This window comes from Micromys minutus (assembly GCF_963924665.1).
Source record: "Micromys minutus genome assembly, chromosome: 24".
NCBI classification, from domain to species: Eukaryota; Metazoa; Chordata; class Mammalia; order Rodentia; family Muridae; genus Micromys; species Micromys minutus.
Window position 1 is genome coordinate 46,062,092 of NC_137959.1, and position 142,436 is coordinate 46,204,527.

General features: G+C 50.1%; 1 protein-coding gene across 1 annotated transcript; it reads left to right on the forward strand.

Annotated features, from left to right (window-relative positions):
• Positions 1-13,561: 13,561 nt before the first annotated feature.
• GALNT2 (polypeptide N-acetylgalactosaminyltransferase 2) lies at positions 13,562-118,818 on the forward strand. Its single transcript, XM_080937483.1, has 16 exons — positions 13,562-13,803; positions 69,917-70,004; positions 78,066-78,219; positions 95,993-96,091; positions 96,311-96,378; positions 96,587-96,652; positions 102,518-102,639; positions 104,328-104,415; positions 106,062-106,149; positions 106,540-106,643; positions 108,155-108,281; positions 110,294-110,386; positions 110,574-110,657; positions 111,682-111,808; positions 114,249-114,368; positions 116,457-118,818. Exons 1-16 carry the CDS (start codon positions 13,681-13,683, stop codon positions 116,610-116,612), a joined length of 1,707 nt encoding a protein of 568 aa, XP_080793609.1. The 5' UTR covers positions 13,562-13,680; the 3' UTR covers positions 116,613-118,818.
• Positions 118,819-142,436: the final 23,618 nt, after the last annotated feature.

Consider the following 142,436-nt stretch of genomic DNA (forward strand, 5'->3'; position numbering starts at 1 on the left):
AAGTCCTCGGTGTCTGTCTGTCTGTCTCAGGTGATTCTGCCCAAGGACTGTTGCCCGTTGCGGTGGATTCTGCAGTCTGGACATCCCAATCTCCCAATTCTCCATCTTCGCCCTGGGCAACACAATGGCGAAGCATCTCAGAGATGTGTATCTCTGGTTCCTACAATGTAAATGAATTCGGGGGTTGTCCTTAGTCTTTACTGAAGAATTTGAGCTTCCCAAACCACCAAGCCACCATCCCACCCACCCACTGTCACTAAGAGTGTCAGGTAAACCCGGAGTGGGGCTATTCACACACTGGAAAGATGCTTTGCCTCCTGAACTTTCAGGTAGCCTTCCTGGAGCCTCCCTAGGTTCAGGTCTGTGGGGAGGATGTGACTAGAAGCTGAATGGTTAGCTCCATGGTTCCTTGTAGTTATGAATTACTCTTTTCTCAATGAAGCATCCAGGCCACAGGGTAAGATGGGAACCCATCCACAACAGCCCAGTATTCTTGTGTCAGAGGGTGGGTCAGCAAGAGCGGGGCAGATTTACTTTATCAGAACTTTCTGGGTCCTAGGAGGCTTCAAAATACAGACTTCCAGACTTGATTTGTTTGTTTGGGATGTTCTGTTTTGAGACAGGACCTCAGCTATCACAGGCTGGTCTTAAACCCCCCTGTTTAATAGAGAACAACCCTTGGATCCCTGAACTTCCCAACCCCTTCGCCTGAGCACTAGGGTTACCACCATACCCAGTTTATGTAGCATTGGGATTGCAGCCCAGTGTCCCATGTGTGTTAGCAAATACTCTGTTCATTGAGCTAAGGGTCCAGCCTGAAGATGCCCTATTTATCATAGATTCAACATAGAATATACAGGTCATAGACATGTATCACATGGGAAGGAGACTTGCCCAGTGAGGTCCGAACATTAGGTTTTGTCTTGGCCTCTCTGGGCTGTGTTCCTTCCTCCTGAACATGTGACAGGACCCCTGCTGGAGTAAGGGTCACCTGATCTACAACTAGACAAAGTGGATCCTCCGAGGGCTCAGTAGCTCCTCCTTGGGAAGGTATGGGGGGGCGGGTCACAGGCATTGGGAGAGGGCTTCTAGCCTGGAGAGCTGAAATTCTGTTCATTCTGGCTGCTTGGAAGGACTGAGGGTGGGGGCAGGAGAGAGGCACGGGGAATAAAGACCCAGCCTCAGCCTCCTTCCTTCAGATCAACATGCCATGCTTCTAGGTATCATAGTCTGATCCCCAACCTGGACACTGATGTGACCTACAGCCCACTACATGTCCTCACTAGTCTAGTCACTTTGCTCCCTTGAGGATATGTTTTCTTTGTACTGAGGGGTGGTCTTCCTGTCCACTCCCTTCCAAGCTGTGTTCAGGACTCAGAGCAGTTTTGCCTCCACAGTGCCCCGAGATCTAGGCTGTTCTCAATTGGGAGAGGAATCAGGATGTCAAACGTACAACACTGCACTTGTCTGCATTCAAGGATGCTTTGTCTGTACACTTCCTTTTCCATATTCTAAAGCAGAGTCCTCCTGGCCGGGGGGTGACATCCCTTTATCATCCGGAGACTCTACTCCCCCTTATACAGTAGCACCACCCCTTATAGGATGCCCCGAGTTTATGCAGAAGCCTCCTTCTGGAGACCCAGCCTCCATTTCCCAGTGGATCTAGGCTCTAGATGATTCAGAGAGGCCTATTTGGACCCCCACCCCCCACCCCACGTGCTTTGTGCTTTATGTAGTGATTTTTCAAAGCACAGAGGCTTCTTGGAGGGTAAAGAGATGAAGAGCCATGGAGACTTTGGGTTGCTATTGTGGAAACTACCTATGAGTCTGAGCAAGCCTTCGCCAGCCCAGAATCAGAGAATATGGTCTGTGCAAACAGTGACTCTGAGATATGTCCCAACACACTGATGGGTGTTTAGGAACCAGACCAGAACTCCACATGAGGTTCTCCTTGTCTGACCCAAAAGCAAACTTCTCCAACTGGAGAATGAGTTGGATGCCTGTTGGGTTATGTTTTGAGATGATTATCAATTCCTTGGCTGGGTCAGTGTTACTGTGCTTATGCAGAAAAGTCCTCATTTTCAGGAACTGTGTGTTGGCGTATTTGTGAGTGAGATGTCTTAATGTCTGCATCTTACTTTCAAATGACCCAGCAAAAATGTATTTATATTTATAGAGAGCATTGTGAATACTACACAGAGGCAGAAAAAGAAAGAGAAAATGCACGTGGAAACATTTATTGTTGAGTCAGGCAGAGAGCAGGATGGAGCCATCTCTCTGCTGTTCTCAGAGCCTTTTATCTATGTCATCGGCATTTCCAAGTGAAAAGTTAGAAGAAGAAAGTAAGGGACAAAGGCAGGGAATCTGGTGAATAGTTGCTATGAAAATAATTACAATTTTTACTGAAAACAAAAAAAAAAAAAAAAAAAAAAAAAAAAACCCAGACATTGGGGCTAGACAGAAACATCCGGAGGGCCCAGCTGGCTGTCAATCAATCAATTATTTTAACAGGTGTTTATTAGTGGTCTGTGCTGGGCCTAGAATGTCTGCAAATAACAAAAAGGAAGCAAAGCCACTCACTATGGGCTTCTTGTCTTTGAAATGCTTATGACCAAATTCTGCTCTCCCCTGGTGGGGACGGGGTGGGGTAGGGATAGGAGGGGAATGAGGGGCATACCCACCAACATTGCATTGCACCTCTGTTAGCAAAGGAGACCTCTCCCAGAAACTGCTTAACCAGGAAAGAGGAAGAAGAAGAAGAAGAAGAAGAAGAAGAAGAAGAAGAAGAAGAAGAAGAAGAAGAAGAAGAAGAAGAAACTGATCCAGGTTGTTTCAGGATGCTAGACAAGAGGGCAGCATGAACAGTATTTCCAGAGGTCTGAGAACATGCTTACAGGCAAATGAAGAAAGCATCCAGCTTCCTCAGGCTGGTGATAGTGGAGAGCCCTAGAGAGAGGGGCTGGAGAGGGTCTCCATAAAAATGGGTCGTGCCATAGCTGGTTCCAACCAAGGACCAGGCAATGAGCCCAGAGCCCCTCAGAAGCCTTGGTGAGAGGTTTCATCCAGAGTCATGTTAAAGCAGTTACATGATCAGTTTAATGGGGTCATTACCTAGCACGGTTCTATAAAGTGGTATGGAGGGGACAGCCCCATACCAGGTGCTCAGTCTACTAAGAAGCTCTGACTTCCTACTTGGCACCAGGATGAAGCCTGAAACCTCTGTCTTTCCTGTTTTGGTATCTCCTATACCTTGGGTCACTTGCTGGACTCTGTGTACACATGTTAACCCCTCAGGAATGTCTGTGTAGCCTACCTCACCTCCCTTTAAGGCTCCCAGGAGCCATTGTCCCAAACCCACAGTCACCCATGCTAGGAATAGCAGACTCAAGGACAAATAGCCCTTCTATGAAGGCAATTGTGTCTGAGGGTGAGGCTTCACCAGGAACAGAAGTAATCATTTCTTGAGAACCATTGTCCTTCGAGCACTAAGGATCCCCTTGGTTTGCCTTAGATAGCAAAACTAAGATAAGATGGGTGGCTCATGCCTTGACCAAGACTGGTTAATCACCTGGACCTTGTGCCCTGTTCCCATTCTCTCTCAGTTTGAATCTAAAGCTCATTTTAGTGTCTCCAAAGACAAGCTCGGAGGCCAGCAGACCTTTATCTGTTCCCTCTTCCCCAACACAATGATTCAGTCTCTCGCTCTCTGCCTTCCTTCGGCTGCTCTGCTTGCCCAGTCTCTTCCACTGGTGTAGGGGAAAGGCGGCTGAGTCTGGACTCTTGGTTGGTTACAACGCCACCAGAGCATTTCATTGAATAGCTAAGGGTAAATGATTCAAAGTATCATCTCCACTGAGATGACAAAGATAACTGCAAGAGAGGTTACTAAGTATCAGACAAGTTATAGTCTGTTTTGTTTTGTTTTTAAGTTTTTCTCTTCTCCTCCCTCTTTCCCTCCCTCCATTCATCCCTCTCCCTCCCTCCCTCCCCCTCTCTCTCTCTGAAACCCTGGCAGTCCTGCAAGTAACTTAAATAAACTAGGCTGGGCTCCAATTTTGGGTGAGGCTCCTGCCTGGACTCCCAAGTGCTCAGATTACAGGTGTGGGCTCCTTTGCCAGCCCTAAATTTCACTCTGCACCACAACAATGTATCGGTGGGGAGTGCAGAAGACAGACTGCAGTATTGCTTCCATGCTCCCAGAGGCTTCAGATCCATCTGATGAGAACTGTCCCTCCAGATAGTTCCAGTCACAGGGCTCCAAGAATGTGTGTGTGTATGTGTGTGTGTGTGTGTGTGTGTGTGTGTGTTTGTGTGTGTGTATGTGTGTGCGTGTGTGTATGCATGTGTATGTGTGTGTATGTGTGTGTATGTGTATGTGTGTGTATGCGTGTGTGTGTATGTGTATATGTGTGTGCATGTGTGTGTGTATGTGTGTGTGTGTGTGTGTGTGTGTGTGTGTATGCGTGTGTGTGTATGTGTATATGTGTGTGCATGTGTGTGTGTATGTGTGTGTGTGTGTGTGTGTGTGTGTGTGTGAAGGAGGGGTGGGGGGTCGTGACTATGTAACTGGCCATATGGTTTCAGACTCTAGCACATAGAGTCACTTTTCTCAGTGCTCTTCACAGAGAGTTGGAGTGAAAGAGGCAAGATTTGGCATCCTTTATTTTTGCTGAAAAGCAATTTGTCTGTGAAAAATGCATATATCTTCATTGTACATACAGCCTGTGACCTTTCTGGGAACAGCCATGCACCAGCTCTGGTCAGCATGCGGAGCAGCAGAGATAGTAGTACAGAACGGTCAAGCATGCACTCAAGCCTTTGTCTCTGGCTCTATTACCCTTAGGGCTGATTTCTAGAGGCACCTCAGCTCCACACTGCACTAAGAACAAGCTAGAACAGCGGCCACATTGTCTGGGACTAGTGTCCAGCATACAGTGAGCCTGTCACTCAGGTCCATGCGTTCATGACAGAATTCTATAGCTCAAACCTTAGTGATAAAGCAGTTCTTATGCACAAGTTGGGAAACTTCTGGGCAGGCACAGAGTGTGGTCCCCATCGTGCCTTGTGTCCGTTAGAGCTGCTAACAGCGAGTCACTAAAGCATCCTCCTTATGAACTCCAGCCACAGCAGCTCCTGCGGTGTGGTAGAACTTGGGAAGGACGTTTTAATATCTTGACCAAAGCCTCTGTGCACACATGGTTTAGATTCTGGGGGTAGGGGAGATTCTGATTGTTCAATATCAGTGTTTGATAGTCTTCTGGTCCTAGAGCCTAGAGGCATGGCTCAGGAGGTCTGAAGGCTTGCGCTCTATCCCAGCGCCCAGGGAAAAAGTCAAGTGTGTCTTTGAAATTCCAGCCTGGGGACAGTGAAGGCAAGTGAAACCTTTGTAGTTATTGTCCAGCCAGCCTACCCCACTTGGTGAGTTTCAGGACCCAGGAAGAGACCTTGTTAACCAACGTGAGGTTGACCTTTGGCCTGTGCACGAGAGTGTGCACCCACGCTCCTACCCCCCCAATATGTTTTGTTTCTGTTCACACAATCATAATTTTTTCTACTTTCTCCATGGCAATATTTAGGAAAAAACAACAAGCAGACACCATTATGAAAAGTCTTTGATGCATAGTGCTCTCTTCAAGCTCCCGCTTTGGACTAGGGCCGCTCCAACTCTTTCTCCTTCAGACTGTCTACAAAATAGTATACAGTCCAAACATTTGTTAATTATAAAGCACAAAAATTACTTAAAAATAACCCTCCATCCATCATCTATAATTTTACCATTTATTAAAGACAAAAGTTTCATACGAATGGGATTAATGTGTTAAAGACTAAATGTTGGCAGAGTATTTGATACTTTAGGACTGAGCATCTTCAGAGTTTTTCAGAATTCATCAATATCTTGATTTTATAATCATCCATGCTTCGAACTCTGCTTCACATAAGTACATAGTACAAAAAGGAACAAGGATGTTTAGAGACATTTCAGAAATTGTTGGAAATTCAGTCCTAACTCCAAGCCAAAATTTATTTAACAAATTTTTAAGTGAAACTCAAGTCATCACCTCAAACACCAGTTTTTAAAAATCAACATTCTAATGCAGCTCAGAGATCACACCAATTTGATCTGTGCCGGGAGAGATGGCAGAAAAATATTAAAAGTCTTTGTTCCCTATGATTGAGCCAGCATGTTTCTACTGAGTCAGAAAAGTGGATGTACAGAAAACGTGCTTCAGTTCGTAGCATAAGAGTCTTGAGAGTCTTGAGTCTGAGCCTAGCTGTTCCCGTGTTTGGTTGCTGTTCACTGGTATGACATCATGCACAGTACACATGCATGTGCTTTCTGTGCAGAACTGACACTGCAGTGAAGTCTCATGAAACACCTCAGATTCATTAAACATGCGATTCTGACGTTTTACCCATTGTGTATTTTGAAAACTTATTGTGGCCAAATTTTTGGTCCTCTTCATACACTCATCCCTTGTCATCCACCCTCTCCAGGTTTTTGAAGGTTTCTTGGCTGTCCTGGAACTTGCTCTGTAGATTGGCTAGCCTCAGACTCAGAGATCCTAACGCCTGGCTTCCACATTCTTTTTTTTTTTTTTTAGCCTGGGAGAGTTTTATTTTCTAAGTAAGAGGGGGCCAGCACCATATTGACTCACCTTCCACATTCATTCTTGATCCGCAGTTTTAAGACCCTGAGGCTCAGACACAGTGAGTAATCCATGAGCCGGGAATGATACTGGAACCCTGTTCACGCATTACTAAAAACATAGCGCTGTTTCTACCCAACCACTGTACGGTCAAGGAGCAAAGCTCTACAGACTTCTGGAATAAAAATATTAGATTGTACAGGGCAGCACCAGAGCAGTGCCCTCCCAGGGGAGCAACAACACTCTTTGCTTGACCCCCGCTGCATCTCCCATCTAGAGACTCAACCTTGCATCCCTAACAGGAAGGATAGTCTCTATTTTCTGTCCGTTTGAAATGGAGCTAACTGTCAGAACCCAGCAACCAAACCTACTTTTCAAAGCAAATGCCTTAAAATTACAGGGAAGTTGTAGCAATAGTGTGGAAAGCTCACACATGGTACACAGATCCCCCGAGGCTGGAGTTACGGATGGTTGTGAATCTCAGTGTGGATGCTGGAAATTCATCTGGGTCCCTGCAGCAAGTGAGCTTAACCACTGAGCCAGTTCTCCAGCTCTTTCCACCTTAACGTTTGAGCCAGGGTTTCTCACAGAGCTGTGGTGACTGGTTAGACAGCAAGGCCCTGGGTTTTCCTATTCCTGTTTTCCTGGTGCTGGGATTATAGATGTGTGTTAGCATGCCAGATGTGTGGATGCTGAGGGTCCTAAACGGGGTCTCCATGCAAGTGCAGTCAGCACTTTCTCCGCTGAGTCATTTCCATAGCATCTTCCCTGTGTCGGCTGCAGGGGTGACACCCCACTCTTTCCTACATCATCAAGAGAGGGTTTCCCTCTTCTCCACATATTTATCCTATCACAACCACTATGGACTCAGAGGTTTAGATTTTCTTCAATATTTGTTTTGAAGTGAGCATCTTAGATTTAGTGGGGGTGGTTGTCCTGACATTGCGATTCTAGCTTCTTTCCTTTTTTTTTTTTTTTTTTTTTTTTTTTTTTTCTGCCTTTCTTGACTTTTCTATTACAGTAGGATGTCCCAGACTTATTCGGTACTCTTCCGGTGTCGCACCTACTCATCTCCACAGGAGCAGTGCTTAGAGTGGCATGTGGCGTGTAGCGTGGTATCAGGGGCTGGAGCTCTGGGCACGATTTGGTCTATTTTCCTGTAGTAGTGATGAAACACTCCGACAAAGGCAACTTGAGGGAGGAAGGGCTTCTTTGCCTCATAGTTCAGGCGACAGCCCAACATGGCAGGACAGCCACAGCAACAGGAGCTTGAGGGAGCTGAGCAAGAGAGGCTTGAACGCATGCTGGTACCTCTCAATTTCCCCATGTCATGAGCAGTCCCAGGTCCTCTGCCTAGGGAATGTGAGGCCTACAATTAAGATAGGTCTTAATGCACCAATTACTGTAATCAAGATAACACCTCAGAGGTACAGACAGAGGTATATGATCTATGAGGTGATTCTAGTCTGTCAAGTTGACAACAGCAACCTCTACACAGTGGGAGGTGTGTTCATGTCTGCTGGCTACAACTGGCCAAAGCCCATATATGTATCTGTATCTGTATACATAAATACACACCCATGTTATCTACCTCTGCACCCATATCTGTATCTGTAACACAAACACATACATCTATCAGGGGGTGGATGTGTGGGAAGTGAGTTCACCCTTAGCTTTGAGTTGAGTCCCTAGGAACATTCTTTGCCTTTCTCTATTCTCAACTAATGGAATTCCTGATTCCCCACAGAACAGCTTTACGGTTTGCTGAATGTCACGAGGAATAAAATGGGTTTGTTTTTTACACCCAGTCTGCTAGAGAAAAGGGACAGTGCAAGGAAGGGTCAGCGCTCCTGCATCCTTTTATTCCCCAGGCCGAGGTGTATAAAGTCTAAACACTCTGTTTAAACATTAGAAGAAAGGCTGGGCATGGTGGTGCATACCAACCATCCTAGAATTTAAGAAGCCAGAGGCAGAAAGATCGGGAGTGCCCAGTCATCTTTGGCTACATTGCACAAATAAAATAAGGACAAACATTTATTCTTTGGTTTCTTTATGTTCTTCACTGGAAACAGTTGGGTTCAGATATGTGGTTTGGAATTTTGTTTTTATTTTCCTCTTCTTCAGTGCTTTATTTTTGCCTATGTATAATTCTCTTTTGAGGCAAGATTTCAAGTAGCCGAGGATGACCTCAAACTTGCTATGTAGCAGAGGATGCCCTTGGGATCACAAGCGCGCACCACCAAATCTGGTTTACCTTCTTTCGTATTTAGAACCTGTAGACCATTATCAAACTTAGAAAAAGATTCAGGGAGGTTGCTCCTCCCATCTGGCGTGTCTTTCTCTAGGGGTTCTTGTGGTTCACTAATCTTTTTCTCTCTTTCTTAATGAGACAGAGGCTTCACGCTACAGCCCATGCTGGACTTGAATTTGCTGTGTAGCCAAGGCTGGCCTCAATCCTCCTGCCTTAGCTCTCCAGTGCAGCCATTCACAGGCATGAGGCACCGTACCCAGCTCGTGTGGCTTACAGATCTTACTGTTTTCTGATTTATCATTAGTGTGTGTGTTTTACCCAATCAGGCAGATACATTTATGTTTTCTTATTTTCTTTCATATATACATATACATATATAAACAGCATATGACAATGCTCTCTGACACTTGCTTTTTTTTGTATCATGGCGTGTCCTGGAAATCACTGCATATCTGTTCACAGAAGTCTGCCTTATTCTTTTTTATAGTCTTGCTGACAGTGTTTTGTCAAGCTTTTGAGTTTTTGCCAGTTTGTGGGGGGATAAATAGTATCTCTGTAGTTTTAATTTGAAACAGAGTGAAGCTTAACATCTTTGCACACACTTATGAGCTCTTTATGGAGCATTACTGGGAATTGTTTATAGTTTCGCCCATTTCTTAGAGAACCCCTCTTAGTGTTTTAGGTTTTTTACATACCAGGGCTATCTTTCCCTTACTATGTATATAGACATAATTTCCTTCATTTGCCATTGGTAGACATCTCTAATTTTGTAAGACACACATAGTCAAACCCAACCAGTTTAATAGCTTTCAAAAGTATGGGTGTGTGTGTTTGCACATGCACACGTGCATGTGTGTGGTATATGCACACATGCATATTCATGTGTGTATGTAGAAGCCCGAGGAAGACAGCTGGTGTCCTGCTATGACACTTTCTGCCTTAGTTCCTTGAGACAGGGTCTCTCACTAATCCTGGAGCGGGGCTGGCAGCCAGCCGGCCCCAACCAACATCCTGTCCCCAAAGTACTTTTAGATATGTGTTCCTATGCATGGCTTATCAGTGCTGAGATTGAACTTCATATATGCTAAGTAAGCACATGGAGGACACGTGATGTTTGGGTATAAATAGGACTCAACGGACAGTGACAGGCTTGCTTACAGAACTTGTTGTGCAACACTTGTGGGTCTTCAGTCTTCTCTGATCTTTGCTTCCCTGAGGGAGGCAGAGCCAAGAACTCCTAGTTCTTGGTCCCTCCCTTATGCAGAGCTGAGGCCTGCCTGGCTGTCCCTGATAGGTCGTGCCACCGCTGCTGATTCCTGTTTGCTGTCCCAACTCTACCAAACTGGACCGCTGGCTTATCCGTGAAGTGTTTGTGAGTGGATCGAGCTGCCGTTGCTGACCTGTGAACTGAACGGCTGATTTCCAGATGTCGAAGACGGGAGTTGCTCCAAAGAACCTTTCTAAACAGGTCCACTGCCCCCACTTCCCCTGTATCCTTTCTTTCCCACTACCTGTGGTGGGTGGTGGGCTACAAGGGAGGTTAAAACATTTAAGAACCATCATTAAAAGTAGGATTTGAAAAAAAAATTAAAGTTACAGTGTGGGGCTTCCAAACTCTTACAGTTGGTCCATACCTGTTTATCTGTAGTCCATGAGCCTGGGGGCCAGCTGTGGGGTTCTTGGCTGGCACCCTTGCCTTGAGCACTGTGTAAATGCATTTCCTATTTGTCTTCAGAGGTATGGTCTTGCCTGCATTTTTATGTCTTCCTTACCTTTGAATTATAACCGTGTGTGTGTGTGTGTGTGTGTGTGTGTGTAATGTAACATGTGTTTGTAGACATGAGTGTGGCATGGTATACATATGAAGATCAGAGGACAACCTAATGTTCCTGTGTGGGCCCGCACCATCCACCCTGCTGGAGATTTGGTTTCTTCATTGCTAGCTGGCCCACAACCTTCTGGAAACTCACCTGTCTCCCTGGAGCAGCGGTGAGTCCAGTCATGCACTGCCTGGTCGGACCTCCCGTGGGTCTGGGGATCTGGGCTCAGCTCTTTAAGTTTGGGCAGCAGCATACCTCTGAGGTGCTGAGGCACCTGGACCCTCTACTGGTTTAAGCTGAGAGGTAGCTAATACGAGAGCTAAGGTATGTCTTGCTTATTCCACACCATTGCCCCAAGGTGTGTGGAAGTCGCCTTTGATGGGAACTGTTGACGTTTCCTTTGCTCCTGGAGTATCCTCCAGATGAAAATTGTTGGAAGACATATATTAAACTGGAAAGTACTTTTGGGTAGTAATGATGCTGGGCTTAAATCTAGAGTCTTGTTCATGGTAGGTAAGAAGTTAGCCCGACTTACATCTCAGCAGAGATTAACCTTTGGAGGAGGGGTAGATGAGAGAGTTGTTCTGACACCAGGTTTCTTTGTGTAGCCCTGGCTGTCCTGGAACTCTCTCCACAGACCAGGTTGGCCTTGAATGTAGAGATTGCTGGCCTCTGTTTCCTGCCACCACCCGCTCAGGTATTAACATTTTAATACCAACTTTGTTTTACCTTTGAAGTTTCCTTCTCAGGGATTCTAATTCAACATCTCTTTCCTGAATCTCAACAACTTCCACTGAACCTTTTTACTTATTTTTCTCATCTCCAGTCTCCTCCCTCCCTTGCCTTTCTTTTCTCCTCCCCATTTCACACGTGGATGTATGTATAGTGTGCACATGCATATATACATGTATGATTGTGTATGTGTGCACATATGAATACATTTACACTAAGGCCAGAGCTTACATGTTCTTGTTGGTGGGGACATGTCAGACATGTATACGTGTGTGTGTGTGTGTGTGTGTGTGAGGCCAGAGGTTAGTTACCTGTGCTGTGATTACTGATAGCTCTCCACCTTACATAGTGAAACAAGGTTCTCAGCTTGTTGAACTAACCAGCTTGCCCCAGGACTACCTGCCTCTACCTCCCACCCACTGTGTCCCAGGTAGGCCACCAAGCCTGCACACAGTTTTGGCGTGTTCCTGGAGTTCTAAGTCCTGGTCTTTACTTGCATGGCAAGTACTTTAACTGCTGAGCCGTCTCCAGACTATTATTTCTTCTTCCCCACTTTCTCTGCCTTCTCATTGTCACCATCATCATCATCTTCTTCCTCCTTGTTTGTCTCTGTCTGTCTGTCTGTCTGTCTGTCTGTCTCTCATTTATAGCAATCTTCTGGCTCAGCCCCCTAAGTGCTGAGATTATAGGTGACACAACCACCATCAGTGTGTGTGTGTGTGTGTGTGTTGGGAATCATAATCAGATGAAATGTTAGGATTCCTTTTCCACACTCAGCAATGTGATTAACTTTCTGTTGTGTTGTTTTCTGCAGTAGCAGATTGCTATCCTTCGACTTCTCAGATGGAAGCATTGGGGAGCAGGGCTCCAGGAGGGGACTTTCTCTTCTGATGATGCTGTGCTGGTGAAGGGGCTGCTCTTCTCCTTTATGTTCTTCGGGGTTTGTCCTGCTTCCTCCTCCCTCCCTTCACTGCTAGGCCTGGGGGGGGGGCTACAGTTGCTCCCACTTATCTGACTTTCCTCAAGACTCTGCATTTTCAAGCCTGTCATCTCTTCAGCAGTTTACAAATCTCTTCCCTGGTCAGCACAGCGCTTGAATTCTAGTACTTGGAACAGAACTTCTTCTTATGGCGTGACAAGCCTGTCTTCTGTGAAGGGCACCTGCGGATGGGGTGTCTGGTGGAGTGGGGTGTCTGTTGGAACTAAGTAGCTCTTTCTCCTCACTTCTGAGAAGTCTGAAGTTCAGGTGAGGCTCAAAATCCTAGTAGCCAAAGGCTTGCTTTTCTTTGTTCAGGATTGGGTAGACTACCGCCCAGGGAGTCCCTTCCTCCAGCAGTCTGTGCAGATCTCAGAAATATTTACCGGCTCTCAAGTACTGGAAAGTCTTTTCTAGACACAGGGACTTAGAGAGTCACAAGGGCACGGGCAAGGTTACAGTCACCAGAGCTGCCGTCAGAGAGCTCGCTGCTGCCCGCTCTATTAACTGGGTTACTATGCTCACCTCATTTCTTCAAGAAAGCAACCAATAAAAGAAACCGAAACGATTTAAAATCATAAATTACCATCCTTACCCCCTCTTAGGCATGTTCATTTAAAACCATCACCATTTTGTTCTTAGAGCAGGCAGGGTCATTCTTACAAGCAAGTTCCTTGAAATCTACCTTCCCTGTCTTAGTCTTGCTCAGACCGCAGGGCAGTGCATGCCTATCATCCCAAGACTCAGGAGTCTGATGCAAAAGGTGTGCTGCAAGTTTGAGGCCAGCTTGGGCTGCATGATGAGTTCGAGGCCAGTCTGGGTTATAGAATGAGCCCTTGTATTTAAAAAAAAAAGCAAAAATTAAAAATAAAAAGCCAAGAAACCACTATTGCCCAAATAGTAAATGAAATGGATGGCGGGTCCGGGGTGACCTCTGCAGCCTGGACCATTCCAGGTCTTTGGGGAACCGTGCGCACGTTCCCGCGGCCTCCACCTGCAACTCCCGGGGGCGCGCAGTGGGCGGGGCGCCGCTGCCATGGAGACTCGGCCCCGCCCCCGCTCCCGCCCCTCGGCGTCGATTGGTCGCCCTTTGCTCCCTGACCCCGCCGCCCGGCCGCCGCTTCCTGCCGGGCGCTGAGCGCCGAGCGCCGCCCGCCGAGCGCCGCGTCTTCCCGCGCCGCCGCCCCGAGCTCCGCCCGCCGCGCGCTCCGCCCGCCGCGCCGCCAGGCTGCCCGGCGGCCGCCCAGAGCGAGGATGCGGCGGCGCTCGCGGATGCTGCTATGCTTCGCGCTGCTCTGGGTGCTGGGCATCGCCTACTACATGTACTCGGGGGGCGGCTCCGCGCTGGCCGCGGGCGGGGGCGGCGCCGGCAGGAAGGTGAGTGCCGCGAGGCCTGTGCGCCGACCCGGGCCTGCGGGCTGGGAGTCGCTGTGCACCGAGAGTGCTCCCGGGCTCGGGGCAGCAGCCGCGGGGGACCCTGGCCCGGACGCGCGCCTCAAGTTTTCTCCGGGCCCTCAGGCCAGCGGCGCGAGCCCGGCCCTGCCCCGCTCACCCGGGGCTCTGGGTGCAGCGACTTGCCTCCCGCACGCGGGGCGCGGGCACCCAGAGCCACGTACCGCCCTGCGCCAGGATCTTGGGGGCTGTTATCTCGCTGGCGACGCTGCGCTCCACTCCCTGTGCCGGGATCATAGGGACAGCCCTCCCGCCGGACTCCCTGCCCCCTGCTCCGCACTCCACCCAGCTCGCCCCGGTGCCACACTCACTGCTCCGGGATCCTGGGGATCATTGTCACCCGAAATCCGGTGCTCCCACATTCCTCCCAACTGGAACCCGCGACCCTCTCGTCTTGCGCCCAGATCTTGGGGACCTTTGTCGGGCTGGAACCGTAGTGCTCCAGCGATCAGAGGCATGATTCTGCCCGATGCCCCTCATCCTGCACCTCGGCAGAGGACGGACCGGCGTCCTGCCAGTCTTCCCTTCCTTACTACACTGCCCACTTCAGCCCTTGGTCCCTCACGGCGGCGGGAACTGCCTAGTCTTTTACGCTTGCGTTTTCTTTCCTCAAGTCCCTCCTCGGTTGTGTGTGTCCGATGGGTTCGGTGGTGAGGCCATGGGGACCACGGGTCGCTTAGAACTTACAGGTTCTGATTCGGCAGTCGTCTCGGCTTGGGTACCGAGTGGACGCGAGCACGAGTGCTGTCTGCTCTGGGCTGCTGTATTCTCTCTGGAGGGGTTTGTGATGTTTTACCAACTAACGAGTTTCAAAATATAGTTATCTTTTCCAAAGAGCTGCAGCCCTCCCCTCTTGATTTTGAGTAACACCACAGGAGCAGAAAATAATGGAAGTAAACCATGGCCGAGGGGATAGGTCTTGAATAGAATGGACTGTCTATGAGCCGACTTTACCCTCAGTTAGACACTGAATGTCAAAGGCACATGGCTGACTCCCCTTTTCTCTGGCACCTTTAAGTTATTCCTAGCTGCAGTTAAGGAGGGAGGTAAGGAGGGAGGGAGGTGGAAGTGTCGTTTTTTGGCTCTGGAAGGAGTTCATGCTTCCTTATTTTCAGTAGCGAAAGTGGAAACAGTGTTTTCCTGTGCTTGGCTTGTGTGGGGTTGACACTGCTAACAATGCTTTTTCTCATCCACACAAAGCAAAAGCAAACTGAAGCCCTGGATCGGCACAGGTATGTAGAAAGACACCTGTGGGATCAGCCTCCCAGGGATGTCACCCTGCCTCTGGGGGGGGTGTGTTGGCAAGCAGTTGGCTGGTCTCCCTATTAAGATGCCTAAGAGGTATAAGCTTTAGGTTTGGAGAAAGCCTGAGACCTCTTGTGAATTGATGGAGGAGGATGTGGGATTCTGTTGTCCTGGCTCACAGTGTCATGGTTTAGTGATATGCACAGCAAGGAAGCGGTGTGTAAACCGCAGATTTTGAAATGTCAGTAGTGCTCCATTGATGTGACAAGGTGGCTCCTGAGAGAACCTGAGGATGCCCCCAAACTGGCGTGTCGCCTTGAATCCCTTAGTGGGTCTAAACACTCGAAGGCTCCCCATATTTTGTTCATCCTCTTGCAAAGATACCATGTGTGATTCCTTTAGCGTGTACAGCGTGAGTGTGAGGCTAAGACGAGCAGTGTTACTGAAAGCCTGTAGAGTTTTTAGCAGTGAGTAGACAGCGTTTCTTCCCGTGTTTGGTGCTGATCACAGGGGGCTCTTGTTCCATCTTTAGTTAATTCCTCCTGCTCTGCTGTTTTATTCCCAAGGGGCCCCAAGCTTCTGGATTGTGCTCTGGGGATTGTCTGAGGGCATCCTGTTAGGATTTCTGCTGCTTCAGCAGCCAGACCAGGCTGTGCACTCTGTGCCCTGCCTGCTGAACAACTCCAGAACCCAGGAAGTCAGCTTACCTCAGACTACCGACTGAATGAACTAAGGAGCTGAAAACCGACTGTCAGCATTTGCTGGAGAGCCTGGACTCGATGCTGTGATTCCGCAGGGCTGAGGCCCCACGTTAAAGCAATTTGTGCATAATGTGTAAAATTGCATTCATTTGTATAGGTGTCTCCCCCGTCATATTTACTCTTGCCTCCCTAAACTGATGATTTGCACTTCAAGAATGCCTTTCCTTTGAGCATCTTAAATGCTTTAAAATTTTAATCATGTTAAGTTTCCCTGGGGCCCTGGTATGCTGGCAGTGGATGGAGCTGCCTAGGAGGGGAGGGCTTGCTGTTGAAAGGAAGCTGCCTCTGGCTGGAGTGTAAGGACAGGAAGGGTTCCCAGTCAGAGAGCAGTGAGCTCAGCTGAGAGCCTGTAGGCCCTTCATGGACTGCCTAAGAACCTGAGGTACTGCTCTTCCTGGGAGCTGGCACCTCTGCTGCACCCACTCTGGGCCTCAGGTAAGGTGTTTGGCAGTTAGGCAGGAAGCACTGGGGAGGGACCATTGGGAGAACAGTTCTAAAGGCAGAGAAGGGACTTGGGCCTATGATGTCCTGTAGAGGGGCTTCCCATGGCAAGCTGGTTTGCTCACTCATTCATGGGGCTGATTTGGAGGGAACCACTCCCATCTTGAGTAGGTAGTTAGGTGTACAAGTGGACGGTGCTGGCACGGTGGCCCCAGCGGTGCTGGGGACATCTTGCTTTCTTCCTTTTGCTCAGTGACCCTTTGTCAGTCTCTGCTCATCTTTGCCTTTCTGTTCCCTCATCAGCGTTGGGAGAGGAGCTTCCTTATACCGTGCTTTATTTTGTTATTCATCTTATCCCTTATCTTATTCCTTAGGGTTATATACTATTAGTAAGTGATCAATAACTGATACAGAAAAAAGGGAAGAAAGAAAAAAGAGAGTGAAATCCCCTAGTCCCAGAAAATGGAGTGAACCAGAATCCCACGAGGCCTTTGTTTTGGCAAACTGCGTGCCCCGGTGTCTTCTTTGTGTATGTCCCGAGGGACAGGTCTGCAGGGGTCATTCAGGGTTGGCACTGAACTTGGGTTCTGTTAATGAGGCATTTTGGGGGAAGTCCTAAGGACACCTATCCCAGCTCTGGACCCAGCTGTGCTGTCATATGGAGCTCTCGGTAGCCAGAGTGCTGTGAGGTGTTTGCCTTGGCTTGCGGGTCAAGTCCCTGATGGTGAGAGTGCCCCTGAGTCTTGGCAGCATAGGCTCCAAGCTCCTTACTCTTCCCTGATCCCTGGGCAGGAGGGATAGCTGGGCTTATTGAAGGCTGACAAGAGGCTGCCACAGTGTCCTTCCTGACCTTTGTCCACAGGGTACCAGTGCTAGTGTACAGTTTAAGAAAGGCCATTTACACTAAGTATGACACAGGTCTGTCATCCTGGTACTTAGGGGTGGAAGTAGTCAGGATCAGGAGGTCAAGGTCACGATTTCTTACATATCACCTTCAAGTCTAGTCTAGCCTGGGCTATATGACTTGCTCTAAAACAACAGCGAGGGTGCAGTGGAGGTGGGAAGATTGCCAGGGAAAGCCCAGCATAGCCTCATCTACACCTATACGATAAGCCTCCTTAAGTAAAATAAAGTCCCCTTCTCTAGAATTTTGTTGTGGCTGCCCAGAGGAGTACTGACACATTAGGAACAGATTGTGACCCGTAAGCACTAGAGAGACAGCGAGCTTCGCCCTGGACCCTCCAGCAAAGGTGAAAGTCAACCTGCATACCAGCAGCGAGGGCCATCGGTCTGCTCGGCTTGCTGTGCGAGCTGCCATGGTGTTGGGGTTGGCAGGGCCCTGAGAGCAGGGAGCTTTTTTCTGAGGCTCTTGGTCTGTTGGAAGAAAGGGAATGAAGGGAGTTGGGTGAGGGATGGGGTTGTTTGCTGCCCTTCGTATCTAAGGAGAGGTATATGAGAGGCGCTGGGAAGACGGGGATGCTTGGTGCTTCTCTGCTGCTGCCCCAGCCTCAGGTCTCTAAGGAACATGATGTTGGCCCAAGGCTGCTGTGGTGCTCCTGTCCAAAGTCATATTCAGAGGTGGCACTGTGGGGAGGCTCAGACAGAAGCCTGGAAGGCTGCAGGTGTTTCTGGGGAGTTCTTCGACAGTTTCCTGCAGGCTCAGCACAGGGAGAGACCTGGGCCTTAGCCCTGTCTTGTCCTTGTCTCCCGTGCAGCCTGTTTGAGAGCTCGGCTTGATGGTGACACTGAGATTTGCTGGCTAGGCAGAGGTGAATCATATATATATATATATATATATATATATATATATATATAGAGAGAGAGAGAGAGAGAGAGAGAGAGAGAGCGCCAGCAAATACACACACACACACACACACACACACACACACAGAGCCAGGCCAGGCAGTCTGCGAGCCACTGTCTTAAACACCTAGAGCCCCTAGGCACAAATTGCTTGTCTCTCCCTGCCCACCACCCCTGTATTTTCGAGAAATACAGTCTCCCTCTTGTCCCCCTTTCCACATTGAGCAGCTAAGGGTGAACTCTGTCACCCACTAGGGTTCCTGTGCCCACTTCCCTGTCGTATCAAAACAGGTGTTGTGGATACTGAGCGTTGGAACGCTCACCTCTCATCAGTGACTTGAGGTCTGGCCTTACCTTGTGCTTGTCTACCCACATGGTCTCAGCTCCTTCCTGGTGAGGTCTCTTTTGGTTCAGGAACCCAGTAGTGCTTTCTACTGAGGCTGCCCAAGGAGGTTTGGGAACAGGCTGGACCAGGCAGACAGCTTGCCTAGCTGTACGGTCACTGTTAACTCTGCTGTACCCGAGAAGCTCACCACCGCAGCTTGTCCTTGATCTTTCTGGGTGGGAAGACTTCCTGACCTGTGGCCTGAGATCATATTCAGGACCAACTCCAGCCCCAGAGGTTCCCCTGGGAGTATGTACCTTACTTAGTGTAGAAGGCCTCTCTGTCTTACTTCCCAGAGATCATGGGCCCATTTGGAGTGGAATCAGGGCTAGGGGATCAGGCTTCAACACCAGTCAGCTCACCTGCTGAGACCCTTTGCTTGCTTAGCTTTCCATCCTGGATAGGCCAGCACCCTCCTGACATGGATTAATCCATGAAGCTGGCATGTCCGGTAGCGTTGGCCTAGGAAGTGTGTGTCATGTTGAACAGATCGAGTTGACAGCCATGGTTCATTGGGGCTGGTTATGGAGGAAGGCAGGCCCTCTTACTTGAATGCTCATTTGTGGAGCTGCAGTTTGAGTCTTCCTAGGAGCCATGTGTCACCCCGAGGCTGGCTGTGACAAAAATCAGTGGATGGTGGCTGTTTCGGGCCAAGCTAAACCTGTCCCCCTTGCTGGCTGTCATCCTGGTGAATGGCCCTCTTCCTCCTAGAAGCACCCTGTGAAATAAGCAGTCTCCTCCAGGCTGCCTTGCTGGCCTCCTCTTTCAAGGTGGGCAGCTCCCGTCTCTCCCAAGGACGAGGATGCCCGGAAATGGGTGTATCACGACCATTGCATTGTAGTGTGTGTCTTAGCAGTGGCCAGTGGTTGGAGGCTTCAGCTTCTTGGGGTCCACCCTCTGCACCGTGGGAGCTGTCAGCATTGCCAGCCTCTGCACACCGGGTGCAGCATCTCGTAGCTTACAGCGTATGTAGCATGGTACGGAGCAGAGCTGACTGCATGCTGGGGGCACTAATAACAGTTTTGTTTCTTCTTGCTGCAGCTTTGTGGCTACATCTTCTCAGAAGGAAACAGCCACTCGGTGAGGTCTGTGGTAGGCCCTTAGGGCTACGTATGCGATTACTAAGTTTTAAAAATCTAATAGATACCTGCTCACCGTCCGCTGTATGCCATGTTTGTCTTTAAAGCGTCTGTCACGCTACTGAAGAAAACGAAGGGTGGGGAAGGCAAGAGACTCTCTGAGGGTCACAGGGTTACAGCTTGCAGGTAGACAGTCATTTAGGCTGTGTTGGCATCTCCTTCCTGAGGTCTTCCAGTTGTCAGGATGTGGGTGTGACTCCTCAAGATTCCTAGACCCCTTCCTTGATTGACAGCATCCTTTCCCTTACTGTGGTGGTGACTTTGGAGACGCACCCTGTATCCTATATGCTTAGGATGCTCTAATGGCAGCTGCAGGCTGCTTGTCTTATCTTAGGTTTCTTTCTTCTAGCGTGAGATTTGCCCTCTCACCCTCAGGTTGGCCGGACCAGAGTGATGCCAGGGTCTGTCCCTTTCATTCTCTCCCCAAGTGTCTCTCTGAGACCCCTGTGTGCTGAGCATAGCTGTGTCTGGGGTCTTCCTGGGAGCCCAGCCAACTGCCATATTTACTGCACTGTGTGGTTGGTGGGATGGGGGGTGGGGCAGACAGCAGACAGAACAATGAAGACGGTTCTGGGAAATGGGTACAGGGGCAGAGGTCATACAGGTCATGGATGAGTTCAGCCAAGCTGTGAAGCCCAAGCCTCTGTCTGCCTTTGCTCTTGAGTCTCTCTGCCTCCTCCTCATCTGCTCACCAGATAGTGTGAACCAGTGTATCGGAGTCATTGCCCTAACTTTGCCAGCAGAGTGGGTCTCTTTTTACTTAGTTGTCGAAGGCATCTGGTTAGAATGCCAAGTCACCCGCCACATGCTGGTCTCTTACCCTCCTGTGGTCCCAGAGACACCTGTAGTTCTGTGTGAGGTAGACTTGCTAGGTTGTGTTGTGGGACAGACTCTGGATTTCTGGGCTAGTCTAAGGTAGGGGGTGCTTATTGGTTTGGGTTCTGTGAAAGGACTTTGTGTATTGAGTCTCCCCTGCCTTTCAGAGCTCAGGGACTTACCCTTGGGTCTTGAGCCCCTGCTGCAGTCAAGGGTCTCCATTACTGCTCCATATCTGGGAGCAGACGGAAGGTACAGAGGGGTTGCTCGTCACTCAAAGTTGCAAGAGGGCAGGAGCTAGAATCTGCTGGTGCCCTGCTTTGGAGAGGTGGCACTTGATAGTGAAGGCCATGTAAGGAACCTAGGATCTGAGGTTTGTAAGAGAGCAAGAGGAAGCTGTGACTTCACTGCCCGGAGTTTGAGGGACCCCTGCAGAGTCCCCAGGGAAGAGCTGTCTGTCAGCTGTGTTCTCAGGGCAGGTATCTTTGGGGTGCTTGTGGCTACAAGTGGCTACGAGTCAGCCCAGGACAGGCTCAGAAGTGCTGTAGTGGCTTCTGATATCTTCCTGGAAGGCCAGCCCACATGTGACCTTTGACTCCTTGCTTTGAAAAATCAGAGCGCCTCAGATGAAAGGTCTTTCTCAGCTAAATCACTTGGGATGAAAACCTGAGGAGCCCTGGGCAAATTAAAGACTTGAAGCTGCCTATAAATTAAGCACTCCTTAGTTGTGGGGGTGAGGCTGATGCTCACAGTGGGAATGTTAGCTGTTGTCCTGCAGAGCCACTTGGCCCAGCACGGGATGCCTTGCTGCCTGGCTGTCCTGTTCTGACTGCCTTGGGCTTTCCTGTTGACCCACTTGCTGAACCTTTGCTTCCAGAGGACCACTCCCCTCCATCTCCTCCCACCCTCCCCAGAAGCCTTCCCAGCTGCTTCTGCCTACCACTCCTTTCTCTCTGCCTGTGATTATCAACCTCCAGGCTCCCTTCTCTGTAAAATACTCTGTAGTTTGTGCGCCACAGGGAAAGAAAGGACTGTCCACTGAACTGAGTAACGTGCTTTCCTATCATTGAACGTTTTTATTTTCTGCTCACCGGTACAGCCCTTTCAGACTTAATCAGACATCGATTTTTCTATGTGTCACGCTTTCACATGGACACCAAGGAGATCATAAGTGAATGTTTGGGGTCAGGCATCCCCGAAACTTTTTCTGAGTCCAGCCACTTTCTGTCTGCTTTTCTCAGTTGACCACTGTGTCGCCAGCATTTCCCAGGGGAGGGGAACCATAAAAGTGCTGGCTCATTGGTTCTGGACCCTCAAGGCAGCTTGGCAGTCATATAAGCCACCCCCAAATCTACACGTCTCCCCTAAATCCTGCTGAGTTCTCTATTTCACTGTCTGCTTCCGTCTCATCCTGATGGGATTTCTAGGGATTACTGTTTTTGGATTTTCTTTTAAGCTTTTGACATATGTCCATCGGATTGAGATGCAGAGCCTGTGGTGATGTTTCTGGGTCCTAGCCCGGCTTACAGAGACTTGGGTGCTTTGGAGGAGACTTATTCCAATTTCTCATGATCACCCCTAAGCAAGGATCATCTCAGAATGGACCAGTCAGGACTCTACTTGTCATGTATGAGAGCCCAGTTGCTCTCTGGGCCTCTGTGACAGAGGAGGCTGGTCTACTCCGTTCCCAGAGTCCTGATCGATAGACGGGCACTTCTTATTTCAGAGAGCAGCTGAGAGTGTGCACCCGTTCAGAAAACATGCTGGAGTAGCTGTCATGTAAGCCCTTCCCTTGGGTACAGGTTGAGAGGGGCATTCATGTCTTACGTTGAGATTTTAGTTAAAAGATAGCTACTGTCTTTTGAGGTGCCTCTTTCATGGTTGAGAAACACTTAGTGAGGTTTTACCAGTGTTGCTTTGAAGTCCTGGAAGATCCTGACAGGAAAGCATTCATTTGTGCTGATTTTGACTGCCTTTGATATCCCTCTAGGAGCACTTGGGTACAGGTCACTGTTACCTAAGCTGCCGTCAGCAGCTCACAGCCAACAAGGCCGCGTGGCCATTCAGTGGGGGTTTCTTGATTGCCCTGTATATCTGCGTCAACACCCTGCCTTATTGTGAGCAGGAAGCTGGAGCGGGAGACGATTAATACATATATATTATTCCTTCCTGTTCCTCCAACAGGACATTATTACCTTGTATTTGTGATTGGCAATTTTGGCAAGGGCGTGATACTGCATATTTTCCGTAAGGTGTAATTCCTGGTGACTTCAGTTTATATCAGTCTTGACACTGTAGTTCCTGAAAGACTCTGAGCCCTGCCTTTTGTCCTGCTTCTCTGTAGGCCTGAGCAGGACTGGGCTGGCAAGTTTTCCCTTTGTACACGTTACCAGACTGTCCCCCAGGTCACACAGTGGCCAAGTCAGGCTGTTTTAAGGTCTCAACAGCTGCCTGTGATAAATAAGGCTTCTGGGAAATCCACTGGATGGCCTGTTCCCAATCTGCCCCCAACACAGGGACAGGCACAGGCACAGGCCTAGGCACAGGCCTTCCTTTTGTACTCAGCCACAGTTTCACTCTGGGAGGGTGCTGATTACAGGGCTGTTGTCTGCGTGGCCACCATCATCGAAACTGCTGATGTAGATGAGCAGAAAGCTCAGAGGGGGGTGTCTGGGTTTCTGGGTGGTCTGAGGACCCGGTCCAAGCCTGCCATTGTGAAAGAGCGGTGACTGCGTACCAGTTACCACTGAACTGAGAGGCAGGTGAGAGCTGGGCTGGCTCATTCCTGACAGGGAAACCAAGAACATAGCGGTAGCATCAGGGAATAGTGTGGCCACCGGCTCTCTGCCTAGGATGGTGTGAACGAGTTCCTTCCTTGCTTGGGCTGTCATCATTTCAGGAGCATTTTGTTTTACAGTTTTTCTCCCCAACAGGACATGGGTGGCACATACTGTCATTTGCCTGTTCTGGCCTCCCAAGCTGCCTGGGTCTAGGAGGGGGTTTACAAACAGTAGTTTCTTTGCCGCCTGGCCACCGAGGCATGAAGATCACAATACTAAGGGTTGCACAGAAATTCTGAAGGCCGCCTTGCAGGGGCTGGAGACAACCTATGCACTGGAACTGGCTCTGGGTCCCTCCGTAGGACATATATGATGTGGCAAAGAGGATCTAGCAGAGTGTTGGGCTTGGGCCTAAGCCAGGCTGCCTGTGTATGAATTCTTGCTTCCTGGGTGGCCTCATGACCTCAGGGAAGTCACTTAGCCTTTCTGTGTGGTTTCGTCTTTTGCCTGTCTCAGCAGTTTCCAGTGTGCAGTGTGTTAGTATGTATAAACTGTTTGGATTGGTCCTGCTGTGTGCACAGCAGATGTTCAGTATTGTGACGGCTGCTATTAGTGTTAAGTGTTAAAGGTGGGAGCCAAATAATGATGTACAGTGAAGGGAGCTGTCTTAGGGTTTTACTGCTGTGAACAGACACCATGACCAAAGCAACTCTTAGAAGGACAACATTTAATTGGGGCTGGCTTACAGGTTCAGAGGTTTAGTTATTATCATCAAGGTGGGAACATGGCAGCATCCGGTGCAGGAGGAGCTGAGAGTTCTACATCTTCACCTGAAGGCTGCTAGCAGAATACTGGCTTCCAGGCAGCTAGGATGAGGGTCTTAAAACCCACATCTGCAGTCACACACCTACTCCAACAAGGCCACACCCACTCTAACAAGGCTATACCTTCTAATAGTGCCTCTCCCTAGACCAAGTATATGCAAACCATCACAGGAGCCTCTACACCACAGTGACGTTGTCCCATACAGTAGAGTTGCTTGAAAAGAGCCGAGACAACAGGACCCACCAACCTTGGTCCTTCCTCACCTGAGGATGGCAGGCTAGGCAAGGTCCCCCGGTGGGAGCCTATGCACAGACCTCAGCCTTCCCTCCTCTCTTCCCTCCTCTCGCTGGGTTTCTCAGAAGTTCTTTCCCAATACCACCTTTTCATTCCTTGTAACTTGCTTTTGAAAATTTGTATCAGGATGTGTTTTAACTGTGTAGCTATGTAGTTAATTTTTAAAACTGATTGTTAATTGGTTATTTCAACATCTCCAGTTGTTATTATCTGAAACTTTCCCACAAGGTTCTGATTGGTAAACTTTTTTTCCCCCATCAGCCCAGCGTCTGCGTGCCTTTGACTGACACAGGTGAGACAGATAAGTAACTGTGGCACCTGCTGCAAGTCTGAGGCCTGGTCGTGCTAATTGGCTCACACTTTACACATTTACTCTTAGATTGTAGATTAGCAAACTTAATGATTGAGCAAAGAACAATCTAAAGTTTGGATATTGGGTATGAGGAAGGCCGTCACGCAGCCCTGCGTTACCCTCAAGACTCTGGGTCTCTGTATGGTTCACAGTGAAGAAGGCTGTGGCGGGTCACTGAGAGATGAAGGTGGGACCAAGGGTCCAGTGAGGTTCCTTTACTGCCTCTACCTGTGCATGTGCTCGTCCTCTGAGTCAGCCTGACACACTCACTGGGTCCAGTTTGGTCTGGTTATTTTCATTCTTTTGTTGGTGCCCTGTCCAGGAGTGTACATGTTTCCCTGTCCCCCAGGAAGTTCATACAACACTTGTGTGTCTCTACCCCCAAGAGGCACCTTCTGTCCCCTCTCAGTGTTGAGCTGCAGGAGAGTCTGGCTCAGACTCCTTTCCTGTACTCCATTTTACTCCAGGAAGGGAGCGTGGCAGCTGTCTGTCAAGAGGGAGGCTTTGCACAAGAAAAGCTGACAATCTGGAAAGTTAGCCATCCTGGCTGATAGTCAGAAGGCCATAGGCAGGAAGGCATACTGTAAAAGGCTACTTTGCAGCGGGGACAGTGGAGAAGGGGAGTGGGCAGTTTCCCGTGCTTGTGGTGTGTCAAGACCTCTTGGGATTTAGAACCCAACTCCAAGGTTGGTGTGTCCTTCAGAAAGCTGCCTTATGCTGTGGTCGGAGGAGGTGTGCAGCATCTAGCATTCCCAACATCTTAACTCAGTGCATCTGGACCCATTGGAACCAGCTGTAGTCGTGGCCCAAAGTAGGAGATATCCTGTGGCCTGTTAGCCTTTGTGGGTCGTTGGTAGCCCAGCCCTACTGTCGCCTTCTCCAGCCTGCAGGAAAGAGCACTACCAGCTCCCACATGCTATGCGCATGCTGTTAGGTGGGCTGTGCCTTTCCTAGGCCCTAACTTACGGGTTCTAAGTCCTTTTACCCCTTTGTACTAGAGTCTGCTGTGTGAAGTGGTCCTCAGTGTTGGCCAAGTTAGGGAGTCAGCTTTGTTTCTGAGGTGCACCTGATTTTCTCTCCAAGTGCGGTGGGTACGAGGATTAGGTGAGACGAGAGTTCTTTCGAAGCCCTTCACTGAGGTTGTGCTGACCTGTCTCAGCTGTGTTTGCATTAAGTTAGATACTGGTGCGCCGATCCTGGTGCGTGTGTAGGTGGCGTTGCACCTGCACCTGACGGGGGAGAGGAGGCACCGGCCTGCAGAGCTAGGTCGGGGGTATTGTAAGACACTGGATTAGGATCCGAATTTTGTTCATTACTCTTGGGACAGCCCTTCCCTCTGAACCTCTGAACTCTCAATGTCCTAGCTGATCTTAAGAAACTGTTGCTATAATATTACATTGGTAAAGCTTTCAGAAGGGACAGAGATGGTGTTGGGGACACCATGAGAGGGCACTTCCCATACACAGGCTCACCCCTCAGTCAGAGCCCCTGGGGAACTCTGGACTCTTGCTGCCGAGGGCCAGCACCAGCAGCTAGTTTGAAGTTGAATCTCCTAGATGTACATTCCTTGGTCTCAGCTATTTCCTTGAGGTGTGTGATGTAAATCATGACAACTCATGGCTCAGAGCTGTTGAAGGACTCACCAGTTATCACTTGACAATCACATGTACCAAGGCCAACCCAGTGTTCTGTGACAAAACTTTTCCTGGGGAGCCCACAACAGGCAGAGGTATGGAATCTACAGGTCCACCGTGGTGAACCAGAGTTTTTGGGGTCACTTACGGGAGCAGGATGACTCGAAGACAGTCAAAGTCCAGCCCAGCATGATGACAGCTCCCAAAAGCTCAGAGGCTGCAGGCAGCTCAGACACTTGTTGAAGAGTGTCCTTTCCAGGTGCCTCAGCTGGTCTGAACCTCTTCCAGGCAGCTGGGCTGGTCTCTTTCAGAACTGTCAGGAATGCAGAGCCAGGAGGCTTTTCTGAGGCTTCATTGTGAGGGGTGGCATTTTCCACTCAGGGTCTTGTGCTGTTGCCATGGCGTCTGTTCTCCTGACTCAGTTACAGGCTTCTAGAGTCAGAGTTGCTTCTTCTCACAGGAGTCTTGATGAACTTCCTCCCTTCCCTGGAGAACTGATATCTCTTCCTCAGAGTCATTCTCAGCTCCAACCCATGTGCCCCTGCTGCACCAGGGCTGCACCAAGCTTTGTCCCAGCACACTGCCAGCCTCCACTGGAAGGTGACATTTGAGGAATCAGTGAGAGAGAGGTGACAACTTGGTCCCTCTTTGACTCCTGTTACCCCTGCTGTAGTCTTCGTGACACCACCAGACTTTGGCTCCTCACCTTTGGAGACGCCAGCCCCAGGAAAAGAGCATCTTACCCTGTGTTCTCTGTCCCAAGGACTCCAACCTTGAGTGTCCCAGCCCTGGTGGGTACAGAGGCTCAGTCTGACCTCCCTGGATTTCCTTATACCCAGGTGGAGGCTGCTCCTGCAGTTGAGGCCCCCCCCCCCCACATATGTAAAAGTCACCTGACTGCCAGTGTTCCCCTCTATTGGAGGCATACCTGTAGTCTGGTTAGATTCTGGTTGGTTGTGTGGCCCGTTTTCCAACACTATAGTGGGCGTGGCATTCATTCTACTTACTTAGACCACTCATGGGAGTGGTGCTCAGTCTTCCTGACTGGACAACTGGCGTGTGTCTCAGAGATCTCTCCTCTGACCTTCAGGGATACTGGGCGGGTATCTGAGGGAACCCAGGTTGCTGGTGTGTAAAGGCACTGGCCGCATGTCTTGCTGTGGTGAACCACTGGATGGAGCAGTGTGGCACAGAAAGGGTTTGCTGAGTTTACAGGTCACAGCCTGTCATCAAGGGAAGCTGAGACAGGAACCGAAGTTTAACCACAGAGGAATAATGGGCTTGCTTCTTAGACAACGAAAATGTCCCACTGGCTTGGCCATAGGCAAATCTGGTGGAAGCAGTTCTTCAGTTGAGGGGTCTCTCTTCCTAGATGACTCTAGTTTGTATCAAGTTGACAGAAAGTGACAGCACACACTCAGCCCAGTGCACAGCCAATGTTCGTTCAGGGCCCAAGCTCAGTTCCCAGAAGCCACGGTGAAGGAGAAGACCAGCTCCTGAAAGTTCTCTGATGTCCATGTGGGCACTCACACACACGTGCACAATCCTAATACAATTAAAACTTCATACACGGATTCAAAAACAAAACAGAAGCTGTAGGACCGTGTGAGGGGCAGAGCCGGTGAAGGACCCGGCGCTCCTGCAGCCCCCGGAGTGAGAGCGCAGGACACCATCTTGGCACTGCTTCTCACCTGTGTTTGGTTAAGTGTTCCGCACGCTCCAACATGATGGATGCTGTCCACAGGTCAGTCAGCGATCGGGGGAGTCTAGGACCCACTTGGCTTTGGCATATCAGCCATCTTCAGAGAAGCCCCTTCAGTTAAGAATACCTGTATATGGGTAGCCAAAATGAGAAAGATAATAATTCACACTTTCTCCAAAAAATGAGGTAACTCCATGTGAAAAGTTTGTTTTGTTTTGTTTTCCTCAAGAGAGTTTCTCTGTGCCACTCTGGCTGTCCTGGAGCTCACTCTGTTGTAAACCAGGCTGGTCTTGAACTCACAGAGATTCTCCATCTCCTCTGAATGCTGGGCTCTAAAGGTGTGTGCCGCCCCTGCCTGGCTTGAGGTTTTTGGTAGCCTTTTAACTTGATAACACTTGTGTGGTGCTGAGGTCAAGGTTATGAAACAGTTCTGGTTACTGTTGGTAGAGGGTGATCCTGAGTGAAGGTTCATTTAAAGAAGTGCCTGGATCTGCCCCAGGCCAAGGTGAGGCTTATTGCTGTTGGGCTCTAATAAGGAAGCTTTGGCGAGCAGCACAGATCACCATAAACTAGTCAGAGGCCTGTAAGCCTCATAACTCTAAGCCTTAGGCTCATTATTAACTTGGGGCAGCAGTGTCTTGTTGGTTTGCATGTGACAGCTTTTGGGCTGTCTTTTCACAGGTGGGAAGTAGATTCTGGGTCACGACCCCACCTGTGCTATGTGTGCTCCTAGCTCCTCACAAGGTGGCTAGCGTCAAGTGATACCATGCAGGTAAAGCTGGGCACATTTTAGAGATACCTAGAACTCATGGTAACCTGGCTGCCTCTACCACTGCAGACTGACTTTTCCACCCGAGTGTGCTGTCAACCCCTTGTTCTCAGTGTCTGCTGGGTAGTTGTACAGTGTTGGTAGGCGGTAAGTTACCACTGGAGCTGAGAGCTGCCTCTGAATGTTAAGTGGCCAGCAGGTCCTAGGGGAATGCTCTTGGCAAGAGGGGTCAGATAGAGACCAGCCAAACACTCTTAATGCAAGCATTCAGAAGGCAGATGCAGGTGGATCTCTGAGATTTAGGCCAGCACGACCATCTTAATGCTGTCCCTTGCCAAAAACAAAAACCTCTACAGGAAACTCTGTCACCAGACCAAACCCTGGGTGGCTCTCTTGCTGACCTTGTCTCCTCTGATAGAAAAAGCTGCCAGCAGGGACGAAGGGATCTCTGTGGTGTCACCTAGGTACAGGTGGTATTGATGCGGGCCCTGCCTGCTCTGTTCCTCACAGTGTGAATTCTGAGATGGCTGGGTCTACATCGCAGACAAGTGTGAGCAGTTCTGTCCTCAGAGGGTGGTGACCTTCAGTCCCATGCTGGTGGATGGTCTGCAGCATTGGGGCAAGTACTCTGCCTCCTTGATCCCAGGGCTCCTCCTCACACTTGGGCTCATGGACTTGGACAGCCTGGTGTCTAAATGGATGTGACCTTGGGTCTGGCTGCCCTGTGTCACTAGCTCCCATGCTTAGGCGTTTTGCCCTTGTGATGGGGGAGGGTAGCCCTGTGGAGGGCCAGGTAGGTTGAAGCCTTAGGCAGATGAGAGGCCCTGCACCAGGACCAATAGTCTCCCTGGTAGAAGTCCCCAAGGATCTGAGATGCAAACCTTTGTTCAGTCCCGTCTGTCGGCAGTGTGAGAACAGGAGCTGGAACTCCTGCCCGCTGTGGTGGACTCCAGTGATATGAGGGCCCAGCTGAGTGGGACCTTGTTCGGCTGGACATGGCAGGGGTTCATGGGGGCTTTCTCCAGCCTGGTGCTGCTTAGATGCTTTTGGTTTAAGACAGCATCCCGGCCAGCTGTGTGAGCCTCCCATTCTAGCACCTACCACATTAGCTGAGAGTTTTTCTCTTTTAAGAAGGTCCTAATTACTGAGCTAAAATATTAACACACACTTATTGGTGATTAGGACTAGCGAAGCCTGGCTGTGCAGCTTACTCATCTGCTTAAGTGGCCAGGAGTGTGTAATGCACAGCTTATGAGGGGACCCCAGGGCAGGGTGGCTAGAGAGTGCTGGCAGCTTCCCTCCGCCTCTGCCTCCTGCTCCTCCCCTTTCCTCTTCCGTTTCTTTTCTCCCTTTCTTCTTATCTCTCCCTCTTCCTCCCCTGTCTCTTTCTCTTCTCCACCCCTTCCCTTTCTCCTTCCTCCTGTTCACCCCTACCCCGTTCCCCATGCACCCCACCCATCCCGGTCTTTCTTTCCTCCTACCCCTTTGTTCTATTCTGGGCGTCTCTTCCACTTCCAGTCCACTTTTCCCCTCCTTCTTCCCCTTCTGTCTCTTCACCAGGTCCTCTTTTGCCTTCACTGATGACTGATCTCTGCCCAGAGGCCACTATGTAGTGAGTCACCCTGAGTGATCCTGGTGGCTGAATCTAGAAGCCACATTTCTCTCTGGGTTTGATCCACATGGATTTCCCTTCCCCAGCCTCCTTTGAGAAAGGCTGCCTCAGACAGCCAAGGAGTGTATCCCACAGTGAGTGGTCCCTTCCTGCATCTGGTGGTTGTTAAGACACAAACCAAAGGTTCCTCCCACTGTAACATTTGTTGTGAGGATTTCAAAACCTCACTGAGTGCTCTAGAGTTCATGGAGAAGGCAGAGAGTGGCAGAGAGGGAAAGGGCTCATTGGACATTGCATAATTCTAGCCCAGTGTCATAGATGGCTTCAGTAATAATATACGCCAAATCGTTGTTCTAGTTTGCTATGCAGGAAATGGAACAGCCGTTGTGTGTATGAAGCAAGTGCTATGCCACTGAGCCACACAAAATCAATAACTAAAATAAATACACAAAGTAAATAAACTAATGTGTACCATAAAAAAGAGTCATGTATGAATGGCAGGCCTTTTGTTAGGCTCTGTTTTGCAGAAGGGTAATACAGTATCTTGCATTTGTCTATTCAGCTAACAGAGGACACTAACTAGGGTTGTTTCTTCTTGGCTGTTAGAAGTAACACTGTTTATTATAGTTTTGCATTGAGGTGAAACATTCTGTGTCCTTACTATATTAGGGAACTTTAAAGTATCTTTATTTTAGAGAATTAAGGTAGCATGTACCAATGTACATTGTATTAGTTACACAAGACTGGCTGGTGATGGAGGGCAAAGCATATTGTAAATCTTTAGCTTGCCTTCTACAAACTAGTTAATGTAACTATGTATCTGGATTTTGGGGATTCAGGTGAGTTACTATGTGTGAGTATGCTATATAAAAAGGTGTGTGTACATGTTTATAGGGGACTTAAACATGTCCCTATAAACATGGCTTGGAGACCCCAGGTGATCAATTGACTATAATTATAGATATTAACAGTAGATAATACATTCTGATTTGTGTGTTTTCTGTAAACATCTTCAGTAGAAGTTTTGTCATGATTTAATTCTTCAAGAAACTTGAGGTACTTTTTATTCTGTTTAGCCCAGGCTTAAACTTTCTGGTATCGTGTGTAGATTGAAGCCATTTCTGAAGTCTGTGGCTTCTCTAGGAGTAGTGGTGCCCACCTAGAACTGGTTTTCTTTGTCTCATGTCATTCTCCTTTTATGTAACTCTGTCCTTAACAAGTATGCCATTCATGAGGAGGGACAGCGTTCTTCCTTAGCCCTACACACGGGTCGTATAGCTTGTGGGTTTGCTGTATCCATTCCCAGGATGTGTCTGTTGAACATTTACTCCATGTACATGGCTTACCATGATGTGAGGTGAGCCACTGGGATGTTGACTCCAGGAATAGTCTGAGGTGGGTGAGAGTTTCCAGATGGTGCAGACTGTACACAGTCATCCTGGGCAGCTGGTCTGTCTACTCTAGATTCATGAACTGAGGTTGGAACTCTCCAGCAGGCTCGTTTAGTCATAGGCTTCCAATTTTTGTTGTATTTTATTTTACTTTTACAGCCCTAACCTTTGGCTGCCCCCAGCCTTCTGTGTTGTGACCAGGTATCTTTGGGAATCTGGCCTGTGCAGAGTTGGGTGGACATTTTGCTTCTCTAATCGCAAAAACTGTCAACATATCATGTCCTTCCTCTGGGCCTGTTGTCTGCAGGAAGGACACTGTCCCTCCTGCGGTGCTCTCCGGACATCTGCCTTCAGCACTGCACAGGTGACTGGTTAACTTGTGTGTATTCCCTTCCTCAGAGGCCTAGGCGCTTCTGGGCAAGAGCTCCCACTTCCCTGTGGATGAATTCCCAGATCCTTGCAGTTTGAGTTACAAAACTAGGTTGTTCAGCAAATGATTAAAAAGTGAAGAGTTTGGTCCTGGCAACAGTTTTAATTTGCTATAATTCTAGGCAGCTTGCCCAAACACCGTGTTGTCTAGATTTTAGAGTGTATTTAAGTGTTTCTTGAATGAGTCCAAAGGATGTGGGTGGAACTTACGCAGGTCTGCAGCAACTGTGAGCCTGGTATTATATACTTGCATGATACCTATAAGAAGTGCGGGGGTTTTGTGTGTGTGTGTGTGTGTATACACATGTGTGTATGTAAGTATGTATGTACACATGTATGTGTGTGAGCATTCATGTGTGTATTTCACACTTAAATGTTTGCTATCTTAGGAATGCTCACCGAAATTCTTACCTGCCCTCCACCCATTCCTTCCTTTGGAAGAATTGAGGTCCCTGGCCTGTGTCCACAGAAAACTTTTCTCCTTGCGGATATATGGTGTAGGGCCTGTTGCCTGCCAGTGTCCTGATATGGAAGGCTCCTGATGCTGCGCCTGTCCTGTCAGGCCCTGGCCTGCTGAGCTCTGGATCAGAGGCAATATGGAGAGCATCGTCCTTGGAGCAGGCTTTGCGTATGTGGCAGAGTCGCACGCTGCTTTGGTGCATGTGTCACTCATGGTTTTCCTGAAAATGTTCATTCTTCCTTTGGAGATTTGCTGTAGGCCCATTCTTAAAGTCTGGTGCAGTTAAGCCTGGGAGGGTGGGTTGATGTGTGCTGGGAGTTGTCCTTGGAGAGATTTAAGGGCTGCTTTTCTTATCTTCTTTCCTGTCCCTTTGCCTGAAGAAGTACAGTGCCTTTCAAATTAGCCACCCTGTTTCCCCAGGACTGCACCTGCTGGTGCCTGCAAAGGCTGAAGTCAGGTTGTGTGTCAGAACAGCTCACAAAATTCCAGACTTTATTGTTCTTTTAGAGGACACATCTTTTCCCTCCCGAAAACCAAGCTGGCTTGTCCTTAAAAATCAGACAGAGACAAGACGAAGCTCTGCAGCGGGAGGCCGGACTTGCTTACTGAGGTATCTTCAGTGCCCACTTTACCTTCACTGGCATATTGGCTGCCTGCAGGTCTGGCAGGTCTAATTTCTGGAGTGCCTGCCAGGGGCACACCACAGCTTCAGAGATACGGTGACGAGGGTGTGAAGTTAGGAGTCGGAAGAGGACATTCACCTTCAGTTTTAGGTTCTGGGAACGTTTTCTGGGAGGGTGTGGCAGGTGTGGTGTAAACTCTCTGGGCCTGCCTTCCTAAAAACCTGTGCAACAGCCTGGTCACCTCTACATGGCTGTCTGCTCGGTTTGCGAGGTGTCATTTTCAGGGTTTGCCCATGGTTTCCTGGATGTTGGCTTACAATTTCTTCTCAGGCCGTGTGTCTCTGGATGCCGTGTCACAGGCCGTGTGTCTCTGGATGCTGTGTCACAGGCCGTATGTCTCTGGATGCCGTGAAGCAACCTGTCTCTGTGGGAGGGTTTCCGTGAGAAAAGGGGCTGGATGGAAACGCTTGGCAGGCTGCCTGCCTTAGAGCTGTGTGTCTGTGCACCTGAGGCTCTGGGTCCTGCAGTGTGCTGGAACTGACAGTGGCTTGGCGCGTCGCCTGGAAATCCAGCTGCCCGAGGTGCTGTGTTCAGAACTTTCTGTTTTGTTTAGCTTCGGTCCCCTGTGAGGCAGCAGGTACCATTCATTTCACATGTGCAAGGCACAGAACCAACCACACACCAGCGAGGAATAAAGCTGGGGCATCTGCTGCGTGGCAGACAGGAGCAAGTACCACTCACTACCTCTAGGGGTACTTGTCCCACTGCTTGGGGCCTGAGGCCTAGGGAATCAGAAAGCTGCCCTTACCTGGCTCTGCTGACCCTCAGGAGGCAGCCTGCGGGGCAGTGTGGCAGTGCCCCAGTGAGGAATGAGACTGCCCTGCCCCGCTCCGTACACTGACGTGGGCGTCCTGTCTGGATGGTTCTTTAAGTCCGTCCTGCATCCCCTCTCATTTAATTCTGGTAGCAGCACTAACAAGGCAATGCTGTTAGCCCATAGTTCCCACGGTCAGGTAGCACTGAAGGCTCGCAGCTCTCGAAGCAGGGCAAGGCCTGGGTTCTTCGGACCCCCTCTGCTGGAGGTTGTGCCCCTTCAGAACGATGGTGCTGAGATATAGTCTTAGGTCTACAGGGAGGCGCCTGCTTGGTTGGCAGCCATGGGGGACTCCTAGAGTGTGAACAGACTTGGTGTCTGGAGGGCAAAGGTATGTCATTGATACACATGTACCATTTATTAAAGAACCACAGCGCTGAACTCCCACGCTGCCACGTGGGGAGGAGTCTCCATCCTGCCTGCTGCAAAGTGCTTTTGGAGGTTTTTTGTTTTCTTGTTTTTTTATTAACTAAGCCAACAGTTGTCATAGCCAGCGTCCATTAGACTTGAGGTGGCACGAGGGTGTGAGACAGAAGCAGGATGTGGCAGTCGCTTGGGGTGGTGGGGCGAGGCTATACTTTAGGGGTGGTTATGGCAGGAGCTGCTGGCCCTGAGCTCAGCGTGCATTTCTGAGTTGTCCTGTGGGTCCCCGTATTTGCAGAAGTGCAAAGGTGAACGTTACTGTGTGAGATGTGCTAGGACAACTCGCTGTTCAGACAGACCCCACGGCAGAGCTCCTGCCTTGCCCAAGAACGGGATGCGGCACCGAAATCTATATGGAAGGCTGTACCAGACTCGGCCATAAGACATCAGCTGAACTCTGCCAAGTCAGTTATCCCATGAAGTAGCAGGATGGTCCTGAAGGAGCAGTTCCAGTCAGACACTTGAAAGAACTTGAGAAGATGTGTGTCCTTGTGTTGATTTGTGCATGTGTGTATGTGCACGTGTGGACAACCTCAGACATTGTTCTCTGGTGTTAGTCACTCCCTGCCTGTCTTTTCTGTTTGTTTTGGGGTTGGGGGCACAATCTCTCACTGGCCTGGAACTCACTAAGTAGGCCAGACTGGCTGGCTGGAGGAGGAGATGGCCCGAGGCTAAGCCCTGGGAACCTGCCTAGTACAAGGACTTGTGACTTAAGTGCCCATGAGTTGTGTATGTGCGTGTTTGGGTGCCCAAAGATATCACCAGAGGGCATTGGATCCCCTGGAGTTGAAGTTACAGGTGATTTTGAGCCACACAACATGGGTCTTGGGAACTGAACTCAGTCCTCTGTAAGAGCAGCACATGTCCTCAACCCTTGAGTCAGCCCTGCAGCCCCCAATCTGACTCTTCCACACAGGGATTGAAACCAAGCCCTCCCACTTCTCAAGTCTTTCCTCTCCCTGGTTTTTGAAGGCAACATCTTTATGTGCCTGGCATGTGTGAGTTCTGCAAATGATGATCAAGACCTGTAATGATATGTACGAGGAAGGACGTGCAAAAGGAGAGCATGGGCTGGGAGAGTGTGCAAGCCGAGGCACACTGGAGAACGTGCCGTGGCCTATGGCTCATTTCTGTCAGTTGCCTCTCCGTTGCTGAAGAGCTTTCTCACACACTGTCTCTACCCACTCCCGCCCCCCCCCCCCGCTCCTCCTCCACCTCCCCTCTCTCTCCTCAGTGAGTCTGGATGGGTTTGGGGGTTAGCATCTGGATCAGCAAACCCTCCTGAGTGTGCCACTGTGAAGGAAGCCTGAATGGTGCACAGGGTCCCTTCCCTCTCTGGTTCTCTGTCTGCTCTCTTGCTTTCTCACTGACTGGTAAGAAGTCCCCTTGTGCCCTCCTACAGCGCCTCACAGATTTCTTGCTTCGGATTTCTGTAGCACAGGGTCCCAACTGAATATTGAGACAGATGGTCCTGCCACTAGAGAGACCAGTGTCTAATTGGATGTGGTCACTTACAATCTTGTAGCCAGGGGCCCTCCCTTCTTCACTATGGCAGCCGTGCTGTTCACGGTAGGCTTCACATCCGACCTGCCTGGGCTTCCAGCTCTCGTTCTCTTCTCTAAAGATGCTGGCCGTGTCTCTATGTACCACACCTAGATTCTGATTGTCATCGTGGTCACTGACATTCTTGGATGCTGCTATTCCTGGATCCTGGGGAACAGCAGGAAGCCTCCCATGCACCCCGAGGCCTAGACGGAAGATGCCTTGACCTCAGTATTTGTCCTGCCTACCCCAGCACAGGGTTGCTGGCATCCTGTGGCTCCTGGTGCCGCCCGCCAGCGTTTACCAGCTAGCAGAATGTGCTGGGGAGCTTCAGGGCCCCTAGACAACTCCTCTCACAGGCAAAGGTGAGTCTGCAGACAGCAGCCCTCGTGCTAGGGCTGGAAGGTATGTGAGGCAGGAAGTTGGTTGTAGAGACAGGTTGTAGGATCAGGTTTCTCAGATCTAAACTGCTCAGCAACAGCCACCCTCCTTCCCCACCTCCACCCTCAGTTTGCTGCATTTGCTGGTCCAGGCGTTCTGAGATGCTAATCCTCTGCCTCAGCGCCTCTGCATTGTCCATAGAGAACACTGCATTTGGTTTGTTTCAAGTTTGATGTTGTGTATGTGTGCATGTGTGCACATGTGTATGCTGCATGCAAATGTGTGCATGTGTGCACATGTGTATGCTGCATGCAAATGTGTGTGCATGTGTGCACATGTGTATGCTGCATGCAAATGTGTGTGCATGTTTATGGAGGGATGCAGGCGTGTGTGAGCAGGCAGAGGCCAGGAGAGGATGTTCGGTGTCTTCCCCTATTTCTTTCCACCTTAGCTTTTGAGATAGGGTCTCCCATTGAACCTGAAGCTTGCAGGTTGGGTTAGGCTGTCGAGCAGCGAGCTCTGGGATCCAGGTATCTTCCCTTTCAGGGCACGTGCAGTCTTACGTAGTGTGGGTTCTGGGTATTTACACAGATCCTCTGCTTTGATAACAAGCCATCTCTCCAGATAGATTTTGACATTTTGAGATAGATTTGTAGCCCAGGTTGGCCTTGGCCTTAAGTGGCTGATGCTATACTTGAACCTCCTTCCTCCACCTTCCAAGAGCTGGAGTGATGTGTACACCACAGCTGTCACCCAGCCTGAGGACACTGTTCTAAAGAACTTAGAAAAGGTTGCCTTTACTGTGTCACAGATAGAAATGACTTTTGACACTCGAAGAGGAGCAGGAAGCTTCTCAGACACACTGGGCTGAGTGTTTGCAGACTTGTGGGATGGGAACCGCTTCCCAGACAGGACCGTGATGTTAGGCAGAAGCAGGGGTGTGTCTGAAGAGAGTGTGGAAGAAAGGGGATGTGGACAGTGATGTCTGTGTGTGGAGGACAGAGGCACAGAGGTCACAGAGAGGCCTGAGTCCAGGCTGCTGTTAGGGCTGAGGAGACTGACCCGCAGAGATGGTGCTAAGGGGGCTGGAGTCCACTTTTTAGGAATCAGCTGGGGGCAAATGATAATCCTTCAGGTTTATTGGTGCTCCTTGCTGTGGGTGCAGGGCCCATGGTCCTGTTTCTGTGTGTTCTTCCTGTGTGTTACCAACAGCATCGAGAAGAACAACATACCTGTTATATGTTGCAGGCCTGCTGGGAGTGATAGTCACGTTCCATTGTTTCAGGTCAAGGAAGAGGAGGGTCCCTTCTTCAAGTACACCACCTTCTATCTCAATTTAGCTTACAAATCGCTGAGAAAATATTTTGGTGGTTTTAGTTTTTGTGACTCCTGCCTTCTTTCCTGACTTTTTGCCATGTGTTGGGGTGAAATGCATCCCTGTCTCCATAGTGTACCTCAAAGGTGCGACAGCATTCCAGGCTGCTTTTGTCTAAATCACAATGGTTATCACTAACACCAAGGACTGGGCAGCATAATGTTATCCCAGAGCAGGACACAGTCCTGTCATGTTCATGCCTGACCTCTGCTCTCTGTTCCACATGTGACACTAAGTGGGCTGACTGGCCTTTCATGATGGCCCAGTGTGGGATGAGAACACAGGTGTGGGATGAGAACATAGGTATGGGGTGAGAACACAGGTGTGAGGTGAGAGCACAGGTGTAGGATGAGAACACAGGTGTGGGGTGAGAGCACAGGTGTGAGGTGAGAGCACAGGTGTGGGGTGAGAACACAGGTGTGGAATGAGAACACAGGTGTGGGGTGAGAGCACAGGTGTGAGGTGAGAGCACAGGTGTGGGGTGAGAGCACAGGTGTGGGGTGAGAGCACAGGTGTGGGATGGGAGCACATATGTGAGATGAGAGCACAGTGCTGGCATGTGCTGAGGCTGCATTGTCAGTTCGCTGGTATTCTTATTTTATTTATTGGGTTTTGGGTATTCATGTGTTTGGGCCTGACAGTCCGTTCAGCTATACTTTTTCTGGTATTTTTATCCTCAACATATTTTTCTGGAGACTTCTGTGGCAAGGTAACCCTAGAGATGCAGTTGTATTGACTGTAAATTGAAAGTGATGAGGATGTCGTTACTGACTTTGACAGCTAGGAAGGACTGCAGAATCCCTGCCAGGCCTTTGAGGACTCAGGCTCCTTCCTGTGAGTATAAACAGCACCTACACCAGGAAAAATACAGTGAAGCCCAGGTAGCTATGCTCAGTTTGTGGGATGCATGCAGGTACACATGAATGTACTGTACACATTCACAAATGTGTACACATGAAACATGGATTTGCATTTAGTTCCATGTGGAAATGTAATGTATATGTTTGTGGGTAATCACACATGGCACACATCAGTGCATTTTCATGAACATGTATGAACATGTATGCATACATGTTCATTACTTCCATTTGTGCTCGCACATATATTCATGTATTTCATGTATGTCCACAACATACCACTTACACGTTGTACACATATATGGTGCACATGGCACATACCTATTTGCGTAGGCTCATTTCCGTATGTGCATGTGATGTGTTTGCATGCATGTACTAATGTGCCAGGTGACCTCCCCAGAGGCAGGCTGGCCACAGTGTTTCACCAGGCATCCTTTAGTCTCTGCTCCCCACCTCCACACCATTAAGTCCCAGCTCCTGCACGTGAATGGGAATGTTTGCTGTTATGCTTCTCCGTTTGATTAGCTCGTTGGATTAAATTAATTATCAGCCTGCCTGCAACTCAAGCCTCTTAAAATGAAAACTGTTTCTCTCAGGAAATTTGTGCAAGGTGAAGAATGGGTAGACCTTCCTGTGGAGGAAAGGTTGGGTCACCTGAATCAGGGGCTCTGGACCTGGGGCTGGCTTCAGGATGTGCTGTCTCTGCTCCCCAAAGCCAGGCTGTGCACACCAGCAGGCTCCTTTTGTTCCGTTTTAGATGAGTCCCCCTTTTAGAGCCTCTTGGTTACAAGTAAAAACAATCTAGGACAGGAGTAAGCTGAAGAGGGAGCGCTTGGGGTAGGAGGGCATCTCACTTCACTGCTGGGACCTGGAGTCAGCCTGGGCCACAGTCTGGTGGCCTGGTTCTTTGCCCCAGATCAGTGTTTCTGCTGCTTTTTCTGTGGAGGTGTTTTCTGCTCAGATCTTGTATCTGTCTGTCCCCAGTCCAGCTTCTCTGCCTGGCCTAGCCTCCTTGAGGGAAGCCATGAGCCCAGTGTGATATGGGCTTCTGTTGTGGCGATCTGCAAAGGGATCTGTGCAAAGATCCGTGCCATGCAGGTGTGGATAGCTGATACGGACAGGACTTGAGTCATAAGTGTTGAACATGTAGGTTATATGTTCAGTCTCAGACAGGAAAGCATTGTGTTCTCACCTGTGGTGTCTGTCCTTATCCTGAATCGATAGGCTGTGGGGGAGGGAGAGAAGGAGGTGTGGGCAGCACAGGTGTTAGAGCGCAGGAACTTTCCTACATGAGTTAAACAGACCTTTGAGCTTTGTGGGGTTGAGGGCAGGCAGTTCAGGTAAGGAGGGTGATGGGGTCGTCTGTGCAGAGGCACACTGTACTGTTGAAATTCCATCAAAGCTTGCCTCTTCTGGGGTACTCAGGGCAGGATGCTCGTAGAGCCCAGGATGACCCAGGTCTGCTCTTAGGCTCCGGGCCAGGATGAAAACTCACATTGTGCAAGCATCCAGAAAGCAAGCTGTCCTCATGGACACAGAAAAGTTTTGCCTGCATTCTGGATTCTGGTCTGAATTCTGCTGCCCATTTGCATCCAGGAAGCCAGAGTGACGGCATCAATGTGTGAGCTCCCGTTACTGCTGGTCACGTGTGAGCGTACTTTCTCAGGTGCTTCTGCCTTGAAGAGGTGTCTGCCCCACCTGGTCAGAGAAGCAGAGCCCTAAGCCACAGCACAGACTTGTTGGGACAATTCCTGTGATGCCCAGAGCTGCGCCTTGCTCTGCACAGGCAGCCCAGCTCCCCATGGTTCTTGCACAGCTCCGTAACCTGGTCTGCACTACAGTGCAACACGGTGCCCAGGCTGTATCTGTGACTCCAGGGTACAGCTGCCATGCCTGGGTGTGTGGGGAGAGCCTGTGACTAGCTTTCCTTGGGTCCAGAATGCCAGCACCGTGAAGCTGCAGAGGAACATGGGTGCAGTCTGTTTGAGTTTGGCATGGAGGCCGTGTGATGAGCAAATGATGGGACAGTCTTTACCAAGAGAGCTGGGAGCCAGAAGGTCCCTGATGGTGCCCGTAGGCCTTTCCCATGTTAGATGTTCACAGTTGAGATCTTGTCTTCAGAGGCCCAGGGAGCAGTGCACGGGCACGTTATGCCTGGTAGGATACAAGTCACTGTCTCTGGGTAGGTCCCTTGGGGAGGGTTTAGCACAGAAGGTGCCTAGGTCTCAGCATATGCACAGACATAAATTGTCCTGTGCCTTTCTTGGCAGAGTAACGGCAGCATGTGCCAGGTTCTGACTCACAGAGAGGCAGTGGACAGAGGCCTGGGTCCCCTTGCATGTCTGAGGTGAGGCCATTTACCTTGTATTAACTAAGCCTGGATCTTTGCCTCATTTCGAGACAGGTTTCCTTTGGTACAAAGCTAGCTTCAGCTACAGTCGGAGGTCCTGACCTGATTCACGTAGCCCTGGCCAGGTCCTCAGGCCATGGTGTGTTGTTAGATCCCTGTGAGGATCACATTTATATCAGTTTCCCTGACATGCCTGGCTGGGGCCTGTTAGCTTGCCTTTGTCTTGTCTCCTGTCGCCTTGTGGCCTTTGAACTGCCCCCTATGGAGGATTTAATCCAAATTTTAATGTAAATTTCTCAGTCAGGTTTAGTGCTGCTTTGGGTTTATCCCCAGGTTTTTACCTCCCTGACCTTGCCACACTTGCCTCTGAGTGCACAGGGAACACGGTGCACCACAAAGAACTTGCTAGACTGCCAAGTGTTCTGAAGTGCCGCCTGAATGCCTGGCCCATTGTCCCTTCTACTTCTGTGCACTTGGCCCAGCTAGAGTGTTCTGAGTCCTGCCACCAGACATGGCTGACATCTGCTGCTGCTCTGCCCTTCTCTTTCAGGAGGGTTGGGGAGTGGGAGAGGCATTGTCCAGAGTCAGGACTGGGTAGCTCGTATTGGGCTCCTGGCCTCAGTGGTAGTCCTGAGGAGTAGAAGGCAGTGTCAGCTGCCTACATCTTGCCAACTTGTGTCACATGACTCTGCAGAAGGGGTGTGAACTTGTCCCCCTATCTCCCAGTGGTGCACAGGTGTCTGTAGGAGTGGGTCAGGTTTTGGTACCTGTGGCTTTCACACACATCTTCCTGGAAAGAGCTGGTCTCTGAGCCACTTCGCATTTCATGCGGTGCCTCCACCCATTGGAACTCTGTGGGATCCACGTGTCTCCCTCCCTGTGTCACTGTGTCTCTATGCCAACCGAACACCAAACCCCATGGCTCACAGTCACAAGGCTTGTGTCCGGGTTCTTCCATGTCTTCCATGCTCTCCTAGAGACTTGGAGCCCTGTTCCTCAGGGGATCCTTTCTTTGTCTCCTTCTAGCTCTTTTACTCACACAAGCCCCTTTCCAAACTTCTTTCCAGGGTCAGGGTCCCCTGGTCCTCACCCATACCAGTCCAGCTGACATGGCTTCCACCCTTCGGTTATAGTAAGGTTTCCAGTGCCCTCCTCAGCTCTTTAAAGTTTAATTTCTTTTTTATCTTACTCTGTGTATGGGTATTTTGTCTACATGTCTGTACTCTGTGTTTCTGGTGCCTGTGGTGGTAAGAAGAAAGTGTTGGAGGACCCCTAGAGTTACAGATGGTTGTGAACTATCATGTAACTGCAGGGAATTGAAGCAGGGGCCCCTGGAAGAGCAGCTGGTGCTGTAGCCTAAGAAGCCATTTCCTCAGCCTCTTGTTGTTGTTGTATATGTGAGTATATTATGGTCGGGGGCACTGTGTGTGTGTGTTTTGGGATGAACTCAGGTCATTAGACCTCCACAGCAAGGGCCTTCACTGGCTGAACCATGCCATTTAGGCTAAGAGGCTTACAAATGAGCATTTGTGTATGACAGAACGTTTCCTGGAGAGATACAACACACATGCACTCGCCCCGCATACGGAACATGCAACAGACCAAAGTACACCGATGTCCAGCCTGGTGAGCCAATGTGTTTTACTGGGGCTACTTACAGGAATATGGTTTAGGGGTTACTTACAGAAACGATTCAGATACAGCTGCATCACCAAGGCCCACCCTAGCACGGGTGACAGATGACAAAGCTGGGAACCTAGACTGCACTGCATGACATGCAGGCAGCTCAGCAGGTTAGACAGTGAGCTTTCCAGGGTCCTCAGTTGGGCTTCTCGGCAGCTGGTGTGGTCCAGAGTTGTCTTTGCAGCTCAGCTTTAATGCTTATTCTATCGGGGAGGGACCTAGGATCTGGTCCCTTTCAGGTATTTTCTGAAATTATTTTTAGTTGTTTACTCTTCTGTTTAAAGAGCTTCCCTGTTGGCTAGAATGTTTCCATCTAGGAAGAAGTTGTTACACAGTTTGAGGCTAGTTAAAGACCTCGGCTTCCTTTTGGAAACCTCTGGGAGCATCCCTGAGACTTAAACACCTGGTGTTGTTGCCATGTTGTGTCTCCTGTGATCATTCAGAGCCATGATTAACAGGTGGTAGCCACATGGATTTACCTGTGTCTTCCTGGGCACCAGGCCAGCTGTTGCCTGTGGTTCCTCACATACCTGCTGTGTGCTTCCCAGAGTCCATGAGTGCACACAGGGCTCAGGCAGACCCTCGGATCCCATTCAGAACTATACTGGCAGAGCACCTGTGAGCCAGTGTGGCTTAGAACAGATGCTAACGGAGCCAAATCTGTGTAGGTAGCTCCATGCCATCCCACCTGCCCACTTGTTGTCCCCACTCCCTTCTTCCCTCCCTCCTACCCCACCTCTCATTTGTTGACTTGCTCAGTTCTGGGGCCTGTCAGTTTTCATCTTAGTAAGGAGGTGCTGGCCAGTGCTGGGTACACCGCCAGGCAGCAGCAGCCCTGGCAAAGGATATTATTTTGCTGCTGGATACTAGTGCCCACCCTAGTCCTGACGTGATTTAGAGTTCCTAAAGGTGGGTGGCTGTCCCTTCATGTGTCTGTCCCATTTCCAGAGGAGAGTGACAGGGAGGGATTGAGAGCCATCTTTTGTTCTGGCCATTGTTTATTTCTATCCAAGTTCCTTGTGTGGAATCTTTTCTGGCCTCTTGCTTGAGCCTCATGACAGCTCTAGGAGTTCAGTGTCTTCATGAGCTTTCCTTGACAAGAACTTGCTTACCCTCATTGAATGAAAATGGCTCCCATAGGCTCATAAGGAGCTATTAGGAGATATGGCCTTGTTGGAGGAAGTGTGTCACTGAAGGTAGACTTTGAAGCTTAAGCCAGGCCTATTGATTTTCTCTGTTGCCTGTTGATTCAGATATAATACTTCGAGCTACCTCTGCGGCACCATGTCTGTCTGCACACCACCATGCTTCCTACTATGATGATAATGGACTATAAGCCAGACCCTATTAAACACTGTCTTTTATAAGAGTTGCTGTGGTCATGGTGTCTCTTTTCAGCTGTAGAGACCCTCATTAAGACATCCATGGAGAGGGGAACTAGCAAAGGTAGAAAACTGATGCTGAGTTCAGACCTGGGCCTGTGGCCAAGCGTGCACCAAGTCCCTGAGCAGGGTGGTGGCCTCCTGAGCATTCGTGGAGCAAACTATGGTGGGTGTGGGAACTACAGAGTGCTGTATTCCTCACACACCTAATACAGTGCCTCCAGCCACGGTGCATGTGGCTTCTCTCGGGCATATTCCTTGAATTAGGGAACCTGATCTGCTGCTGTTATTTGGAGAAGCAGGTTACACAGCTTTCCCTCAGAGGTGTTTGCTCTTGGCTGGATTGAAGGTTAAGGGCTAGGTAACGATCCTGAGACCGATGGGTAGTGGCTGCTCTCCATGCCTGTCACCACTTGGCACTCTTTCCTCTCCTAGATGTTTCTAGATGTACTTCTTTAGAATTATTTTCGTTTTGAGATTATAATACAGTTACATTATTTTCCCTTTCATTCCTTCTAAACCTTGTCATCTACCCCCACCTTGTTCTCTTTCAGATTTGTGGTCTCTTTTGTTCATTGCGTATAGTCATAAACACGTATTAAATACAACCTGCTCAGTCTGTATTTTGTTACCTGTGTATGTTTTCAGGGCTGACCATTGGTATTGGATAACCAGTTGGTGTGCTTTCCCTGGGGAAGGCTGTTTCTCCTGCAGTTCTTTGTGCAGGTTGAGGCCCTGGGCCCCACCCCCAACCCCATCCACTTCAGCTTGTCTGTTGTTCTTGTTCAACTCACACACAGGCAGTTCTGTTGGTGAGACTTTATGGGTGTAGCTGCTGAGTTCCTAGGAGACACAGCCTCACAGCAAACTCCCTTGGGGTTCCCCACTCTTACAGTCTTTGTGCCCTCTTTTCTGTAAAGATTCTTAGTCTTAGGCAGAAGCTACATTGTAGATGTCTGTATCCTTTGGGACTGGGCTCCCTCCTCTGCATTTTGATTGGCTGTGGTTTCTTATAATAGTCTCTATCTATTATACAGAGACGTTTCCTTGGTAAAGGACAATGGCTACACTTTGGGTACAAGGAACATTTAGACTGTAGTGAGGGATTATGATGGCTTATACAGTAGAAGGTTCTCCAGTGCCATGACTAGGCATGACCTCTCTTGTTGAGCAGGTCTTAAGTCCATTTAAAGAGCTATTGGTTACCACCAAGGTGACACATGCCACTGCTGTATCCTTAGGGTTGGTTTGCTATGCTAGCTAGTTGTAGCTCCTGCATGTCGTAGCTGGGGAGGATTGTCGGTTGGCTCCTTCCTTTAGAGGCTTTCACGGCACCTTCTGGTACCATGAGAACTAGTTCTCAAGGAGGAGCATTTCAGGTCAGTCCTAGCTCAGGAGTCTCTGGGCCTCTGGGTCCTGTCTGAAGTGCGTGATGTCTTCAGCTGTGGGGACTTACCTTCCACGTCTAGGCTGCTGTAGCAGCAGCCTGTAATGTTTGAGGAGTAAGAGGCCTTCTCAGACTTGCTACTGTTGTTTTTGTTAGGTGATCTTTGGCTCTAGGGGAGTGGGGAGTAGCACTGTCAGCCCAGATAGGACAACTTTATTTAAACTATTTTATATAGAGAGACAAAAATGGGGGAGGGTCATTTTAGGTGTTTTCAACCGCCCTTGCTGTCATTTATGTTCTTCTTCCTCCTTCTGTATTTGTCTCCCTTCTCCCTAAGTAGAGCTGCTTTCTCCCCCCACTATCAGATTGCCTGGGCCCTGCTAGCCCCCTCTCTATTGCTCCCCCTCTGCCTGGCAATGGGTCTCTGCACTTCCTGGTTTCTGCAGCTACTCCAGAATATTTATGTACTCATATCAGAAAATTTGGAGCTAGAAGCTCTGCTGAGAGGAAACATGTAACCTTTGTCTTTATGAGTCTGAGCTACCTCTCTCAATATAGTCATTCCTGGTAACATCCATTTACCTGCAAGGCTGATGATTTCATTTTCCCTCACTCTAGCTGTACATCTTAACACGGTTTTCCTCCTGAGGGTGGGAGGCCTGGAGTCACGGTTGTACAGTCAGCATACAGGCGTCTGTGTGCATGGGCATGTGGATGTGTTTTCCTCCAGAGCATTTTTAAAGGTCTCTGCTATTCTTAACATGAATTTGTTATTCGTATTTAAGATAATGCTGATGAATACGTTATGAATCTGTGGTGTGTGCTTGTGTGTGTGTGTTGTGACTGTTTGTGTCTGCCCCACTCCTGAGCGTTGGCATCTTGTCTCTGTGTGCGCTGTTGTTCATAGTCATCTTGGTTGGCTGAGATGTTCCATGCCTCTCATTAGTAGCAGCTCATCTGGGCTTTCACTGGAGAGGTGTGTCCACGGACGGCTTGTCAGGAGGTGGCTGTAAGTCAGAGGGGACTGGGCAGTGTGTGCCTTTGCAGAAATGAGAATCTCCAAAGACATTGTTGGGAGGATGGCCATGCTTCTTGTCTTGGCTGATGCTGTCCTGTTCAGAGCGGGTTGGAGTTCTGGTTGTTTGGCTTGTTTTCTTTTCTGTGAATTTCTGGTCAAAATGAAGTTACCAAGCTTGGCTAGCCAATGTCCATGGCTCTTAACTATGGGTAAATGCCAGACTTTCCAGAAATGAACATGCCTTTGATTGCAATAGCCACGATTCTAGTTTCAGGGCCATTTTCTCAGGAGCTTCCACCATATGGCTAATGGGACCATAATGGTGCCCTACTTAGAACTCACCACAGTGGGCACAGCTGATGCTTGGGTCTTTGTGGGAGTCCCAGAGTTTGAAGATTAATGACTCATACCATCCTGCCTAAGTGTGTGACTCACCCAGTGAGGTTCAGACTTCTGAGCCTTGTAGACTATGCCTTTCCTCTTGTTCCCAGTGGCATTATGTTGGAGCACATGTGGAGACAAACCTTACTTTGCTCAGTAGACCTTTTTTCCTGGCTTTCTTCTGTTCATGGAAGGAAAACACTGCACTGTTTATAAAGCAGCAGGAGGGCTGTGTCCTTTTCCTCTGTTGCTGGTCGCAGAACCCCCCCCCCCCCCCGCCCCAGTCTGTATCCCAAGTTGGTCTTGAATTTGCTATACAGATGAAGATGACTTTGAACTTCTGATCCTGCTTCCTCCAGCTACCAAGTGCTGGAATGACAAGCTTGTACCGCCGTCCCATTTATACAACGCTGGGACGAAACCCGGGGCTTTGTACATGCTAGCCAAGTGCTCTGTCAACTGTGCTGTATTCTAGCCCCATAGGAGTGTTTTAACTGCTATTTTTGGGTTTGTTCTACTTTAGCCTTGTGGTCACAGTTTTGTTAGACTCTTAGTTCTGAAAATGACCTGTGCACTTGACAGGCATGATATGAAACCAAGTCACAAAGCCACGCCCTTGGGCATTCTGAAAATAACAACACCATGTCATTAAAGTTTCTTTGTTGTCCTGGTTCTCTGGTGAACTCAAGGCCCACAAGTGGCCTTCTCTGCGTGGCCCAGTCTCCAGTGATGACCGAGAAAATCTCTGCTCTCCATCCTCGGGACTCCTCACAAGCTTCTTCAGCTTTAAGCAGCGGAGGTGGGTGGGTGTGGCAGCACACACCCTTCCCATCAGCATTTAATAGGCATGGCGTGGCTGAACTCTGACTTTGAGGCTAACTTGGTCTCATGTTGACCTCAACCTAGTGGGTTCAGACCAGCCAAACTTATATAGTGAGACTTTGTCTAAAACCAACCAACTAACAGAACAAAACCCAAACACAGTGACTGTTACCAGAGCCACATACTTACTGCCAGGTTCTGATTCAGATGGAGTCAGATGACGTCTAAGGCTGGCCAGGTACTTCTTAGAGGTTTTGTCCTCCATTATTTCTGTTTCTAACTTTGTCTCATACAAGGAGACAAGGAAGAGAAAGACACCAGCACCCAAGAGCATGTTTGGGGTTTCAGATAATGTTGCTAAAGGAGCTGTGACCCCAGCTCTGGCCATTCTCGGCTTCTAAGAAGCCAGCATTTCTCCTTGTTGTTAGTGGTAAGCCTCATACTGTGAAGAAGCTGAAGAAAAATGTAAGCAGGACTTCTTCCAAAATCTACCCATGACATGAGTCATGCTCAGAAGCAGCCATGGTGGGACATGACAGGAGCTGTCCCCAGCTGCCAGTGTGTAGCCTTCTTCAGAGATTCGAAGTGAGGTTGTGGCTTCTCAGTGGTTCAGAACACAGCCAGTCTCCTCAGATCCTTGGAGATGGGGTGTGATCAGAGTCCCCTGCTTCCTTTGAACTCTTCAAATGGTGTCAGCAGTCACAGTGGAGCTATAGTTGGGTGGTTTCTAGTCAGGTCTCACTGTTACAGGATCGTCAGTTGGGTCTGAGGATCTGGTTTTATTCTCAAGTACCCAGAGGTTTTTTTGGGGGTGGGTGGGAGGGGACTAGTTAAGGTTTGGTGACAGTTGGCTAGACACAGCCTGCTACCCACACTGTGAGATCCCTTTTCCTCTGTCTGTGTGTTCTCAGCCAGATTCCTAGATGCTGCCCTCCTGGCTAAGGTTATCCACCTGTAACCCGTAATCAGTTATGTCCTGAGCCAGCATTCTCCGTCCTTGGCATCTGACCCAAATGGTCACGTCTGCTGGCAGTGCAGTGGAGGAAAGGACAGAAGCCACTACTGGGTCAGAGGTCAAATGGAGCCTGCAAGCTGCTGGGTATGAGTCTCTGGCCTGTGTGTGACAGAGGAGCAGCTTGAGCACTGCTTGAGTCCACGTCACAGTTTGCAAGTCACCCTCCTCGGGAGTGCCAGCTGGTTTTAAATAGAAGGCAGATGAATAAGGAGAGGCGGGGCTTGCTGGGCTAGGATCAGGAGCCTTTCAGCCAAGGTCCTGTGTTCAATCTGTGTTGTGCAGTGTTTGTTACTCCAGTCAGGAGTGTCAGAAGTGCTGACAGAGCCTAAGCCTAAGTCTGTCCAGGGCTCAGTCTTTGGAGGTTGTGGGTTTTCATGAGGAATGAGAGAGCCTCGTGTTAAAGGGCTCGGTAGCTGCCTCAGCTGGAGAACGATGTTCGGGTGTGAAGAGTAGCCGAACTTTGGGTTGGATGACTCTCAGAGCTTAGAACCAGGTGTCCAGCTTCCGTCTAAACAGATAAACTGCTCTTGGCACTTATATCTGCCCAAGTCTCTGAGGCTTGGGCCTACATGGCTCACCTGGAAGGGTTGGTTTTCATCTCTCTTTCCCATTTGTTTCCCTAACTCCTTGTATCAGGCACCATGCTGATAGGTGCTGGGCAGGATGGTGGCCTCTCTGGTGCTCAACCAGATGGAGTCAGGTGCCTACACACATTATGAAACTGCTGGGTCGGGTGCAGGGTTGGTGTGTGAGGTGTTAAGCAAGAGGAGCAGGGAAACAGCTTGGCGCCTGGAGCCCAGAGCCACCCCAGAGGGTAAAGGGTCACATGGATGGGGCTGTGCTTACCGCTTGGGTGGTTGAAGCCAGCTGAGAGCAGATGTAAATACTGTGTCCTGGAGATGAGTAGGTGTGAGGTATAGTCAGGGGAGGGGAGATGTGTACAATTCCAGGAGGAGGGGCTCAACCTGCCACCCGGCCTCTGAACATGCATAGTTCAGGCTCTCACCTTGTAGATGCACAGGGGCAACTGTTCCCTATAGCACAGGTCAGCTCTCACCCCCTGAGAACTTTGGATGCGGAGAAGGTACTTAGAGCTGACCTCTTTGCCATACACAGCTCAATGGCAGGTTCAGATTCTGGTGGTGGGAGTGCAGACATAGTCTCTCATCTTTAGGGTAAATGCAGCTCCTGTACTGTACAGGAGTCTGGGAAGATTTGGTAAGCAGAGGTCTCCTGTTGGTGGCTGAGGCAGGGGTGCAGGCTCCTCCTATTTGGGAAGAGAGTCTCTGCAGAGGTGAGAGGCTCCCCTCACATCCCGCTGTGAGCTCTGCCCAGTTGAAGCTCTCCACACATGCCAGGCTCTCCTTAGGCTTTGGGGAGTTGTCTTAATAGTTTGGTTTAAAATTCATGATGGAAGGCCCTTTTGTTTTGAAGAATGGCGTGTATTTGAGCACTTTGCAGTGGGCTGTGGTGCCCCTGGTTGATGCGCTCCGTTAGGACAATTTGTCGTCTACTCCGTGTGCTGCTGGGTGTGGGGACCTTTTTGAGGTGTGGATTATCGGGGCTTTAGCGCATTCCTTGTGACTGCAGCATTGCTTACGTGGCATGAAACACAAGTGATGTTGAGTTCAGATGCAGCTCCTTCCTGCAGCGCCCTGTGATGGGTAGGCGCGGTGGAGTGGATGCTTCACACACACGCAGTTCTTGCTTCTCTGCAGCTTCTCATGGCAAATCTGCTGAGTACAGGACCAGCCACTGAGGTCTTTCTAGTGTCTGTGGAGTTAGTCCTCTGCCACAGGTGCTGCTGTTTCCCATGTCCTGCCCCCTTCCCACTCCTGTCTGTGAACGTGGGTGGGTTTGTGGGTATGCACAGAGAAGCAGGAGTATCGTTTTCTCTCAAGGAACTGGACAGTGTCCACTTTGTTTGTTGAGACAGGGTGTCTCATTGAGACCTGGAGCTTGTCACCAGTGGGCAGCAAGCTTCTGGAATCTGCCTGTCCCCACCTCCCCAGCACTAGAGTTGTAAGTGTGTGCCACAAGCCTCACTTTTTTCATGGACGCTGGGGTTCGAACTCTTCCATCTGAGTCATCTTCTCAGCTCATGAGCAGCACCCAGCGACACAGTGGCCTTGTATGGTCACAGCCACCCACCCTGGCATGTGTTTGAGTAAGGAGGAGTCTCCAGCAAGACCCCTTCCTGAAGCCTGTAGCTGGTATGAACTGGTTCTGTTCTGGTCCTGTGCCGCTGCCCAAGTCCTCGGAAGTGGGGCTGTCTGGGGTGCTGTCACAGCTTCAGTGCGTGCTTGCTGTTCGTCTGTAGCCTGCTTTTAAGCTGGCTCATTTGGAATTAGCAACTCGTCTCATGCTCAAAATAGATCATGTTGCCAGGAATCAAAGCCAGAATCTGCGTGTGGGTCTGCTGGGTTGTTGCTGTTTCTTAATGCCCATCTCTCCTGTCCTGTTGCCTGCTTACTACCGAGGACTGAATGCAGACATGGAGCTAGAGAAGGAAGCAGTGAGTCCAGGTATCCTGCAGTGGCCACACTCCCAGCAGCAGCAGGTTCCTGTACTGAGCAGATCACTTGGTGTTATAGCCTTGGGTCTGCAGAGACACACACAATCCCTGGCCCAAGGCTCAGCAGATGGGTGTTTCCACTGAGGCTGCCTGAGGGCAGAGACCAGCTGCTTGCTGGGATTCCACGCAACAGGAGTGGTGAGAGCCTAGTGAGCAGATCTGTGACCTTTGTGTTCCTACTTGTGAGGTGGGAGTTAGGGTAGACGGCCCGTGTATGGCTTCTAGTGGCTTTTGTCCACCACAGTTGTCTTAGTTACTTTTCTGTCCTATGAACAGGAATAGAATCGCAACCAAGTCAGCTTATGAAAGAAAACATCTGATTTGGAGCTCACGGTTCCAGAAGGTAATACTTTTCATGGCCGTAGAGGCAGGAAGCATGGCAGGCAGGCAGGCAGGCAGGCAGGTAGGTACTGGAGCAGTAGCTGAGAACTTAGGAATCGAAACAAACAGGAGGTAAGTGGTGTAGCAGTAAATATTATATCGTAGTGAGCGGTTCCAGTGCACCACGCCATGCTACCCCCAGCTACTCTGCCCCCGGCCGTCCCTCCGCAGCGGTCCCTCCACTGCAGACCCTGCTCACATTCCTAGTAAGCCAGCCAAATCAAGACTCTAGAGGCTTGTAATTCATCAATCAGATTTATATCAGTAAATTCTCACTCCACAAAATGTCCACATAATAGGGGTTGGTGCCCAGGCTAACTGAGAATAACATGAGCTTTTGGAACCTCAAAGTCTACCCCTCGGGACACACCTCCTCTAACAAGGCCACACCTCCTAGCCTTCCCACACCAATGGGGAAGCAAGGATCAAAGATCAGCCTGTGGAGCCAGTCTCATCCAAGCTACCTCAGCAGCCTGGTAGTAAACCTCTTCTTTATACTTAGACACCTCTTGACTGTCTGGAGACACTTGAGTGCCCTCCACCCTCAACCCTATAATAAATCTCGTTGCACCGGTTCACATGCTGGCAAAGGCACCTTAATGCCTCACACATGCTCTTTGTAGGCTGTGCCGTACACATCGTTGTTAAGCTTGTTAATGCAGTTTGATCACAGGGCTGCCCCTGTTTTCCCTGGGATCAGCATCTGAGTTGTTGTGATGCAGTAATTTAAGCTGGAATGCACCGGGCTCACGCTCAGCTGTGTAGGATCTTGAAGCCTGCTATTTAACCCCACTATCAGGTGAGGTGCCTCAGGAGACCGGAGTTGACACAGCCATTTGACTCCTAAGGGAGAGGCAGCCATATGAGTCGTACACCTATCTGAATAGGGAGGTGCTAGTGCGGAGTGGGGCAGGCTGTGGGAGCTTCTGTGCAGCTGTGCCCCAGGGACTTGGAATTCATACTCCGCAGATATGGGTGTGTCAACAGTGGGTCCTGTGTGTTCAGAGTCAAGTCCTGGCCAAGCCACCTCATGAGTTCATGGGACAGAGTAAAGTGTCAGACCAGGTCAGGAGACACAGGGACATAGATAGGAGGAGGATGGGCCCTTGGTTGGGTATTGGGGGCTGAATCTCTGGTCAGGAAGGTGGAGAGAGACAAGGGCTCGATTGATCAGAAGATACTCTGTGGCTAACCCTGTTTCCAAGCAGTGCCCACTGCCCCAGAGGACAGAGGGCCCTGGGAAATCTTGTGGAACTGGGTCTGTGTCCCTCCAGCTGGCCCTGGCATGCTTGTGACTACCCGTGTCTCCACTTAAGGTTTGCCAGGGCTGGGTCTTGTTAATGGTGAGTTCTTGGGCCTAAATAAGGGAGTGGTGTGGTGTCAGCCGCCAGGAAGGGTTGGGGTCCTTTCTTAGGATGGAAATGTTCTTCAAACTGAAGGCAGGCTGCAAGCGAGTCTGATCTTTCTGAGGCGATGTGAATCACGCACCGAGGATTCTTTCTCCAGTGTAGCATCAGGACTGACCTGGGCAGACACTTCCATCTTGTCACAAGCCCCCGGGATGTGACTATATTATAACTCAGCCCACACTGAGAATGAAAGAGGAGGGAAACCCGCATTTGGCTCAGGAACGAGGCAGTGTGTGGTTCAGCTTTTATTGTCTTTCATTAACAAAAGTGAGATGTCTGCTCCCCTGAGTTTCAGAAGGAAGTGGAACTTTCCCCCTGACATTGTTAGTTTTAGAACACAGCCCATTCTGATCCTCACGAATCCTTTTCACCTTTTCCTCCTTGGCTTTTCTTTAGTGATGATGTCACGGGAACATGTACCCACTCATTCCTTGCCTTCCTCCTTCCTGCTTGCAACACCGCTTGTTTGGACGCTGAGTCCAGTGTTTCCTGTGCTGCCGGGGTTACTTCCTGGGAGACCCTGCAGACATTTTCCCAGGCACTATCCTGTCTGCCATCCCTGTTCCCAGCACTGAGATGAGGACACTGGGAGAAAGTACCAGGTTCCATCGCTTTGTCTGCGGTGCGCTGGTGGCTGTGCGAAGCCGGCTGCTTTTTCCTCTCTGCTTCTCTCAGACGGGATACCTACCTGTTGGTCCCCGTCTAGCATCTGTGCCCCACAGATGATGAGGCCAGGACCTGGGCTGGATCAGCCCAGTATGATGCAGGCTTCCAAACCTTCCACTCCACCTTGGCCTGGAGGAGATGCACCCACTCGCCTCCATGACCTGTGGTGTGGAAGCAGGTTAAAAGAGCCTACCTTTCTCGGCATCGCAGCAAAGCAGGGAAAAGGCACAGGTCTCAAGTGGAGCACTGAGACCGATGTTCCTGAGAACTGGGTGTTTTGAGTTATTGTAGAAATGTCTACTCAGCATGAGTTTAAGCTCTGGAGGCCTATAACTGATTCACAGGCTCATCATAGCTTTGTGCAAAGTTGGAAGGCACCAGGAAGACAAATTATACTAGCATCCCTTAGGGGCCACACTACTAATCTGTCCCCAGGAGGCCATTCCTCCAGACCTCCTGCCCTCCAGCATTGGCCTCCTAACAGTGGGCCCGCATGGGGCATTGTGGGCTGTGTGGCAGGCAGGGAACAGGGTGGTCTGGTGGATCCTTTGTCACATTTGTTGGCAGTTCCATGAGCAGTGTATGCAGACAACATTCTGTCAGTAAACAGTGAGTGGCCAGGAGCTTCAGCCAGGAATCCCATGTTTATCTCTATCCTGGCACTGTCTGGTTCTGACATGCTGGGCACAGCGGTCACCTCTGGACTGAGTGCCCAGGTAGCTGTGACTGAGCTCTGCCCTTCCAGACATAATGGGAACATAGTGACTGTGGCTTCCCATTTGAAGGCACCTGTTCTGTAGAAATTTGGAATCAGACCTAGAAGTGGGGGACAGTTTCCCCGGTGTCCTACCGTGGCTTGTGCCCAGGTTAGGGCTTTTCTGCTGATGTGTCACAATCCCCTTCTCCTCTCTGCACTCTGTGGGTTGGGGTCACAGGCCTCTCTTTGTTTTTTGTGTCCTTCTAACCCTGTCCCTTAATAGTTCAACCCAGGCTCACGCGGTGGTGAGTCACTGAGAACAACCACGGTGAGTGTGGAGTGGTGTGAGCCCTCACACCACCTGCTTCAGTGCCTGCCTGTATCTCTGGGATGTGCTTTACCAGAAGATAGTGTTGAAGTGAGAAAAGTAAGATCCACGCAAGGCTCTGTTGTCTCTGATCTGATGTCACCAAACAGTTCTAACTTTCCTTGAAATATGTTATGTGCCTGGGCAGAGCCCTGGCCGGACAGGAATATCGCGGAGTATGGATAAGGAGGCTTCTGATTTTGCTTCCAGATTCTGATTTCTTGAGTGAACAGGAATTAGGTCACCCCAGGAGTCTGAAAAGATCTCCTTTGTCTTAAAGATGTGAGGAAGAGAGACCCTAACATTGTTAGGCACATGGTATGAGCTGTGCTGGTTCTGGTACATCCAGCTCTGGTATGCTTCTCTGTGAGTGTGTGTGCGTGTGTTTTTAAGTTGTGGTAAAGCACACACAGCTGTATCGCCTGTCTTTGAGCATTCAGTTTTCTGGCATTGGTCACACTCACACTGTGACGCTGTCATAGCCTGTGTCAGACGGGCCACCTTTTAGGGATGGATAGCACTCTGCTGTGGAAGCGCACACTCTGCAAATGTTGATGGACACTTGGCTGTCGGTATAATTCCATGGTAACTGTGCCATAGATCCTCGTCCACCATACCGTGCCATCTTTCTGGCTTTTCCTGGAGAAGTCTTGGTGACTGTATAGTATACTTGGTACTCTGTTAGTCAGACAGGAACGTCCCTGGAGGTGAGCTGCACTTCGGGGCAGGCGCTGCTGTGGACAGGGGGTCTGGGGAGAAGGTTCTGCAAACACCAGTCAGACAAGGTGTCTTCTGTCTCCCTGACCAGTTCTCTTTCCTACACTGTGTCCTGCTTCTACGGTGAACCAAGCCATCACAATAAAAGGCGGGTTTACTCATGTGTAGAGATGGTTGGCGCTCCGGTACAGTTGCACCTGCTTGTGTTTGCTGAGGGGAGGTGGTTCAGACGTTGTAACTGGGAAAAGTGAATGCTGGGCAGTAGGTTCCTAAACAGGTGTTTATAGTCTAAATTCTGCACATCCATGGAATATCTAGATAAAGAGGCAAACTGATGCAGTCTGTTTTCTCAAAGGTGCGGTTAGATACGAGGCAACTCCAGCTCCTGACAAGGTAGATGTCTGTGGCAGTATTTTTTGTCTGTGATAACCCAACAGTGGGTACTCCGTCAGTGGGGCTGGGAAGCAAAGGCCTCTCCTCTTGATTGCGTTTATGTAACCATGTGCAGCACAGGTCCTGTGTGGTCCTCATACGTCAGTCTTTAAGATGAGTCAGTGCTTCCTGGGCGCAGACTGGCTCAGTGATTAGGGACTTGAGTTGGCTTTGCCGTTGGCTGCTGAGACAGGTGGGTTAACCTTGAGTGGCCTGCTCGCTCACGGGTGAGGCTGATGTCCAGAGTGAGTGTGGGCGGAGCTGGGTCTGCGGTGTCTGAACCAGCCTGGGTTTCCCTGTGAAGTGTTTCTCACTTCCTTGGGATGCTCGAACCCTCCACTCCTTTGCCAAGTTCGGACTTAAGTGTCTGTTATGTCTGGATTTCAGAGCTTCATAGCCACATCCTTTTGGTGTGGTTGTGATGTGGGGTACACAGGCTGAGGACTGTCACTACAGATAGAGTGGCGGCTGTTTGGCAGGCAGTGACTCCCTGTAGACACGCCCATTCTCTGTGTGGTTTTGTGGTTGTTTGCTTTGACCCAGGGTCTCATGTGTCTCAGGCTGGCCTCATACTATGTAGCCAAGGATGACTTTGAACTTCTGATCCTCAGGCCTCTACCACTGAGAGGCTGGCGTCACAGGTGTGCACCACTGCTCCCAGCCTGTGTTGTGTTGGAGATCGAACCCAGGGCTTCAAGCACCTAGTGTAGCACTCTGCAAACGAATCCTGTCATTCTTCATTTGAAAGAGGCCTCTGCATGAGTTACTCCCAGAGGACGTAGCCCCTCCCACTTGCATCCAGTGCTCTGGAAATCTGTTGCAGAGTACACACCCACTGCTCTTTCTTGCACTGAGGTCAGTGGGGAAGGCCTGAGCACCTGCTGTGATCCAGGAGAGTATGGTGCCCAGTGTCTGTCCCTGCTGCTCTTGGCTCTCTCTCCTGAGGGTTCCTTCTCTGCTCCTGTCGACCCATGGAAGCTCATGTGTCTTGGCTGGGCTAAAAATAAATTTCTTTTCCTTGGCCAGGAATTAGAAAGACAGCATCCCCTCTGCTGTCTGGAGTTGGACACAGACGCTGAGGAGATGACAGGATGCTCCTTTCCCTCGCTGTTCTTGGGGTCGGTGTGAAGCCCCGGGTGCCGCCAGGACGGTGGCTCTTCTCGTTCATGTGTGTTCACTTCCATCTGCTTTCCCAGGCTTGTGATTTCCCCCGAGTGTGAATAGTGCTTTCATCTGTGGGAGCAGTGACTGTAGACTGCCTCTGCTGCTGGCTGGGGTGGAGGGTGAGGCCGGACTCTGCTCTTTCTGACAGGCTGGCTTTGGTGAAGGGTCAGGTTTGGCATGTTAGCTCACATAGGGGTGAAGAGAGGAGCTGCCACCTGGTTTCTGGCCTGTATTGTATATATTCCAGAGGTGGCTCTGGTCTAGCATGCCACTGAACTTCTTGGGTCTAGCCTCAAAGGTGTGGATACTTCTGAGCTAAGTTACTTCCTGTTTCTGCAGTGATTCTGGGTGAGCTCTGAAGAACACATGCTGAGCTCTTTGTGTTTGACACAGTAGTCAGTTACAGACCCTTGACTCGGAGGACTAGAAAGAGTCCCCGATGGCACGTGTGAGTGGTAGTACTCACACGTGTGCCCCCGGCCCCCAGATCTGCCTACCCAGGTGAGTGATAAGTATATGGCGTAACTTCCTGTCCAGGGTGAGGAGCTGGAGCGGCGTGCAAGCATGAATGCTCTGCCCAGCTTTCCTCCACAACAGGGCTAATTGGTAGGTCCTAAGTGTTCCAGCCGGGCATCATTGGGGTGGGGGTGTTCCAGCAGGGTGCCTTTGTGGGTTTGCTACCACCCACTCGACACACATGTTCTTGAGTAGCTTCCTTGTCAATTCAGACCTTGAAAACCTACCCTGAAGCCACATGTGATGGCTTGCTCCTGTAACCCCAGCATTCGGTAGGCTGAGGTGGGAAGAAGGTTAGTCTGGCCCGCAGTGTAGACATCCTGTCTAGGTATCTGCCCTGATTATTCTGTGATGAGCTGTGTACTCTGCCCAAGGGTGGCCACAGGACTCTGCAGCTATTGGGGACCAGATGATGGTTCTGGTCCCCTGTGTGGAGCCTGTACAAGGCCTAGATGACTTGCAGTAGTTCTGTCCCAGAGGTTGTCTGTCTACCTGTGGCCTTTAACCTCTGTTCTCCGTCCCCTGAAACTTGCAGGATCTCTAGGATGTCTTACTGATAACAGACCAATGGGGCCGTGTCCTCACAGAATTTTCTGCTGCCTCATAGGTCCTGACTGTCACCTGTTGAATTCAGCTCTGCGTGTTAGATCTAAGATGGGGTGGTGGTCTGTGCGTCCATCCTGGCGTCCCAGTAGGCTCCAGATGATGCATACTTTAGGAATGTCAGCCAAGTTGCCATGGAGACAGCTTCTGGTACAGTACCCTGGTAAAGCAACATCTCCTTAACAGGCAGGAATACTGTAAAATGTGCTAGAGTTCCCTGGCTTGGCCCTGTGCCCACCACACTGACTATAGGGGTGAAAACAGAGTTCATAGTTGATGGTGAACAGAGGCTGGGAGGGACCAACCCGGGGCCTTTGCTCCCTGATGGCGTGGCCTCCTGACTTTACTCCACTTGATTCAGGCAGGACCACACCTGCCGTCCAGACACCAGGGCAAAGTTTTCTAGTTGTAACCCCAGTAAGTAGCTCCTGAAACTGCTGTGGAAAACATGCAGCAAGTCTAGAGCAGTCTGTGCGTAAAACTGGGCAGTGTGAATCCTTCCTAGTGTCGAGTCTGTGTTACTGTGAGTCTGGTGGGATGTCTGGAAGGTTCAGTGAGATGGATGGTCAGAGCCAGACCATCTGGTTGGTTCTCCTGCCCGTGGGTCTGTGGCTGAGGCTGATCTCTATGTCCCCTGCCTTCCTGGGATACAGGGCACTTTCACCCTTGTGGTCTCCTACTCCATGTACACCCCAGGTAGGCGCTTTGTTCTTCCTGGGCTTTCCTCCCCTGATCAGGCTTAGCGCATCCCTTCTTGCCTAGTGCCTGCTGCCTCCACATGCTCTGGCTTGAGGAAAAGGTACCTTTTCACATCAAGTATCGACTGTCTTTCAAATCTTTAAATGGCCTAAAATTAAATGATGTAATCGGAACATACAGTGCCCTGCTTGGGGCAGACACAGCACGAAGCCCTAGTGCCTTTCCCTCACCACAGGGTATTTCTGCGGCTGTCCTGATATGCCTGTAAAGTCACAGGGGAGCAGTCCAGCTTGAAGCTCATCCTTGGGTCCACCAAGGGCCTTGGCATGGCCTTTTCTTTCTATTTCTGTTGTGTGCACATTTCTACACATCAGAGGGGGCAAAGCAAAGCAAAACAAAAAAGTACACAGCACCTTCCATATAGAAACAGACCTTGCCACAACCTTGCTGATCTGTCCTTTTGAAAAACAACATCCCACTTTGTCTGAGGACTCCTAGACCCACCAGCCGCCAGTGCGGAGTCTCCTTCCAGCCCTCCCCTGCCTGCTCTCCTGATTCTACACAGAGGTCCTGGTCTGAGGTTCCTTTTGTCACACCCATGAGCTCGGCTGTCTGGGCTGTTCCCCACCCCTGGGAGATGGATTACAGCCATTGTTCTTGAGGCCTCCTGGCAGGGCTGATCGCTGGGGCCTGAGTTTGTGAGTTTGGCGGCGGCCCCAGCTTCCCGGAGGCTTTGGTTTGCATTCACTTGGCCTCTACCTTGTGTCTGGAATTGATACGTTAATAAAAGCCCCAGTGCCCAGTCCCTCTTACGCACGTATGCAGATTTATTGTGTGGTCTGTCTGCCTGAGTGTCTAACTTATTAAAGACAACAAAATGGGTTCTTTTTCATCCATTATTTGAAGAGAATAATAAGTCTCTGTCAGATTAGCTTCTTGGGACTCAAAACTGAATAGTGGCTGTCTGTGGAACTCTTGGGCCAAGAACTCACCTCACCCTGAAGCCGAAAAGTGTATTCTGAACATCTTAAATACTTTACTGTTCAGCCCTGGCAGAAATCAAGCGGCTAGAGACCCTCAGTCCCATGGGGCTATGTTCTCTGTGTGGGGCACACTTACAGAGAAGAAGCACGGTCTCTTTAGCTTGCTGGCCTCTGCACCTGCCCTCCCAGGGCTGGTCCACAGCCAGAATCGCCAGGCTTTTTGAGATCAAGCCACTAAGGATGGGAAGAGAGCCAAGGCCAAAGGAGCCCCTGGGACCTCCTTTTTAAATACTCTGTTCCCTCAAGAAAATCTCTGGGGCAGTAAGCATTCTCCCAAATGAAAATGTAGGCCAGAGTCCTAATCCCCATGGCCTCAGGATGGGGCTATATTTGGTGACAGGGTCTTTGCTGGAGAAGTCTAGTTACAATGAGGTCATAAGGTGGTCCTAAGCCAGTGTGACTGGTGTCCTTATAAAAGGGAGACTGTGGGCACTGAGACATATTCACAGAGGAGGCCATGAGAGGATATGGGGAATAGGCCACCTGCAGGCTTAGGGGGAGGAGCCTGGAGCAGACCTCTGGACCACCCAAGGAGACAGCCCTGTGACCCCTAGGCTTTGGATGCCCAGAGGTATGAAAAATAAACTAAGCCTCCCAGATTGGGGTCCTTTCAGGGCATCCCCAGGTTCAAGTGATATCTTTTGGGTTATAAATTAACTTCAAGACATGAACCATGTAGACTACAGCCTCTCAGTGTGAGGACCTGCAATCTTTGGGGTTGGACTATTGTCTGAGGTTTTGTTTCTAGCACAAAGGCCCTCTGGGCAGGCTGGAGTTCTGTTTTACTTTGAGTGCAGGTCCTTGGGAGGGAACATGCTTCTCTCTGTGGTGTACACATCACTGGACTGTTGCTGAGGTTCTGCAGAGAAGTTGGGTTCTGCCTGCCTCTGATGCCATCAGATTTCTTCTCTGAGTCGGGGCCTTGGTTTCTGTTACAACCATAGGAAACAGGCCTCTGAGATCATGGTCTCTCAATCCCAGGAGTCACTGCAGGTGACCTGTCCGAAAACCGAAAATTAGAATATAATCCAACAGGCAGCCCTTTCAGGATGATTAGTTCAGAGGTTAAGATAAATTCTTAATTGTTCCATGTTCTTTAAAAAGATTGGTACTTGGGGGTTAGTGGATAGGTCTCCCTTCCTCAGATTAGGTTCCAAAGAAACAGCACCCAAGGGATGGGTTGCAGGCCATGCAGAAGAACATTCTGCTCTCTCATGAGGCCTAAGGAGATGGCTTGGCAGGTAACCGGAACCTGTGTGAGCGGGCTGGGCCTGCTGGCCAGGCTCCAAGTCACCAAGGGACCCTCTGTTAAAAGAACAAGGTAGGCAGACCATTGAGGTTGGTCTCTGGCTTCCACACACACGTGTGCACACAAACATGCATACATATGTACGCACACTGAGAAAGCTATGTCAGCGTAGACAAAGGTTCATTAGAACAAGGACTCTCTTTGTATGCTACCCCTGTGTTGGATGAGAGGACACCATCTGCTGGTTGTGGAAGAAAGCTAGCTAGCACAGTGCCAGGGCAGCCTGCAGCTGTGTGACAGTGACTGACACTGGAGGTAGCTGGCTGCTGAGTGTGAGTGTGTGTGTGTGTGTGTGTGTGTGTGTGTGTGTGTGTGTGTGTAACTAGCAGTGGCCTGGGGCTAGAATAGTAGAGAGAGGGGCAATGTATGTAAAAACTCCCTTGGGAGTATCTGCTTCCTTGCCCATATTGGGCAGCTCCCTGAGGTTACAGGGTGAGGCCTACCAAGATGTCATACATACCCAAGTCAGGTTATGAACCAGCACCTGCAGCCCCATCTGCAGTTTTCTAAGAAGCCCCTCGTTTGCAGCTGCCTACAGGTAAAAGTGGACTGCCATCGGCCTGTGGGCAAGGTAGATTGTTACACAGGTGTGAACAGAAGGATGAGGAGGAGCAGTCTTGGCTTCAGGCTTAGGAGAGGCCATGTTCTCTCCTGTCTGTATCTGTGAGTCACAGGGCAGGCAGGCCTGTGGGCTGGCCAGGGGCCTGCTGTGTGTGTGTGGGATGGGAGGGGGCTGAGTGGATGAAACGGCATCCTCTGACCTCACCTGACCTGGGCCAGGGCACTAAGGCCCCACACTGTAGCTGTTGTCTTGAGCTGTCACCCGAGATATCTTTACTCAGGACTTGCCCACACTCTGTTACCAGTTCTCTGGTGACCCTGGCTTCCCATCTCTGAGGGCAATGTTCAGTGCTTCCTGGAGCTTACTAGAAGCATCAGGCATAGGCAGGAATCAGGAATTCAGTGAGCCCAGGGCCGATGGGAATTTCCCTGCTTGTTTCATGTCTCTCTTTAGCTCTTGTTCCGCCTTCCTGCAGTCTGAAGAAGCCCTTTGGGATGTAATCTGGTTAGATTGAGATCCACCAGCCTTTCCTAATGGGAGAGAAGGAAGCCACTCTGCTTCTTGATTGGTCCCCGAGGGACGTGTCCAGGATACGGGGTACGGTGATTTTGGGATACCACTGTACCCAGTGTCTTTCTGGTTCCCACTGTGTACACTGTTCTTTAATGTGCACGGAGCATGACCAAATGGATCACTCATTTTGGAAAGAAACAGTGAGGTCACCTTCCTACTTGTAGGCAGGCTGGCTCCCTCTTCTCCTGAACAGCAATGCACTGGATGGGGCACAGCCAGCTTGGCTGGCTCTTGATGGAATCCTAATGATCAGAGCCTGGCTCTGGAAAGGGTACAACCTTTCAAGACATGGGGGAGGCTGAGTGGATGTCTCTGGTCACCAACCAGGTGCCTGGTGTATCCCAGGACCATCCCCACCCAGATGGGTCTCCTTCACCTCACCTCCATGCCACAGGAGGTATTGGGTTTCTACTTGGTATTATTGCCATGTGGTCTATTTTAGACATGGTACCTTGAGGTTATCCAAGTCTTGTGTGATGCCCACTAGCCTTTACCTGCATTTGATGCAGGAGAGCAAGCTCGGGGAAGGTGTCAGGGTGGCCAGGACTACATATCACAGCCTAAAACTCCGGCAGCTCAGAATGTTAGGAATCTCTGGCCTCTTCCTTCTAATGTGGCCACATGAGAGATGGCATCTACACATAAGGACTTTGTCGGCCTCCATGTTTACTTCCTCCCCTGGGTCTCCCATATTAACAGAAGAGTGCAGTACTCAGATGGAGGGCTGCTGGCTCAAGATGAGTGGGTGGAACTGGCCTTCACTCCAGGAAGGTTCAACAGTCTAGGACCTGCCTCTGCTTGAGAAGCAGCTGGGGTTGATGACTTTCTGCACAGCTTCGTGCCACACTCACATCTCAGTTATCTGTGCCATAGCAGATGTGGGGATGCCGAGTCTCCTTTCCTAGCCATGCCACCCTGCTCCTTATCCAGGATGGACACAGCACATCTGAGTATCTTCCACAGTGCCCATGCGGCCACATTCTACTTTTTACCCAAGAAGAAAGGTCAAAAAAGTGGCCATTTCTGACCCACTGCAGCCCACATCTCGAAACCAGTGTTCTTCGTGACCAGTATCAGGATGTAGTACCAGATGTCACATCACGGGTAGGAGACTCCTGACTGCATTTGAGCAATAGAACGTGGGCCTGTGGCTTCGGCTCCTTGGGTTTTGTCAATGTTCCTCTTCTTCCATCATATGTGCCACCTCCTCCCACCCTCTCCCACCCATGTCACCCAAAATGAAAACTTTTGCTCCTGTGGCTCTGGGCCTGGGGTGGGAACTTGAGTTCGATGTAGAGCAGATGCCATTAGGGAATCGCCCTTCGTGCCTCGTGAGGATCAAGGTGTGTGAACACCACTGTGGTGGCCTTTAAGGCAGGTGGGAGTAGGTCCAAGGTTCTGAAAATAACGAGAGAGGATGGCCAGGACCCTGTGCTGTCTGAGCAGCTGTGGACCAGCCTATGACCAACATGTGTATCTTCTCATCCAGTCTGTCCCGGGACTGTCCCTGGGAGGCAGAGAGAGCTGACACCCTGCTCTAGGCAGGCAGTTTCACTGTGATTGCCCTCAGTTCTGTCATCTGGATCTCAGTTTTCTTCTCTTTTGAATGGATGCTGGTACTGCTCCACATGTGGTAAGGGTCACACAGACTACAGGGCACCTGAGAGCTGACAGCTCCAGCACGTGGGATGTCTACAGAAAGCATCAGCTTCAGGAAGGCAGTGTCATCTGTCTCACCAAAACGCCGATCTGGTGGGAGCAGCTGGTTCTCTGCACACATAGCCAGATCCTGTGAAGGTATCACCTTCCCATGTTCTCCTAACAGTCCAGCCATGGCTGTGTGCTCATGGTAATGGCTATATTGGAACAGGGCTACTTTTTTGAAGGAAATAGATCTAGCATGAAAAGTAGTGTCAACCAAAAAGACATAGAGACAGACCCAGCATTGCTCATGTCTAGGCTGCAGGGGTGTGTTTGGGTACTCGCCTGAATTCCTGGGGACTTTTGGATTCTGGGCTACTGGGTGGACTATATCTGAGGAGCTGAGACTGGAACCTGCAGCATTTCTGCAGACATCTCTCTAGCCGGCACTGCTGGCAACCTTAGGCCAGGCCTAGCCAGATCGTCTGCTGCTTCAGTGATGCTGAGCACCATGTAGATTTATAATTCTACCCGTAACATATTTGTGCTGGGCTTAAAAATTATTCATGGGAATAATTTAAGACATGAAAGAGTTGGAGAAGTGGAAACACCACCCAGCATTCTCAGCCAGCATGAGCTTTTCTGCCTCCCCATGTCTCGTTCCAGGCTGGTCCATATGGATGTGTATTTTTAGAGAGTTGTTTTATTGTGTACATAAAATTTAGTCTTCTGCTTAACATAAGCATTTTGCATATCTGATGTGGTCTTTATCATTATAATTTTTAATGAATGCATAATACCCTCTTAAGGGGCTGTAACATAAATTAACTGCTTAGTGGAGAATATTTTAAGTTTCTTCTCTAATTGTATAAGTAATACTGTAGTATTTACGTGTAGAATGTGTTCCTTATTTGGCGGATTAGTTCATTGTGATAACTCTGCAGAAGCCCTTGGGTAGATCTGGGAGGGGGAATGAAGCCCAGTGTCAGGGTCTAGAAAGATCTGTGTCTGTCTTCGGGGTTGGGGTTCACTGATCACTCTCCTTAGGGGACATGGGACCACTGAGCCAGGGTAGCCACAGTAGGAGGGTTTGGCACTCCTGGGAAGCCAGCCTTTGGATCAGGTGTGGTAGATCTGGCCCCTGCTGTTACATTGTAGCAGCCACCTTTTACCTTGTGCTTCCTCATCAGGAAAATGAGGCCAGCAAATCACAGACACATTGTGAATGAAGACTTAAGTTTAGTAAAAGGAAGGCCAGATGGGGTGAGGTAACAGATTTAGCTGTGCTTGTTGAGGCCGGTAAGATGTGATAGCTGGGACCCCGACTGGACGATGATGGTTCTGCTCTGCTTCAGGAGCTGTGTTGGGCTGGCCCCTCTGCTCCCCTGACCCGGATACACCGATGGGGAAAGCCCTGGATGCTTTCTCTGAAGAAGGTGTCTTCTGAAGGGCCACCAGGGTCCATGGTGGCCGTATGGGACCTGATCATCCAAGATACAGTGGATCCGCCTGTGGGTGTTTGAGGCTGACGTGGACAGACAAACTTCTGGTAGTGAGTAGGGCAGGAGGCAGCGTGGTGAGAATTGTGGTTTGTCAGACTGATGCACCAGTCAGGGAGACCTCTGTTGCCCTCTGCTGTGCCCGCACCCTTGGCTGTACACTGTGAAGTGCTGTCTGACTGCCGAACCTTTCCACTACTTTCCTGTCATCCGTTTGGAAATTTTACTTTATTTTAAAATGTGATTGACTGGTATGAGTCACAGGGGAAAGCGTTTGCTAAAAACCCCTTCCTTTTATGTGGAAGGCAGTTTCCAGTCAAGCTTTTGACATGTGTCACTTCAGCTGGAGCCGGAAGCTCAAGACAAGCAGAACCCGGGCCCAGAAAGGGCTGTCCACACGGCTGCACAGGCCAGACCTCCGTTTACAGGCAGGGAATGGGTGTGGGTGCCGCGCCCAGGTCACACCCAGCTCACCCACAGTCTCTGCTGCCTTATCCTGAGGCCCCTGCTTCTGCCTCCAGGAACAGGACCGAAAGCTGGGTCAGTTCCAGTGGTTCCCAGACTCCTCCTGCTTGGAACCAGAGTGAGGTCACAGCATATGAGCTGCTTACCTGTGCTGCCCTCATAGCATGTGTGTGGTGAGCATGTGGGGTATCATGCCAGATTGTGTGTGTGTGTGAGAGAGAGATGGGGGGTGGTTCCATGGTGGAGCACCAGTTACAGTGCTCCAAAGGACTGACTGCTCCTGGTACTCCTCAGCAGCTTTCCCGAGAGCACACATAGTGACATGAACGCACAGATGACGTGCATTGTCGTGGCGTGCCTGTGGCTTACAGTCACCTGAGTGTCTACAGGCTGCTTGGTGCAGTGAGCATATGGGTGGAGCAGCGCTTCAAGGCTGCCTGGGACCTCTCAGACCCCAGCCAGGTCTGCCCTGGAGAGTGTGATCGAATATCAGATCAGTTCTTGGGTCGAGTCCAAGTCTCAGAACTGGGATTTTCATCTCCCTCAACTCCCGATTCTTACACCTTCATGTCTTTGGGCTCTTAGCCGAGCGAAGGTTCTAGTGCTGTCAGCATGGGCCAGGAAGTCTGTTGTGGGCTCTTCCTTTCTTCAGATGTGTCCCAGTGCCATCCCTGTATGGTGGGACCAGAAGACGTGGTGTAAACAGCTTCCAAGAAGATCCGAGGGATCTGTGAAGCACACGTGTGGCGCTGAGCCGCTCCTCAGTGGCCAGTGATGGGGAGGAGGAACGCCCTCATCTTCAACCCAACCCATGCTCCCGACAGGCCTTGAACTCACAAGTAAAGCCCAGTTGCTTCTTCCCAAGGCAGAGGGGTCAGGGTTGCTGAGGTCATGTTGGGAAACCTGTAATGTAGTGTGTAGTGTGATCCACCTGTGGGGCTTAGGGGGTTCTCCCAGACTCTGGGTGCCCTTTCTCAGTGGATTGGAAGCACGTTGTTTGGCTAGGTAGGTGGTTTGGTGCACTACTTTGGGAGGTTGTAAGAATTTTAGGAGATGATGAAGTACATCTCTACAGTGCAGGCCTGGGGGCTATAACCCAGCCTTTCTGTCCTGTGTCTGCTCCCCAGCCCTCTGTTCTTGTCACCCACAGCCACAGGCTGTCCCAACCATGCCTTCCCTGGCATGATGGACTGTGTGCCAGGAGTGAGTCAGTCCTTTAACACTACGTGACTGCTTATTGGGTCACAACAACAAGAAGAGTGGTTAGCAGCGAAAGGGAGGCTCCGACCCAGTGAGCAGCAAGTGCCTTGCCCTGACTGGGGAGCCTTGTCGTCTTGGGAAACCCTATCTGGGGGAATCTGGGTTTTCTTCTGCTCCACCATAGTAGAACCACCTACCCCAAGGTTTTGGAAGTAGCTGGCAGTCCCGGTGTCCCTCTGGGTCCCTTGGTGGACATACTTGGCTTGAGAGGTGAGGTCTGTAGCTGGGAGCTGTCCTGCTATGAGAGCCTGGCTCCTGGCCGAATGCCCTAAGTGGGCTTGAGCATCTGAGTTTTGAGTTGAGCTCCAAGTGTGAGTCAGCCTCTTTCAGAATCTGGCTACCTGGCTTTTTATAAACGCATTGCTGCTGCTCTGCTCAGCCCTGGTGATATTTACTGAACAGTCTCTAAATGACACTGACAGGTGACATTGAGGAACCCGACATTCAGGAATATTTTGGGGACTTGTTCTGTGCCTGGCCATATGGTCTAGTAGCTGAAACGATTTAACATCGAGAAATGTGTTTCAAAGGGGGAGGTTTAAAACAGCCTGCTTGTTTTCTATTTTCTTCAGAGGAATATTTTTATGTCTGTTACAAACATGGCAGAAGCCATGTGGTTACTGCCTCCACCCCACCAGCATGACTCCGTCTTCCTTCCTCATAGCAGGAGAAGCACAGTGCCTGGTTTCCAACCCGGGCACATGGGCTCTGAGCGCAGGGCTTTACCTCAAGGGGCATTAGGACATGTTTATCAGTACTGCTGGTCTAGATGTATTGTTAAGATCTGTAGACGTGGGACCCTCACCGTGATCCCGGGAATGGCGGGACCAGTGAGAGGGTAGAGCACGTGAATAGCTACATTCATCCTAAGCTGTCTACCACACAGCCAAGGCACACAAAGAGTTGTAAGACCGTTCCTGGGACCACAGAAGACCTAGGGGTCTTGAATGGTATGTGCTACTGTGAAAGGCCACCAATGGCAGCAAACCCAGGCCACGGGCTCACGGCAGCTCCCAGTTTTGAAGAAGTGAGTAGTGAGGCTCCATAATTACTGACTGGACCCCGCCTCAGATTTATGCTCAGGCTGTGTGGGCAGGAAGTATGTTTTGAGAAAAATGCTGAGAGTTGACCTGGACACATTGATTTCGTGACTGCCACAGACTAGGACTTGACTGAAGGCACCAGCTCCAGAGACCACATGAGCGTTCGATCTCGTTCAAGGTATATAGCTGATCTGGGAGCCAGAGGATTTGAGAGGTCGGATGCCCTGGCAGGAGGGAAGTATTATTAGTCAGAAAATCTAACAAACCAGTTATGAAATGGAAGTGGGCTCTTAATTAAAAGATAGTGCAGTGCAGCCCCGCCGGGCCAGAGCCGGCTGCTTTAGTCTCTAACACCGTTCCCTTCATTGCAAAGCCACAGTCTGTGTTTCTCGGGTCACTGCACAGTCATCACCAATGGTGGGTTGGAAGTTTATTTATAACGCAATAATCAGAAGAGCTGATTACAAGGATCGTTTTAGAATCTTCTGGCTGTAAGAAAAATTGTAAGTCGGGTCCAGATGCGTGTTCAAACATTTGTCACCACCTCTGCACACTTCCCCCGCCCCCACCCCCACCCCCTCGCACACCCTTCCCAAGATGAGCCAGCTGCCATATCGCTATACTGTGGAAGCCAAGGGAGGAAGGAAAGGCTCCAGAGAGAGGAGGGACTGAGAACAGGATGGCCAACCTCCCTTACACGCAGATCATGGTCAGAGCAAGTGACACTTGGAGGAAATCTTTCTTAGATGCAGCACAGCATGTAGCAAAGCACACGCAGCAGGCTGGGCCAGAGGGTTTGGCTGCATGGAGAGCAGGCTGGGCTGCCTGGGAAGGTTCCCACTGCCAGGATCCTCATCTGCTTAGGAAGCAGCCTTCCACAAGGCTGGGCCCATGGGAGGCCTCCTGTTTGAGTTATGCACAGAAACACTTCATACAGCAATCAGACTGAAGTGCATGGAACATGCATTAGGCTGTGTGGCTGTGGGGCTGTCTAGTGTGATTCAATGTTGATAAATGACAGCCTACTGCTTGCCCAGATGGGTGGGATAAATTCCACCAGAGCTTACATCTTGCTCTGCAGGCTGCCTCTGCGGCAGTCCCCGGTGAGTTCTGGGTGTACCATCCGTAGGATTAATGTGCCCTTCGACCTCTTAGGAGCTTAGAGATGCCCAGACCTTTGAGATTTTCCAGGAGCCTGGTCCCATGACTTAGCCACTATGACAGCGCTGTGCTCAGCACATGGTCGCTATGGTTCTCAGTAGAGTCTTGCAGGGACTGCCCCACGCTTTCTCCCTCAAGCATAGTCTAGACTTCTGGGTGATTATGAGGATTGCCCTACAGTGGGAGCACTCACTGCTGAGATCCCTGCTGTGGGATGGCATCATGAAACCGCTTGGAAGTGGAGAGGCCGAGTGAAGGCGAGCCTACAGCACCAAGTGACTCACTCAGTGTCTTTGTTTCTCCAGGGTGACTGGAATGACATCGACTCCATTAAAAAGAAAGACCTTCACAGCAGAGATGAGAAAGCACAGGGTGTGGAGACCCTCCCTCCAGGTACCGTGTCTGAATTGGGGATGGATGGTCTATAGGAGCGGAGGCTTGGGGCAGACAGTGAATGACTTAAGCTGACGCAGAGTACACTTGGGCTTTTCCTGTCAGGACTTCGGTGTGCTCAGCAGTTTTATTGAAAGAGAACCGGGCTAAAGTATAAACAACAGGATCTGAACTTCCAGTTCATGAAAAAGTTCAAAGTGACTTAATTTTGTTGCTGTAGAGTTTTAGGTTCAGAGCAAAATTGGCAGGAGATCAGAATGTTCACGTGCCATGTTGCAGCTCCCCGCTGTCCATCTATCTCACCAGAGTGGGACGCTGGAAACAGCCTGTGGACTGCATCAAATCAGGGTCACAACCAGAGTCCGCAGTGAGGGCCGATTCTCAGTTTCTGTCCTTGAAGCTGGAGTTGCTGGTGTGCAGTGGTGACTGACTTGTGTTTCACGGGTGCACTGATCTGCTTGAGACATCTCCCTAGCCCCATACCCTGTGAGTTCTGACAAACGTGTGACAGAGACCCATTGAGTGCCAGAGGCGAGTGACCTTCCTGGAGACTCCTGCTCTTGCCTGTTCCCCCTCCGACCCCCCAAGTACCAGATCTTACTGTTATGCGCCACCTTTCTGACTGGCATAAGACCAGATCAGAGTCTACAGTTTGGAGCATTTACTACACACACCTCAAGTCACTTCATGTCTCTATGGCTCATTCCTTTTCTTTAGGTTTATTTTTCCATTTTTATTGTGTGTGTGGAATGGGACATGAGGGCTCATCTCTGGGCCTCTGCAAGAACAGTGTACACGCTTAACCACTGAGCCATCTCTCCAGCTCTTCTGGCCAAGTTCTAGCATTGGGTGATCTGCTGTCTGGCTATACAGCAGGTTACTGTCACATTCACTCGCCGAATGGTGTCTTGGTTGCTTCTAAGTTTTGGCAGTTCTGAATAAAACTACTCCATAAATACTGGTAGTTCAAAACGCAACTTTTCTTCCAAAGGAACCAAGCAGTGCTGATTCTCAGTGAGTGGCCCAGGCCTAGGAACGTGGGTTGGGTGCCCTCAATGACACTGTCCACCATGAAAGGGATTCTGTGAGATTTTATAATTGTAGAAAAGAAAAAGTCATGAAACAAGGTGTCCCCCAGTGCCGCCGGCGAGGACAGCTGGGAGACAGCGGCAACAGAGCAGGGATCTCCTGGGGTTCTAGACGCTGAGTTTCAGATACAGGGACTGGTGAGTGAGCGGCTGTGAAGAGACTAAAGGCAGTGAGCAATGATTTTGGCTACAGACCTGCAACATTCTTGTGTTGCCTCCTAGAATTTTATTTATGTCTAAGACCCCTTTTGAGTTAGTTTTTGTGAAAGATGAGAGATATCTGTTTAGACTCCTAATTGATTTGGTTATGGGTATTGGCTGTTGAACGTTTACCCGTTTAATGTTTTGCTGGGTGGTGGTGGTGCACATCTTTAATCCCAGCACTCAGGAGACAGAGCCAAACTGTTCTCTGAGTTCAAGAGCAGTGTGGTGTACACACACACACACACACACACACACACACACACAGAGAGAGAGAGAGAGAGAGAGAGAGAGAGAGAGAGAGAGAGAGAGAGATCCAGAACATCCAGAATGCAGGAAGGGAAACAGACAGACAGACAGAAAGAGGCATGATGCTGAGACCTGGAGGGAAAAAAGAGGACCTCCAGAGAGAAGTTGCCAAGCTGAGTTACTGTACTTCAAATACCAATGAATAAGGTAAAGAAGGCTGCACTGCCTCCACGGAGCCTTCAACAATTGAACTCCTAGGTTATCTGATAAGTATCTTGCTAGTGTCTCCTTCAGTGCTGAGTCTGATGAGTACAGAGCTTTGTCTGCTTGGATGGAGACTGTAGCCATGAGATCTATTAAACTGGATGTGCAATGAGAACACCTTTCTCTGGGTTCCAGAGAATACCAGAATGTTCATGAGGATGTCTTAGTTCAGTCCCAGTAACCATGAACAAAAATACAGATGCCAGTATGTTCTTAACAACTGGGTGAATTTGAGTCCTAGAACTCTAGAACTCTGCTCGGGCCAGATGCTGTGAATAAACTGTAGCTTATTTATTTAAAGTTCCAGATGAGTTGCTTTGGACCAGTGATTTTCCACCTTCTGAAATACTATGACCCCCCCAACCATAAAATTACTTCATTGTTACTTCATAACTGTAATCTTGGTACTGTTACAAATTATAATGTAAATATCTGCTATTTGACTCAAGGAAAGGGTGGTTTAGTCCCTAAGGGGTCTCCACCCATAGGCTGAGAACCACTGTTCTAAATTCTCAAAGATTAAATTGCTTTTTGGACATTTAGTGTTAGAAAACTTGAGTTACTCTTCCCCCTCCATTTTACTTCCCATTTCTGCAAAACAAGCTGCTTTTTCCCTCTTTCAAGACTTGATTGTTAATTGATACAATGTTTCTTATAGCTGAGATCCAGTGTGGCACTTCAATTTTTCCCTGAAAACTTGTATCATTAGAGATAAGTTTTTTCTAGATATCAGGGATGTGACTTCCACACTTAAGAGTCATGTGGAGGGAGCTGGAGAGACGGCTCAGTGGTTAAGAGCACTGACTGCTCTTCCAGAGGCCTGATTTCAATTCCCAGCAACCACATGGTAGCTCACAACCATCTGTAATGGGATTTGATGTCCTCTTCTGGTGTGTTTGAAGACAGCTACAGTGTACTCATATACATAAAACAAATACTTAAAAAAATACTTTGTTTAGAACAAAGCAAAACATTAGTGTGCAACTCTTTGCCTTAAATGATAAACTGTTTAGATATTTGCACAAAATACAAAAAAAAATGTTTTGGAGGGTTAAAAAATAGCTTGTGTGAATATGTATATAATTGTCTATGTACTCACACACATGCATAAAATGCATACATATATACATGTCTGCACACAAGTGGGCTGTCTGACTCTAGAGTGTTAAATCTGCCCTGCAGGTTAAACCCTGCATTGTGATGGCTACCTTAAGAAGGCTGCTAATTGTCTACAGTGTGTACACAACAGTGTCTACACTGCTTCCCAGCGATAAGAGCCTACCAGCATCAGAACGTGTGTGTTCAGTTTGTATGTCTGCAGAGCTGCTGTGCATGTGAGCTGCATGACGGGTAAGAAGCTGCTGCCCTCAGTTAGCCTGCCAGGACTCAGGCTAAGCAGTCCATGACCGTTAGGGTAGATTGGCAGGTTGGTTGTTTCTGTGTAATTGTTTCTTGTATTATGAAAGACAAAGCATTGTTTTTCACCAGTCTGTGATCTTTATTAATGTTGCCCCCCCCAAAAAAGATGCTATAAAAATGGAGCAGATCTATAATTTGGGGACAAAATGATAAATGATATAGGTAATCTATATACTGCCATAAAGTATTTTCTAAAGAAGGACATTCAGAGAAGCCATTGCCTATATTAGCTGTATATTTAAGGATTTCTTTTTCATCCTAGGCATCAGGACTATATCTACGCATAACATACTGAGATTGATTAAACAACACAAACTTTCATTTCATGGAGTCTCTCTGTTAACGTTGATTTAAACTATCTCTTGTTTTATCATGAGGAAACATAAGTTCTGTGGTCAGAATATAAGGAATTTGAACTAATGTTGATTTAATTTGTGTTGTATCATCTTTTCAAAATTTATTTTTTCTCTGTTATCTTTCCCTTGTCAAAAATCAGCAGACTGTGTGTGTGTGTTTCTGGAGTTTTATTCAGACCAGTTTATGAATTTCTGTGTTTACCAAAACCATAATTATTGCAACTTTATAGAAAGTCTTAAAGTTGGCTGACGTCAGTCCCTGACCTCACTTTCCTTCAGGATGGCAGCGACCCTTCTGGATCTTCTGTTCCACTTGAAATTTCGAGTCTGCGTTTTGATCGCCACAAAATAGCTCACTGACACCTCTCTGTAGGTCTGAGAGCTGACATTGACAAGATGTGTCCCCCTCACAGACATGGCGTGCACGGTCCTTACCCATTTCCTCTGGAGCCCTCCATCAAAGCTCTGTAGTGTTCATAAAGCTCTTATGCATGATCAGGACTTTAAACTCCCCTTGTTCAGTGACACTGTGTTTCTGACTTTTACTGTGTTCGGTGCTGATCTACAGTGACACAACCTCTGTCTGTTAACAAGTCTGGCTGAAATTACTTCTAGATTGTTGTTGTTTCTTTCACACTTTATACACAAATAAGCAAGTCATGAACAAAGATGGTGTTGCTTCTTCCTGGTCATCCATGTAGCTTTTATTCTCTTTTCTTGTCTTGTTACATTCACTAGGGATTTTGTTACAATATGAAAGGGGATGGACCTCTCGCCTTGTTTCTCATCAGTAAGACAGTTGGGTCGTATTTGAGCAGTGGATTTGCCTCAGACATTAGTTTGCTGGGCGTTTCTGTCCTGAAGGAGTGTTGAGTTTTGTCAGGGCCTTCTCTGCATCATTTGATATGGTCGTGTATGTGCTGTGTTGATTTTTGCTTGTCCAGCCAACCTTGCATAACTATTATAAGTCCCACCTGTAGAATGGAATGCTTTTTGTACATTTCCTGGTTTGATTTGCTAATATTTTGTTGAGAATTTTTGTATATGTCTGCACAAAAATGTGGTCTGTAGTTTTGTTTTATTCTGTTGTCTACTGGCTTTGGTGTTAGGCCAGTTCCTTCCAGCTACTTCCCACAAGTGCTGGATGCCCTCACAGAACTGAGGAGCCACTGAGTTCCCAGAACCACTCACTCACACACTGCGCACAACCACACCCCACAGTCCCAACAGAAGTAGGAAGTAAGGGATCCTGACGCTCTACCAGGGGGTTGTCCAGCAAGGTTTCCAGCACTACTGGTTTTTAGCGTTACTTTGGGGATGACTGAAGTAGGTGGAGGCAGTGTTGAGTGAGGGCCCTGCAGTAAACGTGACTGCTTCTGTATAGAGCGTAAGAGGGAAACTGGACTTCAGGCTAGCCTGGACTACATAGAGAGACCCTATCCCCAAAACAAACATGCAAGCAAAAGAACTGTGAACAAGTTAGAGAAGACTCTTTGGAGATTCATTTGTGAAGATTTGGAGCTGGCCAAACCTCATGAATGTGGAGCAGCTGCCTCCTACTCACTGCTGTGAAACTGCTCATTCCATAGCATTGATATTTCCAAACAAATTCTGTGTCTCTCCTGGAACATCTGGCAGTTCCTTAGATCTATTGGTGAGGCACTTTTTACTGCTTTAAATTTCCTGCTTTTTTGTCCCTAATAATGAGTTATCTTAGGATGCTTTATTTCAGAGACACCCAGCAATGGCATGTCTGCTGTGAGAGCAGGCTTGCATGCTGCAGGCTTGGCCTTCCCTTCTGTGCTGGGTGCTCGTTGGAACAGGGACATCATGAGGTTTTTCTTTTAAGCAAAGGAAAATTAGGTTCAGTTGGATATGAGATACGGAGCTTAGGGACTTCATAGCACAAGCCTCTGTGGGCTGTTGCTTGCTTTCCCACGCTGTCCCTGCAGAAGGTGGCTCTGTTCCACACAGTGTGGTTGTCCAGGCAGGTGGCATTTGCTTGACCTGCCTCTGCTGGGAGTCCATATCCGTGCCGAACTCAGAGCCTTAGAACCCCCGACTTGCAGGCTCCTGTCTATTGCAGACATCTGTGGTGACCAAGGGTGCACCCATCCTCAGGAGCATGCATGTGCTGGGTACCCGGCCCTGGCTCCCCAAAGCCTCTAACGCCCATGTGCATGTGTCTCAGTGCCTGGCTTCAAGCATGCACATGGCCATGTTAGCTCTGTGAAACTCATCATTGATCAGTTGTCCTTTCAAGGATGGGGCTTAGTAAAAACAAAACTCTTATAAAGGAGTCTACATTAAGTTAACATGTATCAGTGTGATTCTTGTAAAGGCTGGTATACCTTCATTGAAAGTGCTGTCATCTTTTTAAGTTCACTTACAGATGAATTGTTAGACACTTGACACCATCTTTCCTCTGGCCTGAGGAGTCCTCTGTCCTGGTCACCCAAGCCCAGATCTGGATAGATAGCATCCCAGGGCCTCTGTTCCTGTGTGTAGCAGAACTATGGGTACGGCCACCAGCTTCTCCTAGCCAAGGGCAGGTGATATGGGAAGTTCTTGCACTGAACTGGGGAGTCCAAGGAACACAGCCAGAGGTGTGACTCATGAGCCCCACAGGAGGATCTGGAGTAAAGGATCCTCTGCAGCCCAACCATGTCTAACTAAGACATTTCGTTGCAGTCCAGACCTGCAGTCTGGGTGTCAGAAGGCTTCTCAGGGAGTCATGCATCCTGGGTAGAATGGAGGAAGCTGTGGGTGGCTTGGGGGAGGGTAGACAGTTGCCAGAACAGAATAGTATAAAATGGCCCAGAAGACAAAGGTGGGGGTGTCCTCCTGACAGCACCATGCCTAGTGTCACTTCTTCATGGCCCATAGGAACTCACCCCTTGTCTTCCAGGGACAGTGGTGGTCCAGGCTCACCCTTTCCTAACTCCAAGCTGCTGTTACCATGGCTGCCGTCTGTGGGCTGCAAACAATGGGCAAGGAGCATTTCTGTGTCCTCTTACTGTCAGCCCAGCCCTTCCTCCAGCTTGCCTCCTTTGACCATCAGTCAGCACAGCAGTGAGTGGACAGGAGAGGAAGGTTACCACCAGCCCCCCTCCCCCTGCTTGTCTCATGTACCTGGGGATGACATTAGAGAGAGCTTCAAGCTCCGGGTAGGCAGTTGTTTTCATCCCGAAGAGCCTTGCTTTGGTCATAGGCTTCCTGTTAACTGACTGTCAGTTGGCTTTCCTGGTGTGCAGCAGCGGGAGAGAGAGCGCCAGCATGAAGCTGTGTTCTTCCTAGTCACACTCAGCTCCAGCTGCTTGGTCCAGGGTGAGACCACAGTAGTGACACAGTGGTTGGCAGGGTCTGTGACATGTTTAGTGCTTAGGATGCTGAGAGTAAAAACTAGAAGGTCCTAAGAACTTCTTAGGACTCTTGGCTCTCATGAAGGTGCCAACAGGAAGGAGTTGGGGCAAGACTCACTGCTCACTCTCTGGGGGATGGGCAGGCTGTTCTAGAGCCTTCTCCCCAAGAACAGACCTGCATATGAGGAGTACTGGGTCCTGTCTGCCATGCTGGGGTGTCTTTGACAGCCACACTGTTCATTTCTCCACAGAGCCAGTATCCTAACGGCTACAGAGAGTATGCCCAAGGAGGCCTCACAGGAGGCTGTGCAGATGCCCTTAGGATGTGACATTTCTACATTGTAGGAATGTGTCCCTCTCCAGATGATCTCTGCTGACAGCTAAGGGATTCGGGGAAGAGATGTTTTAGGTGTGTTGCCTGCATGGGCTGTTGCAGGAATAAACAATGAATATGCTTATCCCAGTGGTGTGTAGCAGCTTAGCACCCTCTTCTCAGGGAGGAAAGAGGGGAGAATGTGACAATCCTAGTGAGTTTGAGGATAGCCTGGGCTACATGAAACCAACCAAACAACAGAACAGACAGCACACTGGGTGGTGTGAGTCTGGCACCACCTTTTCTCCTGCCACCCGCCTTAGCCTCGCTCTAGGAGGTCTAGAGTGCCTCACTCCCTGCTGCTGCTGAGCACCCTCAGCATCTCAGGGTGGCTCTGCTGTAGGTGCTGTTTTGGACTCCAGCAGTCCAAACGTTGATCCCGGTGGCGCCTGGTTGCACAGTGGAGCCCTTTATTAATTTATACGTGCATTGTTTCCTTTGCCTGCCTGGGATGCTTTGGGGGCATGACCCAAATCCCATGGAAGGTAGACACAGATATCCCCTTCCCAGAAAGAAAAATAGTGCCAGAGTTGCCGGCTCTGTCTTGGGGGCACTGAGTGAAGCCTGAGCTCTTGTCTTGCGGCGTCTCAGCTTCCATGTGACGATGTTCAGGGCTTGGTTACTCTTGATTACAGTTGCCATCCTGTGAACAAGCCAAGACCATGGTTGCTTGACCTGACCCTGCCAACTCTGGCGACCCTCTGGTCTCTTACCCACCTGTCCCACACCCTCTGCTTTGCTTTTTCCAGGCAAAGTCCGGTGGCCAGACTTTAACCAGGAGGCATATGTTGGTGGTACGATGGTTCGCTCTGGGCAGGACCCCTACGCACGCAACAAGTTCAACCAGGTGGAGAGTGACAGGCTGCGCATGGACAGAGGGGTCCCTGACACCCGGCATGACCAGTAAGTCTCCCTGACACCCAGCATGAGCAGTAAGTCTCTCCAGGCCTGTGGAAAAGAGCTGGAGCCTCTTCCTGGTAGCACCGAATTTGCTCACCCTGGTGGTGGTGGATGCCAAGCAGGAAAGATCCTGAAGGGAGGCTCATGGCTCTTGGCCATCTGCAGAGGGGCAGGCTGTTAGCCAGCAGAGGAGTCAGAGGAGAAAGCTGCATGGGCCTCGCACTTGCTGATCTTTTAGTGTTTTTAAGCTGTACGCATAGAATACTGTTCACAGTCTGGAAGGGAGAAAAACCTAACTTCCTCTTACTGGGCCGCTGTCATTGGGAACATTCTGGAAGCCAGAGAACAGATTAACTAAGGTCTCAGCAGAGCTGGGGAGGGACCAGGAGGCAGAGGGACAGGAGGACAGGAGGTAGTGCAGTACTCCAGACACTGAGGAGGAGGGCGGTCCGCAGGCTCTTCAGGATTTCAGGACCCTGACTCCACCAAGCTCAGCTCAAAGCATTCTCAGACACCGGAGGCTATTCTGCCACTGCCTACAAGGAACGGGGTACCAACAGCCTTGGTCATCTATAGGAAATGCTGACCTAAGGCCAGAAGGGCCAGTGACTGTCAATTTGACAGGACTATATTCACCTTGGAGACAAGGCTCTGGTTGTATCTGTAAGGGAGTTTCTAGATTAGATTAATTGATGTGGGTGTCACCTCATGTGGGCAGCGTCACCGTGTGAGCTGGAGTCCCAGGCTGAATAAAACTGGAAGCTACTGAGCACCTTCCTGGCAGATGGAAGGTGGCCAGCTGCCTCCTGTCTCTGCCACAGACCTGCCCCTCCATGGTAAACGGCGCTTCGCATAGTGAGCCAAAATGCACCCCAATTTCTTCATCCTGTCAGGTGGCTTTTTGTTGTTGTTGTTGTTTTTTAATCACAGAAATGAGAAAAGAAACTAATCCAGGGTTTCAGCCTCGTTATAGAGCTCACAGCCAGGGTAAAATGTCACCTGGCTACTTGAGATAACTGAAGTTTGAGCTCCGTGTGATCGGTGAGCTTTGCCACCAGCTGGTGCTGGCTGGTTTTCCCACTAAGATTTCACCATGGCTTGCTCTCCTTTGAGCAGGAAAAGGCATGATTTGGGGCTTGTGACACAAGGCTGGGTTCCAAGCTGTTACCTCCTTTGTAAGCTTCTAAAATTCCCTCAAACTCTACAGACATATTTTCTTTCAGTATGTTTGCCAAACTAATTTTTGATTCTTCCTCCCTGGATAGTTTGATTTCTGCCTGGTCTGTATTGGCCTCCTTTGTAGTGTTGAAGCCCCGGTGGCACCTTACCCATTGGTTGGATCTGGGTAAAGTAAATCCTGACAGGCATTGACCATTCATGTTGGCCCCGAGAATTCATCTCATGTCGTCAGACTTTCTCTTCCGCTCCCTAAGGTTTCTAGAGCAGGGACACCCCTTCATGTGAGAGTCTGGCTTTAACTCTGAAGACCTCACATAACAGAAATCAGCCTCTCATGGCAGTGGAGCAGGAGGCAGACCAGGGAAAGCAGATTCAGGATGAGATGCCCAGACCTATCCGCCTGGTACTTCCGTCTGTGACTTCTGTCCCCTGAAGAATGACAGGACAAGGATTGTTTTGTGACCTTTTGGCTCACAGGACCCCACCAGAAGTCTTCATTCCCTCTGACCAGCAGCCAGTGGAAGCATGGGTGTTTCAGGATAGATTGGCATGTTGAAGTCCCAAGCTTCAATGTGTCTTTGGAGATAGCTTCTTTATTGGGCATGGTTAAGGTTATTGAGGTTGTGAGAAAGGCCCTCATCTACTGGGATCCCAGAAAAGGATGAAGGGGGGAGTTGGGTAGGGAGACTGAGGGAGAGTGTAAGGACATGGTGGGAAGATGGCCGTCCGTCATTCTAGAAAGAGTCTATACCTAGTGCCGACCCTTGATCATTGGAAGGTCCATGTGAGGTAAACAAACGCAGACAGAGAAGGCCACCTCCATGGGCAGCCATGGGCAGAGGTGGCCCAGCAGGTCCTGAATGACTTAGAGATCATGGTGTCTGTGGGTCCGTGAGCCTTCCTGACTTCTGTCAGCAATGGGATGTGAGCCAGGCTCTTAGCTTGTGAGGCCATTTAGAAGTACTTCTGTGTGGACAGTACACAGCTTCCAAAATAGAACTGGAGGATTGGGATGTCTCCTCTCTGCCAGGAGCTCAAGGTAATTTAAGATTTTTTTTTCTGTTGGGAAACCAGTCCGCATGGAAACACACTGTCGGGTTCCTTCCCACTGGCCAAGCATCACCTTTGTTACACTAAATCCCACTAGACTGAGATGAGTTAGGTGAGGGCACTGACCCCTCAGCCTTCCAGACTGAGTCGGGCTCAGGGTTTCTGTTGCTCTTTATCTTGGATTTCAAATGTTGGGACTTTGAAATGTGCTTGAATCTCAAACTAAAAGATGGTCCTGAGACTATGGTGTCCTGCTGAGTCCCCCAGAGGAACATCCGAGGAGGGTCTACCCTCGCTACAAACCTGTCTGTCCATCAGCCTTCCAGTCTAGAATGCCTCATCTTCTCTGTTTGTTTGCACAGAGTGGTTGCTCAGCCCTGGTGCTCTGAGAGACCTGACATAAGCCCTTTAGAAGATCTGACTCTAAACAGAGCCCACACTAGGGACAGTACACTCCTGAGGGTGTCACTAGCTTCTAGCAACATGTGGTAGGTTGGTTGGGTGTTGTCATACTATGTGTGCTTGCTGTCACTGGGTCATGAGTGCTGGCATGGTCTGAGAGGGCCTGACGGGAATTGGATCTGTGGGCTGGTCATAGCCCAGACTCTACTGTTGTTACTCTGGTGAGTAAACACTGCTAATGCCAAGAGGGGGCTGTCATGGGAGCCTGCCACCTAGGATTCCCCACTGTGAGGCTGAAGACCTGGGCAAGGGCAGTGCAGTCCTAGAGTGGCTGAGGAACTAGAGGACCCTTGGTCTTCAACGTCTTGTAAGTGTAACTGCTGGCCTAACATACTTTAGTTGGAGGGTGCCATCTCTCTGGCGGGGATGTCACATGAAGTCTCTCCGTCATTGGTTTTGCTTCCTGTACACATTCTCGAACCTTCTACGTGACATGTACAAAGGAGCCTCTAGTTCACTTCTGAACCTCCGTCTGTTCTGACAGGCTTTGTGTGTTTGATGTGTGCTGTGGAGAACTGAGTTTAAGGCTCAAGGCGTGCCGAGCCCTGCCTGCTGTACCCGCTTCTCCTGTTCTCCCTCAGGGTGTTTCTCTTCCCGGCTAAATTTTCAGCTATGATAAACTAGCAGAGTTCAAGCTGAGCAAATGCTTGTTACATCTTGAATAGCACAACTCACTGCTCCATTGCTCTTTATATGTACACACGCGCGCGCGTGCGCACACACACACACACACACACACACGGGAGTAATTTCAGCAAATGCCCTTCATATCCAAGCCTTTCTTCCCATCCTCATTCCTTGCACTTCCCCGTCCAGCCTGGGACCCTCTGTGTCCCATAAGCACTCACAGCGGCTCCTCTTGGCACCAGCTCAGGGCAGTAGATCTCATTGGTGTGTTAGGGTTTCTGAGGCATTCCCCCAACCCAGCTGAGAGTGCAGACCTCACAGATGGCTGTTGCTTCTGCATCTTTCTTTGTTCTCAGTCACTGTGTCTCCCACTGTTCCCAGTGAAAATTAACTGTGACTTGTTCTTTATGGGGCAGTTTGTCTTTGCCCACAGTGGCACTTTAAGATATGTCTGTTTGCTTTTTAGTATTTGGTAAGAACATGTGGACATTGCCTTCTGTGACTTGAGCCTGTTTGGGGTTTTAAGGGTCTGAGTGCCTGTAACTCGTGCCACCCTTATGAACCCCTCCTCTCCCCCCAAGGCCCTTGTCGCATTCTTGTTGGGTATTTCCACTGGCCGTCTGCCCTCCGACATTCTTACTTTTTATTCCTCTGTCTCCATGTAGTCTGCTTCCTGCTCCGTGGCTCCTGCATGCATCATGTCTGCCTGAAGCCATCCTGCAGACAGACTTAGAACTGCCTTATTCTGGTAGTGAATAGGTGCAGAGAGATTTGAAGGCTACCCCTGGTGTTTCCAACTCCCAAGGAAGATCCACTTTGCAGAAAGCATAGGCAGATCACTTTTGTGCCGTGCAGAACTGAACCACGGGCTGGGTTTCCCTTGGGTGGGAGCAGTCTGGAAGTTTCCAAGTCTTTCTTCTAGAAAGTAGCTTTTTTTTGCCTCCTTAATCTCTGTCCCATTGTCATCAGCAAGTCCTGACTCAGGTCCTGGCCTCCTGTTCACAAGGCCATTGCTCTGTTGGATATAGTCTGCCCTGGCGGGGGAGGGGAAGGCAGCGGGAGTGGCTGCCTGTGGTCTCTCGAGCACTTTCAAGGCAGTTCGTGCGTCTCATCCCTGCCTCTCTGCTTTCTGTGACCAGTTTTGTCCAGAGCAGAGAACTTTATTTTCTCTAAATGCAGAGGAATACCAGAGTGTTTCATTCAGCATTCTAATTTAGCTTGAAATTTTGGGTCCTGCATTTCACCCTGAGCAGAAGTGTCATGGACATGGGGACAGACAGTATGACTTTGTCACTTGTTACTCTCAGACCATGGTGGAGATGACCTCTGACCTGGGGCTTTTATCTGCAGAGCAGTCGCGGTATAACCGTGGGTGTCTCTCTGCTGTCAGTAAGCTCAGACATCTGTGGACATATGAAAAGGCTTGTAAGCTCCTGGCTTCTGTGCTGGTGTTGGTCGTTGCTGTCCTGTGACCAGCGGCTTGTTTGAATCAGCTTGAGTAGACCAGGCTGTGCTCTGGGGAGCTTTGTTCTTGACTCATGTGGCACGCCAGGCTGCCCTCGAGGACCGACCCTGGGCATGCTGCGGCTTCATTGCTGTGTGGCTTGTTCTGCAGCACATCAGCAGAAACAGTTTAGGAAATACCTTTGAAGCCATGACCTGTCTCCTACTGAGGGGATCAGAGCAGGGAAAACAGACTCGGCAGGTCGGCCGGAGAAGTCAGCTCAATCCAGGCTGTCCTCCGTCAGCTGCCCGCTGAAAACCTTCACTTCACCATCGCCGAGGAGCACATGGGTGTGTATGTGTGTTTGTTTGTTATGCTGACATTGAACCCAGGGGCTCACGTGCTAGGCAGGTGCCTCTCCCTAGGGTACATCTCCAGCCCTCTCTTTACTTTTTATTTTGAGACAGGGCCTCCCCAACTTATCTTTGATTCTTGAATTTACCGTATAGCCAAGGTGAGTCTTAAACTTGGGGTCCTTGTGCCTCTGCCTCCTGAGTATCTGGGCTTTACAGATACACAGAGCCGGGCCCAGCTCAGCTGTCTTTGAAATGAAAAAGCTTTGTGTAGTCTAGGAACGAGGCAGAATGGTGCGAGGGTACTGCCTTTCTGGGTCAGTTGGCCTATGCTCCGTGCCTGGGTCACTCGTTATGGTGTCACTTGCTGGTTCACACTCAAGGACATTGTTAATGAGTGATCCTGTCCTCTGTTACAAACCACGTGCTCTTGAGTTACTGACTGGATCTTGGAGATGAACCCCCATGGTTGCCCAGAACCCCCACTTCAGTCTAAAAAATTAAAAGTTCAGACACCTACAATAGCCATTTACCTCCATGATATCCAACCAATCAACCACAGGAAGCTGTGGCCAGAATGTATGTGCACACACATGTATAGTGTGTGCACGAATGCCTGTGTGCCTTGTATAGGGAAGGGAGTTAGTTCCAGAGGCATGTTGTCAGGATATTGGCTTGCCCTCTCTTTTTAGGCCCATTTGTGCCACAGTCAGAGAATGCCAGTGCTTGCCAGGCGCAGAAATCTGTCTTTCTGTTCCAGAGAATCACAGATCGGGGTTTGTGGGTTGGCTGGAGAGGAGCTGGTTTCTGCTTCCAGGATGGCACCTTGGGTGCCATGGGAAGCAGAAGGTGGAGGGGGTCAAATGACTTCCTGTGGAAGAATGTATGCCAAGAGCTGTGGTGCCTGGGCTTGCCCGTTTGCCTGCTTCTTCCTCCCAGGGCTGCTGTGTCTGTGTCTGGCAGCTGTGGCAGATAGAACATGGTATGTGTCTGATGGTACATTGTAGACACACTGCCTCCCACTGCTGCTGCATGTAGGGTTTCTTCCAGCACTGCAGACCCTTCTGCATTAAGATTGGGTCAAAATTTGCCACCAAACAGGAAAAGAGTTGTCTACCCATGGCATTTTCCCTTATGATGAAGCAGCTGTAGGAGGGAACTGGGTCCTTACTAGGTGCTGAGAAGAGGAGGGAGTGTGAGTCTTTACTGGTCAGTGACAAAGGATCTCCCTGATCTATGCAGAGCAGTCAGCATCATCTCTGAGGGGGCTGCGGCTACAAGGGAAGCTGTGGTTTGGAGGTTACCGTGAGGTCTACCTTCCCAGCTCTCCACTAATGGCTGTTTCTGTGACTGGGGTGCTGGCTCTCTGGCCACTAGCAAAGTGCCTCGGCTACCCAGGACTCCAGTTTTCTCTGTCATAGATAGTCCCTGGAGGCTGGCACACAGTGGTGTCCTCAGACAGAAGCTCTGTGTCCTCACCTAAAGGTTTACTTCCTGCCTCGTGCTTGCCAATCTATGGAAATCAGGGTAAGATGACAGCAAGGACAATATTGGGGACAGGCATGCTGGCAACCTCCACTGCTGTACCATCTCTCAGGCAGATAGGAGCTGGATCTGTCATACCTTGTGTGGAACAGCCTTGCACTGCAAATTCCCTTTGTCCTTTCTTTAAACATTCCTGGTTTCTTAGACTGCCTTTTAAATTATTATTTTTAGAGTGTATTTTTTTAAGTAGGCACATCTGTTGTATTTTTTAAAAGGCAAAAAAGAAAGGACATCCGAAAGCTCAGGAGCACTCACAGTCTCCAAAGGCTGTCGTCCCTCCTGACTTGTCCCCTGTCCTGCTGTTGCTCACAGCCAGGGAAACTCAGCTCCCTTGTGCCTCTGGGCCTCACATGGGAGCAGTGTCTGGTGTCTTTGGGGGCTGTAGCTTCCATTCTGTGTGGTTTGTGCCTCCCAGCTTATGCTCACTCACGCAGCTTCTGACACGTTCCCAACATTGATTCTGCAAAGGCCTACCCTCTGGGCTGATGGAGGCTGCTGCTCAGTTTGGAGTTAGGTTTCTAAGTCAGACGTTGTGGGACCAGAACCCTGGCCTCCTCCTCCTCCAGTTTCATGGCTGCAGTGAATAACTAAATGACCAGAGGGAGAAGGCATGCATCTCTTCTGCACCTACGACTCTGCAGAGGACTTGTGTCTTACACATCATCCGTGAATACCAGCCACACGTGTGGCCACTTTAATCATGCTAATCCTTTAATGACCTCTGAGAGATCGTCCATGATGTTGGTATGTAGCGACCTTTTGCATGACCTGAAGATGTCTGGAGAGTCTGTCTTCCCAGAAGACAGTGCCGTGCATGTCTGCGCTGAGGTCTCCAGCAGCCGTGAAATCTCTGTCTCTCACCGTGTAGAGAAGAGGATCTTCTTTCCTCTCTCCCGCCTCTCATCCTTCTGAACAGAGCTCCTATTGGTCTCAGATTTACCCACCATGGAGGGGGAGCCCTGCTCACCCACTGGGTTCTGTACAGACTGCTTTGTGTGTGTCCCTCTGCAGAGCTGCCCTCGGGTCCTCACACGGCCGCTGTGCTAACCCTCACGAGAGCAGGCTTTAATATTCTCAGGAGAGCTTGCTAAGACACAGGCGGCTGGCAGTTGAAGAGGGTAAAGACCTCATCAGTAGCTTCCGGCCGGCTACCCCCAAACCCGCTGACTCTCCACTGCTCTTCCATCGATGCCACACTTGGTGAATGCATGTTTGTGCACTTCTTTCTGGAAAGTTCCATAACTCCGGTGCACTGAGGTCCGCCAGCCCCCGGGCTCCTCACATACCCACCCCATGAGTACTGAGAGCTTGGGCTGCAGCATGCCTGAGTCTCTTGTGCTCCTGTATCATTGCAGTTATTTTAAGCCTACTTTAAAATAACCAAAATACTGCTATTCCCCACTTGTCTGGACTTCTGCTCCGACTTTCCTTTTTTAACCCAGTTCGTGTTTAGGCAACAGTTTTACAATTGCATGAATTTTTTTTTCCTGTCAGTTTAAACTTAAGTCATTGGTTCCCCCCCCCCCCCCCACCCTATCACTCAGAAGCCAGATGTTACCACGGCATGATGTTATTCTCTTGCCTGGTACCTGTGGCCTTAGCGTCACTGCTCTGTACCTGGGGATTTTGCTGCAGATGTTTCTAAGAACATCACACACATTTCTTCCTACTTGGCTCCCTTAGCAGCCTTAGAAAGTAGTTTCCTCATTGTTCCTGCATTGTATCAGTGAGGGAACTCAGGGTCAGATCTGTTTAAGCTAAGTAAGTAAGGGCAGTGTGGACATGCCTGTCTGCAAGGCCATGTCTTCCTGTCCTCACTTCCTCTGTGTGTGTATGTGTGTGCACATGTATGTGCCTGTGTTCAACGTAGACAAGGCCAGATACAGTGTCTCTTCCTTTATTATTCTCCACTTTGTTTTTGAGATAGGGTCTCTCAGTCCACCTGCAGCCTGCTAGTGAGCTCCATGGACCTGCCTGTCTACCCTCTGTCCTCCAGCGCTGGGCCACCTGCGCTCCGCCTTTTCCATATGTTCTGGGAAGTGAACTCAGGTCCTCATGCTCTTGTGGAAGTGCTTTACTGACAGAACCACACTCCCAGCCCTCGTCTTCTTACACACATGTTCTCTAGGTGTGTTCACATGTTTTTAAAGTACCTAGAGCTGTCTCAGAGCAGAACAGGCCTGTGCAGCAGCCTGGCTGGTTGTTCTGGAAACTTTGATTCCCCCTGACGTTGGGACACCTGCGTCTACGTCATCACAGGCTTCTGCTTATTGCTAAGAACGTGTGTGTAACCCACAGCACTGCTGTCGACTGGCATAGGGGAAGGAATGTAAACTTACCGGTTGTGTAACATTTTCACTTTGCCACACCATTTGGCCTGTGTGGCACAGACAGGCTGTTTTATCTTCCTTCCTTTTGTTTTTCACACTGTATTGGGGGTTGGGCCAGGGTTGGCTTATGGTAGGCCAGAGCTCTACCACTGAGCCACATTCCCAGCCCCTATTTTCACTTTTAATGTTGAAGCAGAGCCCACTAGATTTCCCATTCTGTAGCCAACCTGATCTTAAGCTCACCATTCTCCTGCCCGAGGCTTGTCAGTAATAGAGACAGCAGCATGCCCCTCTGACCCTGCCGTGTGATCTCCTCTTGTTTAGGTCTTCTGTTTTACCCTGAGTCTGCATCTCCGTTCTTTTCCTGTTCCTGTAACAGAATACCCGAGACTGAATCAGTTCCAAGGTGAAAGTTCACTTGGCTCATGGTTCAAGAGGCTGCCAGTCTAAGAGCGTGTGGAGGGGCTGCTGCTTGGCCCGTGGTGAGAGCCCGTACTAGCTTAGAAGGCAGCTGTGGGGAAGAATTGGCAGGATGCCATGCTCCTGGCCTCCCCCTCCTTCCTGTAGACACGTGGATCTTGGAACTTGTGGGTCAGCTGCCGCCTTTGACAGGCACAGTTTTGTTTACTAGCTGCTTCTTGCTTTATTTCATTCCTCCAGTTGGTTAACAGTTTGTTTTCTACTTATAACCTAATTAGTTGCCATTTTTAGCAAGAGTAGAAATTAGATAAGTATTGGTTTAATACTAAGAATAAAACTGTGCCTGTTTTTAATGAAGCGCACATACGCTTGTCTCTGTCCCACCCCCTTTTTGTTTTGTTTGTGAGTTGGGGTTAGATTATTATAATTATCTTAATTCTTTTGGTTTTTAAAATTTTTATGTGTGTGAGTGTTATGCCTGCTTGTGTGCCATGCACCACTGTGAAGGCAATGCCCCTGGGCTGTGAGCCATGACGTGAATGCCGGGAATCTCTCCCCAGTCACATGGGAGAGCAGCCTGCCCTTGGTCACTATGCCATCTCTGCAGCACCCTATAATCATCTTTCCAAAGATCTTTGTCTGGGAAATTGAGAGATCTCACATATGTCTCTTGAAAAGACCCAGGTTTCATTCCCAGCACCCACATCCGGCGGCTCACAAAGCTCCAGGGGTCCAGTGCCCTCCCCGAGCCCCTGAAGGCACTGCATACACACATATGCTGAGGGCACTGCACACACAGTCACACACACATAGTTAGGGTTCTCATTTGCACAGTGTGTACACACAGGTTCAAAGCTGCACTGGTGTGAAGTAGTTTTGTGTTTCCTCCTGTTTGGTCCCCTAACTTGTTACACCTTTAAATGTTTTAAATTTTATCACATCTGTCTGATTTTATTTGTGCGTGGGTGCATACATGCCTGCACACATGCAGAACTTGGAGGACAGCTTGCAGGTGATGGTTCTCCCACTGTCTGCGCCCCAGGAACTGAACTCCGGTTGCCAGGCTTGCTGTAAGCACCAGGAGCCGAGCAGCTCATGGGTGTGCTTGAAGAGATACGGTAGTGATGGCGTCCTGTCCACAGCATGGATGGTGATCACCCTCTGCTTCACGGCCACCTCCACACACCTAGGGATTAAATACCTGTCTGTCCTTTGTCTCTGAAGACAGGGGATCCAGCACCGCCTGCAGTTGCCAGCTGAGCATCTGTGGTCAGGCAGTTCCCACACCAACTGCTGGGCAGAACTCAGGATCTTGCCCAGCATCTCCATGTAGGGAAAATAGCCACCCGAGCTATGAGGCTCTGGCTTCTGGCCTGGAAGAGATAAGCACAGGAGAAAAGTAAGCCTCTCGCCCAGACAATCTCTGGGAAGGTTGCCCTGGAGCTTAGCCATCAGGATGCCAGAGGAGTGGAGTAAATGGAGGTGTGGATGGCTCTGTGTGAGGCAGAACTGGGCCATCCCATGCTGTGAAACCTGGAGTCAGAGGGCATCTGCAACTGAGGACCAGGGCAGGCATCTGGTCAGTCGAGGGAGAGTGTGTATTGTGGTTCCTGTTGGCTATCCTGCAGTTGGACTGCTGGGAGGGCCTGTCATCAGGAGGAATGAGTTTAAAGGACAGTTCTTGCTTTGACTCTCGGAAATGGCTCCAGCTCAGAGGGCAAGTGCGCACTGCAGGTGAGGCATTCTTAGTGAGGTTAAGGAAGCGTCCACGGCGCTGTCTTAGGCTGTTACTTTTCTCAAAGCTTTCCATTAAAATCTAATGTCTGGGAAATGGAAGGCCGTGGACAGCAGACAATGGTCTTCCCGCCTCATGTGATGGTTCAGTTTGCAGAATGCACCTGATGAGGCTCTGAGGTGACCTGGGCACCCCTCCCCGGCTGTCCAGTCTGAAGTGTACTGGGCCCGGCTACTAGCCCTTGTGTGCTTTTGTCCTGAACCCTCGGCCTCCCAAAGGGCACCGAGATTTCTGAGGCAGGGCAGCCGGTACAGCAGGGCAGCCGGTAAGGCAGGGCAGCTGGTACGGCAGGCTGCGTCTTGGGTCGTGGGTGATGAGTGCTGTAGGTTTGAACTTGGCTCCTCTTATGTTTGCGGTCTGTGGTGCCAGGACCGTAGGACGTGAGAAAGCTGTTTTAGGTTAATAATGGGGACACAAGACAAACAAACCCAAGGTGAGTAGGGCTTGTCCGACCTTGGCAGCCAGACCTTAGACAGCTTAATTTCAGAGCAGCCTGCAAAGGTCATTAAATATTTTAGGGTTTGGCGCTCTGGTGTTAGAAGACCCAGAACAGCCTGGGTAGATATCAGGGCTGGCTGGGAGCCAGCTGGGGCCTGATGTCCTGCCCCTACTGTTGGGAGGGCCGCTAAGAGCATTTTGGTTAAGCAAGCATTATATAACAGCTAGTTTGATCCTTTTAACTGTTTTTTCAACGTCTGCCTCCATTACTAATTCAGAAGTTATTCGTTTGCTCACCCAGACTTGTAAAGATTTGATAGAACCACTTTGATGTGGAGCTGCCTGGGCTGTTTGGCTGGGCAGAGCTTGAGCATCTGGCCCAGGTAGGGATGGGGTGGGGCTGAAATCCTGCAAGCCCACTCTCCATGTATCACTGCTGCTGTGTCTGCCGTGTGTGCTGTGGGCTGTGGTCAGAGTCAGGGACTCTGCTTCTGCAGAACGCCGCTGCTGTGAGCAGCATCTTTCCACACAGTGTGGAGGTCACTCAAACCACAAAAGCAGATCTTCCGACAATGGAGCTGCACCACTCCTGGGGATTTAGGACATTCATGTTGAGATCACACACATTGATGTTTACTGTAGCACTAGTGACAGCAGCCACGTTACAGAGGCCGGCCATGTGCCACCAGAGTGGGGAGAGGCAAGGAAACAAGTTGTTTTTAGCCATAAAGAAGGAGCCATCATGCCATTTGTAGGAAAATTGATGCAATCACATTAGGTGAATGACCCAATCTCAAAATGGCAGACATCACACGCATTCTCTCATTTTTGGATCCTAGACTTTATATAGAGACATAAAACCATGTATGTATTTATGATGGGAAGGTAGAAATGAAACTGTCTAGGTTGGAACAGAGGAGACTCTTGGGAAGAGGAGGAGGTATGTGGGAAATAGGCTTATTACAAATACATGTGTATATGAAAACTTAAAAGAGATTTTTTTTAAATGGATCTACAGGTAGCTGTTTCAGCACAGCCTGGACTTTTTGCCTAGCCTGCTTGTTCTGGTTACAGGTTACAATCAGTGTTCAGCAGAGTCATGCACCTGGAGGTGACTCAGCTCCCTGTGAGTCTGGCACTCCCTGGTGGGACCAGGAGCTGTGGTGCTCAGCTGTCTGTAATCTAGCAGCTGCCCACCCTGGATGCCAGCTCCGCAGTGGGGAACATGTTTCCAGCTCCAAACTATTGGTCAGCTCTGACTTGGCAAGTACTCGGGCCACAGTACAGGTTAGATAGCTGTTCCAGGCGCTTTGGGAACATTGTATCAAAGGGCCACACAACAGGTTAGATAGTTGTTCCAGACACTTTGGGAACATTGTATCAAAGGGCCACACAACAGGTTAGATAGCTGTTCCAGGCTTTGGGAACATTGTATCAAATGCCAGGGCAGCCACTGAGATGACAAATCTGTCCTCCCCCAGCTGAGAGGAACCGCGGGTCAGCACAGCAGAAGAGATGGGGGAGGGAGGGGTTCGGGCTTCCAGTGAGCCACTGTCTCTGCCCATGGCCTGCATCCTGGTGTCCCCAGGTAGTAGTCTTCCCTGCATTTCCATGCACCAGCTGGGAGGCAGAAGGATCTAGCTTAAGGTCTTTAGATTTTCAAGACTTCTGACTGTTAGCACACTGTGGAGACTCACATGTCCATTGAGTGGCCAAGGCAGAAGACAGAGCAGCCACAGGGCTCCTGACCGCTTTATCTTACTACCTCAGCAGCAGGAACAGACCTCAGCTCAGGACAGAGTGGGGCACATCCCACTGTCTTCACAGAGCCAGAGGGCTGCTCCCTGTTCCCAATTCTTCTTGGCGGAATAGAAGTCTTCACATCTCCAGGAGGACTAAATTCACTCAAGTCACTTTTGTTCCATATATGGGGTGGCCTGGTCTATTCCGACTCAAGGTGGCAGAACAGCAGGATAACCGTGAAGCAGAAGGAAGTGCGGGAGGGAGGCAAAGTGAGCAAACCAGAGAAAACACAGCTTCTTTCAGAGATATGCCCCCAACAATCTTTAACAAAACCAGAAAACTCAGATAGGGTGTGTATATGTGTGTGTGTGTGTGTGTGTGTGTGTGTGTGTCACCCAGAACAGCTAAGATGATAAGATAATTGCAGGTACATGTCTACAAAAATAAACCTAAGCGGAATGGAGATTTGCTAGGGAAATACTACCAAAATCACCCAAGAAATAGAAGACAGGAGCTGGGCATGGCGGTGCACACCTGTCGTCTCGGGTCTTGGAAGTCGAGAATTAAGAGGTCACATGACCTTAGGTTTGCAGGGGGTGAGGTGAGAGCTGGGAGCGAATCAGCCATCCAACGGAGACTGCAGTGTGTGAAGAGCTCGGAGTGACTCAGTACATGGTCACTGGTGTTCCTCATCTCTTGACAGAGTAGGCAGGGACAGTGTGTCTGCTCCCAGGTAGGAACTTCCACAGTGTGACCTGAACACAGCAGTTGTGTGTCAAAGCCATGTGCTCAGACGAGCAGTGGCTGTGTCCTCCGTCACCTGAGTCCGTGAGAGCTGGTGTTGTGTTCAGGAGTATGTATGTATGTATGTGATGAGTAAACGCATTCCTACAAGTGACGGGACACCAAATCTGGGTGGCAGTTTCCTTCCCCAACAACGGGGTTGGGAAGGGGCCTAAAGGGTGGTGACTGTTACCTGTGAGCTGTCGTTGGGCAGCATTGCAGACTGTAAAGACATTACCACAGAGTGAAAGCCCTCCTGCTTGTCACTGTCCTACATTAACCACTGAGCCACACTACTAATGTCCTGACATCTGTCCTAATAAGGTTTCTGCTGTTGAGGAGAGACACCATGACCAAGCCAACTCTCATAAAGGACAAACATTTTAACTGGGGCTGGCTTACAGGTTCAGGTGTTCGGGTTATCATCAAGGCAGGAGCATGGCAGCGTTCAGGCAGGCCTGGTGCTGGAGAAGAAACCAAGAGTTCTACATCCGGTTCTGAAGGCAAACAGGAGACTATTGTCTTTCAGGCAACTAGGAGGAGAGCCTCAAACCCCACCCCCTCGGTGACACACTTCCTCCAACAAGGCCACATCCTTTAATAGTGCCACTCCCTCAGCCAAGCATTTAAACACGAGTCTATGGGGGACATTCCTATTCAAACCACTACATTGTCACATGAGGTGAGGTTGTCTACCAAGAAACCGAAGGACCTTCATTACACTTCTGACCTTATTGTTGCCAGGACTTGACCCTCCCCTTGGCATGTGACATGTTCTGGCCAATTTCTTCCTGTGTATCCTCAGCTTCACCCTTGTGATGCCCATGGATAATGCCAGGACCAGTAAGGCCATACCATGTAAAAAACTGGTCACAGGGACATACATACATTAATTTCTACAAACGACCCAACAGCATTTAGGATCATTCAGCGTATGTCTGCAGTACCCACTGTCCCTGGGAGTCAGCTGGAGCCTTGATTTGCTGCCGGAAAAAGTAAAGCTGAGAGAGAAAAACCTTAGTGTTTGCAAAGTGCAAGGCACATCCTGAAGAGGCAGGATCCTTCTGGAACTCTTGAGCTAAACTAAGGGTCTTCAAAATCTTTTAATTTGGCTTTTTAAAGTTTCATAGATGTACATTGTATTGATGTAGTTTTCCCTAGCCCTCCCCCTGTCCTCTCTCAAATCCATGGCTTCTTTCTTCTTATTATTACATGTGCACATGTGCAAACATACAAACACATAAATGTATATAAATACAGCCTGCTGAATCTATTTGGTGTTGCTCGTGTGTGTGTGTGTGTGTGTGTGTGTGTGTGTGTGTGTTATGTGTCTGGCTTGTCAAGTTGCCATTTTAATGCACAGGAAGCTTCCAGAATGACAATGTCAGTACCAGGTCTTTGGAGTCTCAAGTGAACCAGGGCCCAGAATAGGCTTCTTCCCGTGTGTCTGGGCGAAGAGAATCCAGCTGGCAGCCCTCTTGCTGTCAGCTCTCGGTCCTGCGCCGCTGGGAGGAAGCCCTACAGCTGACTGACTTGTAGCAGCTGCCACCCTGGTTCCCGCTGCCTGTAAAGCAGCAAAGACTGGCTGACGGGGCCGAGCATGACTCTTTAAATGCAAAATTAATAGCTTTTCTTTTTAAAGCGATTCCCTGGAGGCCCCATCTGGGTTGAATGTGAGGCTTATCTGGATTTGTGCACACACTCCACCCATGGGGTGTGAGATCCTTCAGTTTGTACTCCTTACTCCTCTTCCTTAAGAATGGGATCCTGCTGAAGCTAGTGATTGCCCAGACTGGAGTGGAGCCTTGTGAATATGCAGAGGAGTTTTAATAAAATGGTGTGAAGCAGCCGCCTGCTTGTTTCAGCAAATGCTTCCAGAGCCCCAGGAGACTTCCAAAAGCTCCTGGAAGATGAGCTTCCCTGCAGAGACAGGAGAGAGAGAGAGACTAGGGCATGATTGGATGGGCCCAAAATCCAGCCATCTGAGAGTGAAAAATGCTACCCCATGGTTCTCACATTCCCACTCAGCCCTGTGAGACCTGGGAGTCTCCCAACCCAGGTCTGCTGGCTCAGTCACTCCTGGGCTAAGTGGGGACCTGGCTGTGGAGGATGGTGAGCCTCAGAGCACGAAGCCCTCTCTCTTAAAGCATTACAGATTCGCCTCTTGACAGTGACATTATTTGGTAATTTGTTTATAGTTGAAGCATTAATAAATTCCTCTTTAAGCTACCTTCCTGCTAGTTTTTATCAGTTGCCTTGTCCATGAAGGCTCATCTGCAGTGAGATCAGATGCTAACTTCAGAATTCGTTCCCCGACTCCCCACAAACAACTGCTATACAATTTTTTTGTGTGATTAATTAAAAAGAACGTACTATAATTACTAAAATTAACCAAGGACGCCCCTTCTGCAATTGCAGCCTAATTGCTTTATAATTGCGCCCTTGCTCATGCTCAGTCTGCAGGCCAGGGCAAGCACACACCTCTCTGCTGGTGTTCAGCGGCCAGACTCCAGCATCCAGCTCTCTGCTCAGCAGTTGTGTCGAGCCGTGACTGAGCTCCAGGCTTCTTCCAAAATCCACCTCCTTTCCCACTCATTTCCACTCAAGATAAATACTTTGTCGGGATCTGATGAGCGGCAGGGTAAACTGCATCCTCAGTGTGTGAGACCATGGAAGGCTCTGCCACCCAAAGAGATGACAAGGGCAAGGAGGGCCCCAGAGGCAGGGACGGGACCCCCTTGGGGTTTGTGGGTTCTTTCCTTGGTTCAGTACACCCTATCAACCTGGCTGCTCTGCTGGGCGCAGTCTGGTGCCACTGGTATCAGCACCGGCTACTCGGGACTCTGGCTACACTCAGACACAGCTGACAGTTTCCCAAGGCTCTGAGGAGTCCTTCGCCCACCGAGGGGGGTTGTGTAGAAATTCTGGGACATTGCTCCTTGCCAGTGTTCCGAGAGTGGCCTGGAGGAGTTCAACCATGAGTTTGGCTGAGCTGGGTCCTGCTTTACTGGCTATTTTGATCATGTTATACTTGAGGGTCTTCATCAGAAGAGGCATGGCTTTAAAACTGGCCTCCATTGGCTCAGGTGTAAGGCGTCCACAGTCCTGCCGTCTTTGCAGGTTTAGGTCATGACAACCCTGTACTTGAGGTAGTCCTAATGTGCCTGCCCACCTGCCAGTCCAGTTTCCATGAACTCAGCTGCTCCTGTCACCAGGTTACTGGGAGGAGGCCTGGCAGGCAGTGGGTACTGTGATACCATGAAAGCCAAAGCACAAGGTGACAGAAAAGCAATGGCTGGCATCAGTCTCCCAGAAAAAAAAAAAAACCACCAAGAACCGAGGCAGGCGTGCAGCTGAGGACTGTCTGTCTGGAAGTGGGAGGATTTCGCTGCTTTAGAACACGTGTCTTACATGTTGGAAATCTGTTCTCAGTTCATACAGCTTGCAGAACTCCCTTGTCTGTAAGCAGAACCTGGTGGTATCTCTGCTTCCACATGCCCATCCATGCCAGCGCCTCCCACAGCTGGCAGGCTAACTCTTGGCAGCCTCCCTGCCGTCATCGCTGAGTATGTCCATTGTTCACAGGGCGCTCTTTCTTTTTCCTCAGGTGCCAGCGCAAGCAGTGGCGAGTGGACCTGCCAGCCACCAGCGTGGTGATCACATTCCACAATGAAGCCAGGTCGGCCCTGCTGCGGACGGTGGTCAGGTGAGGCCAACAGATATTTCCCAGGGTCTCATGGGGAGTGTCTGGGGGAACCTGACGACAGCTGCATCTCAGGGCCATAAGCGGGGGCTACAGACAAGACATCAGCTGCCAAGCACAGGGCAGCTGTTGGCTCTTCTAGCCAAGACTGGGGACTAAAAGAGAGAGGAGACTCCAATCAGAGCTCTGTCCTCACAAGGCTCCACCCCTGTCTTTCCTCAGTGTCCTTAAGAGGAGTCCACCTCATCTCATCAAGGAGATAATCCTGGTCGATGACTACAGCAACGACCGTGAGTTTTATCAGCCTTCCTGGTTTGGGGTGTCTGGGAGGGGTGACTTAGAGCAGTCTGGGGTGGAACAGGCACTGAGAGCAGAAAGGTATGTCCTCCAGAGACCCCAGGGGAAGGACTTTCCATAGGTGACCAAGTATGTGGCCTTCCAGCCTAGAGCCCTTTGTAGATTCAGAGGTCACTATTTTCTGCTCTTTTCTCTCCTTAGCTGAGGATGGGGCGCTCTTGGGGAAAATCGAGAAGGTGCGGGTCCTCAGAAACGACCGGAGAGAAGGTAAGAAAGTACCTCTCACTCAGCACTTGTGAGGCAGTGTGTCTCTCAGTGCTTGTGAGGTGGTTTCTCCTTTGTGTAACAGATGCAATTTAAAGAAAGATGTGTTTATTTTGGTTCACAGTTTCAGGGATGCAGTCCACCACGGTGGCGGGAGGGAATGTGATGCAGCTGGTTACAGTGGGCTCACAGCAAGCAGACAGAGATCAGCTCACAGCTGCTTCTCACACATTCCAGGACCCCAGCCCGTGAGATGCTGCCACCCACTTTTGACCTAACCTTAGAAGATTCCTCTCAGACATACCCAGATGTCTGTTTCCATGGTGATTCTAAGTCCTGTCAGGTTGACAGTCAAGACCAACCATTACTTGCCAACTTCTTTGTTAGTGCAATACATACTCTTGCTCCAGAGGGAAGGGGAAAAAAAGCTTTATTCTGAATCAAACCCACATGTTGTGGCCTAGAAACACAGAATCAGATTGTTCTGAATGGCCTCTACAGTGGAAGAGAGACCATGAACTAAGCCACAGAATACAAAGTCATAAGTCAGTGCGTAGACAAATATTTTGGTGGGGACATTAATTAGACAAGTCACAGTGGAGAGGAGCCTTTGCTGTGGTATCAGATGCTGTGTATGGCACACTTGGCATTGTGGTTGGTGGACAGCAGTGATCTGCTGAGGATCCGGTGGTCATAGGACGCTTGGTGAGTGGACAGGTCAGTGGGGCCGAGAGCTGGCTCAACAGTTAAAAGAGCACTGGCTGCTCTTCAAGAAGACCCAGGTTCGAGTCCTGTACCCACATGGCAGCTCACAGCTGTCTGTAGCTCCCAGTCTCAGGGGATCCAGCATCTTTTCCTTACCTACTCAGGTAGTAGTCACATGGGGCACAGATATACATGTAGACAAATATGCAGTACACATACAATTAAAATTTAATAAAAACAAGAGAAGGCCAATGGCTTGTGATCTGCAACATTCAAACTTCCCATGAAGTTCTAATCAGTGGGCCAGTCTGCGTGGCTTTCTAAACATGGCTTCTTCAGAGATTCCAGTTTGCATCCACCTTTCCTGGCCCACAGAAACAACTTCAGGGGAATGGCAGGTGTGTGTCTCTGCCTCTACCAGAGCCGCCGGTAGATGCAGGAAGGATAGTGTGTACGTGAGGCCACATTTTCAAAGCACATTTGTATTTACACATTTGGAAAGTTGACTTCTGTCTTCCACTCACGGGCCTGGGAAGGCCCATCATTGTCTTGGCTGCAAAGGTTGAGAGAAAGATTAAAGTCTGGCTGTGTCCATCTTCCGGGCACGCCATAGAACCACAGGTTCAAATTTGGTTGCTCGCTGAAGGAGAGCTGTCCTCTCATGTTGATGGTCTCATCTGTGAGGGAGGCCATGGGGAAAACTGCCTTCCCACCGCAGGTTCTGGAAGCCTCTTGGGTGTGCTGATGTTTCCAGCAGTCACAGAGATGACACTCTTGACCCCTCCCTGTGTGAGGATGACATGGGCCCAGGAGTGGCGTCCATGTCCCTGGTTGGTGCAGACTTTCCTCCGGGTCTCCACATGCAGCTCGTCACAGCAGGAAGGTGCTCTTGCAAGGATCTTTTGTTTTTTTTTTCCCCTCATCTTCCTTTTTTTCCCACTTTATGTGTATGGGTGTGTCTTCCTGAGTTCATATCTGTGTACCGTGTTCAAGCTTGGTGCCTGCAGAGATGTTGTGAACCACCGTGTGGGTGCTGCAAATCAAACCAGGTTCTTTGGGAAAACAGCAGGTGCTCTTAACTGCTGGGCCAATTCTCCAGCCCAGCAAGAGTCTTTTTTTTAATATTTGAGTATTACATGTGTGTATGCATCTGTGGGTAGGCCACATGTGTGCAGGTACCCTTGGAAACCAGAATTGGGCATCAGATCCCTAGGAACTGGAGTTACAGAGGTTGGGTTCTGGGAACCAAACACGGAACCCCTGGAAGAGCAGTGAGTGCTCTTAACCACTGAGCCATCTCTCCAGCCCCCAGGATCTTAAAGAATAAAAATAACAAATAAAAAAATCATTTATTTAACAGTGTGTGCTTTGCACTGTGCTAGACACTAGAAAACTCAAGGAGAAATGTGAGTTGTTATTCCTGCCCCTTGGGTGCTTGCATTTTAATTTTGGAAATAAATACAAACGTGGATCTATCATGCAGACTGCTAGAGGTTGCAGGGCAGCACTTCAGTCATGGAGGGCTCAGAGCACTTTAGTGTCACTCAGGAGGCCCATTGAGTGGCAAAAGGAAAGTGAGACCCCATAGAGAAAGACAGTCCTCAGTTGGGGTTGAAGAATGATCTAAGCAAAAAAGAATCTTAAGAAAGGCAGGGCCAAGGGGTTGTAAGCAACAGAAAGTTCTCTGGGTTCTACCCCGTGCAGTGGCTAAGCCCACTGCTACCCACGCCCAGCCAGCAGCTCAGCACACACAGACCGTGAAGCCTTCCTCACTCTGAACAGGTCTACCGAGGGCTTGTCAGTCCCTCTAGCCGGTAGTGAACCCAAGAGCTTGTGATCCCCAAACAGTTTACCAAATAACTGGTTTCAACTCAGTTTTTACCCCACTCTCCTGTCCGAAAAAGGGAAAAGGCCAACAGGGACTAAGACAAGAGAGCAAAAGTCGGAGGGGGGATTGAGGGAGGAGGGACTGGAGATGCATCTGGTGCTGGTGGACGATAACTGGTGGTTCAGTTGAGCTGGCCAGAACTCAGGACAGCCCGTCCCAGGTTAGCCCCTGTGGTACTCTGACTACGTTGTTCTCTCTTGGGACAAGCCCACACCTCTGCCGTGTAAGGTGTGGTGACTGCAGTAGCCAGATCATGGCCTGTGTGGCCCAGACGTGTGTGACCACCGAGCAGAGTACACAAGGCTCAGATGCATGACCCAGCTGCACATCAGTCTCAAGCGCCACAAGTGAACCGTGGCACAGATGACGGAGAACTAGCGGAGAATATGGTCCCGAGGGGCCGGGTCTGTAGCCAGTCTAAGGAAACGCAGACTCGGCTGTAAGCTTGCTGTTGGTACCATTGTCAGTAAGTCCTGAGAGCCTCCAGTCTCTCCTCCCCTCCCCCTCCCCTGCACTGTTCCCTGCACCGTGGCTGCCACCTTTCATCTATTAAGTTGAAACTCTAATGCACATAATACGAGGTTAGACACCTCTCCTCAGACCCTCAGTTATTTCTTTGGAGAAATTGAGAGTAGAGAGGTGGGCTACGAGACTCTGCCCCCAATCTGCTGCTCCCTTCCACACATTCCCATCTCTGTGGGTGGTGTGTGCTCCCCAGACCAGACACTTCTTTCAGGACTCTGCCTTCAGCTTCTTTATCAGAGTCTTCCTCCCTTGTTATTGAAGGGTGTTTTCTCGGCCTAGGGACTGGACCGAGAGTTTGTCTTTCAGCTCTTTAAAACACTGTTGCAAGGTCTACCTCTGTCTTCCAGTTTTTCCCTTCTCTTTCCGTGTGTGTGTGTGTGTGTGTGTGTGTGTGTGTGTGTGTATGTGTGTGTGTGTGTCCCCATCCGTCTATACACCCATCCATCCATGTCCTCAGAGACTAGATCACCTGATTCCCTAGAGCTAAAGTCACACATGGTTGAAAGCTACCTGGCATGGAGCTAAACCCGTCTTCTGAACAGAGAGTGCTTTAAACCACTGAGCCATTTTTCCAGCTGTTCTTTCGGAACGCAGTCAAAATATGTATTGTTGTCCCTTGCACGTGACAGGTTGTTGGCACCAGCAGCCTTCCTGAGTCTTTATCGATGTCTCTGTAGCCGGATTTGATCCCCAGCCCCCCTTTCCCGTGTTTATTCTCTTCAGGCTTGCCAGAATCCTTTGATACACAAGCCGATGTGTCAGATTCAGGAAACAGTTGGGCACCGTGTCATCAGGGCTGCCCGGTGTCCGCTTCAGCTCTGGCTGCACACAGCCGCCCGTCATCTCAGACACTGGCCTTTTGCTCCTTATATTTTGTTTCTGTTTCTGTTGACCATCCGCAAGCTCCCCGGTCCTCCTTCCAGCTCCACCCTGCCTTGAAGATCACCCGGTAATTTTTCCGTGAGAGATAATTTCACCGTTCAGTTTTGGAATATCCGTTTGACGGTTCTCCACCTGCTCACTCATTAACACCATCATTTCCCATGAGTCCCTGAACATAGTCATGGCCATCTTCAAATCTTCGTCTCTGAGTCTGCTCAGGCTGACTTTCAGTTGGGGATCCCCCCTTGGGTGTGGTCCACATTCTCCTGCTCCTCCTGTCTTCTGTTTCGGTGTGTGACGGACGTTCCGAATGATGCATTGTAGATATTGAGTCATTTCATTTCTTCCCAACAAGTGTTAACCTTTGCTATTCAGGGAAGTGCCGTTACCAGCTGTGTTCTTCCCTCTGAGACGGGAAACCTAGAAGCGGGGAGGGAAGGGCTTGTTTGGCTCATAGCTTAGAGCTTTAGTCTTGGTCCTGTTGCTTGGGCCTGAGGTCAGGTTCAACACCACAGTGTAAGACTGTAATGGGCAGGACTGCTCACCTCATGGTGCTCAGGAAGCAGGGGAGAGACTGGGCTGGGCAGCTGTGACCTTCTACTGACCCCTGTCCTCCATCTGGGCTACCAGCTCTGTCCCCCACAGTGCCACCAAGTTTGAGAAGGGTAGGTTATTCACTGGTAAGACTGGCAGCCTTACTGTCCACTCACATGTCTACACCAACTACTAGGGACCAAGGCTTTAACGTGAGCCTTTGTGCAGGGAGTGTGGGCTTAATGTCTCAGACACTGAAGACTGGGACTTACACACCGTGAAGGCGTTTCTCTGTGCTTTGTCTGCGCAAGTGCGTTTTAGGCAGAACCTTTCTTACAAAACAGTGTCCTGTGATTTCTGTAGGAGGGCAGAGGTGTTTTCTAAACGTTGTTCACTTGGCAAGGCTCAAATCCATTGGAGTAGAGAGCAGCTCCTCTGCTGTGGCCGTCCTTGGGCTGCTCCGCTCCTGTGACCACCTGAGCCAGGGGTTGTTGGCCGCAGGCTTTCCAGACTTATCATCAGATTAGGGCTGCCTTCTTTCCCGTTCCAACCACAGTAGAAGTCCTGCCCTTGATCTGCCGACACCTCAAGCTGAAAGGGCTGCACATCAGAGGGAAGAGAGGGCGAGCCCATGGCCCGTGCGGACCTGGGTCTCACTCACCGTTCCCACTTTCAGGCACTGAATCCCCTCAAGTTTCTTCTTTGACTTCTCGGAAGCCCTTTCAGACAGTTCCTGCTTATGTTCAGCTCCGTAATTCTAGCACTTCCTGAACAAGGGTTCCTGTGGCTTGGAGTTGGAAACTGTTTTTTTGCCCTGATACAGCATACAGCTGATAAGAGTCATTGGAAATCCATTTTTCCTGTATCTAGAGGAACTTAACATCCTTGTCCTTGCTCACTGTAAGGAGCCGCATCCCGTCCAGGTGTAGAGTGCGTAGGCTCAGCACATGGATGATGACATGAAGTACCGTAATGATTGATCACAAGCCGTGAGTGTAGCATGGGACCAAAGATGACCCTGATGCTGCATTACAGCCACACGGGGTTCGACTTGATGCCCTGTTGTCTGAAGACAACGCTGTTGCCATGACAGCAGGCTTCTGAGTCAACATGTGGGCATTTGACAAAGGTGACTTCTAGTAGATGAAGGGAGACAGTAGCCTTAGGAAAGCTATTGAGCTGTTTGAGGTCCTGCTGGGAATCTGCCCAGGGCCTGCTGAGCCATTCACCCACAGCTGCCTTCCAGCTCCTCTGTGACGGGGCACAGGGGCTGCTGGCTGTGCCGGGTTTCTCTCAGGTGGAGCTCTGGCCCCTCATGCACTTTATCTCCACAGGTCTAATGCGCTCTCGGGTCCGGGGTGCCGACGCCGCCCAGGCCAAGGTCCTGACGTTCCTGGACAGTCACTGCGAGTGTAACGAGCGATGGCTAGAGCCGCTCTTGGAGCGGGTTGCTGAGGTGAGCCTGAGTCGTGGGTGTGTGTGTGTGTGTGTCTGTGTGTCTGTGTGTGTGTGTCTGTGTGTGTGTGTGTGTCTGTGTGTCTGTGTGTGTCTGTGTGTGTCTGTGTGTCTGTGTGTGTCTGTGTGTGTCTGTGTGTGCTGCGTACACTGGCTGTGGGTTTTCTGGTCACTAGGAAGGATGTGATGTCCCAGACTTGTTTCACAATGTCCCATGGGTGCAGAACCATCATTGCAACCAAAGAAGACAGGACAGCTTCAATGGAGCTGGCAGAAGCTTGGAGAGAAGAGGTGGCCAGTCATGGGAGACCTGTCACACACACATAAGAGCACGTGCATGTGCAAGTGAGGGAAGATAATGTGGCTAGCAGGATGGTGTGTTAGCAGGAGAGCCACGTCTGAGAGGAGGCCTGGTCAGCTGTGGAGATGCTCCTCTGCCCTGGTTAAGGACAGACTAACCAGCTGCTCTAGGCCTGCAGAGAGGAGCAAGCAAGCTAGCAGAGTGCTCTGGTGGGTCTGTCATGCGACCTTTGCCATGCTCGGGCACATTCTGCCCTCTGGAAGTGTCCTCTGGCACTGGTGTTTAGCCCAGTGGTTTTCGTGCCTTCTGCTTGTCTTCTTGACTTTCTTTCCTTGCTGCTGTGAAAGTGCCTCCTTGGGGACAATGAAGTAAAGGAAAGGAAACTGGACGGGATACTCTGCCTGCCACTGTGGCACATGTAGCAACAGCAAGTCACAAAATACTGAGCGACCAGAAGCTGCTGGAAGTCCACCTCTGCCCTTCACTGGGCTCAGATGGTGCACTAGGTGCTCTCCCTCACCTCGTAAGTGAGGAGACTGGGCTTGAGTGATATCCAGAACCACACAGGAGGCAGTGTTGCCACTGAGCCCTCAGCCGGGCCCCTCTTCCCACACACTTGCCTGTGTACCCGTCTCTGCCACGTGCCCCCATGGCCAGCTGAGGACGGAGGAACCACCGTGGCGGTTCCTAGGATTTCCTTCTCATCATTAGGAAGGTGAAGCAGATTAATCTGGCCTATCCAAGGCCAGCCTGACAGGGACCTTGGGGTGGGCTACGGAGTGATGCTGTTCTCCATGGTCCAAACCTGTTTCCCCGTCAACCTGCAGGCAGGCAGGGTGGGGCTCTGTACTGTCCTTGAAGAGCACGCCCACAAGCCTCTCACGAACAGTCAGCATGAGGCAGAGCTGAGTAGGAAGGTCAGAGAGGTGGAAGGCCTCGTGTTTGCTCTCGCACAGTGGCACTGTGGAAGGTAGCCATGGTTGGTGCAATCAGAGGAGTTGAGTTCGGAAATGAAAACTCCAGTCAGCTGCTGTGGAGGTGATGACAACCCCCTTCCTCTCACGATACCTGTACCCAGAAATCGGTCCTGACTTCATAGTATAGGCATGAGTTCCTTCCCGAGCTTCGCTGGTGACAGACATAAAGTGGCTGAATTTAGTCCTGTGGCACTGAGATCTACAGGGTTGAAATTCAGGACTTGGGGCTACTGCATAACCCAGGTCTGTGGTTGGGAGAAGAGGCAGCAGAAGCGTCCAATCAGCCGTCCCCTCCCATGCCACCATCCTGCATACCTTGGGACAGTGGTGTCTCCCGGAAAGGCCTTTGGGGATGGCAGCTCTTGCTTTGTTTGTCGTAACAAGTATCTTTCCTTCCTTTGTCCCTCTCAGGACAGGACCCGGGTTGTATCCCCCATTATCGATGTCATTAACATGGACAACTTCCAGTACGTGGGCGCCTCTGCTGACCTCAAGGGCGGTAGGTATCAGCCTTGATTGGTCCCCATGCTGGCTTGTTTTGTCTGGCTGGTCCTCTGACCATCGCTGTCCCATGGTCAGCAGTGACAACGCTAGTGGAGCTCACATTGTGGTGCAGGCTCTGGCTGGTACCTCAAAGAAAAGACTGGCCCTGCTTCCTCAGCACCACCACCCCCACTCTCCACCCTACTCTCCTGGAGCTGCTGCTACCAAAGCTAGGGGGATCTGTGATGTTCCTGAGACATCCCATAGAGCCAAGGAATGGCTGCTGGGCCTAGAACCTGCCTCTGTGTCCTCTGCTGGGGCCAGGCTTCCTTTTGTAGCCTTCATGCCCAGCCAGCCTACCAGTTTGCCACCCTGGAGTCCTGCCATCTTTCTGCTGGCCCCTCACCCACCAGGCACCAGTCCCACCTTTGTGCTCAAGCTTGGATGCCGGTCCTCCCTTCCCAGCCACCCAACCACAGCCTGATTCACCACTGGGTGGCCTTCGTGTGGATGGACAGTGTCTTGTAGGGCCACACAACCTCCAGATGTTACCCTCTGGTCCCCCTCCAGGGACCCAAGGGAAATTTGTTCAAGCTTCGCCTTTGCTTCTTAAGAATTGCCGAGGCGCCATTGCTTGCCTGGTGGGAAGGAAACTGAACTATACATAGCTGCAGAGTCCCTTCTACACACAAGACGAAGCAGGTTATACAGCTCCTTAGTCTAGCCCCTAACTCACAAATAGCAAACAGGGTGGCCTGAGGAGCTAAGCAGGCCTAGAACCCCAGACCCTCCTGCCTTAGCAGCTCTCATAAGCACCGCCAGGATTACAGGCCTGTGCCCTGAGACTCAGCGTGTTAGATCTTAGGTCACTGTGGAAGGAGTTTTAAAGTTGGGCCCTGAAAGGTCCTGGTCCAGGCCTGAAGAACCATGGGTCCCACAGAGGCACTAAGTGCTACACTGTGGACCTAGGAGCTACTTGTGATTTCTCTAACTCTGATTCACCCCCAGAATTCCAGAATTGTGTGCACAGCCCTTGTAGGTGCAGTGGCATCACACAGACACCAGTCCTCCTGTTTCACATTTGTTCTTACATTTCAATATTAGAAAGTTCCAGCCCAGCATAGTGGCACATGTGTATAATCCCAGAACTCAGGGGGCTGAGGCAGGAGGACTGCTGCAAGTTCAAGATCAACCTGGGCTATATACCTATCTATACCTTGCGTCAAAATAAAATAGGTTAGAGGGGCAGGAAATCTGGTTCAGAGATTAGGAACATGCACTGTACTTCAGAGAGAGGGGGCCAGAGTGCAGTTCCTAACACTCAAACCAGGCAGCCTGTAGCCCCAGCTCCCAGGGCTCCAGCCCTCTCTTCCGACCCCATAAACACCAGCACTCGTGTGCACATAACCACACCTAGACACCTGTAGTTCAGGGTTTGTAGAGGAAAGCTCGGAGTTCTGTTCACTCTGGAGGGCTGGGAAGATGTGCTCCGTACCCACTGAGCCACCCGCTTCCCCTCCCCCTCCCCATTTCGGTTGGTTGGTTGGTTGGTTGGCAGTGAGTTCTATCCACATGTGGTCATTGTCAAGCCTACTAGGGTGGGACAGCCAGGCAGGCGTGAGCGGCTGTGTCTTCTCATTGCTGTTGTTTTCTGGGCTGCAGGTTTTGACTGGAACTTGGTTTTCAAGTGGGATTACATGACACCAGAGCAGAGGAGGTCCCGGCAGGGGAACCCAGTTGCCCCTATAAAGTAAGTGCAGCATATACAGGAAGTCCTTTTGGGAAAGCCCAGACTCCAGCCTCTGCAGTGTGCCTCCCACCCTCTGGGTTCCCAGCCTTCCCTCCAGGCCAGCATCTGCTGGTCACACTGTGGTGGAATTTAGTCCTTTTCCTCAGTCACTTGCTTACAAGGCATCTCTGCTGGTTCTGTGTCGGCTCCTGTTTATGGTGTAATGTGTGCTGCGGCCTTGAGTGTCACTTCTGCGTTTCTTACATACTTTGTAAGTTGAGGCATGTAAAAGCCAAGGGTCCCACGCAGTGACCAGAGGCCACTGGGGGAATGAAAGACCCCTTAGAGTACAGCAGAGGACAGAGGTCCAGCCTGCGATGTGGTCTGACCTTGCCCTTGCTCCCTTTTCAGGACCCCGATGATCGCTGGCGGCCTCTTTGTGATGGACAAACTGTATTTTGAAGAGCTGGGGAAGTATGACATGATGATGGACGTGTGGGGAGGAGAGAACTTGGGTATGTGCGCCCCGCCCTCGCCCCGCCTTTGCCCCGCCTCCACCATGGTAAAGTGTGAGTGGCAGGGTGTCAGGTCAACATTTAGGGCAACAAACCAGCTCCTGCACACACACACATGCGTGTGCACACACCCGACCACAGGGATGACAGTAAAACCTGTGCCTCCCGTCAGGTCACCTCCTTTGGTCTGGGGGTTCTGAATACATGCCTCCAAAACTGAGAAATTAGCCATTGCCAGGGCGCTGGCTAACTGTGGATTGTGACGAGGTCTGGCAGCTCCCACTTTGACTGACTGTCATACTGAGCGTCGCATGGCTGGGCCCCGATACTTAGACCCTTCACTACTTTTAGGAATAATTCTTTTTTGTTTTTTTAATGACCCATGGAGATCATGTTTGCCCAGGAATGAGACATGGACACTTTACAGATGGCGGTCTGCGTAGGCAGGTGCCCCGAGTGTCTTGCGTGACGGATGAAAAGACTCTGCTTAGCTTGTTCAGTCTTTGTCTCTCGTTTTACTTGCCGCCTTTGATTTCAAGTGCTTGTCATTCAGAGCTGACTCCCCTCACTTGCAAGAGTTTAGTTTCCTTCGTCCTTACGCAGGTGTGCGCTGGGAGGAGAGGGGGGCCAGGACAAGGAGGGAGAGCCACAGCACTGTCACTTTGAGTGGGTCTCCTTGTGACAGAGACTTTGATAGCTTCTATTGACTTAAAAGAGCAGCTTCAGCTAGCCTGCCGTTCGAATGTGTCCTTTGAAGTTGAAGTTGGCGGAGATGTTTCATCTGGTAGGACATCTCTGCCCAGCATGATGAAAGCCGCTTCCAGCTCTGGCTCCACGGGGACAAGGGAGGGGCGGAGAGGCCGTCTCCTTTCCATGCTCAGTGCGGTGGTGGGCTTGGGTGAACTTTTGTGAGCAAGAAAGGACCCTGAGCCTCGTGCACTCTTGAGTTCCAGCAGCTGGAACCACCCCATGGGCTCAGGAGGCCACATCTCAGGGACCCGAGAGCACAGAGTGACAGACATAGCCGGCCTCACGTGTCTTGCTAAGTTTAGGGCAGGTGACTGTCCCTGGTCACTACCTGGGAACTTGGTTGACATTATGATCCATAAGAGAAATAGGCAGGGACTCTTTTTTTTCCTGGGAAGGAAAGCCCAGTGCATCCTGGTACCTGGTCCGTTTACAGTGAGTGTGGAGGGACGCGGTCTGCAAGCATCCCCAGCTGACAGCTGTGGTGCTGCTGGGTGTGTGCAGTCCTAGTCTGCTTCCAGGCCAAGAGCCATCATTGGGAGACCTCTTGTCCACAGTGCTTTCCATGCGTTTAGTCTTGGGTGTGCCACAGAAGTGGCCTGTCCAGGACACCTCCAGTGTCTCCTCTATAAAAGCTCCAGATCCTGCTCTGGAGAAGCGGCCCCTCGTGGGTTTCCCTTGGCGGTTGAAAGTAAGGCTTGGTAGGTGGCTGACCATGGGGACAGCAGCCATGAATCTGATGGTTGCCCTTCCCTTCCTATCAGAGATCTCATTCCGAGTGTGGCAGTGCGGCGGCAGCCTGGAGATCATCCCATGCAGCCGTGTGGGACACGTGTTCCGGAAGCAGCACCCCTACACATTCCCCGGTGGCAGTGGCACCGTCTTTGCCCGGTAAGACCAGCAAACATGATAGGCATGAGCCCTGAGCCGAGGAGAGGGGCAGTGTCCAGCGTGCAAGATGGGATTCCAATGGGAGAAGCTGACTAGTGTGCATGGAGGTCTCAGAAGACATCGTGGAGGAGACGTGACGCCAGGGGAGGGTGATAGCTGGAGTTATCCTAACTGGGACGTCAGGGAGACTACCAAACACCTCAAAGAGAGAGCCTGGTTTTGTGCTCTGTCACACTCACGGTGCTAAGACGAACAGGTTGGGTTCGCCCGTCACATAAGGCAGTGAACAGTGTCACTGCTGAGTCACTGTAAAGAACGGCAGTGTTGGCTAACTGTCCGGGTGCTGACACATCTGGGACCAAGGTGTCAGCCCCTGCCAGGGGCAGTCCTGATGCCCCACACAGTGAAAGGTAAGAAGTGAGGAAGAGACACAGAGGAACAGTTCCAGTGTAGTGACAAAAAGCCCCATGGCCCAGCCATTGCCACTCCTTGTCCTTTGATGCAACTCAATTTGAGCCTGAGTTCTGGAGGAGCAGCCATTGAAACCACATCGGAAGGCAGGTCACACTGCACGCCAGCCAGAAGACATCGAGGCTCATAACTGATCACCAGTCGGCAGTAGATGTTAGGAAACAAAGGAAAACTGAAAAGCTGCTTGGTCCAACCAGGTTTTTCCTGGGAATTTCTTCCAGTCCTGACTCTGGCACACACCTTTACTCCCTGTGCTCGGGAGGCAGAAGCAGGTGGCTGTCAGTGAGGCCCTGTGAACGAGACCTCACGGGCCAGACAGCAAAACCTATAAGCTGGACAAAATGCTTCCAGTGCTCGCCTCCGCACCATGGGGATGAGAACTTGGGCTAACTGGTTGGGGGAGATGGGGAGACAAGTTTGGCAGGCTCTGGGGTGAGCTCAGCCTGTCTGGGAGGCTACATCTGTGGTCACTTGACTGTTTCTGGACCTGTTTGGACAGAAGCAGATGGTAGTGTCACATTAAAAGGCTGTTTACTACACGGCTGGGACGGCCTCGGGGGTACCGCTCCAGCCCCCACGCCCCAGTAATGTGGCCATATTTCAGCTCTGCCTAGGGAGGTGTGCAGTGGTCAGGCCAGAGCTTTCTGGACTTCATCAGTATGTTCCTCACAGACGCACTTGAACCTAGAGGTCTGTGTCAGTTGTGGGAGCTTCTCAGTGCACGTGTGCGTGTGCACCACAGCCACCCCTCAGGGCACTAGTCTTTCCTTTATAAAAACTGAAATAAGGACATTTTCACACATATGTCATTCCTGGTTATCAACCCTGAGGTAAATTCTGGGGTTGGCACCAGGAGTCCAAGGATGAGCACATTTACAATATCTTGTCTCGGTGGCAACAGGCTGCCCTTCCCCCATTCAGGGACAACAGGAATATTTGTCACTTTATGGGAAAGATGGAGGCCCCAGGTGGAAATGGATTTAGTAATTACAGCTCAGACAGTGTGACAGGTTCAGCATTTAAAAGTCCTTACTGCAGAGAAAATGACTCGCCCACAGGTGACCACTCCTGCAGTGTTCATCTTGGAAGAGCACAGTAGGCCATGTCTCCCCTCACCCGAGCAGAGGGTCTACGGCTATCTGTGCTTGCTGTGGCCCTTCCTGTCATGGAACAAGGACAGCAGGTGTCCCCAGCCCTGGGAAGATGCTCCTACTTCTTTATGCTGTCACCTCAGAGAAGGCGCAGAATGAGTTAGGGGAACCTACTTCACGGTCCAAGCCTGCCACACCCACTCTTGCTGTGGAGGGCCGGGGTAGCCAGAGTTTCATTCGAGGTCTCCACTAGAGGCTCCTTCTCTGAGGCGCAGCAGGGACGTCTCGTCAGTGTGCCTGTGCCATCCTGCTCTGACCCTGAGGTAGCTGCAGCTGCACCGTGCCGCTCTGGGGCACCGTCCTTACTCACGCTCCGGCAGACCTACAGGGACAGGCGGCCCTGGGGAAAGGATAGTAGTCACAGCTTGAGATGGTTTCCTTTGTTTTCAGGAACACACGCCGGGCAGCTGAGGTCTGGATGGATGAATACAAACATTTCTACTATGCAGCGGTGCCTTCTGCACGCAACGTGCCCTATGGGAAGTGAGTGCAGCTGCCCACCCTTCTCCTGGGGACCCTGGGAGAGGTGGGGACCCTGGCAGTGTTAACAGGGGCCTTCACTCTGTGCCAGCATGTCCCAGGCACCTGAGGCTGGCCAGTACATGCCTTACCATCTAGGCCACCTTATTCTCCCAGCATTCAGAAATGAATGTTTCTTACTTTCTTCCAGTATCCAGAGCAGGCTGGAGCTCAGGAAAAAGCTGGGCTGCAAGCCCTTTAAGTGGTACCTGGACAACGTCTACCCCGAGCTGAGGTGAGTCCTGGGGCTTCAGTGCACTTTGTGATCTCTGCAGCTGCAGAGGCTTCATGCTTGCTGGGAGCTGGCTGCCAGGTAGAGCACATGGCCCCGCCCCACTGGTTACCCTTGCTCTGTGTGAGCATGGGAGAATCCCGAAGCACCCCTGATTTGATTTGTCCCTTATTAAGGAGTGGACTAGTGAGGCAGTGGCTGTCTCCCCATGAGCACACTCCTCTTCCACAGTTCCTTTCAGGTGTTCCTGCCTTCTTAGTGTGGAGTAGCATTTAATAGTGATGGGTGTCCCAGCTCCTACTGCAGGGTGAGTGACAGCCTCTGCTGCCACAACACCGCTCTCCCTGTAAGCTGGCAGGAGCTCTGGATCCTCAGGGCACCAATGGCTCCAGTAGAGGACCAGTGGGCCTCTGGCCACAGGTGCTGCCAGATCCTTCTCTTCCTGAAGGACCTGCCCACTTCATTTTCACACAGAACCCATTGAGGGTTAGAGCATGGCCTTTAATCAGGAGACCACAGCGAGTGCCTCTCAAAGGTGAGGCCAAGCTCCCGTCTCCTTCCTAAACACACAGCGCCCCATTCACTCCCTCCATGTACCTTGGACCATGTAACAGATACCACAGGCTGTGCCCTAACGAGCAAGGCCTCGTCACATAATGTGAAGAGCCGGATGTGACCGCGGTGAGTGGTCTAAGGGACAGCCAACAAGCCAACTTGTTAGTAACTCCCTTACCAGAACATGAGGAAACATCTTCCATCTACCATTGTGGTTTTGAGATGGAGAAGCAGGTTCACTCTGTAGCCCAAGCTGGCCTCCAACTCTCACAGAAATCCTCTCTCAGCCTTCTGTATGCTGGGATTACAGGCATGCGCCTTCATGCCTGGCCCACCAGAGGCTGGGGCCGCATCATGTCAGGGTGACGTGAAGCTGTCCTCTTGTTTCTGCTAAGTTGAGGCCATGTGCAGAGGCCATTTGAACAGGAAGCACAGGGCTGTGGAGGTGGCTCTTACAGTGAATGCCTTTCAGGGTTCCAGACCACCAGGACATAGCTTTTGGGGCCTTACAGCAGGGAACCAACTGCCTGGACACCTTGGGACACTTTGCAGATGGAGTCGTTGGAATTTATGAGTGTCACAACGCTGGGGGAAACCAGGTAGGTGGAGATCATACCTGCCTGCAGCCCCGCCAGCAGCCTCAGAACCAGCTGGGAGGTTGCAGGTATTGAATGGTGCTTTGCTGAGGCAGCTCCGCATCCCTGCTGAATTCACTACTGTGTACTGGACCTGCATCTGCACCCGTGTTTGTCCCTAGTGGGTCCCTGCTTAGCATGTGCTCAGCTTCAGATTTCTCAGGTCAAGGGTCAGTGCCAGATGGTGAAGACCAGCAGGTGTTGGGTTCTGGTCCTTGGCAGGCTTGGTGATTGTCAGCTTACCAGTCAACCTGGGGTGCTTTACCTCACAGGCCAGCTGGGGCCCCTGAGCCCCTCCTCAGTGCTAGAAAGTTGTAGAACTACAGCGAGCCGGCGCCTGTGCACCCTTCCTGATTTAAGGGGCACAGTGCAGGCAGCACGGATGAGCGCCGGTACCTGGCTTCCAGCGGAGCCTCAGCAGCACCCGGGAAATGAAGGAAGGGTGGCTGCTCATAAAAGCATGTCTTAGCTATTTCACAGACTCAGGTTGCTGAAGGACCAGCACAAGGTGGCCAGCTCTGCTGTGTGCATAGCCAAATCAGATTTTTTGGAGTTTGGTGTCTTACTCATCTTAAAATGATGATGTTTATAATATCCACATGTGACCTTCCTGGCCAGCCATGGCCCTCCAGAGTTCTGGACTTCACATCCCAGAGCTGCCAGGGATGCTCAGGTGCATCTCCACCTGGAAGGAAGCACGGGACAGAGCAGACAGACAGTATATAAGCTGCCCAGCCGTCACTGTGCTGACAGACCAGCTTCAGAGAGAAGGATCATCACAGCATGGGAGTATGAGGAAGCCAGCCACCTTGTGTCCACAATCTGGAAGCAGACAGTGGACAGAAAGTGAGGCTGTCTTCAGAAGGGCCTACCCCAGTGACTCAGAGTGCAGGGATCTTCTGTGAGTAATTTCCTGTTATGTGCAGCGACACAGGAAACATCCCATTCCAAGGCAGGGATAGAGACAGCAAAGAAAGATGGATGGGACAATCCTACCTACAGGCTCACTGGATCCTCTTTCTCCAACCTCTCTGCCCCCCTCGTTTGCCCCCCTCTCAGTACTTCTACCCTCCCAGCCCCCCCCCCCCACACACACACAGAGACCTCACGTCCCAGTGGCAGCCCTGAAAAGTGAGTTCTGTCTCTTGGGTCAGTGTCTTGCTGTCAGCAGACTACCTGCTCATAGATAGCAAAGCTTCCCTGGCTCATCACCTCTGGCCCTGTGGTGATCTTTGTAGCCCTCACAGATACCTTCATGCATCTTCGGTTTTCCCTTCTGAAGGACACAGATGTCAGTGGAACCAGAGACGAGACAAGCAGCCCCAGGTCCTGGGCAGCTCAGTATCCCAGTGGGATGCTGGGCTTCACTGGGTCCTCCATTTCTGGATCCTAGAGGTCCTGTGCGAGTGGCTGTATCCTTAAGGATCAGGTTCTTAAGTGACTTTAGGAAGTCCTGCCGTCAGTCCATACATGGGACCTTCTACCCAGCCACTGCAGCTCATAACGATGTCACTCCCTCTCTGTCCCCAGTCTTCCAAATGATCTAGTGTGGTATTTAGAGAGACAGTTGACAGCCCTGTCCTCTGTGTCCACATACATGCATGTACATGTGTTTGGATTGCTAAAAGCACAAGCTAGAATATTTAAATGCATATTCTGACCCAATTTTCTTGACTGCAAAGCGCGCACACACACACAGCTCTTGTGCAAAGGCTTGAGATAGTTGAGCACATGGCCAGCATCCTGTTACGAGGAGCCGTGCTGTGCGCTGATGTGTAGACTGTTCCTGCAGAGTTAGTTGTAAGTACCAGCAGCAGGCTCCCAACTTCAGCCATGTAGATATTTGCTGAAAGCTACAATGTGTCACTTAAGGAGTTTTCACAGATTCAACCTACATTCACGAATCTGTTTCCAAAGCAGAATCATTCCAAAATGATGTGGGAGGACTTGTGGGTTAGATCCAGAGGACGATGAGATCTCCACTTTGCACTTTGAGCTAAAATGCTTAACACACTCAGCTGTCACTGTGCTAGTCATGATGCAGCTCATTTCGGTCACTGTATTAACTTTTCTTGCTGCTCTGACCAAATTCTTGTCAGAAATAACTTGAGGGCGCATTTATCTTGGCTCCTGGATTCAGAGTGCGGACAGTCCATCGTAACTAGACTTTCTAGCCAGAGCGGCCTGCGGCTGAGGCAGCAGGAGTGCACACTTCCCCGGCCTCCCAGGACAGACTGCCCACCCAACAACGGCCACCAAGGCCAGCCCTGCAGCCAGGTGTAGCTTTGTCCCTTAGCTGAGAGTGTGCAGCTGGCTCTGAGTTACCTACCCCTGGGGTCCCGAGTCAAGTTTCCCACATTTCTGCAGCTTGCCTTGAGATGTACCTCTGACTTGTCTCTCCCAGGAATGGGCCTTGACAAAGGAGAAATCGGTGAAGCACATGGACCTGTGCCTTACTGTGGTGGACCGTTCGCCTGGGTCACTCATCAGGTTGCAGGGCTGCCGGGAGAACGACAGCAGACAGGTGCGTCCCAGGCTTTCGTGTGTTCCTCTCACAGTCCGGTTGCTGCCGTTTGTTCTCTGGAGGTCTCATTCCACATCATCCCAGTGTCCTCTCCTTCCCGATGCCACAGGATGTTCTATTTGAAATTACGTAATTGCTTGTTTCTCCTGCATTAACTTTACAAAAACTTACCACGGTTTAGGAGACAAGCCTGCGTGAGTACATAGACTCAGCTGCAGCGTAACCACATTCTACTGAGAGTGAACTCCGAGCTTTGACTGATCTCCCATGGCTAGCAGTTGTGTCGTGTGATGTTTTCCTGAGCTGCAGGGCCTCCCCCAGCTCCCTGTCAGTCCTCCATCATAAAGGGAGAAGGCTGCAGTGGCTGAGTGTGGCTGAGTGTGGCTGCAGTGGCTGAGTGTGGCTGAGCACTAGGGGGTTGCAGGCGGGGCACTTGCCTTACTCTGAGCTTAGGGTGAGATCAGAATCTTCGCCCTGGTGACAGTTGAGGAGCCTCTCTGTATATTGCTTCTTCCATGGACCAGAGCCTATTACAAGCCTCGGAAGCTGGTTCTGGCTGGCTTCTGGGGACTTTGGACAAACCACCTTTCTGAGCCCCGTGGTGGCAACTGCAGTGCAGACATTAACAGTGCCTTCTAATCTTCCCACAGTCCCTCCCCAAAAGACAAATGTAGAGGGTAACTGAGGCACAAGGGTCACCAGAGCCACAGCTCAGAAGCCCAGGTTCTCTGCCCGCCCCCATCCAGCAGTTGGTGGTGTGCAGCCGCAGTCAGCAACCAGTTCCTGTTTAGATCCCACATATCAGAGAAATGCTTGCAAAAGGTCCTACCTCCCCAGTCCATCCCCAAATCCCTGCTCCCAGCCCACCCTGTGTTCACCCTCTAAGCAGTCATCTGTTATTAACGTGAGTCAGACGCTATAGAGAAAGATTGTAAATGTTGAACCAGGGAAGGCCACTGTCCCCTGGACCCGCCTAGAACACAGCCAGGCGTTTCGGCCATGACAGTGGTAAAGTGAGACTTTTATCTGGTCTGTTAACCTTTAGGAGGGAGGAGGCCATAGGAACACCTGCCCAGTGTTGTCTGTGGGACATAGCTGAGCTTCTAAGACAGGGGAGGCTGTACTTGGTCCTGTGCAATGAGAACAGCCTCCACCTGTGGGGATGTGGGAGCGCTGCTCCATTAAACACACCACCTTCCAAGGACAGCTGTGACTTCTGTTCTCTTAGCACCCTCTGTCTAATGGATGCTTCAACACATGACAGACAGCCCCTCCCCCTGGGGGCCAGAATCCCAGTATGTTCTCTCCACAACTTTGTCTTGCTCTAGGCATGCTTTCCATGACAATGAAGGGGACAGGAAGGGAGGGAGGTGGTGTAGGTGGTAGAGCCCTCTCAGGGTGACCACCCCTGACTTCCACATCTGGCATCTGATAAGCAGGTGGGAAACATCTCAACTGAAAGGGCCGCTCACACACCCCGCTGCGCTTTCAGTGGGTCAGCCTCACACTTCGGGTCCCGCATTGCTGCCCTATGGCCTGCCATTGAGAGGCAGCTCGTTGGCCTGTCTCTGTGGCACTGCACTGTCTGTCCAGTGAGAACACGGAGCTCCAGGCACGTGTGTGTGTGCATTTGCATGGTCAAAAGGGGAGAGGCGGCAAGAGTGAGGAAATCTAAATGCTCCATGTGAGAGGGGTTTTTAGAAATACTTAATCCAAGGAACATTACTGCTTATATAAAGCATTAATTAGAGCCACAGACCTTGGTAATGAAAGAGGAGCTGTGGGAGAAAAAGGAAGTTGCATATGATTTAAAAAACAAAAGCATAAATGTCTGGGATGTTTATATTACAACAGGGTCAGGGCGCCTCAACCTTCTTGAGTCTGTTAGGCCCTTGTGCATAGCAGAGTGGCTCGGTGCACTTGCTGGTTACAGTCGGTCAAGTGTGCTGGCATTACTAGGGGCACCATGGTGTAGCATGCGTGTGAGGCACAGGGGCAGTGGGGACTCAGGAGCGGAGAAAGAATGTGGGATTAGCGGGTGTGTGCTGCCTTTAAACTCCTCCCTCTGCTGTGTCCTCTCTGTTGTAGAAATGGGAGCAGATCGAAGGCAACTCCAAACTGCGACACGTGGGCAGCAACCTGTGCCTGGACAGCCGTACTGCCAAGAGCGGAGGCCTGAGCGTGGAGGTGTGTGGCCCGGCCCTGTCGCAACAGTGGAAATTCTCACTCAACCTGCAGCAATAAGAGGCCCCAAGGGCCCGCCGTCCACCCGCACACACTGGCCCAGTTTGGTGATCACATAATTATGTTTCTGAAACTTTCCGCAAAACTATATACCTCAGTGTTCCATCATGGTCTGAAAGTCTTAAGTCTCCAGCGAGGCACGAGCCGGGCTGACAGCTGCGCAGAAGAGATGAGCCCCTGGGGCTCAGGACGGAGGGTTCCTCCCAAGGCTGGCACCCTCCGCCTCCCACCCCAGCAGAGGAACAGCCCAGTGCTGGCCGGAACAGGTGGACAAGCAGCAATCATGTTTATAGTGAGGACAGAGGGAGCAGGGGCAAGCGCCCACACAGCGAGAACTCACCCATCTCCATTTTGATTTTCTGTTTTTTTTAACCTATTCAAAATCATGTGTGTGAATCAGGCATGGTGGCCAGTGCCTGTAATCCCATCGCTCAGGTGGCTGAGGCAGGCAAGACCCTGTCTAAGGAAAAACAAAATGATTTCCACAAAGCTGTCCTTTCCCTGCAGATTTCCTTGTCTTTCCCCTGCCCCTGGGCTCAACTGACCCCCAGCCATGTGGACACACTTGCTGTGTCTGAGCGTGAACTTTCCTATGGTGGGACACTAAATAGAGATACATACACAGAGAACCACGGTCCGTTCCCTACGCTTTCCCTACGTCACCCCGCGAACCCCACAGCGCAGAGGGGCCTGCACTTCCAGAGCAAAGAGGCATCTCTGCCCCTGGAGCCTCACCAGCTTCTTCCACTTGGGGGCGTCCCCAAACCACCGGCCCCGCCCACCAATGTTTCACTTCGGTGAGGGGATTGCAGCCAGGTTAGAAAGTCCGCTTTGTGCCCATTGTCATCCGTAAAACTAAATAGGTCACCTCTTTTGGCAAGTATTGCTTTGGGTTTTCTTTTTAAATTAGATTTTTCTTTAGGAAAACTCAACCCCACAGCTTCTGACTAATGTGAGCCAGCAGGACCCTACTGCCTTGTGACAGAACCAGGGACACTGGACAGCTGTCACATGCTATCCCTAGGCTCATAGTGGTTTGAGACCCTGTATGTTGGGTCTTTGGTACTAACCAAGCTACCGGCAGGGCACAGAAGAGCAGCCCTTCAGCCTGTGGGTGGACCCCAAGTGTTTGTAGCCCTGGTGTGGGCAACACCCCCGGGTATATCCACAGGCTACGGCAGGAATTATGGGTAGAATTTAGACCACAAAGACCTGTGCGCTCACATCAGGGGCCTAGGCATGTGTCAGCCACAGAGGTGACCTGGATGCAGGGAAAGTGACACCTGGTGGGGCTGCAAGCATCATACGTGCTTATCTCAGGTGTCCCAGAGATCTTGGGGACCAGAGTTTCAGGTGGTCAGAGGGCCTGCAGGTGAGTGCCCTGCATCCCACCTGCTCCAAACGGAGGGCATGGCTGGTTTCTTCTACTTGAGGAGCTCCATGTGTGTACATGACCACAGACCCTCTGCTAAGGCCTGGCCAGGTGCTGACCCTCTGTCTCTTTATCCCTGCCAAGCAACCAACAAAAGATACATTGTAACAGACAGGGTGCCCACGTGTCTAATTAAGTCCATACATGTCCACCTTCCAAGGCAGGCTCTGAGGACTGTCACTTACAGGTACAGGTGCAGAGCTGTCACGGGCGAGGCAGGGGTTTGCTGGAGCCCAGTCCAAGCATGACATCCCCTGCTAACCTGACACCTGCACTGCTATCGGTGACAGCACAGACGGGAGACAACATGGGCTGTCCCAACCACACGTGCACCCCACCCCACCCTGTGGCCTCATCACCTTTGTACCATCTGATTGTCTGGCCACCAGGGTGCCAACTCAACCCAGCTCCGAGAAGGAGGGGTCTGGGCAAGGCCCATGGGTGAGCCATGTTTACATGACAGTGTGCCAAAGTGACTCGCCAGCTTCTGTTTTGTAGTCATCTGGGCTACCCCACCCCCACTCCTGTTTTTAAAACTAAAACCTCCCAGGAGCCCTGGGCGCGCACAGGCAAAGGTGGCTGTCTTCTGTGGTGGTCCTTGAGTCTCCGTGAAGCTGAAAATGATGGTGTCTGTGAGTACGTTTTGCAAATTCAAAATATAGTTTGGTAATTTTTTTTCCAGTTGATTTTTAAAAAAAAAACTGCTGTACAGAGCTTGTACTTTGTCCATTTTATAGATGGAAACCATCCTTGAAATTGTTTAACTTAAATAAAGAGAAGATACTTTATAGATAATGCTCGGCTGCCTCTCGGGCTCTGCAAGGTGTGGGACCAGGCAGAGGGCTGGAATCGAGGTCTTGCTTCTGCCCGCACTGACATTTGTCATTGCTCCCTTAAAACACATCTCTAGGGCTGTGCCTCCTGGCTCTGATGTATTCATGACAGTAGTCTGCTGTGTGGATCACACCCGGCCCGCCCCTGAAATGTTCTCCAACTGTCTAAACTTGTGCAACCTGCTTCCTGTAGTCTGCCCTGAACACTTGGCCCAAACTCTCTAGGTACTGAATTTCTTATACGTAAGTATTTTAAACTCACGGTCCTGCTCAGCAGTCATCTGGGGCTCCCCTACTCCTCCTGGTCTTGTACATGTCTACCACACCTTCATGTGACTGGCAACGTATCCAGAGAAGTAAGACAGTGAAGGGACTGGCCAGGAAATGCCTGAGCCTTCTCAGACCACACTGCATTCACATGAAACACCAAAAGTTTGGCTCCGTGGCCGTCTGAGAGACAAAGGCAGTAACTTATAACTTGGCAATGCCCTGGGACCTTAGAGTATCCATTCCCCTGACTGTTAGAGCCAGCTGCTGTGTTGAGCTTTGTGTATGGCTACTCTTCGGGTATTTCAGTGAGGCCCAGAAAGGCATTGACCTCAGCGATCATGGGAGGAGTTATTGGCTTGCCAAAGGACGTCCCAGAAAGCCCCGTTACCCTTGAGCTGGATGGAGAGTTCTCTTGGGAGCAGACCACCTGCAAGTAAGTAGTTGAAATACACGTGCTTACTATCTCCTAACCAGAAACCCGAGGCAGGATGCTGAACAGCTCGGTGCTGAGCTAGCTGCCTGCTCCCAAGTCCCAACGCCTCCAGTCATAGGTCATGCTGCTCCTAGATGGCCCCCTGCCTAGAGGCTGGATGTGGGTCTCAGGAGTTTGGGGAGCAGATGGGCAACTACCCTGGAGTGTCCTTGTCAGGGGCTAGAAAAGAATACCCTGTTAGAAGGGTTCGGGCCATCCTAGGATGGATGGAACAGTGGTTATTGGTTTTGAGGGTTTGGCTCCTGCCTACTAGCCCCTTCTTCCCCTGCCCTTGGCGTCTCTGGTGCCTTCTCAGGAGGATCTCAAATAAAAATACATTGCAGCAGACCACAAAGAAGCCAGTCCTACCAAAGACACAGCGGCCCGCTTATTATCAGCACACTGGGTAACCCTGTTGTCTCATTGCCACTGTGACTCCAAAGCCACAGTGAACGCAGAGGGAATGGAAATCCGTAATAATGGGTGGAATGGAACTAGCCGATTTTTAAAAAGACAAAACTGTGCAAGCTTCAGTCATAAAACAAAATAGTTTCAGGACGAGGTCATGAGAAGGAAAGAAAAGCTTCAAGGTTGTCAGAAGCATGTCCCGTGTGGGTGGGTGAGTTCTCTGAGCCTCAGCACCCTCGTGAGCGCCCCCGTGTGGCTGACGGGACACTTGCATCTCAGCAATTCTGTTGGAGACTGAATTCCCATACCTTTCAGAGAAGGGCTTAATTTTAGATACTCTCTTGCCTGGGTACAAGATCGCTAAATGTGCCGAGCAGGAACTGGCCTGAGAGGGACAGATGAGGTGGGAATAACTGTCCTCCATATGATGGTACCATCTAGTCATCCAGTGGCTCTGACAACAGAGAGGTGACCTCAGGAGCTGGAACTCCCCATCGTGCTCTCTGGCCCCTGGTTTCCAGGCCTGTGGACATAGCTGAACCCTGTCCCAGGGCTCTGGCCTGCAAACAGCCCGGGTCTTCATCGCCACAGTCTGAGAAACCGCCTGTATATAAATAACTGTTGGTCTGTCTGTGGATCCCTGGCACCAGTGAGTGTCCAGCTAGTGGTTTTATCAGCGCCACCTGCAGGTGCTGCGGGCAGGCGGGCGGCTGAGCCGAGCCAGGAAGAGGTTTAAAGACTCCTCCGCCAGTCTCCTAACACAGATAACGCCTAGAGCACAGGGCCGAGGGCCTGGATTATAGCTAGTCGTCTTCTCCCCACCTTGGAACTGTATAAAAAGTGAGGTGGGTGAGAGAAAGACCAAGACCTCAGAATAAAGAAAAGAGAGGCCGTATAAGAGCGACCCTTGGCTATGTGGCAGGATGTATGGAGGGGTTTTCATATAGTGGGGTAGTCTACCCTGGGCCTAACTCCAGCCATGGATGCGGCAGGTACCTGCTGTCTCCCCGAGTTCCATCCACGTCCAGTAAGAGGACGTAGGAGAGAGGGGGTCACTATACTGTCGCGTGTCTCCAGGGTACCTACCACACAGGAACAAAGGGAAGCTTGAGAGGCAGGAGTGGGTGGAGGCTGCCGAGGACTGGCTCTCCCTGGGGTATAGTCTACCTCTTAAGTTTCACAGCCTATGGAGTTTTTCCCATTCTGGCACTGGGCAGGCTCGAGCAAGCCAGCCGGGAGCCTGGTTGATTCGCACAGGCGGAGTGAGGCACCAGCGCTGAGACTGAGCCTATCCCGGGTCAGGGAGGACTCAATGAAGTGACCTGTGTGACAAGAGGTGGTGGGAAGAGGGCAGTCCTCCAGGAGAGTCCGGGGCAAGCAGTCCCTTTGTAGCAGCTCTCAAGGCTGAAGAGAGTATTAGAGAAAGCTTGGGGATTCTGAGGAGAAAGTGGGGACCTGAAGATGCCTCAGTCAGTTTGGGCTTGCACACTAGACCTCTTTGCATACTAGACTTGCCCCTTGCACACGAGACCCACCCCTTGCACACTAAACTCACCCCTTAGGGCCAGTCTACAGTTGCAAGAGAAGCATCATGGGAGAGGTAACTGAGGAGGGCATTGTGACCCTGTGTTACACCTAATAGCTCTCCAGGGAGCCAAGACAGGACTGTGACCCCCATGAACTTCCCACCAGAGACATTGAATCGCTACTGAATATTCTCGTAAACAAATTGGACAACTTTGCAGCTTTTGACCAATGCACAGGCCACATACAGAGACAGAGGCTCCAGAGGTGTAAGGACAGGCAGAAACATTGCTAAATGCAAAATCAAGTTTGCTACACAATCAGAAGACCGAAAACTAGCAGTCAGCCCAGGAGGTAAAAACATGCCAGGCATCCTTGCAGCCCTAGGTGGCAGGGACCTCCAGAAGGCCAGCTCATAAGAACCAGGCCCATGGACGAGTCTGCCAAGATACCAGACCCCTGTAAGGTATAGGTAAAGACAGAGTTAGGGCTGTAGGGGGCAGGAAGGTGCCAGAGAACTTTCCAGAATCTGTGGTCCTGGGGTTCCCTGAGGCCATGAGGGCAGTACCTTGACTCCTACCCCCTCCCTGTGGATTTGGAACCTATCAGTATTTAGCATTGAGTAGGACCCAAGGTATTAGGGCTGGAAGAATGGATTTCAACTTGGGAGCCAGAGTCAAACGTGGACGCACCTGTTAGACACCATGCTTGTCACTGTGTCTCAACAGGTCACACCAGGGACCCAGAAGAGGCCATCACCCAGGAACCACATGCCCTGCAAATCCACATGTTTAGACCTAATCCCCAGGGCAATGACATTTAGAGTGGCTAGCTCTGCCACTCCTTATGATGGTGGCTTTGCAGATGGGTGCTTTCTGTCCCCTCACAAACCTCTGTCACACTGATTGGGGCATGGTCTTGTGCTCCTGGGCTGGGAAAAAACAGAGAGGGTGCCTGAGACTTGAGCCCTAATAGTGAGCCACCCTTCACCCAGAAAACATCTGCATAAACTCCTGCCAGGAACAGCAGGACTCCTACCCAGCATGCCAGAGAGACAGACATTTCTGTCAATGCCCAGGCCTGCAGGGTCGGCCGCACACACCAGACCTGAATACCACTGCTTCTCTCATTGTGAAGAATCAGGTTCAGCAGTGTGTGCTGGTAACTCCAGAACTCGGGGTGGAGGTAGGGGCATCAGGTATACCAAGGGCATCTCTGGTTACACCACAAGTTCAGGTCAGCCTGGGATCCCGCCTCAAAGGAAGGAAGGAAGCATAGAAGAGCCAGGGGTTCAGATTCACTCAGTGGATGTTTTCGTGCCAATGTATTAATAACAAACTTCACTCAAGAAGCAGAGAACGCCAAGCCTGGGAGTGGGGAAGCATGCTGAAGGTTTCTCTGATATGTCCTTGAGTCAAACGATTAACTCAAGACCCAGATGGAAAGACGGGCAGACAAGTGAAGGTGGGACCAAAGGCAGACTGTCTGGGAAGGTTGTCTGGCAGATGAAAGCTTCCTCCTGACATCTCAACTGTCACCCACATGCCCTAGGAAATGCTCACAGCTTGTGCTGTGTCGGGGTACCAAATAGTTTCCCTCATACAAGTTGCCTGATACCCAGATACCCAGATGGTAGCCTCACAGTGACCTCACCATGGCCAGAGGTCACAGACCAGATCTGAGTCATGACCATGCCTCTTCTGTTCACATGATACTTCTTTTTGGTTTGTGGCTACCACTAGAGTGACCACGTCCTGGAGGGCATATGCAAAGGCAGCTGAGGGAGAACACAGGACAAGAGGCTCAGGCAGCCCACATACGGAGCTATGTCCCTGTACTGTCCCCTCCCATGGCCTGCCTTCTGTAAACATCCACACCTAGACAACTGTGTGCCCTAAAAGCTGTAGTTTTGCTAAAGTCAGCTGTTCCAGAGGTGGTGTGAGCACACGCCCATTTAGACCGGTTGTGAGATTTCACCCCGGCTTCTCAGAGCTGGAAGCAGCCAAGATTCTCGGTCTGGGTGACCTTGTAAAGCAGAGTTTGCAGCTCTTCTCATCTGCCTCTCGGTGACCTTCAGTGCCCAGGCGGGAGACACGGCACCTCGCCTGCTTGGCTGATTTCTTATAAGTCAACCATGGAACAACTGTGGGACTAGATGGGTTTTTCCAAGAGAGCCAAACCGTCTGGCTTGGGATGTGATGGGTGCCGGGGAAATGGGCTCTGGGTGTGAGCAGTCCTGGACTCCAGCCCTGGTCTCCTTTCCCTCCTTGCTGAGCCACTAGCCTGTGTCATTGCCAATCTCGGCTGTAAACTGTGCACAACCCGGGTCCAGGTGAGGTCCTTGGCCTCACTCAGTGTCCCTGTGATCATGGCTCAGCTTGTTACCCTTGCTACTTTTCTCCACAGTGGGCTCCGATCAGATCTGGGGGGCAGGGCAACCTACCACCTCTCCCCCTCACCCGGTCCCGACAGTCCTTCATGCACACTGTGAGCTTACCCTCCACTGAAAAGTGTGGTGCAGCATCACGGACCCCTCGCCTGTCCCAGGGCCTCACAGGCCTAGACACGGTGGCCATGAAGGACTGTGGGACTCTCCAGCCCTTTCCCATCCCTGCCCGGTCAGTCTGTTCGTCCCAGTGACCGTGTTGTCGCTGGCCTCATGTAGGACTGTGACTTTCCTAATTCCAGCTGCCTGAACTTTCCAATCCACCACACTGTTTCGTATGTTTTGTGGTAATTTGAGGTTCTGCTTCCCTCTGCTGGGCAGACCGGGAACAGCCTCAACCAGAGGTGGGACATTTTCCAGAAAGCAAGGCAAAACAAAAAACAAAACAACAAAGAACCAACCTGGGGTTGGGAGATCACTGGGTCCAGATAAGCACAGGCTGTCAGAATTGCTGCTGTTGGGTTACTCTGACACTTTTGAAGTTTGACAGCAGCACCTAAACCCATCCCTCTCCCAGGCCCAGTTCAGTCCACCCAGCCTTAGAGTCTTAGATAGCCTATACTCTAATGTCCTTAGAGGCCACAGCCTTGATTTGGCCTCCGTGACTCCTTTTCATGATCTTCAGTATTCTGCTTGGCTGCATGGGATCATGAAGGAGCCCTCCCCCACCTCGTACTGGCTTCCCTGTGCCCGCTCAGAATCAGACCTGATTGCAGTGGCCACACCGTACTATTAGCATCTGGCACAGACACCAAGGTTACTGTGGGCTTCTTGGGTGGGGGTGGGGAAGTGTCTAACACCCATTCACCTTTCAGAGAGCGAACAGGCCCAGTTTCTGCACTCTCTTTTCCTGCACAACTGTCTCAAACACTTTGGGCTCAGGAGCATCCCAGTGGGGCAGCTCAGAGGCATTGGCTCCAAATTTGTCAGGGTCACGAAAGGTTTGCTCCAGGAACAAAGGCACTGAGCTTGTGAAGTAGCATCTCCCTGCTGACCTCACACATTACCTCAACCCAGTGACAAAGAGTGACAGTCCATGTGTCCCAAGCCTCTGTCCGAGAGAGATCTGGTTTTCTGCTCTCTGCTGATGAGTGAGTAGCTCTTAAACCTCAAGATCTGGGAATTGGTGGTGCTCAGTGGCTTTGTTCAGTGACGGGTTGTAGTCCACTTGCTGTGGCCGTCTTCGATCTCAAGTCAGCCACAGACAAGCGTCCCATGAGCTCCAGCTTTCCCTTGAACGTGGTTTGTACCCCCCACCCCCACCCCAGGTTCCACATGTTTGGCTTGTTTTGGAGAAAGGGTCTCACTTCTAACCTGGATGGTCCAGGATGTCCTCAGACTCACACACACACACACACACACACACACACACACACACACACACACACTGGGATTACAGGTATATTCTACCATGCCTAATTATGAGTTGAAATTCAGTACCCACTGGGAGGACAGGACTTTGTCTGTTATCCAGTCTGGGCTTTGGAAGGGAATTTAGATTAGGAAAAGTCAAGGGTGGTGCCCTTGACTGAATCCTGGTGGCTTTTATAAAAAGACCGGCTATGGGGCCATCGCTTGTCTCCATGAGATGGCTGGGTAGGGATGAAGTAAAGGATATCGTCTCCAAGGGTGTTGGTCCACGAAAGAGGAGAGTCTTATGAGACAGGCCCAGTCTGGGAAACAGGGATCCCACATCTTGAAAGTGGTTGAGTTTCTCTGTTGGATTTACCTAGAAGTCAGGTTGCACATTTTCTCTAAAGACCTTATATCCCTTTATAACTAGAAAGTTGATCAAGTCCTTGAGTCTCTCCCAAGATGCCCCACAGAGAAACAGGTCATTTCCATGTTGGAGCAAGGTTTTTATGGGGACTTGACCTGTCCGTGAGGTCCTGGGAGAAGGCTAGTCCAAATCAATCTTTGGAGTAGGGCCATCCAAGTGTCTTGTCTGGCCTTACCAGTTGGTCAGCTTCTTTTAAAACAATGGTGGACCTGTCTCTCTTGGCTGGAGGTTGGGGGTTGCAGTGTTGAACTGAGACAAAGTCACGGTGACCCCTATTTAGCTATTAAGAAGGAACTCATTAGTGAGACATAACTGTCTAAAACATCTCATATGCAATTAAACCTAATATTTGACCTTATGATTCCCCCTGGACCACTAAAGTAGCAAGCCAATCATTTTAGTCTTTGATTATACTTTCCTGCTGGGCATTTAAGACCATGTCAGTGGCCAAATCATCAAGGCCAGTTGAGAATCTATTTCCTCTCACTCCTGGCCTCTGGATCCTCTAACCCCACCCTTCCTATCACCACTACCCTTACCAGTTTTTCCATCTAGGTGAGGGTAAGTCGAAGGCCATGTTTGAACATGGTTCCACTTCAAAGCACCAGGGAAAGTTTCCCCATATTGATTGTCCTATTCAGACGGGACACTGCTTTGCACTAACTGGGTGGTTGCCTCATAGTTACAGAACATTTTGAGAGATGCTTGCACAGTCCCCTGGGACTTACTTGACCTTGGAGGGTAAGGTGAAAACAGCCTCCCTTTTAATCCTGTTCATATGCACTCCAAGTGTGATCCTAGGAAACCCAGAAGGCCAGTCACCCCAGTCTTATAGGTAACTGCTGTGGAATGTTTAGATAAAGCTTGACAACAAATAAACTGACATACCTTTTTCCTTTTAAGCCTGTCCTCCCGATTGTTACAGAGTCGCCCAACAACTCCATTGATCTAAGCTCAGATTTGATGTCAGTGTGTTACACTTTGACTTTTATACAGTTTGTGTAACTTGCTTAAGTTTTAGGAGGCCTTTTCCAATCTGGAAAAACATGAAACATAGTAACAACACTAAGTCAACTGCCAGCAAGCCTAGCTTTGAAGATCTTTTGGAAGCTGGCACATCTGACCTACAGAGCAACATCACCTTAGGAAAAGAAAACTGAGGGGTGGAGAGATGGTCAAGGGCACTGGTTTCTCTTCCAGAGGATCCAGGTTCAATTCCCAGCACCCTCGTGGTGGCTCACAACTGTTCATACCTCCAGTTCCAGTGGGTCTGGCACCTCCCACAGCACACATGCAGGCAAAACACCAATGCACATAACATTTTTAAAAAGAAAACCCATTTTTAAAAATTGATTGGTTACACATAACATCACCTGTGTGCATATGGTTAAACTACGGGACCCGTGAGTCCCCAGGTGAGCCTCACAGAAACCCAGCGCTGTGTGTTTACAGCGCACAGAGTGATCTACCTCAGCTGTGCTTTCAGTGCTGAAGAAATGAAAGCAACGGGTGAGAGTTATGAGTGAGATTAATAGCAGTCACAGTGCCTTTGCTCTCTGGCTGCAGCTAGGAGCCATGGTACTGAAGTGAGCCAAGGTTATGGTGTCCCACGTCTGGGCAACATTTTCCTCATCAGGAAAAAAAAAATCATTAGTGAGAAATGGCTGCTTAAATATTGTCTCACACTCAGGTAAGCCCAATATCTTGGGCACCACCCCCCTTAGACCATCTCCTTTCTTGTGTGAGACAGCCTCATTCAGCAACTGGGATTTTGGAGGACATTTTATAACAAATGCTTGAGTCTGAAGTTGTCCTATCTCTAAGCCAGATGGCAACAGGGCAATTTATAAAAATGGTATTTATTTCTTCCTCTATAAAACTGAGCCCAGGGTCCTGAGTGCCACATGGCAAAGGTGGGACACAGCCCTCCTGAGATGACCCCAGAGCCCCAGGATGAGTGGTGGGGAGATGGACAAGGAGAAACAGAACAGAGTGTGCAAATGAAGAGAGGAAGGACTGGAAACTCCAGGGAAGCGAGGAACAGCCACTGAGGCCACGGTGAGGCCCGGCCCAAGCTGTTGCTGAGAGCCATGATGGGTTCCTGACTGTGCAGCAATGGAGGACTGTTACCACCAAAGGCTACCAGATGTTTCTAGTCTGGGCTGCTGCCTAGGCCATGTTGATGCCTGAGGGCTAAGGAGAGAGGGCCCCACCCCTTGTTGGCTACAGAACTCAGGAGAGCAGTCCCACACCTCACCTGGGCAGTAGAGTACAGTACGGGACAGTAGAGCTGGCCCTGTCCCTCACCTGGGCATTGCTAGAGAGCTAGCCCAAGTTGGTGTGAGCATGGGAGAGTTGTCAGGCTGACCAACTCAGCTACCACACAGGCCCAGACCCAGGGCTCTGAACTGGCCCACCCCAACATCTACTCCATCTACGAACTTCTGGAGCATGTGAAAGGGGGCTGGTCCTACAGAACCAAAGCTGCAGGATCTCCATGACACAGGGCAACATCAGGATATCTGAGTGAAGTCCTTGTGAGGCAGAAGCCAGAGCCCTCAAACCAGACTAACGACCCACTGAGATGATCATTTGCAAGAGAAGCTGTTTGGGGAGAAGGGTGTACTGTGAGGTGGGGAGAAGGTTGTACTGTGAGGTGGGGAGAAGGGTGTACTGTGAGGTGGGGAGAAGGGTGTACTGTGAGGTGGGGAAAAGGGTGTACTGTGAGGTGGGGAAAAGGGTGTATTGTGAGGTGGGAGAAGGGTGTACTGTGAGGTGGGGAAAAGGGTGTACTGTGAGGTGGGGAAAAGGGTGTACTGTGAGGTGGGGAAAAGGGTGTACTGTGAGGTGGGGAAAAGGGTGTACTGTGAGGTGGGGAAAAGGGTGTACTGTGAGGTGGGGAAAAGGGTGTACTGTGAGGTGGGGAAAAGGGTGTACTGTGAGGTGGGGAAAAGGGTGTACTGTGAGGTGGGGAAAAGGGTGTACTGTGAGGTGGGGAAAAGGGTGTACTGTGAGGTGGGGAAAAGGGTGTACTGTGAGGTGGGGAAAAGGGTGTACTGTGAGGTGGGGAAAAGGGTGTACTGTGAGGTGGGGAAAAGGGTGTACTGTGAGGTGGGGAAAAGGGTGTACTGTGAGGTGGGAGAAGGGTGTCCTGTGAGACACACCATGACACGGTGAGAGTTTTTAATATTTGTCTTCTTTTGGAGGAAGACTGCAGGGTAGAAGGTGAATATGGAGGATGAGAAGATGAGTCAGACTGAGGAGCATGATGTGAGATTCACAAAAACTCAAACAGTATTTTTCTAAAAAGCAAACAAACAAACAAAAAACAACCTGAACCCTGTGGTTTTATACTCGAAAGACTTGCTGTGAGTCTAAGAACACTTGACTGGACCCACAACCTCTGCCCTTATACCAGTCTAGGTGTGTCCAGATGGCTTATTTAGTGGTTGTACATTAGAAACAGTGTTCTTCCAAAACCTTTAAGCTACATAAGCTATTTTGGTGTTCCTGTTGCTGTGATACAATGTCATGACCAAATCAACCTGGGGAGCAAAGATTAATTTCAGTTTGCTTGTCCTGATCACAATTCATTATGAAGGAAGTCGGGGCAAGAATTCAAGGCAGGAACCTGTAGACAGAAACTTGAAGCAGAGACCACAGAGGGATGCTGTTTATGGTCTTGCTTCCCCTTGGTTCACCCAGCCTGATTTTTTATACTAAGACCACCTGCCCTGGGGGCAGAAGTACTGTTCTCAGTGAGCTGAGCCTTCCCACATCAATCATTAAATCAAGATAATATCCCACAGATTGCCAACAGACCAATTTTATGAAGACATTTTCCTAATTAGGAATCCCTCTTACCAAATAATTAGCTTGTATCAAGTTGACAACAAAACCCAGCCAGCAAATGAGGTGACAGTTGAGTTCAGTGAGTACTCCCGATAAAGGAGGATTCAGAAACAGAAATATCTGCCTTTAATCAACATCTACCTTAAGACACCCTCCTTGGCTAGACTTAAGGTGACTTCCCTGACTAGTTTTATGTCAACTTGACACAAGGTAAAGTCATCTGAAAGAAGGGGCCTCAGATGAAAAGAAAAATGCCTTCATAAGATCAGCCGATAGCCCAGAAGGCTTTGTCACAAAATTCTACCAGACTTTCAAAGATGAACTAATGCCAATACTCCTCAAATTATTCCACAAAATAGAAGGAACAATGCCAGATCTATTCTATGAAGCCACAGCGCACTGATACCCAAAGATTACAAGCCAATTTCTCTAATGAACACAGATGCAAAAATACTCAATAAAAATCTCACAAACTGAATTGAAGAACTTCATTAAAAAAATCATCTATCATGACCAAGTAGACGTTCTCCCAGAGATGCAGGGATGATGGATCAATATATGAAAACCAGTCAATGTAATCTATCATATAATCAAACCAAAGGAAAGAAAACCACAGGATTGTCTCATTAGATGCTGAAAAAGCCTTTAACAAAACCCAGTACCCCTTCATAAAATTTGGAGAGAGTAGGTAGGGAATGCAAGGACCACATCTAAACATAATACAGGCAATTTACACAAGCCTTTAGCCAACGTCAAATTAGATGGAGATAAACTCAAAGCATTCCACTAAAATCAGGAACAAGGCAGAGCTGTCCACTCTGCCCATGTCTATTCAGTATAATGTTTGAAGTTCCAGCTGGGGTAATAAAACAACTGACGGAGATCAAGGGGATACAATTCGGGGAGGAAGAAGTCATGGTATTGTTATTTGCACGTGATATGATAGTATACATAAGCAACACCTGAAATTCTACCAGAAAACTCTTACAGCTGATAATCACCTTCAGCAAAGTGGCTGGGTACAAAGTTAACTCAAAAAACAAAACAAGAGCAAAAACAACCAACCAGTAGCCTTTCTGTATACAAATGGCAAACTGCCCAAGAAAGAAATCAGGGAAACAGCATTCTCCACGACAGCCACAAACAATACAAAACACCTTGGTGTAACTCTAACCAAGCCAGTGAAAGACTTGTTTGATAAAAACTTGAAAAGTTTAGAGAGAAAAATTGAAAAAGATATCAGAAGATGGAAAAATCTCCCATGCTCACGGATCAGTAGGATTAACATAGTAAAATTGGCCATCTTACCAAAAGCAATCTACAGGTACAAGACAGTCCCCTTCAAAATTACAATGTAATCCTTTATAAGACCTTAAAAGGACAATACTCAACTTCATATGGAAAAACAAAAACCCAAGATAGTTAAAACAATAAAAGAACTTTCAGAGGTATCACCATTCCTGATCTGAAGCCCTACTACATACAGAGAAATAATAATAAAAACTATGTGGTATTGGTACAGAAACAGGTTGATCAATGGAATTGAATCAAAGACCCAGAAATAAACTTGCACACCTATTGATACCTGATTTTTGATAAAGAAGCCAGAAATACAAATTAGAAAAAAGAAAGCATTGTCAATAAATGTTGCTGGTCTAACTGGATATCTGCATGTAGAAGAATGCCAACAGATCTATGTTCATCACCCTGCACAAAACTCAAGTCCAAGTGAATCAAAGACCTTAACAGAAGACCAGACTCACTGAACATGATAGGAGAGAAAGTGGGAGATAACCTTGAGACAACTTCCTGTACAGAACACCCAGAGTGCAGGCACTCAGCTCGACAATTAACAGGACCTTTGAAGCTGAAAAGCTTCTGTAAGACAAAGGACACCATCAACAGGACAAAATGGCGACATACAGCATAGAAAAAGATTTTCATCAATTTCACATCCGATAGAGGGCTAATATCCAAAATATACAAAGAACTAAAAAGACATCAACAAACCAAACAATCCAGTTAAAAATAAAGATGGAAACACAGAGTCCTCGACAGAGCAAATCTCAAATGGCTGAGAAACACCTAGAGAAATCAATGTTCAACATCCTTCCCCACCAGGAAAATGTAACTCACAACTACTCTGAGACTCCATCTTACACCTGTCAGAATGGCTAAGATCAATAACACAGGTGACAGTTCCTGCTGGCAAGGATATGGAACAAGGGAGACATGACTCTATTGCTGGTGGGAGTGAGAACTTGTACAGCCACTATGAAAACCAATATGGCAGTTCCTCAGAAAATTGGGAATCGATCTACCTCAAGACCTAGCTGGACCACTCCTGGGCATATAACCAAAGGCGTTCCCTCCCACCCACAAGGATGCTTTCTCAACTATGTTCATGCTAGCTTTATTCATAATTAGCCAGAACCAGAAACAACACTGATGTCCCTCAACTGAAGAATGGATAAGAAAACGTGTTACATTTATACAATGGAGCACTACTCAGCAGTTTAAAAAATGACATCATGGGATTTGCAGGCAAATCCTAGAGGAAAAAAAAATCATCCTGAGTGGGGTAACCCAGACCGAGAAAGACAAACACGGTATGTGGTCACTTATAAGTGGAATTAGCAAGTACATGTCAATCATGTTACAGTCTGCAGAAGCAGAGGCTAAACAAGAAAGGGCACATGGGTCTCCCTGGGAACAGAACATAGATTACATTTTGGGAGTGGACTGGGGGTGGGTGGGGATGTGAACAGGAAGGATCAGGTGGGGACGGAGGGAGAAAGAAGACTGGAACTGGAGGGCATTTTGGGGGTGATGTGGAAACATAATATAGTGGAAATTTCCTGAAATCCCTAACCAGACAAAGCTTCCAACGCAGACACAAGATCTTCCATTGACAATCCATTCCTGTCTGCAAGACGGGCTCGGGTAATGGTGGCTCAGAACCAATGGAAGTGGCCATCCAACGACTGGTCTAATTGAGATACTGTGCCATCGTGATCAATGCCGTCATAATCAATGCTGCCTGGGTGACCAGGAACCAGAGGCCGGACAGCCTCGAGACTTAGGGTAGATACAAACACGATTATCCCCACCACCACCAAAAAATCAAATCAACAGATAACTCCTAATGATGTTGCACTATACTTATAGATTGATGTCTAGTGCAGTTGCCATCAGAGAAGTGCCTGTGGCAGCTGAGGGGAGTAGATGTAGAGACCCACAATCAAGCACTAGGTAGAGAGAGCCCAGGTTGAAGTCTCCATTGGGTCTTTCCCCTTGGAGCTTGGAACCCCGAAAAAAGATGGGGAAGAGGACTGTAGAAGCCAGAGGGGGTCAAGAACTCTGAAAGAGCAGAATCAACTAAGTCCTTGGTGTTTTGGGGAAGGACTTCTGACAGCATGGATATCTCTGACTCTTACGCTCTTGAGACCCTTTTCCTCCTACTGGACTATCCTACCCAGCCTTGATGAAGGGTTTGTACTTAAGTCTTATTATGTCTAGTTGTGCTGAGCTCAGTAGATATCCCTGGGAGGCCTGTCCACTGGGGGTGGTGAACCTGGGGGATAGGGGAGGTGGGGGGCAGAGAGGAGTGGAGGGAGGGGAAGCTGTGGTCAGGATGTATTGTGTGTAAAAAAGATAGGCCTGCAGGGCATTTTCTTAATGATTGATACTGGAGGGCCCAGCCCATGGTGGGTGGTGCCACACCTGGGCTGATGGTCCTGGGTTCTATGAGAAAGCAGGCTGAGCAAGCCATGAGGAACACGCGAGGGAGCGGCAGCCTCCACGGCCTCTGCATCAGTCTTGCCTGCACGTTCCTGCCCCGGCTTCCTTTTTGATAATGAACTTGATATGAAGTGCAAGCAAGAAGTAAACCCTTTCCTCCCCGGGTTGCTTTTGGTCATGGTGTCTCATTACAGCAATAGTCACCCTGAGACATTGACCAACTACCTGGAAACCTGTGATTACAATCAATTTGCATGTGCCTGCAATGAAGGCAGACAGCCTCAACAACTCAGTACCCTCCGTTTTTACTTCAGCCTCTGCTAAACCAAGTTCTGAGGACACAGGTCGTCAGAATTCTCCCATGTCCACTATAAGGGAGACCTCCCAGGGGATGCTGGGAGCACAGCTTCTGACAAAGGAGATCGGGATTTTTGTTTGAGTGTCGGAAAATAAATCTGCCCAGTGTTTGAGAAAGTAGTTGGGTGGTGACTTTGGAGGAATCTTAAAACAGGTTTGTTCCACTTGCCATAAATTTGAGGCAGGGAGATACAGAAGTCTTGGGCTGGGGTTGTCTTTCCCGACCTGCACTCCCTGGATGGGCCTGCCCAGGCTGTCAGCAGCGGGCAGTGAGGGCATGTCAGTCTGTCCTGGGGAGATGCTGGCTTACCTAACGGGCTTTCTGCACCTGCCCATGGCTCAGGCACCTCCCACCTCCCGCTTTCTTCATCTTTCTTAGGGCCATGCCACTGTCTTGTCCTTGGCCTCGGGAACTCAGGCCCGGGTTTCCCAGGGTTCTGTTTGCATTCAAGACATTTGATGCCACCAGCCCTAGAAACACTTAGTTTGCCAGAAGAACCACTGTCTATGTAAAGCATCAGCTCTAAGAGGTGCCAGGAGCCCCATCTACGGAGTTCAGAAAGACCATGCTGTGTGGCGGGGATGTTCTGCCCCAGCCTCACATCACCCCAAGCCCTCAGTTAAGATATCAGCAGTGATCAGTAACTCAGAGACTTCACAGAGGTGGAGACAACCAGAGACAGACAGGAGGTAGGTAGGCGGAGGCCCATTAGCCCAGGTCACAGGTGTTCCACAGTTACAAGTGATGTCACATAGTTACATATGATCAAGGTCCCACCGGGGCGGGGGTGGGGCAGCCAAGCCTCAATCATGAGCTGGAGTGTTTTCTTAAAAGCCCAGATTATGGGCTCTGCCTCACTCTGGGACCCACTCACCTACTGAGTTAGAAATTCTCCATTTTCATTCACAGAAATGCCAGAGAAGCAGAACTATTAGTCCATTCTCAGCCAACAGGCAGGGTTAGTCCTTAACAACTGCACCTCTAGTGCCTGTCACATTCCTATTCCCAGAGGAGGGGGTGGGAGGCCTCACCTGTGACTTGGCCCCAAGCCTAGTACCATCCAACTGAAACAGGCTACATTCAGCTCATGGGCCCCCCAGGTTGGTTGGAAAGGCCCCAGACACCCACTAGGCTTGCGTCCAGCCACGGCTTTTATCAGCTACTCTTGCCCAGTTTTCATCTGAAACTGGCTGTTCATATCCACCTTCCCTGTTACACCTCGTGACACAAACATGGGGCCAAGGAACGCAGGAAGCAGACTTGGGCATGGGTACCTGCTTGGATTATTTACAATTTGCCCATATACCCATGACCTTAAATAACCTCCTAGTATAATCCACCATTACATACAACCTAGAGACATGCTCCCTTTGATCCGTTTCTCACATCTATAATCTAGGCGCAAGCATGAAGTCCACCCACGGTGAATAATTTGTGCCATGTACCTGTAATCTGCAGAGCACGGAATGCTCTTTTTCCTCGTCCCGTTTCTGCTACAGCAAAGGAGAAGCAAAAACAAAACAGAAAGCGGGTCCGGAGGGCATGGTAGGACCAGGCAAAAGCAGGCAGCAAGCGGGAAAGGATATTCTTCCTCAGTCAGAGAGAAACAAGCCTAGAGATGCCAGGCAGAAGAGGCAGCCACTGAGACCTGGTGGGGCCCTCTTTTCCAGCCTTGCACCCCAGCGGGTTGAACCTTTTTGCCCCCACCTGTTGCGGGCAGCAGCTTGTCTAAAGCACCCGGTCCTGGGCTACTTTGGCACTTTCACATGAGCTTCCAAGGTGTAGCCATTTTAGCGCTTCAGGCACGAGGTGTCCTTTAGCTGCATGGACTGACTGTCGAAGGGGTGGAACCCCGCAGCCCCGCCCTGCACTCTTGCCATTTTCTAACCCACCAGCTTGGGGGCCTGTGTATTTGATTGCCTCCAATGCCTCCAATGCCTCCAATGCCTCCAATGCCTCCGGAGCCTGCTGTTTGTTTTTTGCAAGGCCAGTAGAGAGCATTACATATGCAACAGGGACACGGGGGCGGGGGCAACCTGGGCTAAGGGGAGGGCATATGTGTGAGAGGGCATTTGCCCTGCCACCCCAGCAATATACATGTGAGCTCTGGGCAAACAGCTAAAGGCCCTCAGAGGTACCAACCCCCAACAAACCTTTCCTACCCAGAGACAGCCCCTGCCCTCTAGCTAATTCGAACCCCCCTGCATTTGAATCTCCGGTTCTCCCCACCCTGACCTCAAATCAGGCTTTTCTCCCCTACATCACAAAACTCCAAGACTATTTTGCTTGTGTGTTAAAACATCTCAAGAGAAAACCGAGCAAGTCTCCCTTGCCTCCAGCGGGCCCCAGGTGCCTACCCTTCGCTACCTACAGCTCAAGGGCCCAAGAGCCCAATTCAGGCTGAAAGCAATTGAGCAGAGAGGCCTGTGGTGGCCCCTTCCCAGGTACAGCAAGCAGAAAGAGCTTTCTGTTCCTCCCCGGGAAGACAAAGAGTTCCTTGAGACCCAGTTCGCAATATCTTTTGGCTCAGGAGTCCCGACACAACTCCTGCTCTAGTTCTTTTAGGAGAAATCTCCAGTCAGTCAGCTCCACCCAGCCGTATGGAATCAGCGCCTGAAAGAGGCAGGCTGCTTACTTTCCTTGTTCGAAATGGCGGTGGGGCTGACTAGATTCGACCATGCTAGTTGTGAGACTGTCCCCTTGCTCAGAAGGAGCCCTTACCAGATTGTCACGGCCACGTCCCAGTCCTTGATTTTTAGTCAGACGTACATCCTTAAGTACATCTGGAGAAACCCCGTGGGCGTCCACTCTGGCTGGGTATTTTATACACCCACAAGTCTTCCTTTTGCCCCTATTGGTTCTGTTTAGATACCCACCCCCACGCCTTCTCGCAATGACTTCTGGGAACGAAAACTTCTCAGACAGCCTCATTTCCCTTTCCTTGTCTACCTATGTCCTCCTAACTCTCCTTCAACCAGAGGAACCCTGGAGAAGGAGAGTAAAGTTGGAGACAGAAAGGAGGAACTGCAGAGAGGCAGGCAGGGCCGTAGAGGAAAGAGATCACAAACGGGAGACTGACGCCTCTGGTTAAAAAGTTATCACATCGGCATACACAGGAAGCTGTGAGGGTGAATCCTGCACTTACTGGGAGATTGAAATTTTTTAAAAGGTTTAGAAGCCATATTTGGCCAGTAGAAAACCTACAAGCATTGCTATCATGTGTTGCAAAAAAATTTTTTTAATTCTGGAGCTTGAGAAATGGCTCAGAAGAACACTCGTGGCTCTTGCAGAGGACCAGAGTCCAGAGTTCAGTTCCCAGCACCCACAATGAGTTGCACACTACTTGTAATTACAGCACCAGGGCACCCAACGTCTTCTGTACCCACTATGTATTGGCACACAATGGATCAACAAGTGTGTGTGCATGCACACACACACACACACACACACACACACACACACACACTGAAACTTATTAAAATAAATATTCTAATGTCTATGAAAGACATGCTGCTCAGAATCCCCTTTAGTTTATGTGCAAGAGGCATGAGTTATTTCCCTGTATGTATGTATGTATGTATGTATGTATGTATGTATGTATGTATGTATGTGCGCCCTGCATGAACACGTATATTTCTCTGCATGTATGCCTGATGCCAGCAGAGGTGAATACAGAGTGTTGGATCTTCTGGATCTGGAGTTACAGATGATTGGTTGTGAGCTACCATATGGGTTCTAAGAACCAAGGCCAGATCCTCTACAAGAGCAACAAGTAGGTGTGTCACTGTGGGTGTGAGCTTTAAGACCTGAGTCCTAGTTGCCTGGAAGCCAGTCTTCTCCTAGTGGCTTTCAGATGAAGATGAACTCTCAGCTCCTCCTGCACCAGGCCTGCTTGGATGCTGCCATATTCCCACCTTGATGATACTGGACTGAACCTCTGAACCTGTAAGCCAGCCCCGATTAAATACTGTCTTTATATGAGTTGCCCTGGTCATGGTGCTGTTCACAGCAGTAAAACCCTAACTAAGGCACCATCTCTCCAGCCCTCCTTAAAATACTTTTGTTCTCTTGCAATGAAATATAAACACAGCACCCTGGAAAATTAAATCACCTTCACGAGTCATTGTTAACAGCAACATGACCTTCTAGAATGTTCAGCCAGGCTGTAACTGCACCCCTCTCATTTATTTGAACTTCAGCCAAGGACTTCCCTGAGCAGACTTAGTAAGCAGGACTCCTCTGGAAAAGGTATTATGCAAATTCCCAGTTCTCTAGATCACAGGCGATTGGCCAGTCACTCAGGAGCCCCCACACTGGGCACAGTCCTTTGCAAGTGGCTCCCTCCCAAATCTCCTTTGTTCACACATCACCTTTGGGTCTGTGCACTTGTGACCATGGTACCCGTAGGGACAGAAGATGCAAGGGCCAACAGGTCAGAGGTCACGGGAGCTGCTAGCTGCACAGAAGAGTCTATGAGGAGAAAGGGATGGGAAGTGGAGCTGAGGAAGATACAGAGACCATCTCCCAAAAGGGGCCGCAAGGAACCTTGGTCTGTCCTCTCTGCATCTCCCACAGCCCCGGGTGGGGCATATACAAGCCTAGCCCAGTCAGAGGTATATTCTGATTTTTGTGACAAAGTATCTGAAAACCATAGTTAAAGGCAAAAGATTTATTTTAACCCATGGTTCCGGGGCTGGCTTCCAGCCTGTAGCACAGCAGAAGCACCATGGCAGAAGGAAAGGACTGTGGGAAGATGCTCACCCTAGAGACCAGGAGGTAGAGAGTGAAGCGCAAAGGGACCAGGGACAAGGCAAAGCTTCTAAAGGCATGTCCCCAGTGACACCTCCTCTATCCACGCCCACGGTCTGAGCTCACTCAGCCGAGAACTCACAGTCACCTTCCGGAGAGTGAGCCTTCAGTGCGTCAGTTCCCAGGGGACCAAAATAGCCGCTGTGTTCACCAGCAAACTTGGTGCCTTGCGTGACAGCCCCACACCCTCTCACCCCACGAGAGGCCATCAGAAAGGAAAATGATGTGTGTATGACAGTATTTTAGAGTTCGGGGCTCTACAGTCCTGTTAAGAAACAACCATGACTAGAAACCCGAATTATCTCCTTTTTCCTTTTCTTTCTTTCAAGATTTATGTATATGACACAGTCATTGTCTTCAGACACACCGGGAGAGGGCATCAGATCCCATTACAGATGGCTGTGTGGTTGCTGGGAACTGAACTCAGGACCTCTGGGAGAGCATCCAATGCTTTAACTACTGATCCATCTCTCCAGCCCCAATACCTGATTTTGTCTAACAGGGCCACGTGTCACACAGAAGACCCCAGACTTAGCTCATGGGCTATGGAGTTTTTAAATAAGTAAAAGAATCTTGTGAAGGACACTTGAGTACAGATGAGGGCCATCTTGGGAGGGCACGCTCTGTGTTACTAGGAGATGCTGTGGCTGTGACATCCTGGAGAACTACACATATAGGTCCCCATAAAATGGATTGTCTGCCTTGGAAAATTGCTAAATAAAAATTACAAGGGGAGAATGAGGAGTGTTGATAGAAATTGAAATCTCCAGTCTTGTCTGACCACACATTTCCCTGCCATGGCTGCTCCCCAAGAATGGGCAGGACCCTCTACCTGAAGAACTGGACTTGGAAGACAGTGTTCAAGGTGTTAGCTCATGCACCCCTTAAGGGAGGAGAGGGGGGCTCAGGATACGCTGTCCTAAGTCACTCTTTGTGGGCTAGCTCTTCCTGTGAGCCCAGAGCCAGGGCTTGTTTCCTGGATATATCTTTTCCTTGGGGTACCCTGCCCAGGCCTACAGATGGATTTAAAACCACCTTCCACTCACAGGGTGCTAGCGTTCTTTGAAAGCAACAGCCAGGCCTGGTTGCCTCTGGTAAGTTGTCCCCAGTCTCTAAAAGTGCCCTGAGTTCATGCCAGATACTTCTCCAATGCTGGAGGCTGCCTCCTGGTGACATACAACCATCAGACCCTATTCAGCCCTGGGGTCGCTCAAATCTGACGACATCTCACAGATGACCCAGGAACACAGAAGCCAGGTCAATGGTGACTATGTGTCACCTCCAGCTCTTTCTCACACCCCTTTCCCCTTGGCTCAGTGTGGCTCTCCCATCCTGGCAATATGGGAGCCCCTTGATGGTCATTGGCTCTTGTGGGTGAGGCCAAGACTGAACACCTGATTTGACTGTTGGGATCCCAGAGAACCTTGTCTGCATGTTTAGGTCGAGACTGTCCTCCTATGGATTTGGACCTTACTTGGCACTGTGGTATCAGAGCAAAATGACCTTAAAATAAAACAAAATAAAATTAAAATAACCTCAAATGGAAATCCTCCCACAGCCTTCAACCCCAGATTCATGTGTGCATGCATTTTTGAGTGTAGGTCCCTGCAGAGTCCAGAATGAGCGTGCAGGATCCCCTGGAGTTGGAGTTATAGGTACTCTTGAGAATTACCTGATGTGGGTGCTGGGAACTGAACTTGGGTCCTCTGGATATCTCTCTCTCTCTCTCTCTCTCTCTCTCTCTCTCTCTCTCTCTCTCTCTCAGCATTAGAAGGAAACTTACAGTAAAAAAATAAAAATAAATGAATAAAATTCCACTGCCTTATTAATAGTTTTTTTAACCTGTGTGTATACACTTAGCCATTGCGTACACATTGTGTAGAAACAGGGGCCTTGCATGTTTGTGTTAACCCACTGTAGACAGACCACACACACAGACAACATGGCCTGGACCCTTGGTGAGCCCACAGCCAGTGGGATCCGTCTCACCTGCCTTTGTGGTGACTGCCCCCAGTCCTGCACCCAGTCAGGTGTCTAGCTTCCGGGAAGCCGTCACCATGGCCAGGTTTAGATGAGAGATCTGAGCCCTTCAGACCTTGTGTCGGGGTACAGTTCACCTGGACTCTGAACACACATTATTTCATCTCAGTGGTCCGCCTCCCTGGTTAGCAGCCAGGAAGCCTCGGCCTAGGATGACCCACCGAGTTATTCAAAGATGACCCAATGGCTGGAGAAGACGATGTCCCTGTCTGAGGCTCTTGTCAGCCAAATATTAAACCTGGAAAGGAAAGTTTTCCGCTCTGAGCTGAGTTCACAGTGCAACCCCAGATCCCGAGCAGCTCTGAGCCTCCAGAGCCAGGTGTCTTAAAGAAACGGGGAGTCCAGAGCATGGGGTTCTCTCGCTTCTGCGCCCAGCAACAAAGAAATCCCCCGAGGAACACCAGCAAGTGGAAAGAGGCCTCACTGGCCATGGGATGCGGTGGTGCCGACGGCCCTGTGTGTTCTGTCAGGCCCGGGGAACCAGTGGTTTGTGGAAATATGCAGGAAGTATTTGGGCTTTGTGCTAAACCTCTCAAGAGAATCACTTCTTGAGCCGCTGGAATAGGGGTCTTCAGTGTCCTCAAAGGCTGAGATTTGAAGACATCTTTCTCTGTCTATGGCGGTCCTGGGAGGTGGCAGAGTCCTCAGGAAGAGTGTCGAGTTAGGCTACCAGGAAGTTAGACTACCAGGGTGTGCCATCGAAGAGGACCCTGGGACCTGGGACCTGGGCTCCATCCTTTCTATCTGCTTTCTGGCTTCATGATGTCAACATCTTTGTTCTACCGTGTCCCCTTGTCAAGAAATTCTGCCTTAGCCCCAAGCAGAAGAGTGAGACCGTGTTAGTGCAATGTGCAGTGTGTACTAGATCAACAGTCCTTGGGGTCTAGTGGACCGGCCTTTTGTCTTGGGGACAGAAGGCTGTCATAGGGGCCTCTCCCAGTCACTGGGGTTGTCTGATTCCTGAAAAGCCAGAATCTGCTTGAGGACAAGAGAAGCTTAGAGTTTACCAACAACTGTGTCTGAGGACACAAGGTCTAGGTCTGGAAGGTCTAATGGCATACCATTGCCATTCTGACCTTCTTGAAAAGAAGAAAAGCCCTTCAACTCACAGATGCCTCACAGGCTGCAGTCCCCGCCCCCCCACCACAGCCCTGCCTAGCTTCCCTCTTGCCACTGTTTACATTGGGTACCTCCTACGGGGAAAGGCTCCAGCAGTTGACACTCTGTGGAACATCGCCACCTGCTGGCCTGAGACGTACACCACAGTCTCAGGGAGACTCGGCTTCTAACCATCCCTCAGCCAAATACATTTCTGAGCCCCAGATCCTCCGTGGGTGCCAGAATTACACACGGTGTTTCTTCCTTTAATACACTCCTGTGGTAAAGTTTAATTAGGCACGATAAAAGGTTGACGGTAAAATAGCAATGTGTTATAATAAAAGCTTACAACTTATGGATTGTTTATTTCTGGAATTTTCCATTTAGTATTTCTGGATCACAGTTGACCTCAGGTAACCAAGACTAAAAATAATGGGGGAGGGTGTGGACAACTACACTCAGAACGGCTCCTATCATTCATTTGCATATATACACACATATATGGATACATACATATATGTGTATATATATATGTATATAAATATATTCACACATCACATCCTGACTGATTTCTTTTTATAAACTGTCCAATGGTTCAAGATTCCAAGTTCAGCTCACACATACCTGGTCTCACAGTGGGAAAGCACATTCAAGGGGATAGCTTCCTAACTCTGACCTTTGAAACAAAGCCACATATTAACAGCCAACATCTAAATAGACTTTTATTTTTTTTTATTTTTCTTATTTGGACAGAAAAGAAA

Excerpts from the sequence above, each read along its gene's own strand:
- GALNT2 (XM_080937483.1), top strand. The coding sequence starts at position 13,681 with ATGCGGCGGCGCTCGCGGATGCTGCTATGCTTCGCGCTGCTCTGGGTG. Across the intron at positions 78,220-95,992 it reads CCTGACACCCGGCATGACCA|GTGCCAGCGCAAGCAGTGGC; the intron begins GTAAGTCTCCCT and ends CTTTTTCCTCAG. Across the intron at positions 114,369-116,456 it reads GGGAGAACGACAGCAGACAG|AAATGGGAGCAGATCGAAGG; the intron begins GTGCGTCCCAGG and ends TCTCTGTTGTAG.